This window comes from Adiantum capillus-veneris, chromosome 16 (genome assembly GCF_014529385.1).
Source record: "Adiantum capillus-veneris isolate H3 chromosome 16, ASM1452938v2, whole genome shotgun sequence".
In the NCBI taxonomy this organism is placed as follows: domain Eukaryota; kingdom Viridiplantae; phylum Streptophyta; class Polypodiopsida; order Polypodiales; family Pteridaceae; genus Adiantum; species Adiantum capillus-veneris.
In genome coordinates this window covers 117,054,255-117,198,433 of record NC_140946.1, presented here as the reverse complement: position 1 = coordinate 117,198,433, position 144,179 = coordinate 117,054,255, and the positions used below count along the sequence as shown (strand labels likewise).

At 43.7% G+C, this 144,179-nt stretch overlaps 1 protein-coding gene and 1 pseudogene across 2 annotated transcripts; both read left to right on the top strand.

The window, feature by feature from the left end:
* Positions 1 to 43,079: 43,079 nt before the first annotated feature.
* On the top strand, positions 43,080 to 136,466 carry LOC147439717 (Nucleic acid-binding, OB-fold-like protein). The gene is made up of 15 exons (XM_086485519.1): positions 43,080 to 43,460; positions 128,497 to 130,057; positions 130,140 to 130,383; positions 131,321 to 131,381; positions 131,459 to 131,557; positions 131,631 to 131,729; positions 131,823 to 132,089; positions 132,173 to 132,286; positions 132,383 to 132,454; positions 132,741 to 132,827; positions 132,989 to 133,060; positions 133,146 to 133,235; positions 134,577 to 134,693; positions 134,907 to 134,975; positions 135,589 to 136,466. The coding sequence occupies exons 1-15, from the start codon at positions 43,095 to 43,097 to the stop codon at positions 135,661 to 135,663; spliced, it is 3,393 nt and encodes a 1,130-aa protein (XP_086341645.1). The 5' UTR covers positions 43,080 to 43,094; the 3' UTR covers positions 135,664 to 136,466.
* LOC147439718 (uncharacterized) lies at positions 52,020 to 54,970 on the top strand (annotated as a pseudogene). Its single transcript, XR_015184491.1, has 4 exons — positions 52,020 to 53,511; positions 53,601 to 53,945; positions 54,071 to 54,232; positions 54,321 to 54,970. The product of XR_015184491.1 is annotated as an uncharacterized LOC147439718 (transcript).
* Positions 136,467 to 144,179: the final 7,713 nt, after the last annotated feature.

The window sequence follows — 144,179 nt, the reverse complement described above, 5'->3', positions numbered from 1 at the left end:
GAAGTTGTAGCTAATGAGCTGAATTTTCTGCCCATATTTTTACTTTTTTATTTGGAGCCACGGTTGCGGAGATATGATCAAAATACTTGACCCTAGTTTTCCCACGTCATGTAGAGACAGCTCATTTCAAGCTTTTCCAGTTTCTGTTCACATTGGCTCTTCTCTTCTCGTGTAAACCCTTGGGGGTTCCCTTCACCTATAAGGGACCTCTTCTCCCTTGAAAAGTACTCAAGCATTCAAGCCATTTATGAGAGGAATTCATGAGGGAGTGAGTAGTAATGCCAAATTATACTTAGCCATTAACATAAGCCTAAGCCTACACTTTCTCCTATAGGAAGACTAACCATTCTTGCATGCAATCTTTGGAAGATCAACTCTAATCAAATAAGGTCTTGGACTTGGCGTATCAATCAAAGTTGAATTCCCCCTCTTCTTCTCTCTCCATCAATAATGGTGCCGAAGGATTTGTGAAGTAAGATGTGTTCTACATTGATGTTTTCTTGATTTCTTGTTGTTTTCTTTTTAATCTCTAATCCAACATATATATATATCTAATCTCATCTCCTTAACCAAACCTATCTCTCTCATTCTTAGTAATTCATCCTCTCTACAAATTCTAGGTTCTCCTTGCTACAGGTACATCTCTCCTCGCAATATCCTTATTGGCTACGGGCAAGAATAGGGCTTGGGAGGGAAACTTCTCATCTCTTCACTTCTCTTATATCTACATTTCTCACATACTATCCTAGATGAATAACCCACATGATGATAATTTCTATCACTTTCACTCTGTAGGATCTATTAGAATTAACGTATGGATTAGCCGTAAAATACACTTTCAACAACGTATAGTGTTTCTCTTTGGCCCAGAAAGGCTCAATGAAATACTTCTATCACCGGATCCCATCATACTACCTCTTATAGACTATAACTTTTGTTTTGATGTAATCGTGATTATCTTGCTATGAACCAAGAGGATTTGTATACACAATTAATCCCCATCACTAGACAAAACATATATATTATGGTAAGCACAAAACTACGATTCCAAAGAACAATTCGTAGCCTATTTGGTAGGAAAATATTGAACGCCATTAACTCATCTATTAACCCTTTCATATTACCCATGATACAATATGACCATAGCCTTGATGTTTTCATCTTTGTGTTGTTTTGATATTCTCTTTTATATTATTTTTTGTGTGTGAGTGCAAGAGAGAAAGAGTGGGGCTTCTTTGATTGCACTTCCTTTAAAACCGTAGTCTTCATGGAATCTATGGTTTAACTCCTTCATATAGTTTTCTAGAGTTCTCTCACAAACTCTCACAGCTAAAAGCCCGGTGCTTTCCTGGCAAGACCGCAAATTTCTCGACATATTTTTGGTGAACCCGACGCGAATCTGCCAGGGTGAGAGTTTTTGGGTAACCATGGGTGATGTTGAGCAACAGGGTATGCATTTTGACCCAGCAACAATGCAAATGTTTCAAGCATTTGTAATGTTCATGCAACAACAACATGCCACTGAAAGAAGGGAGATTTCAGCAACTAAGGCCATACAAGCGGTCGTCAACAGAATGGATCAGTTCAATGGCAAAGATGTAACCAAGTACTTACACGAGTATGTGAAGGAGATGGAGCTACATCGTGTGTCAAAAGGTGAGATGATTCAAAGCTTTGAGGTAGTTGTTGCTCCAGACATTAGAGAACATGTTAGGGGAATTAAAGATGGGCATGGGAGAAATTGGGAAGAACTCAAAGTAGCTTTAAAGGAGGCAAATTTCATGGAGGACTCTGAGAGAGTGACCAAAAGGACATTCTTAGAATGGGTAGTCAATCCAAAGCAAGGACTATCAATAACAGAGCTACTTAGGGAATTTGAGCGGCGTTATGCACAACTCACAAGGATAGAAAGGGCCACACTAGATGCAGAGAAGACAGATCTTTTCTTACAAGCTGCAGGTAAAGAGTTTCAAAAAAAATTTGAGCTTCTTCTTGAAGATAAATATTTTGAGCAAGGACTAAAGACCGACTGGAATGTAGTTGAAGGTGTTGTCTCATTGCTTGCCAAATGACAAAGAAGAAGAGACAAGATGGTAGTAAACACTACAAGTCCTTCAACCTCAAATTCTGACAAAATGGTAAAGCCTACTTTTATAGCTCCTAAGTTTGATGAGTCTATGCTAGATGAGCTGGTGAAGGGAATGCGTGACTTGAAGGTGAAGCTTGAAAATCTTGAAGAAAAAGGCCAACCATCAGGGCCACTTCCTAGGCAAAGACAACAGCCCAAAGAAGGGTTTGTTAATAGATGTATTTGGTGTGATAGTACAGACCATGTAAGAAGGGATTGTGATGATTTTAGTGATGCTTTGTCAAAAGATGGTGACTTAAGAGAGACAGATCTACCCTTGAGAACTAACTTTGGGAAGGGGGGAATGCAAACCTTAGTTGAAGATATGGCAACTAACCATGCCACCTCTTCAGTTGAGGCAGCTACTTATGGAGTAAAAATTGAGCATCTTAGTGATGAAGCGGTGAGTGACCATCATGGTCAAATTTGGCCAAATGTCATGCAATTAGCTAAAAAGAGAAAGCTTACAAAAGAGATTCTACATGAAGCAGGTGATTGCATACGTCTAGAAACAGGATGGAATGATCCAGTGGACTCATTGTCAGTGCATGCCTACATTACAAAATGCCAACAAAATGAGGCTATTGTAGAAGATAAGCGTAGACGTGAGAATGCTGATGAAGGACCATCAAAAAGAGCTTCTAGAAGTGGGGGAAGAAGCGACTCAGTGCCTTCTCAAACACCCTCGACACAAGGAGCATCTCCACCTGAAGTACTCATGGAGGATTCTACAACAGGAAAGAAGAAAGAGCCAACAAAAGGTAAGACAAAAGGCCCAACTTATAAACTACAATCTGATACTGAGGTTGCTACAGATTTAAAGAAAGTCTTGGAGGAAAGGATTTTGAATAGCAAGATTGAGTTCACTCTGGGAGAAGTCCTTGGCATTGCAAAGCGTGAATTCCATGAGGAGATCATTGACATAATCAAGAGGAAGAGGCAAACTCTTGCTGAAGTTTCTCATCCACAGGTTGAAGGGGAAACCTTGAAGACACAAGGGATGCAGTTGCAAAATAAGGAGATGATGGAGCTGTGGTAGGATGCTACCAATCTAGTGGGAGAGTGAAGCAAGTGCATTTCTCAAATGATGATGAAGAAGTTGAAGCTATTCCTAGGAGTTACTATTCACGAAGTTATTGGGCAAGGGCTACTACAGAAACTTTGGTCAAGGTAGCCGATCTTGAAGAGCCATTTGTTGCCTTGATTGACCATGGTTCAGAAATAAACATAATGTCAAAGAGTCTCTACAACAATTGCAAATGGCCGATGGACACAGATCATGGATGGATGGTAAAAGTGGCAAACAATTCATCCGGTGAATTGTATGTAGCATGTCCAGGTGTGAAGGTGACAATAGGTGATGTAAAGATTGACCAAAATATCTTTGTACAGGATACATCTTCATATCTTCTCATCCTTGGACAGCCCTACATTGTGGGAGTTCGAATGGAAACAAAGGTAATGGATGATGGTTCAACATATGCTAGGATACGCAGCAAAGATGGTAAACGTGCTTCCAATTTCTGACAGTTTGTGTAAACCATGAAAGAAATCGTGACAACCTCAGAGATCATCCTCTACCAAAGGTGAGCAAAGAGTTTCATGACCATAGGGAAATGATGGGTTTGGGCCAAGTACCATTGTAAAGCGGGATTGCAGTGGTACAGAAAGAAAAAGGGTCTCGCCTAATCCAAAAATAGGTGAAGCTTTCTCAACGGGCTCTTTGGTAACAAGGAATGGATCAGTATGTTTTACAAAACTTGAAGATTTGAAGAAATGTGAGAGGCAATATGTACATAATGTACAAATAGGCATGAAAAAGAGTGGGTTGCTAGAGCCTACTGAAAATGTTTTGGGTTTGTGTGAACAAGTTTCTTTTGTAGATACTATGGGTGAGCTTGATGCTCTAATGGGGTCTAGTTTGCATCTTGAAAATAGTGTTGTGGAAGTATGCTCTATGGAAATGTACCAAGTCATAGAAGCCTTCAAAGAAGATCAAAAACTTGGCCCAGAAGTCCATGTCGAAACTAAATACAAGAGTGTAGCAAAGAAGGTGAAACCAGTAGCTTCACCCTTACCACCCAACAATAGGGAAAAGATTGAGCAAGCTTCTTTGCAACCAAGTTTAAGGAATCCTAAAAAGATCGGGCATACCTTCACAAAAGGAGTCTTTTCAAGAGTTGCAAATTGGCTGCGAGGAGTTCCTAACACAGGAGGAGACAAAGTGCTTCAAAGAAATGCTTTCAAAGCATGGTAAGGCTTTTTCATTTGAGCCACATGAGATAGGATGTGTTGATCCTTCTATTATATCTCCTATGGTAATTTTCACAATACCCCGTGTGCCTTGGAATCTGCGGCCTATTCCGGTTCCAAAGGCTCATTTGCCAAAGTTAGTAGAGCTACTGAATGAGAAAATTAAAATGTGAATCTTGTAGCCTTCTTGTGCTACATACTCAAACAGGTGGTTCACAGTTCCAAAGAAGAATGGTTCTCTACGCTTCATCCAAGATATGCAGCCAGTGAACAAGATGACAATTAGAAATGTAGGTACATGTCCAATTGTGGATGATTTTGCAGAGGCGTTTGCAGGGAGGGCAATCTACTCAATGGGGGACCTCTACTCAGGGTATGATCAATTTCAGCTTGCAATCGAAAGCAAAGACTTGACAACCATGAGGACACCTTTGGATTTGGTAAGGATGTGTACCTTGCCACACGAAGCAACCAACTCGGTTGCACATATGATGAATGGGATAAATAAGGTCTTACGTGACTTTATTCCTCAAATCACAATGCCTTTCATTGATGATTTGCCTATCAAAGGATGTGAAGAAAGTGAAAAAGATGAAGCTTTGGATCTCAAGGGATGTCGCAGGTTTGTGGTAAATCACATAAATGATTGTGATAAAATTTTGTCTAGGTTGGAAGAAGTGAATCTTACATTGTCAGGGAAAATTTCTATGTTTGGTGTCAATGAAGTGCTCATTGTGGGGCACATGTGCGGGCCATATGGTAGGAAACCTTGTCCAGCAAAGGTAGATGCCTTCCAAAGAATCAAAGAAACATGCACTAGCATCACTGAGGTTAGATGGTTTCTAGGAGCATGTGTCTTCTATGTTATTTGAATTCCACATTATGCACATGTAGCTGATCCTCTTTATCAGTTGCTTAGAAAGAATCAAAAGTTTAAATGGACAGAAGCACATGTAAAATCCATGAAAAAGCTAAAGGAGTTGCTCCAGTCAGCACCAACTTTGAGAAAGGTAGACTATGAGTGTCAAAGGCCAATAATTGTGATAGTAGACTCCAGTCCTACAAGGATTGGATGGGCAATAGGGCAAGATGAGAAAGAAGGACACAGGTATGTGGTAAGATTTGGAGCAAAGGTACTAAGTGCTGGCCAAAGAAACTATCCACAAATAAAGAGAGAGCTATGGGGTATGGTTACAGCCTTAAAAAGTGGGAAAGAGTACCTAATTGGTGCATGTGTGGTTGTAAAAACAGAATGTCTACCACTTCTTGGGATGATTACAAGCTGCACAACGCCAGACATTGCTATGTTGCGGTGGATTGCCTACATTAAGTCCTTAAATCCCGAGTTTAAGCACATTGCAGGTAAAGACAATACAGTGGCAGATATGCTATCAAGGGCAAGGTATGAAGATGAGTCACAAATGATTGACGAGGGAGATGATGTAGGCACAATGTTCTATTCTATCTCTCATGTCAAAGATAACAATGTCTGCATGACTAATCTACTTGAATCATTCTTGAAAGAGCTTTATGAAGGTGATTGGCTTCTTCTTGGAAGCTATTTGAGTACTCTAGCAAAACAGGATGATTGGTCTGAACAAGAATTCAGGAGGATACGCAGGAAAGCATATGGGTACTTTTTGAGGAATGGTTACTTGTGGAAGCATCCTAAACAAAAGGGTGCTACACCACAATGGATTATATGTAAAAAAGAGACTCAAGTAAAGCTCATGCAAGAGTTTCATGAGAGTCTATGGGCTGGACACAGGGGTGTGTGGGCAACCTTCTCCAAGTTGAAAGAAAAATACTGGTGGAAGGGTATGTATAAAGATGTATCTCAATTTTTAGAGTCATGTGTAACTTGTCAAATGTATTCAAATGTCCGACATCGTGATGGATTGCACCCTACATATCCACTAGCCATGCACTATAAATGGGTTGTGGATCTAGTCACAATGCCTTTAGGACTCTAGTAGATGAGGTACTTGGTTTTTGCACGAGAGGACATAACTAATCAGGTTGAAGGAAGAGCATTAAGAGCTAAAACCACGGAAGCTTTGTGCAAATTCCTTCTTGATGAGGTGATTTGCCGTTATGGTTGTGTGGGAAAGATCACTGCAGATAGAGGTGAACTGGATGCCGAAGAAGCAAGGGAGTTCTTTTCTAGATTAGGAATCAAGCTTTCTCTTACTACAACTTACAACCCTGAAGGCAATGGAAAGAGTGAAAGAGGGCATCCTCCTATCATCAAAGCTTTGGCCAAGGCTTGCGAAGGAAGAGTTGGTGAATGGCCAAAACTGTTACCATATGCTTTATGGGCTGATCGTACAACACATAGCTCAGTAACTGGCTACATGCCTGTGGAGCTAATGTATGGTCAAAAGCCAGTGATGCCGATTGAAGATACAATTCCCACATGGAATGTACTACCTTGGCAAGAGGTGCTTAGCAGGGAAGATCTCCTTGCATTGCGCATAAGGCAACTAGAGAGAAGACCTGGAGACTTTGAGGCTGCAAAAGAACGACTCAAAAATGCAAGGTTGAAAAACAAGGACTGCTTTGATAAGCGACATCAGCTTAGAAGCAAAGCAATTAACAAAGGTGACTGGGTTTTAGTGTGTGATAATAGCCTTGATAACCAGCACACAGTCATCCGTAAGTTCTCAAAAAGATGGTTTGGACTGTATGTTGTAAAACATGTGCATGAAAATGCTACTTACAGCTTGTCTGAACTAGATGGTACAGAATTAAAGATTCCCATTGCAGAAAAAAGGATCAAAATGTTTATGAGAAGATGAGACAATGATCCAGAAGATGTTGATGAGGAGAAAGACCAAAACATAGCTGAAGATCAAAGTGAAGATGAAGCTTTGGAATCATCCAGTGAAGAAGAAAGCAAGGAAGATGTACAAGAGGGCTAATCTTACAAAGAGACAATGTGGCACATACCGGAGGATGTGCAGGTTTAGAGGGGGTGTATGTCGTGGTGTGACATGTACATAGGGGGAACACATGCTACAAGAGTTATCTTGTAACTTTTTAGATACATAATTATATTTCCTATAAATGTACATATGCATATTTAACTATAATAATATGATTTCTATTTCATCCTATTATTTATCTCAAGGGTAATCTATTCTTACTTTAGCATCAGAAAATATTATGGGAAAAGCGTCAATAGCTCCGCCTCTTCAACTTGGGGCCAAAAAGCATTGATTCTTTATTTCTACTATCTCATTATCATCTCACACCCTAGCTAGATCCTATATCTAGGGTAAACTCCAATATATATATATATATATATATATTCTATGTATTTTTCATATTTTTCTTATATTTCTTTTTAAATAGCTACTAGGAGGGAATCAAATCCTAGTGGGACACTAGGTGGCATGATTTCAAAGATACACTTGTTTTAATGCATTATTGCAAGCATAATTGCAAAACTTTGTCAAGGAGAAATGTCATGCTTTCATATGGCGTGAGGTGTCCTTTGGAATCAAATGAAAGTCTAAGCTAAGGGAACCACAGGAAGACTTTTGCTGCCAGAAATGGACCCTATTTTGATGATTTTTTTACACAAGGTTCCAATCCGAATTGAAAAAAGATTATAAAATGAAAGTCGTAGCTAATGAGCTGAATTTTTTTCCCATATTTTACTTTTTTATTTGGAGCCACGGTTGAGGAGATGTGATCAAAATACTGGACCCCAGTCTGCCCACATCATGCAAGGACAGCTCATTTCAAGATTTTCCAGTTTCTGTTCACATTGGCTCTTCTCTTCTCGTGTAAACCCTTGGGGGTTCCCTTCACCTATAAGGGGCCTCTTCTCCCTTGAAAAGTATTCAATCATTCAAGCCATTTATGAGAGGAATTCATGAGGGAGTGAGTAGTAATGCCAAATTGTACTTAGCCATTAGCATAAGCCTAAGCCTACACTTTCTCCTATAAGAAGACTAGCCATTCTTGCATGCAATCTTTGGAAGATCAACTCTAATCAAATAAGGTCTTGGACTTGGCGTATCAATCAAAGTTGAATTCTCCCCTCTTCTTCTCTCTCCATCAATAATGGTGCCGAAGGATTTGTCAAGTAAGATGTGTTCTACATTGATGTTTTCTTGATTTCTTGTTGTTTTCTTTTTCATCTCTAATCCAACATATATATATATATATATATATCTAATCTCACATAAAAATGAAGGGACTAAATCGAGTTGCAACATGCCTTGCATCATGATAAGAAAACTCCAAACTAGAGGGCTAATCTTTCCAATTCGATTGCTTCTCGCTAGTGTGTGCTCTTAGCATATCCTCTAGCATTAGATTAATACTTGCAAGTTGCTTATTTGTCCTTGGATGATTGGCAATATCGATATTGAGTTGTTTCTCCCTAATCGTTTCAGATAGTCCTTTAGAAATGGTTAGTACACATGGGTCACAATTACTTCCAACATTGTTAAGTAATTTATATAATTGATACACATTATGAACAACCAACTTGGTTAACTCTAGAGATTGAATAGTGAACTAAATATAATTTAGAAATTTTATTAAAATATCTATAAGCACCCATACCGAGCCATCATCTTGAATGGTGTTTTGTAGACCCACAATAAATCTCATAGAGATACTACACATGTGGTGAAAAATGCTTCATAATATATCAATTTCATGAATTTGCATGCCGCTCCAAATTTGCCTTTGCTAAACACTAGGGCCCATAACACCTAGTGTGTATGCATTTAACAAAAACTCATCTGAACCTGCTTCTTCATGACTATAGTTGCCAATGCTTAAGGCGGATGTTATGCTCAAAACACACATGAAAGAGGAGGAAATAAAATGTGTAAATAGCTCTACAAAAAGAAACTAAATGCATCCCACTTCAATCACTTGAAAGCCTTGCTAACACATTTGATCCATAAAAAAATTGAAATTGAATCACATCTAGGTACAAACAATGAAACAACTTCATTAATAGATCATTGCTTGTAACCTTTACTTGATATCCAAAAAATTTTGGCCATTGAAATTGTTCCTGAACTACGTGCTCACAATGGTCTAATAAACAAATTTGACTAGCACACATAGGGACTCTGTTACAACACATAGTTGAAGAAACATTCACCTGTGTCAGTTCCAGAGACTCATATTCTCCACGTGGAATATGTCTCATCTAATGATATCAAGAAATTTATCCATCAAGTACAAGATGTACTTGCATGTGGTGATAATTGAAAACACTCAGCAATATGAGTGAGAGGGACACTTGCGAACCTTGCTCCACACTGGCTAAATGGGACTCCTGAGTTCCTAGACCATGTTGCACACCTTGTGACTAACAACATGCACCCAACAAAACCCTACCATGTAGGCCTATAAATGTTTCAATAGGGAGTGAAGCCTTGATTGTATCATAATAAGTAGTTGAGAGAGAAAGTTTTAGGTTGCAAAAATTGTACCTGGTGTACTACTTTCCCAAAATTCTTTGCTCCTACATGACTTTGTCATGTGTTTAAGGAGCAAAGTGGATGAAAGTATTTCATCATATGCATTCAGCTTAAAACTCTATCAAAGCATATTCAAAAAATGAGTTCAAACCAAATCATATGCTTACCATGAGGTGGAAAATATCTCATACCTACCCGGAGGTCAAGTGCAATTTTCAAACTTAAAAGGTATGTTACCAAAATTTTACCCTCAAAAGGCCTAGTATTCCTTTGACGTTAAACACTAAATTAGAGATTAGTGTAAATAAACCAATATTCAATTGATGACCTTGGGTGTTGCCTTGGAAATCCAAAACCCTCGATTAGATTTTGCAAATCCAAACCCCTTGGTTAGATTCAGCAAAGAAACTGCTTAAACTATCAGTTAACTATGACCAACATAGTCTATTGTGTCACCAATAATGATTGTAAGCAACTTGGTAAGGTGAACTTATCTATTACCCCTTGGAAATTTGATAACTTCTTTCCTTGAAAGTGCTACTGTGAAGAGGCCAATCACTGACCCCCAACACTTATGGAGTGTTTTTTCATTAGTTGGATCATACCCTTGAAAATATTGCCCCTAGTCACAATCAATGCTATAAACTAAGCAATACATCCTCTCGAGCTAGAATCTTATTCACAGCTAAGTAGCAGATCCTCTTTATTTGGAATCTTATTCACAAGTGGATCTGGAAACAATCACATCTCTCCTAGAAGAGAAAGATTCTCAACAAGGTAGTCATACTAGATTTTCTTTGGTTTCAAAACAAGAGATGCCTTGAGGCTCTCAGTGCATGTGGAATCCATTGTGACCATTAGACAAATATGGATGTCCTTGACAGAGAAACTTATGCTATAGCAAAAGCATAAACAGTGATTGAGTGGAATTAATTCAACCTTATTTGCACGGTATGCATACACATCAGAAAAACAAAGTGATAAGCCCTTGGCTACAATGACTGCCTCAATAGTTTGAGCCCCATAAGTGCCTTGCACAATCTTTAATCGCATGAATACATCACACTTTGACGTTGCTCAACATAAAATGTGAGCTTATAATTTCACATTGCCAATGCCCCAAACGTGTTTGCCATTGCCCTAGATCCTAAGTCAATGAACAGTACTCTGGCATGGGGCAGAATCCCTTGTTCTCATGATGACCTTTTCTTCAAAGCACTTTGCTTTGCAAATTGCAATGCAAAAGATCTTTTACAAAGTAAAGATTAAAGCATAGAAAACAAGAATAGCTTGAAATTTTTTGACCTTGTCGCCCCTATGTGGCCAATTGTCTTGAAATTCAAAAGTAACGGCTCGCTTGAGAGTGACTTTCAGTCCGATGTTGTTGTTCTTGCTTGAATCTAGCTTGAATTTGGCTCATAGACATGTATTTTGATATACTTAGCTCACTTGAGAGTGACTTTTAGTTCGATGTTGTTGTTCTTTCTTGAATCTAGCTTGAATCTGGCTCATAGACATGTATTTTGATATACTTAGAGTTGTCATATATACCATGTATCCCCTTGGCTTGGTTCATACTTAAATATGCCTAAACCTGAAGCCATGCTTCACATAAGGATATTGAAAGAATAAAAGATGATGGAGCCTTTATGCCTCATAGTCAATGGGTGCTCCTTAGATTTCCCAATGCAAAAATGAGATAGCTCAAGAAATTTGGTTATCAACTTCATGTGACTGCAAAATTTTTCTTGTTTGAAGCAAGTTTTTCTTTCCAAGTTGGCTTTGTAGAAAATTTTGCAAGATTGAAATTTTTACCATATACATGTGGTAATGATATTGTGAACACACTTAGGACCGCCGGGACATTTTTTCCCTCGTGCATTGTGTATAGACCCACCACTCTGGGGCTAACTTATCTTCCCACTGCACACTAATACTACTCTCTATTGTGTGCCTTGAGCTTCCTTCATCTTCTCCAAGCTGTGTGTGTTTTCATGCAACCCTATTTCCACCAACAATTGGTATCAGAGCAGGTTGCATCCTACCGAGCTTAGTCACCAGCATTGCCAGCACACGCATGCTCACTTTCTTAGATTTCTGTGAGATTTGGTGAGTGTCAATAGGGTCAACATACACGTCGACATACAAAATTGCACAGGAGCATCCCCATGTACCTAGGAAAAACTTCCACTAGTTGGAATTGCAAAATGCTTCCCAACATGGATCATGATCCATGTACCTTTTTGCTAAAATCAGGGCAAGAGTGTTGCACTAGCTGGGGGATGAAAAATTATGACTAACCATGCAGAAATAGTCACAAAAAGGGCTTTTAAAATCATCAAATCCTCATGGTTTGTTACCTTTAGCCTGCAAATTGTCTTTTGGCAGTAATCAAAGGAAAAATGGTCTGTTTCCAGCAAAAAATTAAGGGAGCAGGGTTAGGATTTCAAGCACCTCAAAGTTGGGCATGGTTCCCACCTAATGATCCTAGGCCTAAGGACTTTTAGCAGTAACCTTTGGAAGTCTTAATGAAGCTAGACCTCGGTCTGTTCAGATTTTTCATTTGGGATCATTTTGGCCTCCGTTTCCACTTTTTTCCTTTTGTGCAGAATTGTTATCAATGCCGTTATTTGCATAACATGTCCCTTATAGTCTTCTTTGGGTTGTGCTATATAGTACACATTAGTACCACTTCATTTCTCCTCTTTTTCAAAAAATTTCACATCAGGTGTAGGCATTCGCCATGGTTGACAACAACACAGATGTATTGTATGCTACTGAGGATAAATTGGATGGGGACAATTACCCAATGCGGGCTTACATGATGCAACTCCTTGTGTCAAAGAGGTTTGGAATATTGTGCAGAGCATTGATGTATGTCCTGGTTCTGAGGATGTAGGCGATGTTGAGGATGTTGAAGGTTTTGGTGGCAAGGTTGCTGCTACCAAAGCTGTGTTGCCTACAATTGAGCAAGCTTGTAAAAGATGCATAGGCTCATGCATTGATTGTGTTGTCTCTGAAGAACACTATTACTCCTCATATTTGTTCATAAAAATATACAAAACAGGCTTGGGATATTCTGGTTGGTCTTTATGCAAGTCACAATGAGGCAAAAATTGCATTATTGTGTAAAGAGCTGGAGTCGAAGATTATGCATGAGGAAGATGAAATGGAAACTTTCCTTGATGGTATTAAGGATATTAATGGCAACTTATCTTTGTGGATGAAGTCATTTCTAATAGTTCCCTTGTGCAGACTGTTCTTGATGCTTTTCCAGATTCTTACCAGACTTTTGCTAGTACTTGGAGACATATGACCCAAGGAAATCCTGAAGTTGTCAAGTTTGATGCATTATGCACATTTTTGTTGCAAGGGTCACTTTCCAAAAAAAAAAAAAAGGCTAAACACTGTACAGTTGAACAAGCCTTTACTGATGCTCAAAGAAAAAGTAGTAACAACAATGTAACCACTTCTCATGGTTCTTCTGCGAGTGTAAATTGCCTGTTGCGAATGCTTTTTCTGGTAGCACTTTGTCTAGTAATTCTAGTGAAAAAGGCAAAAAGAAGACGGGTTGCCATTATTGTAAATCTAATCATTTGATCAAGCAGTGTTCGAAATTGAAGGCAAAAGATGCTAGGAAGAAAGAGGTTGGTTCCACTACAAATGCAGTTATTGTAGAGTCTTTTGTGAAAGGAACATGTGATGCTGATGTAGATACAGAGTGGGCATTTAGTACAAAATGATTTATGATCCTTATGTCCATGATACATGTTTGCCAATTGCTATAGATGCTCATGTGTGGTACTTTGACATTGGTGCTACAAAGCACATTACCTCTCATCATGACTTGTTTACCTTTCTTGAGGATGTCCCTCACAGGAATACAATCACTTGTGCTAACAATGCCTCTTATCCCATCAAGGAGTTGAAAGATTACACTACTGCAAATGGCAATTCTTTCACTCTCCTTGATGCATTGTATGTACCTGGGATAAAAAAGGACCTTCTATCTGCATTTGCAATTGCTAGATGTGGTCTTGTTGTGAAATTTGTGGATGATAGATGTATAGTTCATGATCTCAGTTTTGGAGATGAAATTTTTGAATCTGGCATTTTATGCCTGGGCTGTATAAGCTCACTTTGTATGACAAGTGTGGGAAGAATTTTGCAAATGAAGTTGTGGATTCTAAGGTTGTTTCAGATGAAAACTTTGGCATGCATGTTTTAGGCATCTGAATTCAGTCCTTGTTGTCATGTACTAGAGACAGTAATGTAAGCTCACGTGACATTTATGACACTTTTTGCCTCTTTTCAGTGATGGAAATTTGAATGTAAATTTGAATCAGGCGAATGTATAGTCTATGTGGGTTTCTAAAAATGTTATAGATCAGCTTATTACTGACGCATATGTACATGGTGTACTTGATGTGGAAAGGGCTGAGAATGAAGAGAGAATGAATAGGCTAGAGGTATGCCAAAATGGTTGGTGCATAGTTCGTGTCACAGTAATTTGGATGCACCTTTGTCTAGTCGTACTTGTTTAGGTTCTCGCCATGCATCTTATGCATCAGATTGTTATGCTTGGGCTGTTTCTAGTTTATGTGATGATGAGGAACCTCTAACTTCTGATGAAGCACATAATTCAAAAAATTGGATAGGTGCCATGCAATCAAAATATGATGCACTTATAGAAAATGACACGTGGACTTTATGTGACTTGCCTCTTGGAAAAAGGCCAGAATGGGTTTACAATTGAAACGTAAGTTGGATGGTTAGATTGATTGCTATAAGGCTCAACTTGTTGCAAAAGGCTATACACAACAAAAGGGCATGAATTATGAAGAGAATTTTGCTCCCACTTGTCATATGACTCGTGTGCATTTTCTATGTGCATTGGCAGCTCATTTTAGTTGTAATGTACATGAATGAAATATTGTTACTGCTTTCTTGAATGGTGACATATTTCAGGAACTTTATGTGTGGGACGGGTTTCTAACATGACTCCTATCTTGTAGACACAGCGAGAACCACAAACATAATTGTCAATCCATGGGACGAAGCTGAATCGACTAGTGCATAGAGGCTACAAGAGGTTGTCAATCTCTTGGAAAACAATAGACAACTCACATCTAACTCAAGCTACACTCAAGTGACTGAAGTCACCAAAATCCAATCGCTCATCGGCAAACAAAACACATCCATTACAGCATCAAATGACATCCAAACGTAATGAAACTTCCAGGACATGTTTATAAAACTTAAGCACACATGCTTGTGGTCTCAATTCTTACTTTAGGTCAAGTGAAAAAATCATAGTTATTAACAGCAATGAGTTTTTGACCTAGTCATTTTCGACTTAGAATGCATCTAAATGCTTAGCAATGATGCCCCAATACCCCATCTATACTTATTTTATGATTTTATAGTTTAAAATTCCTACTTATGATGAAATTAGGCCGCGGGTCGGTGACGCCAAAGGCTACGGATTACCATGAAATGCTTACGTCAATGCGTAGAGCTCTTACCTGCGATTGAAACGTAACATACGGCACTTTAATGTGACAACCAGGGAGGGAGTAGGAAGCGTGAGATGGGGAGAAGTGAGCGCCATTAGCTCACGCTGTGTTTTATTATCCAAAAACTTGCAAAATACTTACAAAAATTGTCTTTTATACCTTAGCCAAGGTTTCTTTGGTCAAAACTAATAATCTGGGAGCTCTAACTAAAGATAGGTTAATACAATCTGGAAGCTTATAGCTCCGGCTCATCAATTACATTGTTTATCTGGAAAGTAGGAGTTACAACATTCCCAATTTATGAAAATAATAAGTGTTTGTATAATAAAAGCTTCGAAAAATCTTATCCAAGTTAGCTGCTAACATTTCCCCCCTCCTCGACTGTGTCATCCCTTGACACAGCTTCATGGAATGAAGTAGTCTTTGGGTTGACAACTGATGAGGCGGTCTTTAAGCGCATGTAGGGCTTCTTCATATTTGATTCGTCTTTCTTTGTCAGGGACTTGCAAAAACTGCATGGTGACTTTGTTTTTAAGTTCAATGGCTGAATAGCCAACAAACCTTGATGTGAGGTTGTTGATCACTGGCCCAAATATTTTCATCCGACATGTGAAGAATCCTGTATAGAATGCCTCTTCAAATGCCAACATATTCCTTGATGGCAAAAACATACATCTGGCATAGAAGCCATAGAAGACTTCTTCTGAAGGTTGTCCACTCAAATCGTAGCATAGACCTTTGTTGCCTTCTAGAAAAGTCATCCATGGTGCACCGGCTTGTTCAGCTCATGAAATGTTTGAATGCATGTTAAGAAGCATTCTGTAGACTTTACAAAGCATTGCACATGAGAGGTCAGGGAGGCTCTTGAAGAAGTTTATGGCGCCCATTAGGGTTTTCTCCATGTATTCTTCCGTTGCTAGTCCCTACTCTGGAGCTAGAAGTCTTGGGTAATTCAGCCATGTTGGCCCCCTCTTCTTCAATGCATTGTGTGCCTGCCATGTCCTTGCCCTTGGTACATGACACAATGTAGGGTCCTTCTGTATGGCTGCAGGTGCTCTTGTGAACAAAATTAGGTATCTAGAGTTCTTGTTCAACCAGTTCTTTCTCCATTTGGGGTGGATATCATATGAGCCTTCTACCTGCATATCCTTGTAAAGTCTTTCCTTAACTTGCAATAGCTCCACCTTTATCAATGGGTAGGGCAGTGATTGTTGATGCCATTGAGCATTGATTTGGTTGGGAGTGAACTGAGTTACATTTACTGAGTGGAGAACTCAACTCCCAATCCATTCCTGCTTTTCATTCAGCATCTGCTTCTTGGACAATCTGCTCTTTCAGTGCATCTTCTTCAGCTTTAAAAAGCTAGACCATTGGCATTTTCTTGACTTTAGTGATTGGTACTTGAAACTCTGATTCTCCTGCTAGCCCTTCGACAACTGTGTTTCCATATCATTAAAAGAGACTAATCGTATGTCTATGGTTGGTTGTGCAGAGGTTCTTGCCTCCTCCTGAGTTTCTGTATGTCCCTCTCTTAGCAGCTGATTGGCTCTCTTCAATTCTTCTATTTCCTTGAGCAATTGCTCTTCTCTTTGTACCCGCATCAATGCAAGGTCTCGTCTTTGTGTTTGTTCCAACTTCAGCTCAAGTTGGTCTTTGTTCCTCTTTTCTAAAGTCTTATAGACTTCATCTGTTCCCTTGATTGAGGCTACAACGGGGTTTTCTCTTTTTTGTCTTAAAAAAGCCTCTTGATCATTGATTCGTTGCTTGAAGTACTGCAAGGAGACATTAGCTACATCTAGCTGCACTTGGATCTTTTGTACTGACAGAGTAGTGGTTAAAAGTTCATTGGTTACTTCATTAGTTGTTGATCTTTGCTTTTGCATGCATCAGATAACTTTGTCAAGAGCTCTCCCAGCTCCTCCATTTCTTTCTGTTGTTTCTCCCTGGAAATTTGGCGTTATTCTGCTTCATTTTTTACCTCTTTAAACTGCGTTTGAAGATCTTCAATGATGTTTAGTCTGTCATCTAGCTCTCCTTGTAGAGCATCAATGACTTGTTCTAGCTCTTTAGCCTTGGCACTACGGCTAAGTGTTGCGGTTCTCATCTTGTCTGTCATCAGCTTCATCTGCTTTGCATACTCATTTACCTGTATGATGACTTCATAATTGGTTTCCCAGTCTTCAGGTTCTACTTGGGGTTGTTTAGAAGTTTATGCCGTTTTGGTTTGTGGCTCTTTTGTTGGTGCAGCGGGTTCTGCTTGTGTCCATAGAGGTGATTCTACTACTTCTTCTTGAGGCTTTGTGGATGCCATACCTGTTTCTGCTTGAGCTGTTGTAGAGGAAGGTCCTGCTTTAGCTGTTTCGGCTTCCTTGAGTTGTTCGAAACTAGCTTCTTTCTGTTGCTCAAGTTCTTTTTCATTTGCTGTGTCACCTTCATTAGATTTATTTGTTGGTGAAAACCTTGGACTCGGCATGGGTTGATCTTCTTGTTTAGTAGTTGGTGAAGAGGGTCTTGGAGACATCTCTCCTTGATCAGGATGTGACTTGCTTTGTTGTGTAGCTTTTGCTTGTCTTTGCTGCTCAACCGCTTCTTCCATTGCTTTTCTTTGAGCTTCTAGAGCTTCTTTAATCTTTAAAGCTTCAGCTTTCGCATACATCCGCTCGAGTAAATCTTTGGGATCCTCTGGAACCTTCTTTGGAGGGTTCTTGGTTCTTGGTCCCTTTATCTCCCTTGGACTCCATTTTTCGGGGTCTTCACTTGCAGCTTGGTGCCTCCTTTCGTATGTTTGCTTCTCTTTTTCAAATCTAGCCCTTTTCTGTTGTGGCTCCTCTTGGTGAGCTGCCACTACTTCCTTTTTCATTGCTTCCTTCCTTGCCCTGGTTTCTTCGTTGTCAGAGCTTTCACTACTGTGGGCTTCATGGGAACTTTCTGCAGATTCCTCATCTGATTTATATACTCTTTTTGTTGATCTAGTGGTCCGTGGAGAAGGTTGAGCTTAAATGATCCATGTGTTTTGATCTGGGGCTGGCGGCAAGTTGTCGGTCATTCCAATAGCATGATATGCTATTCTTGTTAGCACTTTTGGAGCACCCGGATATGTGATATTCCCTCTTTCTTTGTGCCCTTCAGTGTTGTAAGCACGTATTGCGCATGATCTATTTCTTGCCTGGTTGTCGACTTCAATACTTGAGTGAAAGTAGTCGCAAGTGCATGGTTTGTAGTTGTGTACCATGGCGGTCTCTTTGAGAGGAAGTGGAAATGTTGATGGTAGAGGTGAGCTGGATCCTCCACTTGCCTTTGGATGAGATCAAAAAATGTGACAACAGCAATATCCTTGGTAAAAGTACCTGCTGTCTTTCTATCCCTGGCCTGCATTGTCATTCCTTCTGTTGGAAGCTTCAGTGCCTCGGCCACTACATCTTTAGTGATCACCACTTCAACCTTTTGCCTTTGTTGAGCCGTGATTTGGGCCGATCCATCTTCTTTGATCGTGGCTAGCAATTCATATGCTTTCTGGAAATCCACTCCACATGGTTCCTAGTCGTAGAAATCTCGGAGCCCTAGCCTTTTGTTGGCTTCTTTGGTATCTGGCTTTGCAACTACGTCATACACCTTCTTAGGTAGCATTTGAAATTCTACCTGGTGTCCTTCTTCACTCTTGAATCTACCAGTGAATACCGTTGTGTTGTTTTCTTAGAGCTACTCTTTAGACAAGTAGGTTTCCTTTTCCGTCTTCACTGAACTTGGGTCTAACTGGTACTGTAGCAAATCTTGCAACTTAATACCTTTCTGGGACATCCCTTTCTTTGCCTTCTCAGCCGCTTGCATTTCTCATGTAAGGTGAATACAGTGTCAAAGTTAGAAATTCTGCAAATGCCGCTCTAAAATGCCATGAGACTGAATGGTTGGCAAATGATGTCTATTTTGCTTCAAATCAATTTTGGAGCATGCATAGATGCATAAAACATGTAGAGATCAAAATCATGATGTCCATGCAAAATTTGCAACAAAAGTAAATAATCACGATTATTTACAGTTGGGGAGTTTTTCCAACTTTTTGCATTTTTGACATCAGAGGCTTGAAACATACGGCATTTAGGTACTCTGAGTGAAGTGTGGGCTCATTTGAGTGCATTGGGTGGAAATGGTACCATATTTAGTCTTTTAGACTCTGAAACAGTAGATATAAAGAGATTTTGAGTTCCAAACTTGATTAGTGGGCTTGGGACATCATGTTGTTTGGTCCCATAAGGTCAAGGTTGCAAATTGCATCCATTTTGGTAAAAATGTAAATAATCGTGATAATTAACTTTTTCATCAATTTGTACATTTTTTGTTGCAACTTGGTTCTAGGCATGATGTAGAGTCTTTGTGTGAGATATGGGGTAATTTGGATCAAAAAATGTGACAGTTAACTGAAAAATTGGATTGAAAAGACTTTGGTGCTTTTTTTTTTTGAAAAGTTCAGAGTTTTTCTTGATCATTTTTGCTCATACTTGACATGTGGCAGGTAATAGATGTGTACAAGTGATAGGTGAAGTAAAGAGATCCATTTCAAGCCAAACAAGCACAAAAATAAATAATCATGATTATTTACAACAGTCACGTTTTATGCAAGAATTGACAATTTGATGACCTAAACATCTTTAATACATCTAAAACAAGTCCTAAAATGAATTTGGTAAAGTTCGGCCGTGTTGGCATCACTTTGTGCTCTTGTCATCTCTAAAATCACCAATTTTTGTGACTACTTGGCATGTAGAGTTGGTTAGTCACTTTTGAAGCTAAGGACTTGTCAGCTACATAGTCCTGATGCTAATCATCCAATTTTGGCCCATTCGGAGTCAATTTGACTTCATATGTCAAATTTGACACTTTGTAGCCTTCGAACTGTTTTCTGCTATTTGAGAGCTTGCCTTGATTACCATGAAACCATTTAGGTACATTGTGTATAAACCTGGGCTATAAGGTGCCCGTGGAGTTAGAATCCAATTCCGGCATATGGCAAAAACCTATATTATTTACTTGGGACCCCCTCGACCCCTGCCAAATGGTCATCTAGTGATATGGAAGTGTCCTAATATATAGGGGCATCCTGCAGTTCAAGTCTCCTCCAATCCGGTTGAGCTGACATGCCGCTATGGTCAATTTTGTGTCGTAGGACTTCGTGCACAGCTGGGTTTCTAGGATTTTTTTTGAGCCTAGACTTGCAATCTGACCATATAGAAATGTTCATTGATAAGTTTAGAACTTACCCCTCATGTCTCATGTGAGATGGCGTTGTAAAAAGACAACTGTAGACTCCAAAAATCGTGCGCGAAGAAGGTAGAAAGCTCTCTCCTCCAAGAGTGACTAGTGGAAATTTTGGGCTACCTTGGATATCTATAGTCTGACTTCCCAAACTATTTTTCTCCAGATTCCCTTGTTAGTCCTACTAGGCCGTGAAATCTATGTTAGACTCAAAAATTTCTTCAATCGGATTCTGTTAGCTCATTCTGCAAGAATTTACGAAAGTAGGCCTCGGCTGCCTAATTTAGGCTTCCCGCTTCCATCTATCGATTCGATTGAAATTTTTTGTGCCTATCTGCCTTGTCCTTCTGATCATCAGCGTATCTTCAGTTTCTCTGGCTGAGCTCCTTTGCTATTTATTATTAATTTTTGACATGTTTATTGAAAAAATCAAAGAAAATAATAAAAGGCACTAAAAAAGCAAAGTGAAAAATCAACAATTAAGAAAATCCATTAAGAAACATTGCTTTATTGTTTTTTGGTGGATTTCTCCAATTTTAAGTTCAATATCAAGAAAAATGATAAAAATAAGAAAAAAAGGCTATTTTTTGGTATATTTTATGATAGTGTATACACTATTTACACTCATCGAGGAGATGTTATCAGTTAAATTCCCCTGTTGATGATTTTTTAAGGGCGTTATTAGGTAATTTTGCAAAAAATTACACGTTAACATCCCCCCTTAAGTACTTAGTTCCCTTCCACCCCTCTTAGATGGCATACTCCGGGACGAGTGTGTGCATGGGTTGAACAATCGTGTCTATGCGTAGCCTTGGTTGGCTCTACCACGTTTCAAAGATCAATGCAAACCATTATACTGTGCAAGAGTTGGGTCTTGAGTAATTAACTCAAGGGTTTTTGTGGTCGAGGTTTCCTGTTGTTGCTGTTTCCCAAAGAGAAAATCTTGTAGCTTGTGTGATCTTTTCTTTATTGTACCGTCAGGATGCTTTGGCACGTTAATTTCCTGAGTTGTTGGTATCAATGATGACGGTTGTTGAGACTTAACTTGCCACTGGTATCTTGGTTTTTCAATGATGAATTGTTGTGGTTGAGTGTTTTGAGACTTAACTCTCCACTACTTCATTGGTTTTACAGATTGCAGAGAAGATAAGTGCTCCTTTTTCCTCCAAATCCATCTTGTGTTAGGTTCCCTACTCGAAGATGCTCTTCTTTTTGTCTTTAACTTTGGAACCTTCTTTGGTACAGTAGATGATGTCTTGGGCACCCTAATTTGAGATGGCTTGTCCTTGAGTTGTGCTTTTGGTATTCAAATTTGACTGATTCCTTTCATGCTACTTGTAGCATTTTCTTGTCTAGAGTATGAAGAAGACTGATTGCTTCATGGTTTTTGCTGGTAACCACTTTTCCATTCCTCTTTGCTTGGTGCAATTGGAACGATGAGTTGTTCTCCTTTAGGTGATAGATTGAGTTGATTGGTATCCAAATCTGGTATTGCCTTGTACGTCCGCATCCATGAGATTCCAAGAATCATTGTTTCATTCATGTGTGCATTTGGTAAGCATACAAATTGATGAGGGCATGAACATCCATGTACTATCACATTCAAGTTGACTACTCCCAATGCCAGCGTTGGGTTCTTGTTGCATCCTTTGATCGCTGATATTCCCGATGTCAAAGACTGATTCGTTGCTTTCTTGTACGTGGAATAACTAACTATATTTACTCGAGCTCATGTATCAACCCATGCATTTGTGCTATGATTGTTCAGTTGTACTTTGATGTGAAGGTCCATTCCATCTAACCATTCATCGTCTATTGACACTACATCCTTCTGTAATTTCCATAGCCGTTCATCTAGTTCCAAAGTGTTGATGGGAATAGGTATTTGTTGATTTTTGAGAAAAGATTTCCTTTTGAGTATTGAAAGCCGAGCTTCCTCTTGGGCTTCATTAATGACTTTCTGTCGTTTCATCTTTCTCTGCTTTGCTGCATGCATCTTCTCTAGCCATTCATTGGTTAGTGAAAAATTGTACTTCTTTAAACGGCATCCACTAATCCAACTAGCCATTGCTTCACCATCTAGAGTGGACAACTTAATTGCTCCACTTGGGGATACATCTTCAATGATAAATGGTGCATTTCCCTTTTTATTAAACTTGGAAATGTGTTGCTTAAGGGAGTAGACTAAAACTAACTCCCGTTTTTTGAAAATTTTTGTGACTAGATGGGAATCAAAAAACTACTTTTGTTTCCACTTTTGTGCATAGATGTGAGCTATAGCTATTAGCCTTTGATCATCAAGCTTTTCTAAATCTTTGAGCCTCTCTGACAATTTGTGTCCATTCCACTCAAGATCCTTAGCCACCCTTAGTGTCGACAATAGAAATTCTATCGGCAATATGGCATCAAGACCATAAAAAGGGTTAAAGGGTGTAGCATTTAAAGCGGTCTTGAATGCAACTCTATAAGCCCATAGAGTGACATGGAGATTATTTTCCAATGAGTCCGTCCTGAACTAACCACTTTAGTCAATACCGAGCTAAGATTTTTATTCGTATGCTCAACTTGTCCATTTTCTTGTGGGTGATAGGGAGCCAACTTGTTATGGATAACCATAAATTCATTCAGCAGATACTCAATTACCTCATTGAGGAAATGAGTTCCCCTATCACTGACAATTTCTATTGGCAGTCCATATCTTTTGAATATATTCTCATACAAGAATGTTGTTGTAGTTCTGACATCATTCTTTTGGGTTGCCTTGGCCTCTCACCACTTGGTCAAAGAGTCCATAGTTACAATGATATTTTGAGCTTGAGTTCTATAAGCAGGTGGTTGTATTGGCCCGACAAAATCTATGCCCCACTTTGCAAAATATCTAGCCCCCATCATCGGTCTTAAAGGCATGCTATCTACAAGGATTGGCATTTTTTCTCGTTGACATGCATCACACCTTTGAACATATTCTTTGGCATCTACAAAAAGTGTTGGCCACCATATGCCTGCCATTAAGATTGCTCTAGCAGTGGTTTCACTAGAAAAGTGACCTCCAGCTAATCTAGCATGTGCTTCTTCTATAATAAAAATATATTCGTCTTCATTTGCACAAAGACGCAAACGTTGATCCTTTCCTCTTTGATACAATTGGTTTCCAATAAGAGCATAGTCTCTTGCTTCAATTTCAGCTGCTTTTTGGGGTGGTTTACTAATATCCTTAGGGAATGTTCGGCTTGATAAGTAAGTAGCTAGATAGTTATTCCACTTAGGAACGAGTGATATTTGGAACAATGTCACATGAGGTATGGGTGCTTGTTTCTGGCACTGAGGACATTTTTTAACAAATGAGTAAATATCACTCCTCATGGTTGGCCAAAATACTTCAAGTCTCAAGATCCACTGCATAGTTTGGTCTTCTGTAAAGTGAAGTCCTACTATGGTAATAAGTGCTAGACTTAGGTATTGGGTTTTCTCCTCAGGATTAATACACAAAGCAATATTCCATCTCGATTTCTTTTGTATAGCCTTCGAGGTAGTAATGATACATAGCTGATTGCTCAATTAATCTGGGTGTAATAGGAAGTGATATTTGCGAATCCACTTGACTATGGTCACATCAATGAAACCATATTTTCCAAACATCGGGGTATCATTTCCATGGAGAATAGATATGCATCTGGTAGATCATCGTCTACCCCTTTCGGTGGCTCTCTTGAAATAATCCTTGACAAGTGATCTGCTCTTTGGTGAGTGGTGCCCTTTTTTACAACCACAGTGAAATCAAATTCCAAAAGAATGATGAACCATCTCACTATTCTTCTTGTGTTGCATGGCTTGTTGACCAAGTACAATAAGGCTTGGTGGTCCACAAAGAACACAAACTTGTTAGCGAAATAGGTAATGTCTATACTTTTTTATGGTATAGATCATTCCTAATCCTTCCCTTTCGGTGGTTGTATAGTTTTTCTTTGCCATATTCAATGTGTCTGCTAGCATAAGAAATAGGAAAATCAAATTTTCTGTCTTCTGGTTGAGCTAGTATGCACCCAATGGCAAAATTGGGAGCATCAACATGTATGAAGAATATCTTATTCCAATATGATGCTTTCAATATTGGGGCTGAGGTGAGGGCTTGCTTAAGCTTCATGAAGGATTCTTCACACTTATCAATCCACTCAAAGAGTGTAATCACGCTGTGCATGGGTTTTGTAATTATAGCGTACATGTAAATGAATCGTCTGTAATATCCACAATGTCCCATGAAAGCTTGAACCCCTTTTGACTGTTGTTGGTCTAGGCAATTCAGTAACAACATGATTTTATCCATATCAGTAAGCTATGCCATTTTTAGACACTATATGGCCAATAATGTTTCCTTATCTACCCATAAATGTGCACTTTTCAAGATTTAAGAAAATCCTATAAAGTCTATATTTTTCGGATACCTTTTTGAGGTGTTCAAAATGATCAGCCCGGATTGACAAATGTACACATAGATCATCCATATATACTTTCAAGAAATTCCAAAGATATTTTTTAAAATCATGGCTCATCAATCTTTGAAAGGTGACAGGAGCATTAGTTAACCCAAATGGCATCACCCAATAGGCAAAAATATACCATTCAGTTGCAAAGGTAGTCTTATGTTGATCTTTCGGATCAACCAAAAGTTGATTGTACCCTGAAAAGCCATCTAAAAAGCTGTAAGCTTCTTGACCTGCAACTTTTTCTAAAACATGCTCGATGATTGGAAGAGGAAAGTTGTTTCTAATGGTAGCTGCATTCAGTTTCTTGAGATTGACACACACTCTTAATTTTCCAATTTTCTTGGGTACTACCACAATTGGAGACACCCAATCTGTGTGTTCAATTTCATAAATGACTTTGGATTCCTTGAGCTTTTCTATCTCTTCTTTGATCTTTCTGGCAAATATTTCATTATAAGTATATGGCCTTTGTCTACTTGGTTTCGCATCATCTCTCATAGGTATGGTATGTTGACAGATTTCTGGATCAACACCCTTGATATCCTTATAAGACCAAGCAAAGATCTCCTGGTATTCTTTCAATAAGCTTACAAAATCTCTTCTTCTTCTTCAGTGAGGTCGTTTGCAATGTAGTCATGTCTAGGCTCTTCTCCTTGTTCGGCCAAATCTATACTTTTTGCATTTTCTGGGCCTTCGAAGGACTCACCCCATTTTCTTAGTTCCCTGACAGGTTGTTCAACTATAATCTTTTGTTCTTGGAGAGTATATTTCTTGTAATGGGATAGAACACTCATTATATCTTTACCCTCTTCCTCAGTTGTTTCCATTTCAGTGATACACATCTCCTTTATAGTTTTTTTCAACTCTTGATATGTCTTTTTTCGTTCAACTCGTGTCATGGTTGAATCCTTGTCCTAGTATTTAGGTTTTGCTTGAGTTTCCTTTCTTTTTTTTCTCAATGTTTTTTATATTTCTTGCTTTTCGTCTGAAGGATATCTACTCGTGATTTTGTCTTTGACACAATCATGTGCATCTATCTGTATCAGAAATTGTGTTCTACTAGAGACTGATGGCATGGGTTTAAATTTCAAGTCTCTTTTTCTTCTATGCCATTTCTGTCTTCTCAGTTTTTGGTTTGGAAAGTCAAAAAACTTTTTCTCCCCTCCTTTCATGAGTAGTTTAGCTCCCATATATTCTTTTTTCGACCTCGAATCATCAGAGGTAGCTGAATGTTCTTCTAGCTCATCTGTTGCATCATAGTAGAGGTCTGAAAAGACTTGTTGAGCTTTCATTAAGTCCTTGGGTTCTTGAATTTTCTCTTCAATGTAAAGGGTTGAAATCATTTGTATGGGAATTATGTCATAGCCGTCCTCATTGCAAAATTGAGTAGGCATAGACGTATTCACACGTACATCCATTGTTGCCAAAATTTGAGTCCAATCAAATGGCTCAAACAAATGCTCCAGAAAAGGTTCAGATATATAGGCTTCATCTATGCAATCCCTTTCTAAGATACATTCTTCTCGTTTTAAGCTCCCGTTTCTGAGGCTCCACACATCCAAATAGGTGTGTCTTTGTTGAAAAAAGATGGAAGCTTCGTTTCAACCAATGAGACTGAGTCAAATTCTAGAATTGGCATTTTCTTGACATCTCTATAAGTTTGATCTTTTAGATTAACCCTTATTATTGATCCCACTTGCTTAAAGTATAAGTAATTGTTTCCTCAATCCTGAATGAGTTGTACTTGTCGCATGAAAGGCCTCGGGGATTCACTCTATATACAAAATGGACGCCACCTGCAAGCAAACAACTTTGATAAAACCCATATACACGACTCATGTAGGGAATATGACCCCCTTTCTACGCTTATATGACAATCAATGAAGAAATCTATCATACCCATATTTTACATATAAAATTTAGGTCTCACATGATCTAACTGAGTGAAATTAGTTAAAGAGTGTGTGACATAGTGACTGGCACCATACTAAGGAACCACTTCTGTTGATAACTAGATGTACCCTCAATGTAACTTAGTTTGACTTTCAAAATATGTGCCCGATCAGCCTGCACTCTGGTGGCTACTTATCCAATTTTGACCCATCCAAATCACCTGCATTCATCACTGGGTAATTCAAGTTAGGTCTCCCTGGCTCCCCACGGGGCCAAGGACAATTATACATCCCATGTCCAGACGCACCGCAATTCCAACATTGCAAGACTCTCCTAGGTCGTGAATCTCACTCTTCAGACTTCTTTGCTTGTCCCTTTGGACCTACAGCTTGTGCAAGGTGAATTGACAAGCTGCTTAAAGATTCATTTAACTTCTCAATCACTTCCGCCGTTACCTCAGGAAGCTCCCTAGATGTTGATGCTTGTGACTTACCTTTGGGTCTAAGACCTTCTATTGGAACCTCCCCCCTTCAGCACTTGAGTTTCCTATATTTCTTAGCAGCCCTAGTTTCAGCTGCATCAAAGGTAGCAGGTGCACCTGCCTCAACTTTTATCTTAAGGTCAGGAAAGAGTCCGGCTATGAACCTCTCCTTCTTTAGGAACTCTGCACCATCACCAGGGTTAGCAACATTTCTCACCCATACAGCCCAAAGACGTAGAAAATCTTGCTTGTACAAGTATTAGTCATCTAAGACTTTTTGTTTGTGAGAAACAATGTCTTGCCCCATAGCTTTTGAGTGTTTCTCGGATCAAAGAAGTATCTCTTGAAATGATTGACAACTTCCGTGTAATTCCCTTTAACGTCCTCGGGCAAAGAGTCAAACCAAGTGCTAGCATCTTTCCTAAGGACCACCTCAAACATCTCTACACGTTCTTGATCAATTACTATCCTCTTGATACGACAAGACATCTTGAAGTTTGCTAAAAATAATTCTACATCCTCTCCAAGCTCTCCAAAGAAAAGAGGATATCCAGACATTTGGCGTTGGCTCTCCATTGAATTGATTTCAAAGTGACGCGTTTTTGTTTCTTCTTTCTTTAAAAGATTTACACAATAATATTTTCTAAATTGCAATCTATTCTACAACAAAATAAAAATATTCACATCAAATCACCTATGATAATCAATAAGAGGTGTTACCCATACTGTGTGATCTATTTGCCCCATTGGTGTTGGCCCAAGCTCAGTTGTACCTAAAATCAGAAATTCTCTTGTTTTGAGTTGAGTTTTTTTTGGGTGTGTGTGTGTGTGTCTCTCTCTCTGTGTGGAGTGGGTAAATGGGTAGTCTCTCTCCTCTCACTCTATCAGTGTGTTCCCTGTCTCGGCCAGGTGGTTTGTATAAGCCGAGTGGTGACCCATAGTGTGTGTGTGTATATCATCCCAAGAGTGTGTGTCGGGTGCGTACAGAGGCGTTCTGTGTGTTTCCATCCCGCCCACATTCTTTTGGCGCCCCCACGAAGGATCTTCTTCGAGTACCTTCTGCTTCGAGCTTCAAACTTCAAGATTCGGGATTACAGGTTACAGGTCACAGGGATAGGTACAGGTACAGGTGATTCACACAGGTACAGGTAGCTGAAGTACAATGATATATTAGCAGTGGTGTCACTTGCAGTTGTTGTGGGTATGCATCACTTGGCGCATGTTTGAGTGCATTGTCTACTAGTATTGTACGTTACTTGTGGATACTGCCATTGTACGCCTTTGTGGAGCCATACTTGGTTTTATTTGGCAGTCCCAGCCATTTCTAAGACTTGGTCTGGAAGATAGTCATTTCTGAGACTTGACTATACGAGATTTGCATAAGCCTTCGTGTGAGGGTTGATAGTGTGAGGTTTTATTGAGCTGGGGGATTCTCAAATGTGGAGATCCTTTCGGTGATACAGGTAGCTGGAGCACCCTTTTCGTGACCTCGCCATAGGCTATGTACTAGTGATTCCTACTTGATGCTCGGGTCCTATTGTTGGCAGTTTATGCATACATATACAATCTATATTTTGGGTTCTTACTGCTCTACTTCTGGGGAAACTTTGTCAAAATTTTTCCAAGTTATGATTGCTGGTTTTTTGGTCTTTTGAGCCATTATGCTGTTATGCTGCTAAAATTTTGGCAAAATCAGAGGATAAAACAGGTGTGCTTTCTTGGGATCTGCATGGTTGACTTTAATGGATGATCAAAATGGCCCTCAATTCACTCCTTTTCATTTAACTCAGAGAATCCAGATAAATATTCATGTGTCGAGGAAGATTTTTTTCCAGCAACGCATAGTCTTTATGTTGGGCCAAGAAGATTACGAGAGATCCTGGAATGTCCTTTGCCTGTTGTAATTTCGATGTGATTAACTATGAAAACTCATTTGATGTGCATGTGTTTGTCCTTATCTAAAGTTGAGCTCCATTGAAGTTTCTGGAAATTTAGTCAGTCAAAAGTTTTGGGTTCTTGCACGTGTGTTCAAAGGGGTTCTCAAGCATCGTAACTTGGGTAGCCATGGCTTTCTCTTATCCGGAGTTTCATGGAAGAAGTGATGAAGATGTGGAAGACTTTGGAAAAGATGGAGGTTGCCTGCATTAGCAACCAGATTCATGACCCGGCGCAGATGTTACGTCTTCTCCAAATTTGTTTGAAGAGTGATGCACGAGTTTGGTCCAAAGCATTTGAAGAGGAGTTGCGTGGGGCTGATCCACCCGTAAGGTTGAGTTGGGACAATCTAAGACATGGATTGGAAGTGGAGTTTGTGAAGATAGAAGATCCTGACAAAGTGTGGCAAGAAGTACAGGCTTTAGTGCAGAAGGAAGGTGAGTCAGTCGATGCGTACATACGTAAGTTTTCATTGGCATGGGAGCGGATGTGCAAGGCCTTAGCACCACAAGTACCCCCGCCCGACATGATGAAGAAAGACAGGTTCTTGGCTGGTCTTTTGGGAGAATATACGTTGGAGAGTGGAGATAAAGAAGCCTAGGACATATGAAGATGCACTAGAGGTAGCAAGGAACAAAGAGTGGAAGCTGAGGAAAATGAGCCAGTTAGGGGTAGAGTCTTTGCCCATGAGGTCTGAATTTCAGCCTATGGATTCTTCACAAGGTCACATGCCAGGGTTTCATCATGAACCAATGGTTTCTGTTACTCCTCAGGTTATGCCAGCGGTGGTCACTACAACAGTGCAAGATGATGGGTTAAGGCAAGACATGAGGCAAGTGGTAGATCTAATGAAGAATCTCAGCCTAAACATGCTAGGGCAAGTGGGAAATAATCGAGGTCGAGGGAGGTTTGCAAATCAACCAGGAGGTGAAGAAAGACCTAGGAATGGTGTTGGACAAAGCAATGGTAGGTTCTGGAGGCAGACGCCCACATGTGGAGAGTTGGGACACGTCAGCCCACAATGTGATAAGCCACCAAGGATGGGGGAAGACATGTATCCATTGCCAAGACAGGTGCTAAATAGGTCAAATGATTATGGCATCGAAATTAAGGGAGATGAAGGAACCAGTGGATTAACCCAGGAGGAAAAGGGAAAGACAAAAGTGATCAGTGTAGTCACCTTGGAGAAGGCATCAAAGCTAGAGGATACATTAGTGATGCCTATTGGGAAAAGGACCACAGAGGAAAAGGAAGGAAGAAGTGCCCCAGGTCCTAGTAAGAAGAAGGGAAAGAGCCATGAAGGCGAGGATGTCAAGGCCAAGAGGAAAAGGAGGGCTCGTCGCAAGTTTCATGTTTCAGATTTTCCACTAGGGGATGGGCAATTAAGCTATGACTTGAAGGAGGATTTGACGAGCAGGAAAGCCGATGTTACTTTTGGGCAGCTTATAGAGATGGTGCCTAAGCTAAAGCGACAGTGGAAGAGGATGGTTAACCCAATGGAGAAAGAGCCAGAGAGAGGTTCAGTGAAGGTGTTGGCGATGGATGAGCTACCAGACATTTGCCCAATAGTAGATGTGTGGCACAAAAGAAAAAATCTAGGACAAGGTTATGTTGATGGCGGAGCCCAAATATGTGTCATAACACACTCATGCATTGAGAAGATGGGTCTTACAGTGACTGGGGTGTCAGGCTTCCGGATGAGATTGGCAAACCATCAAAAAGTAAAATGTTTGGGTGTTGTAAAGAGCTTAGAAGTGGAGGCATATGATGCAAAGGTGGTGGTTGATTTTCATGTGATGCCAGCGGGGTTGGGAGCATATCCTATTATACTGGGCAGACCATGGTTACGTGCAGTGGGAGCTATTCAAGATTGGCGACGTGGTACAATTAGCCTCTATGGAAAGACAGGTGCCAAGAAGCTATACAATATGGATACAAGGAAACTGTTGGAGGAGTTTTATGAAGATGAGGATGAGTCTAGTGATGAAGACTATTCCCAAGTGACTGATGAGGACAGTGATAGTACTAGCAGCAGTGATGAGGATGCTGATGTTGCATTTCTTTTGATGGACAAAGAAATCCACGAGTCTGGTTTAGCTGCATTTGCGAATGAGGTTGAAGATGAAAGTGAAGGGCCTTATGAAGTGATTGAAGGGCTGATGCAGACCAAGGTTGAATCGTCAAAGAAGCAGGAATTGATGGCACAAATGATTAGTGGAGACCTCTCAACTATGGAGAAGGAGATATATTTGCACATGCTGGCTAGTTTTCTAGATTTGTTCATTACTTCATATGAAGAGATCAGAGGGTTCAAGGGAGAAGAGATGCATATAGAGCTGAAAGAGGGTGCTAAGCCTGTGCGACAACGGCTAAGAAGGATGGGTCAAGAGCAAATGGAATCCTTGAGGGAAGAGGTGGACAAGTTATTGAAGGCAGGGCTCATAGTCCCAGTGGAAACCACAGAATGGGTAAGTCCAGTAGTAGTCAATCCAAAGAAGGATGGAAAGTGGAGGATTTGTGTAGATTTTAAACCCTTAAACGTAGCCACTAAGAAGAACCCATATCCTCTTCCATTCATCAATCAGATCTTGGATTCAGTGGCAGGTTATGAGAGGTACAGTGTGTGTGATGGTTTTTCAGGTTATTTTCAATTGAAGATTGCTCTTAAAGACCGCACAAAGACAACTTTTATTACGCCATGGGGTTGTTATTGCTACACGGTATTGCCATTTGGGTTGACAAATGGACCTTCCTTCTATCAAGAGAGAGCAAATTGGGTATTGGAACCATTCATTGGTAGTTGTGTTAAAGCTTTTATGGATGACTTCTGTGTCTACAGCAGTAGGGCTGAACATCATGAGAAGCTGCAGATGGTATTGGCTCGATATGATGAATGTGGAGGACAACTAAATCCAAAGAAATGTCATCTAGCACAACCAAGGGTGAAGTTATTGGGCCACATGGTGTCAGAAAATGGCATTGAGGCTGATCGAGACAAGGTTAAGTCTATTATTCTTCTTCCATCACCTACGAGTACAAAGCAATTGGAAACCACACAAAGTGAAGTATATGGCACGGTTTATTCCATTGTCTTCACAACTCCTTTATCCATTACAACAAGTGGCAAAGCATGATCCATTGCAATGGGATGACAAATGTGAAGAAGTGTTACAAGAGGTGTTAGGGGGGTTGTCAGCCATGCAGGCTCCTGATTGGGAGAAAGTGTTTTATGTAAATCCATCACTAGGGGATGATGCCATTGAAGCCATGCTATTGCAAAAAGGGAAGGGCAACCATTATATGCGGCCAGTGTATTGTGCAAGTCGAGTGAAGTTGGTAGCAGAGAGAAAGTTCTCGGAAGTAGAGCTAGTGATGGCTAGTGTAATATTTGCTTGTCGACGATTTCGTCATTACTTGCTACCACGACCTTTTGTTTTCTTGATGAGTTATGCCTTTTTGCCATAGTTAATTAATGGCACTAACATGTCAAATGTGGTGAAGAAATGGGTAATTGAGCTACAAGAGTTTGAGTTCTCTTTTCTAGTGGAAGACAGTACAAGGGCTACCCTAGCCGATTTGTTGACTTACAAGGAGAATCCCCTTCTTTTTAAGGAAGAGGTGGTGAGGAAGGTAGTCGAAGAAGTACCACAGATCAACAATGCTCATGTTTTGTTCTTTGATGGCTCATACAGAAAGAGCCATGATGCGGCTTCAGGGGGTATAGCACTCTATGATCCAGAGGGGAAGCTAGTATGCAAGAGAGGGTTCAAATTGGATGCGCATAGTAACAATGAGGCTGAATATGCTACATTGGAAGCTGGATTACATATTTGTTTGAAGCATGGGGTTAGAAGGTTGAGCATAAAAGGTGATGCTTTGTTAGTTGTGAAGCAAGTGCTGGGTGTGTGGAAGAGCAAGAAAACCTCATTGAAGGAAATGTGTTTCAGAATTAAAGGCCTGTTAAAAAAGTTTGAAGCATGGAGCATTAGACACATTGAACGTTCTCTAAATGGAGAGGCACATGAAGCAGCTCAAAGCATGATTGGGGAGCTATTTGTGTTGAGGATCAATGTACCTCTTTATCATGGCCGGGAAAGTTTGGCTCAAGAAGAAGAGTTTTTGCTAACAGGAATCATTCCGAAGGACATTCAGAAGTCTAAGAAGTATGGTTTTGTGCGTAGAGCATACAGGTACAAATTGATTGGTGATGTCTTATACATGAAAGGGGCTGATCTCGTGTTGAGACATGTACCTTGGCGGGAGGAGCTTTATAGAGTGTTGGAAGAGAATCATGAAGGTGCATGTGGCAGACATTTTGCTCTAAAGATTACCTTGCATAAGATCTTGCAAGAGGGGTATGTATGGCCTAGTTTGCACAAGGATGTTCACCATTGGTGTAGGTCTTGCAATAGGTGTCAAGCATTTGGGAAGAGAGTGTTGCAACCAGAGTTATGAAAAACCATTATGGCGTTTGATGTGTTTGAAAAGTGGGAAATTGATGCAATCGGCCGGTTAACTATCACAAGCAGGGGAAAAAGATATATTTTGACTGCAGTAGACTATCTCTCTAGATGGGCAGAGGCTATAGCAGTAAAATATATCACTGCAAAGGATGTGGCAAAATTTGTGTATGATGAAATATGTTGCAAGTTTGGGGTGCCACTAGAGCTACTTTCAGATAAGGGGCCAATATTTAGAGCTAAACTACTAGACTTCTTATGCGCAAAGATGAAGATTAGGCACCAGCATACCACTCCTTATTATCTGCAGTGTAATGTCTTAAATGAAAGATTCAATGGTGAGTTGGTGCAAATTCTTTCGAAAGTGACAGAGCACCAAGGAAAGAATTGGGATTTGGAATTTCCTAGTGCATTATGGGCTTACCGTACTTCGGTGAAGACATGAACAGGGTTTACTCCATTTCATTTGGTGTATGGAAAGGAAGCACTATTGCCTGTGGAAGTAGAGTTGGTTGCAGTAAAGATGTTAGAAAAGTTGCTTGGGCTGCCTAGTGATGCATTCAAAGAGAGGCTCTTACAGTTACAAGAAGTTCAGTTGGATAGGATGAGTGCATTGGAACATTATGGGCAGATGCAAGATAGGGCTTTGGAAAAGATAAATGAAAAGGTCAAAAGTAAGGGTATCAAGAAGCATGACTTAGTTTTGCGCTACAACAATAAGCTCCACAACACCTTCCAAAAGAAGTTTCAGATTAAGTGGGAAGGCCCTTTTAAGGTGGTGGAGTGTTTTCCAAATGGTACATATCAGCTGGCTGACCTGGATGGAATCCTACATAAGTCAAGGGTAAATGGATTGCGTCTGAAAATGTATCATGCAAGGTTAATGATGGTGGAGCAAGATGAGATGTCTGTGGAGCAAGTAATGTGTGTGAGGGATGAGGAGACCTGTGACGCGGCGAGTCTCATATCTCTTTTTGCTGCTGCTGATAATGAATGATCTAGCAGGCTAGGGGATGGGCAAATTATGTCAAGAGTTTTTTGGAGCAAGGGATTGCGCATATGTACATACACATGCATGGTGCATCAAATAAAGGATTGCCCATTTTTCAGAGCCAAGTGGTTACGTGGGGCCCACATGTGTACAAGTAGGACAACATGTACGTAGTGCATCGATTTTCACTATTACCAGTACCAGTATGTTTTTTCTATAATAATGAGGAGTTGGTAGGGCGTAAAACTTCTCGAGGAAGCTATCCACGGATCAACGACATGAGGTAAGCAGGTGCGTTAGATGGCATCTAGTGGCGTCAGGAGGTCGAATGGGGTCAATACTTGCACGTGGATAAGTACGGACACAACGTGGGTGTTTTCTTGTGATAATTATGCAGAAAGTTCATCATGAGGACCGTCTTTTGGGGCCACTTCATGTGGTGGAGAGATGCATTATTGAAAAAAGTTGAGTGCCAGGTTTGCGGAGTGATACAAAAAGGTGACAACTATGCACTGCGAGGTCAGTTTTTGGCATGTTCGGGTCCGTTTGAGGTAAACTAAAAGGCCAAGGGTGCCCAAGTAATAAAGCTAAGTGTGGGAACTGAAAAAATAGAGAGAAGACCAGAAAAAACGTGGAGAGAAGAGGAGGAACAGCCGCAACTGTGTTTTTGGGGTTTTTGGAGCCTGTTTTGGCCGTAAATTGCTCATCCGAGGTCGGATTTGAGCACTTTGACATTGTAGACTGGGGTTTTGGGCCGTTCCGGACGCGATGGCGCTGTCCATTTTTTCAAATTCCTCACTATTTTTCTACTATTTTGGTTGTGTAAGTTTCTCCTATGAGCGAAGCTTCTGCTCTAGTTTGTGATTGTATCTGGCTTATTTTACCCATACTGTGTGAGCTATTTGCCCCATTGGTGTTGGTTCAAGCTCAGTTGTATCTAAAAATCAGAAATTCTCCTCTTTTGAGCTGAGTTTTTTTTGGGTGTGTGTGTGTGTCTCTCTCTCTGTGTGGAGTGGGTAAATGGGTAGTCTCTCTCCTCTCACTCCATCAATGTGTTCCCTGTCTCGGCCAGGTGGTTTGTATAAGCCGAGTGGTGTCCCATAGTGTGTGTGTGTGTATATCATCCCAAGAGTGTGTGTCGGGTCCGTATAGAGGCGTTCTGTGTGTTTCCATCCCGCCCACAACGTCCTCGGCCATCTCTTCAGGTAATCTTGCATAGAATTGTTGCTTTTGCTCAGCAAAGTCTATCTTTTAAAAGACAGTAGCTTTGAGATGTAAATCCCAAGATTTGTCCACATATTTGTGGATAGACTCATGGGTGAAAAGCTTCAAACTCCGCCATTTGGTAAGCACTTTGTCCTTTGCATCGCTTGCAAGGAATTGCTTCATGATGGAAACTCGTAGAGTTTTCCATGTCTTTGGGGCTTCGCCGTTGCCACGAAGGCTAACCCACCATTAACGAGCAGATTTTTGGAAGTGCATAGCTACATGGTGTAGCTTGGAGGACTCCGTGAAGCCCTCTTCTCCAAAGGCCGCATCTTATTGTTGGATGAAAGCCTATACTTTGTGTCGGTAGCACCAAAGGTGCCATCATAGGTGAGAAAATAGATACTCTTTCCTCCCTCTTTGAACTTCTTGAGCTTTTGGGACGTTTTCCATGCAGGGTAAGATTTGCAATGTCCTCCCCTCTTGTATTCTCTACGAAAATAGGTATTGCTTTCGTCGGAAGAGGAGGAAGGTGAAGAAGAGGGTAACCTCTTTCTTACACTTTTCTTCCTTTGTTTCCTCTCTTCCCTTTCAGAGTGATGAGGAGAAGGACTATGGGTTGACCGTTTTCTCTTGGGAGGAGTTGGCGAGTGTCTAGACCCCCATCTTCGTGGAGCCACATCTTCAAAAGGAGCTTAGGGGTTCGCTTCTTTCTTGTTCTTTGTATTCCTCCTTTCTTATGGGAGAGATCTTCTTTTGGGGGTCTCATCAAGAGGCCTCCTAAGCTCTCTCTATCTCCTCTCAGAGAGGAAGGGAAATCCCATAAGCACAAAGTTGTTGAGTAACTTCGGCTTGCAAAGCAGGGTTGCCCATAGATTGCTACAACCTAGTAACAAGGTAATTAACAAATATGGGGGCATCATCATTAGCACCTTCATGTGCAAAATCAAAGTTATCAATGTTCATTTAATCTCTTGGTTATTGTCATCCATGCTAATTATACTTATGTATAGAATTACCATTAGGAAAGAAATGGACTCATTTTCGGGCCTTTTAGCTCTAGTGAGAGAATGCTCCTTAGCCAACAGGAAGAAGGCTAACGTTACGTTGAAAAGCCTTTTGTCTCATTTTTGAAAATATCTATGAAAAACATTTTGGTGAAATTATCATTGTCATGAGAAAAGTAAGGCGCTTGATAGTGACATCTTGCACAAGCGCCGAGCGCCTTTTTAAAACCAGTTGTTGCTATCTCGCACACGCATCAATCACCTTCTTATGAGGTACTCGCAATTCAAATTCGAACGGGTTGTACTTGATAGCAATTGATAGGTACTATTTACGACTGTGAAGGGGTCAAAACCAAGCAAACAAAGGCCCATGAGGGGTCTTGGGGGCCTCTATTCGCTTGGTTCTGACCTCTAGCCTTAAAACGGTTGTATTTTGAGCTAGAGACGTCGGATTTTAGTGTTTTAAAGTGCTATCCTAAGGTTTTTGGACGTTCCAAATGCGTCTATGGTATTCTTTTTGTATTTTGAAAACATCTCTTATGTGTTTTCTCTCATCACACATCACATCACTCATTAAGATTCATGGACATGAATTTTGATGCACACTTATGTTGGGCTCTCGAAAAGCATTTTGTACAAGCATGCATTTAAGTGATCGAGCAAAATTTTACGTATGTACTAAGAGAATTAGAATTCCAAAAAACTACTTTTGTATTTTTCAGGATTATCTCTCTCTGTGGTGAGTTGGCGTTTCTTACAGGGCCCAAACTTGAGTCCATCTTTCTCCTAATGTTTGTGCTTTGGTACCCTCAAAAATCTTAGTCGCTACTCTTCTTTACCTTTGAAAATAAGCTCTCAAGGAGCCACACCCGTGGTTTAGACATTGTTGATTGCAAAGACTAGTAGAGAGGGTTAACATTGCTCGGTTGATTATGGTTCCTGTTGAGCTTGCTTGTAGCTCAATAATGGTTAAGCCAAAGGCAAGCCCCGAGAGGCTCCTTTAATAAGACAATAGTTCCCAACAGTGTACCTTGAACTACGTCCTTCTCAACCAAGATAATAGATCCCTGTCCCACTATCCCTATTGAAATAAACATGCCCAACCTTTCATGGACAACTTAAGGACCTCTCTTCTTAAGCAAGAAAAGAGAAACCAATAGCTCTAATACCAATGTAATGGAAATGGCTTGTGAACTCTGAGAAGAGCGGAATTGAGAGAATTAGAGTGAGCATACTTTGAGAACATAGAGGGTGAACTTAATTAGCAGTAGCAACATAGCCATAGTACTTAATCAACTTGGCATGAACAATACTTTTGCAAGAGAGAGAATTAAGAGAACTTGACAACATTTGAGGACCGGATTTATGTGGAGCCGGCGGTCCCCCCTCCAATAGGCTTTTGTATTATAGATTCTCCCATCAAGAGAGACTTGGTACAATACAATCTTTGTGTTCCTTGTGACCTAGACGATGCAATGAAGATGGAAAGCTTCATGCATCACGAGCATAACATAGACTTTGTAAAAAGCATTAACCATCCCCAGCTTCAGTCCCAAGGCCTCAAACACCTTTAAAGGTGGAGAGAGCTAGTGGGGAATGAGGATAGGGAAGAAGAAGAAGAAACATTTATAGGAGAAAGAAATAGTTCCTCACTTATCATCACTCTTCTTGCTTAGCATACATAATAGCATAGTAATGAAGATAGAGAAGATGGTAAGCTTAAGCATTGGAGCATGGCTCTTGGTTGGATTTGCATTCCATAGCCAAGAGCGTTGGTGTAGGCTCTCAACTTCTCTACAAGCTTGGAGAGGGAGATGGAGCTCTTGCCTTTTGCACCTCACACAATGAGTGTGTGTGTGTGTGGGGGGGGGAGGGGGGGGGGAGAGTATACCCCCCAAGATAGCCCCCTCCTTGCTTTGGTTGACCCCCTCTTCTAGCACTAGCTTGCATTTGATTGGACCTCCTCAAGCTGGCCAATCACATGCTTAGTGCATATCAAGCAACAAGGGTAGCCTTGGGACAAGTTTCCCCCTTTCCCCTTTGAGAGAGAGGAATTAATAAATGCATAAACAATTAATTAAATTAACTAAATTATCATTGGACCCGTTGGGAGGTCAACCAATAGGCTTTAGGCACCCTATGAGGGCAACATGAAGAGGAGCTTGACAAGTGTCCTATTTGCTTTCTTTGTACCAAGCTTGCCTTGTGTGAGGGTGTATGTGTTCTCTCTCTGGCTCCTTCAATGAGGGCTCACCCCCTCTTGAGTAATGATCATGTTGAATTTGTGGAACACCTCAAGCCCCTCAAGCACCTTAGTCATGGAGCACCTTAGTACCTTAGTCAATAAGCACCTGAAGCCTGGGTCGGGTTTCCACCTCAAGAACATCTCTAGCTTGCCTAAGGTCAAAGGACTTTTAACACTATCCATTGGAGGTCTTGAATGAAGCTAACCCTAAGGTCTTTAAGCTCCATTAGCTAGCCTTGCTCTTTCACATATCATCTCTCATTTGGACCCCTTTAACCTTGGCCCCGTGTTGAGATAGATCCATAAGCACATGTCTATATTCTAGCCCTGTTCCTGTCTATTCTCCCACACTAAATGATCAGTTTAATATGAGAAAATAATTTGGGTTGGTTAGATATTAGACTTATGACAATTCCTTTGCTAAAGGTAATTGGGTTGCTGTTGTAACCTTTGAAAAAACTTTTGCATACACTCTGGTTTTTTTGTATGCTTCCAACTCAACATGAGAAAGAGCTGCTATATGGGAGGAGTGGGCCAGTTTGCCTAGTCCATGTAGCTGTGCATGGGATTATAATATGGTAGAATCAATACAAGATAGGTGGAATCAACTTGGACAAGCTTTATGTGGAAGAGAAAAGGTTTAGTGGGAAAGTGTAGTCTCTAAGCTACATTTGGTGGATATCTCAAAGGAGACTAGAATGACCTTGTCCGACAAGAAAAATGGTTCCTGTTTCAGGGTAGCTAGGTTGGACAGAATCTACATGAGCAATGTCCTGCTTAATAACTATTGGTAGGTAAGTTGCACTAAGGAAAACTTCATTATGATGTCTAATCATGCTCATGATATATTTGATCTCCAAAAGGATATATGTAGCTATAAAGCATGATGGCCTCACTTAGATCAAACCCTTCTGTCCATAGCAATTGTCAGAGAGAAAATTAAGGGAATTTTCCTTCTCATGTAATACCTTTGCATTTAAATCCTGGGATCATGCTATCGAGAAAACTCAAAAGCTTTTAACTAAGTACAAAGCTAGGGCTAGAGAAATTAGGAGTAGCAGAAGAATGATGATAAGGAACCAACTTTATAAATTAGAAAATGGCCAAATCCATGGGAGTCCTAGTCCCCAATTGGTTGAGCTGAAAGCCAATCTTAGAGATGAAGATCTCTTATCTGCTAAGCCCTCAATCTGCTAGACCTGATAAACACATGTTCACTATCCTAAAAAAGAAAAAGGCCAAGGATTTTATTCCCTTCTTGAAAAATAAAGAAGGACACACTGTATGCTCTCATGAGCAGAACTTGAGGGTTGTTGAATCCTTCTTCTCTTCCCCTCCCTGAAGAGGGGCTATCCATATCACTGCTAGAGCTACTATTTCTAGGGTAAGAAAGAAAATAATACATGTGCAAGTAGCTCATTGTATGGATCATCCCTGTATAGAGGGGGAGATAAAGGATGCTATTTATTCTCTAAAAAATGGGAAATCACCTGGTATTGATGGTCTTCCAAATGAGTTTTTTAAACTTTATAAATATTTTCTTGTCCCTCATCCCTTGTCCATATGGAATGAGGCCAATAGAGTAGGAGCTCTGTCCACCTCTATGAATACTGGAGTGATTAGTCTCAAACATAAAAGGGGCACTAAGGAGGACCTAGAGAATTGGAGGCCCATCTCCTGTCTGACTTCTGTCTACAAATTTTTCTCCTTATCTCTAGCTAGAAGATTGATTCCTCTCATGCATTAGATAATTTTACCAGAGAATAAAGGATTCATAAAGGGAAGATTTATTTTGGATGCCATAATCACTTTGTGGGAAGCTATATACTTTATTCAAGATAGTGAGCAGAACTTCATCTTCTTTAAAATTGACTTTGATAAGGCATATGACAAGATGGAGGATTTTATTTTCCAATCACTACATGATGAAAGGGATTAAAATTCCAGGAGCTACTAAAGATTTAGTGCTTCAACAATTTGCTAATGATACTAATTTCGTGATGTCCAATGATAGAGAGACAATAGAATGCTTCTGGAAATGTTTGGACCTTCTGTATGGCCAGTGGCTTTGTCATTAATCACAATAAGGACTCCAAGGAGCATATCCCTCAAGTCATTATTGAAGTTGGATGCAATGAAATTAGAGATGGACAGTTATTCAAACTCTTGGGAATCCCAATGGGATTCAGGATTACTTATGCTTAGACATGGGAGTGGGTTATTGATAAATTCAGACACAAAACCAGTAAATGGCAGTTCCATCAGTCTTTTGTCACATTGAGGGCTTTTATTATCAATCATTATTTGCTTCCCTCCTTAATCTTTTTCTTGTCTTGTTGGTGCCTAGCCAAATATCAGTTGAACCAGGTCTTTACACTAGCAAGATCTTTTCTATGGGGAGGGGATATGGATCATCCAAAGGTTTCTAAAGTACCTTGGGGTATATGTTGTCTTCCCAAAGAGAAAGGACGCCTTGGCATTCTCAATCTCTCCCATATTTCAATTAGAATGGCAGCTAAATGGATATGTAGAGCCTCAGAAGACTATTGGGCTCTGCTTCTCAAAAGGGATGCGAATAAATTTAAGCTACAAAAATACAAAGCATGGACTAATCTCCAACTCATAGATGTTCTACTTGCTCCTGAAGTGTACATTCCTTATGGTTACTGGTCTGCAGAATGTGGAATGCCTGGAACTCTATTGAATCCAACTAAAACCTATTAAAGACTTTTTATCTAACCATTTATTATTTCTACTAGATTCCTTTTGGTTTAAATCTTTTATAGGTAAGGCCAGAGTAGTTGGAGTCAGTAGGAAGACTCACAAATGCTACAAGGCTGGAATCAGACAGTGGAAGGATGTGGTGGAGAATGGTTGCTTAAATCTTCTGAATCTCTCCAAAGGGATTTCTCAATTTCAGCTGCATATGCCACTTGGTGTCTCCAAAGAGCGAAGCAATGCATGGTAAAATTAAGGATACCAGCCAAAGCAGTGCATTCTACTAGCAAGATCTCATTCATAGCTTCTCATATTTTCAAACAGTCCAATTTCAAAGGGATGGTGGAGAATTCCCTTAAACAAAAACTCAACAAAATCTGGGAGGTGGAATGGAGCAGTAAACAATGGACTTATAGGTTCAAATGCCTATGGGCTTACCCAACTGCTAATAACCAAAGCACCCTAATGTGGCTCACGACATTTGTGCTGCTGAAAGAGCTCTTAGAGCTGGTCTGGGTAATGGAATGTGCAACATATGCAATTTGGCCTTTGAAAATTGTGCTCATATCTGGTTCAACTGCCAGAAGAACATGAAATAATCTAGCTTATACACAATGTTCTCTCACAAATAAGCCTAAAGCCTTTGGATTGCAAGGGAATGGATATCCCCCTATGGAATGCTTGGAGATGCCATATCATGTGGTTCACATGGTTGAAAAGAAACGTTCAACATCCTTCTTCCTCTCCATTGTCCCTACTTAAAAAGAGATCTCCTACACTCACCTAGCCAACTGTGTAGCCAAGCAAAGGATGCCCCTTATTAAAAAGAAACTATCTCTTCCTTACAGAGATGCTTCAGATGGCAACAATGGAGCAAAGTAATGCCACAATTTTTCCATCTTTCTAGATTCAAGATGAAAGAGGCTCTGTCTCTGTAACATTTCATGTATTGGGGCTTACCCACCCCCTTCCTGAGGGTACATTGTATCTTTTTTCATCCTTCTTTTAATCAATTTCTACTCTTCTCCAAAAAATAAAAGGTAGTATGGAGTAATAATAACGGTAGGAATCAGGATGGATCAGCCTCGAGTAATAATAACGTTCATTGTTACAACTTACAACCACACGAGCTCACTACTCAGGTTTGAGCCGAGCCAAGCTGCCAGCAACGGCGGCATGCAAGAGGCAAGCATGTCGCTGCAGTCGATAGCTGTGCTTCTCCCTTATAAAGAGACTCCCGTCACAAATTCTCAATTGCCAAGGTTCAACAAACTCTCGAAATCGGTTGGGTCTAGGTGGACTCGGCGGAGACTGCTCGTGACTAATGGCGCCTCTCAGGGACGAGAGCCCAGCAAAGAACTTAGATTGGATCAACAGGACCTGATGGCAATCGAATTTGGCCGTCTTCTTGGAGAGTCGAAGGAGAAAACCATCTCCAAGGTACATCCGTTACCCAATAGGATGCGTGATTGTGAAAATGTGTGTGTATTGAGTAATCGCCCACATGGGTACATCCAGCAAATGGATATTGTCGGACATTTCTGCACAACAACTTCTGATCGTTGTATCCAATCCCAGGCAGAGTTTGCATGGCAGTGTCATAAGGTCTAACAAAACATCCTCCATTTGTTGTAGTCAATCTGAGGCAGACTGCTTGAATGGAATTATCATAGGTCCACTGTCTTTTAGCAAGTTTGAAGAGTGGGAATTATCCTAGACTCCTCAGGATATATGATTGGGGATTGACTGAGAGGCAGTGTTGGATCTTGGAAAGAGCATCCCCCTTGCCAGCGATTGGAAACTGATGTAAGTCACATTGGACCCATCTAAACAGACAAAAGGGCATAATTAACCTCATGTGGATAGTGGCAAAGTGGCTTGAAAAAGTGGATTGGGAGATTAAAGATGAAATGATGGCCAAACATCAATAATCCCCATACTCTTATATGAGTATGGGGAGATCAATGAAATGATGGCATACATCAATGATCCCCATACTCTTATATGAGTATGGGAGATGAACTACTTTGCCTTGATTGCTTCACTATGTATATGGTAAGAAGTAAAAAAAAGAGTGGTGTGGATTTTACCGCATGTCATAGCTTGTGATGATGGCCCCATAGCATCTCTCCTTGAAGCTTTCGCCAAAAACTCTATGACCTCGCATGGAATCTTTGATGGGGTCATCGAATGCTTTTGTCAAGTCCTTCACGCGAAACTGTCGAAGCTTGAGGTTGGAGGGTTTATGGGCATGTAGAGCCTTGGGGGAGAGCACGTGGACAGAGGAGCGGATTTGGGAGAGGCTTCTCGAGGCAGAGGCATCTTCGCCTTCAACACGAGAGTCGTGGCTATCACTAGAGGCAGAGGCGTTGCTCTATTCTTCATTGTGCTCCTCCGAGTTAAAGCTGGAATCTTTGATGAATCGAATGCTTTTGTCAAGTCCTTTGTGAGCGATTCCTCCTCCTCTTCTTCTTTGTCTAAGTCCATCATTGTTTGTCAGCGTTTGCCTTGGTCCAATTTGGGTAGGTCGTACTGAATTTAGCTCCAATTTTGCTTGCATTTATTCATTATTATTTTTTTCTCCATCTTCCACGTGGAAAATTGTGCTGGAGGGAATAGCAATTCTTGATGGACGATCGTGCTAATTCTTTTGCTGTGACTGTGTCTTGCCAAGAAATGAACATGCAAAATTTATTGACATGACCTACAATGATGAAACATTGTGTATTCCTAGAATGCAAAGTTTCTATCTTTTCTAAGGTGATCTTCATGCTTTTGTGCTCATCCGTGAGTGAATCATATGTATCGTGCAATATGGCTTTATTACGAGAAGGTAACACACAAAGACGGTGGCGAAAATACAAGAAACGATACGAATGAGAGACTTGAAAAATGCATACTGACTTGTCACGTGACATATCCAACCCTATGTATCTGTGGACAAGCTACAACATAATAGGGTTCCGTCAGTCCAATCAGTCTAGATTAGAAGTGATCTGGCACTTTTGTGAGTCTATTCGTAGACCGTGCATGCCCAATCACTTAGTGTAGATGCATATCCTCTGGTTGCACACAGCATGATCATAAGCATTCCCATCAGAATACATTAGAATCAGTTAGGGGAATTTTCCAGTGCATTTAGCCTATTTTACCTATTTTTGACATTTTTCACTTATTACTTTAAGTGACTTTTGTTGAAAAGTATGTAGGGCAAATTGGGTAAGAAATATATAAGCAAACCAAGGTTAGCCCTAAACAAAAGATGAGCAAGGAGAACAGCAGGCCATTGGCGACAGGTTCCCCCCTCTCTCAGCAAGACTCTCCAAGATTCCTTGGCGTTTTCCATCACCCATTTGCCTTGGCGTTTTTCCTCCCTCAGCCCTAGCCTTTTGCATCATCGCCAACAGCCCCCTTGCCTTGGCGTTTTTCAGCATACACAAGACAACATTCCCCCTTTGCACCTAGCGTTTTCACCATCCCCTGCACGTTTTTCAGCCTTGAACCGCAGCAGATAAACCTGCGTTTTCAGCATTGCACCGCAGCAGGACAGCAGCGTTTTCAGCCCTAAAACACAGCAGTACCTCAGCATCTTCATCAGGCCAATTCAGCGTTTTTCAGCAGTACAAAAACAGCCCCGAAAATCAGCACTTCAATCGCCGCAGATTTCAGCATTGAGCGTTTTTGGACAGTAGTCAGAACCATTCAGTTTTCAGTCCTATTGTCAGCCTCGCCATCCCGGTTGTCATCATCGACATAGTCTAGATCTGCATCAGTTTCATGCATCATCATTGTACCCGTTTGTGCAATCAATCGTAGACCACTCTCGCCAACGAGAGTGGGGCCTTCGGAGGAGGGTTTTACAACGTCTCTGGTGTCGTATCTCTCTTCTCTCTATCTCTCAGTCTCATACACTTGCATGCACAGTATCCACTCACTTTGTTTGTGATCATGGCACTCTCCATTAAGAACGGAAGGCTCTCCCTTCCATAAGAACTAAAAGGAACCTTGAGCAAAATATGGAACATTCATTTTGAGAAAGAACAACATTCATTCCGCTGCACCTTACATTGGTATCAGAGCTTTGGCAGTGTTCTGTATCACTCAAGGAAAGAACCACAAGAATCACAAGAATTTTTTTGCTTGTTGGGTCGCACGAACCCAAGTTCACTTGTGCGTGTCGATTTCTCATCGTGTTTTTGAAGAGTGACAGGAATCCCAGGAAAGAAGGGCTTGTCCAGCCTCCCCTTGTCTCTTTTCACTCATTGAGAGCGGACCGTGCACTTAGCGGCCGGCCAATCGACGTGAGGTGAGAAAAAGCAACCTTGGTGTGAGCGCAAGGCCACCAAGGGGTGCGCCCTTGGAAAGGAGTAGAACTCGGGTGAAGAGAAGATCCTTCTCAAACACGGTTTGCAAGCGAAAGAAAACCTCAAGAACCTCAAGCACCCAAGAACCCAAGACCCTCAAGAACCCAAGTCCCTCGTGGACTTAAGAACCAAAGATCATAGTGCATGGTCGTCACTCGAAGCGGAATGGATACTTCACATACAGGGGATGAGCATGAGAGAGGCGACGAAGAATTTTCCTCACCAAGAGATTTTTCCGACCCTCCCCCTTCGCCATCTACGCCACAAAGTGTACCAAACCCTATGGAGGCAATGGTCAAGCAGATGATGGACATGATGACCAAACAAGAAGAGACTCGCATGAACATGATGGCCCAACAACAAGAAGCCAATCGCGAAGCAACTCGCCTTGCGCTGGTACAACAAGAAGCGGATCGAATTGCGTTGGCACAACAAGAAGCAAATTGCATTGCTTTAGAACGCGAGCGCGATGAAGAAAAAGAAAGAAAAGCACAAAGAAAGGAGGAACAGGAAGCTCAAAGTGCGGCCCTGGAGGCAGAGCGTGCAACTCAAAGAGTGGCCTTGGAGGCCGAGCATGAAGCTCAAAGAGTGGCCTTGGAGGTCGAGCGTGAGGCTCAAAACTACGCACTCAAGAATTGGTTCGACAAGTACTTGCCTCGAAGTCTGAACCAGCCAAGGATCGTGGGAGTTCCTCAAGTGGCGCAAGCCACGATACGGATTCCAACAACCCAGTCACAGAGAAGTTGACTTTGAGTAAGTATGATGGTAAGAATGATGCTACGGTTATTCATTCTTGGTTGCATCAATTTAATGCTTATTTTGCGACAACTAAGAAGACAGGGAATAGTAACGTATTGACGACAGCTATGTACCTTGCCGGTGATGCCATCAATTGGTACCACGCATGGCAAGAGGCACAGCTAGCCGCCCACCTAGAGGAAGCCGACGAACTCACGCCCCTATCCTTCAGTTGGGTTGATTTTCAAAACAAGCTCAAGGCGCGGTTTATGCCACCTCAGTACCTCGCACGATTGAAGGACGATTGGCGTGCTCTCAAGCAAAATGGTATGCCGGTTATGTCTTTCTCTAATCGGTTTTGCAGCTCGGCACTCAATTACGCAAATTGGATTCGGAGCGCAAGGAGGCATTTCTTTACGGATTGGACGAGTATATCAAGTATGATGTCGAGAACAAGGCGGTAGCGATTGCTCTCGCACATGAGATGAAGCACAACAAGGGAAAGCTTAAGTAACACAAGACTTCTCAAGGAACCCCGTAGAATTCTCAGAATACGTAGAATGGTAAGAACGGTAAGAATGGTAATTCTTCTAGCCCTTCTTCCTGTAATTCCTCGGAAAAGAACTCTAACAATGAATCTAAGGGTAAAGCTAAAGCACTTGCAAAACCTAAGGTAACCCCATATGAAAAAGCTGCACAAGGCATTGTAGGAGGATACATCACGGCTGAAGAACAAGTGATTTATGCTAAAGAAGGTAGATGTTTTCAATGTCACTTCAAGGGTCACATTAAGAAGGCTTGTCTTAAGATAGCCCCACATAAAGAACAAAAGGCACCCACAGCAACCACAAGCACTCACACACCACCCTGAATCTTCTTATGCCTCTGACACACACATTGATGAGTCTCTCATGAAGTGTTATGGTCATGTAAAGGGTCAGCGTTTTATCATATTGTTTGATCTAGGCAGTATGCATGATGTGATTAGTCCCTCTCTTGTTGAGAGAGCCCGCCTAGAGGTTAGTCAGAAATCTCCTCTCGAGGTTTCTGGCTTCGCTCCTGGTATGGACTCTCTCATCACGAAGGAGTGCCTTGATGTGATGTTTACCGTTCAACAAGCTTCTTTCAGTAGGAAATTTCTTGTGTCTCCTCTCTCAGGATGTGATATGATTTTGGGCATAAGATGGTTTCGTGAACTCAACCCTCTCATTGATTGGGAGGCTAACATTCTCACTTTACATGCCAAAACTGATTCCCCCCTCATCATTCGTGCTGAGGAGGGCTTGCATTCTTTGCCTCTCATCTCTCATGTGTAGGTAAAGCGTGAATTACGACGAGGAGCACAAGCGGCATTCATCTATGTTGCTCCAATTTCCCAGAGCATTCAGGCTCCAGGTAAGTATTCAGAGTTGTTTACGAAGTTTAAACATATTTTTTTGCAGGATGATCTTCCATCTCGTCTCCCACCCGAACGGCCGGAGGACCATCGCATCGAGCTTATGGAAAGGGCACAGCCTGTCAATAAGGCTCCCTATCGATTGAACAAGACACATGAGGAAGAGTTAGAGCGACAACTCACGGAGTTGGTGGCTAGAGGATTTATACGTCCTAGTGTAAGTCCTTTTGTTGCCCCTATTTTGTTTGTTCGCAAGAAGGATGGTTCGTCTCGTTTGTGTGTCGATTACAGGGCATTAAACAAGATGACCGTCAAGAACAAGTTTCCGATGCCTCGCATTGAGTATATCCTGGATAGGCTTAATGGGGCAAAGGTTTTTAGCAACGCCGATCTCAAAAGTGGATACGATTAGGTACGGGTATTCAAAGGCGACATTTTCAGAACTGTTTTTGCACCGATCGAGCGCAATGGGAGTATATTGTTATGCCTTTTGGATTGACAGGTGCCGTGGGTACATTCAATTGTCTCATTGTAGGTCGTTTCGGCGATATGGTCGGTGTATGTGTGTTCGTCTTTTTAGGTGATATTCTCATTTTTTCTGCATCGTGGGAACAACATGAAAAAGATGTCGAAAGGGTACTGTAACTAAGTCAGACTTTGTAAATAATTAATTTATTTACGAGAAAAGAATTATCTAATTAGTTGTGTGCACATCAGAATAGATTTAGAAGTTCTGGGGCCTCAGGTGCGCCCAAGTTTGGGCCAGTGCACCTCAGGGAGACCCTAGCAGAAAAATACCCTGAAGCCTTAGCGATTGGGAAATCGGGTCTTCAATGAAGGGGTAGATAGTAGCCTCAGATTTCAAGCTCAGAAAATTATGCGCGCTAGTGCAAGCACAGGAATGAGATGGGGTCCATAGAATAATAACCCTAGGGCCTGATTATTTTACGGCCTTAGGATAAGTTAGTTAAAGTATTCTTAAATGATTTGCGCTGGACGAAATGGCCGGACAAGTGCGAACAGGTAATGCTAGAGCAGTGTTGGTACGACATTGCGCTGGGGAGCAGCTAACAATTTAATTGGTTGCATCTATGTGTGCAGTTGTGCACTTAATTGCACATTTCATTAACTAGCATACGATTTTTAAAGTCAAAAGTAGAACGGTTTTTAAATTTTAAAGTAAGTGTGCCACTTGGCACACTTTCCCATGCAATCTCTCTCTCTCTCTCTCTCTCTCTCTCTTCATGCTAGTGCCCCCTCTTCTGGGAGGCTATAAGAGAGCAGCTTCTCCCCCTCTTGCCAGGTTGGCAGTGCACTACCCCCCCTAAGTTGAACGTACTCTACGCAATGAAGCTCTCCATTGAAGCTTGAGAGCAGCACCTTGTGGTGTATGTGGAGCCTCTGTGCACCCATCACCTAGAACAAGGCCTCTCGTGGTCATAGGCAGCTGTGGGAGAAGTTTCATCGCGTAAAGTAGTAGAAAACTCTTTTTTCTCTCTCTACTAGGTGCTGCAAATTCTCTGTTTTCAGCCGCTAATCACCTGTATTAGGGTGAATTTCAGCAAAGCTTTAGTAGGAAACTATTCCTCTCTACCTACTATACACACACACAAAGTTTAGAGCGTTTCCATCACGAAAAGGACCTCTGTTTCGGCATTGGAACGCTCTCAGGTAACAATTTCTGGTTATGTGCAGAAAATTACAGCAAGCGTGTGTGCGTGTGTTTTGCATGTTTCCTTCGTGGGTTGACTGCAGGAATGATTATGTCCGAAGAGACATAGTTAGCGGAAGATAGACTCTCGTTTTTGAGAGCTTCTGATGAGTTTTGTGAAAGATAGACTCTCATCTACGAGAGCTTCCCAAAATCTCACAAAAGAGGAAAGATCCTCTTAGTAGTCAGGAGAGCAGTTCTTATACTCTCTCAGTCAGAAGAAGAAGAAGGACAAGAAAGAATAGAGGACGGGCTTTCGCCCCGTTCTTATGCTTAGTAATAAAGATATTCTCTTTATGGGGGGGGACCAGCCGATCTTCTGGTCCCCAATGATGTGTCAAGCTTTCTCTCTTTCTCTCCAAAGTCTGTTGAGTATATAAATTGCATGTAACAGTCAGTTTTCGCTTCCGTGTTTTTGTGACAGTGGTATCAGAGCAAGGTCATCTCTCTCTTCCTTAAGGGATTGACGACTCTTGGCAGACTGCAGAAATGGGAGGACGTGAGATAGAGTTCTCTCTCCTTCACATCAGGTGGAAGAGTTGCAAAAAGCTCTCTCCCATCCAGAAGTCCAAAAGATTCTCCATACTCTTGAGAAAGGGAAGGAGAAAATGCCGATGGGGTCGGGAGAAATCCCGCAGAACCCAAAGGCGCCAGAACCAAGGAAAGATCCTTTGATTGGAACCTCCCGCATGCACGAGAGGCACAGGAAACCTCCAGAACGTCATGTGCGGTTTAACCCAAAGGTTCAAGAGCAGGATCCCCTTGATTCCCCTTAGTTCTCTTTCATGAAGGATCTGGATGACATTGTTGCTCCAGAAGACATGTTTCTTGACGATCCGTCGTAGCAAGAAGTGCATTCAAGGGAAAAGATTCCTGTCCATAAGGAGTCTAAGCATAGAAAGAAGGAGCACCATAAGAGGAAGCACCACAGGCAGAAAACATTCAAGTCGGGAGACAAAGATGTGAAATTCGACACCTACAATGGACGGCGTGATAATGACAGCTTTGGCTTTCATCCGCCAATTCGAAGTTGCATTTGCTGAAGGGAATTTTAAAGAAAGATCCAAGCTTCGCCATGTTAGTATGTACCTGAAAGGCACCGCCAGCAGTTGGTGGTTAACCCTTATCCTGGAAGATCGTAAACCCCAAGATTGGAGTGCTTTCAAGAAGGAGTTCTACGCACAGTTCCTTCCTCCAGACTATGAGGAAGAGGTAAAGAAAGAATGGGATCAACTTTCACAGTCGGAGAACGAAACTGTTCCACGCTGTGGATAGGTTTTGGGACGTTCTCTTGAGAGTCACTCCATTCAAGAAGATTGACGATTCGGAGAAGATGCGCAAGTTTGAAGCAGGTTTGCATGAAGCCTTGCAAAAGGCTATGAAGCTTTACCCTCGAGGTAACTTGCAGATACCAGGGTAGAATCCGTACGTACGTACGGTACCATTCCGTACGGTACAACTGTACGGTACGGTACAGTACGTATGGTACGGTACGGATTTTTTTTTTTTTGGGCGTTTTCTGCTCGGACGAATTCCGCTAGGGGGCGCTTTTAGATGGGCTTATTAGTGTGAAGGGGGGAAAGCCTTAGGCTTTTTTAATCGACCACTGTAGCAAAAGAGTCTCCGTTTTGTTATAGAGAAGTCTGCAGAGCAGTGCACAGAGTCTTGCAGAGCCGAGCTACGCACGTGAAAAGGTATTGCTTCTGCCACCATGCACTCCGTACTCTTCTCGCACTTCGTACTCCTTATGTGTGTGCACTCTTTTGCATTTGCAATGTGCAGGAGTCATTATGCCGCGTAAAACCAACCCCAACTGGTCGCTCCACACCAATGTTTTGAGCATCATCACGACCACTTCTCAGCAAGGTTCCGGCACACGCTTATGGCAATGCAAGTATTGTGGGGACCAGTACACCAGCACTATTACGCGAGTCAAAAAGCACTTGACGGGCATCGGGTGCACTGATCAGATTGGTGCATGTGAGAAAATACCACCACCTTTGAGGGAGCAGCTTATTCAAGAGTATTTTCGTGTTGGTGCTCCTGGTTTGAGAGGTGCTCCCAGCACACAGGATGCTTTACATGATGCTTTTGTTGAAGAGTTGGAGTCTTTAGGTGCGGAGACAGAGGTTGGAGGAGGTTCGGCCTCCATGCAACCCCCTACTTCCAGGAAGAGAGCACGTGTTGGTGGTGAAGGTGAGGATTCCTTGCCACGTGAAAAAGGTACATCTGAAACACCAATGCAGACGACTTTGCCTAGTCGCATCTCTCCTCAGGCTTGGGTGAAAGAGCGTCAGAGGGTGGCAGAGATGGAGATATGTCGCACTCTTATTAAGTGCAACATATCTTTCAATGTTTTGCGCACAGATCAATGGAAAAGAATGGTAAAAGCCATTGCACAGGTGGGGCCTACTGAGACATGGACAGGTCTTGATTACACAAAGATGTGCACCACTATGTTAGATGAACAGAAGGCCTTAATTGACAAGGCATTATGCCTGTGAAAGCTGGATGGAAGGAGTTTGGATGCACCATTATCTCAGATGGTTGGGCAGACATACGCAGACGACACATAATCAATATCCTTGTGTCTTCTGCTTTGGGCACCTATTTCTTGCGTGCTGTGGATGTAGGAAAAGCAGGAGAAAAGATCACGGCTGAGTTTATTTTTGGTCACATCAAAACAGCCATAGAGGAGGTTGGCAAGGAGAATGTTGTGCAGGTGGTGACAGATAATGCAGCTAATTGCAAGGCAATGGGATTTATGGTGGAGCAACAGTTTCCTGGCATAGTGTGGACTCCATGTGCTGCACATTGTTTGGATTTGCTCATGGAGGATATTGGCAAACTTTCATGGGTGCAGCCCATAGTTGCAGATGTAGTCAAGGTCACCACATTCTTTCGCAAGAAACATCAGGCTCTTGCTATCTTCCGCAGCCATAGCACTTTGGATATGGTTCGACCTTCAAAAACCAGGTTTGCCTACATTTACTTGGTTTTATAGAGGCTCTACAAACTTAGAGATCCACTACTACAGACAGTGGTGGATCCAAAATGGCGAGGCATGTCAAGATCACAGGATGAATCTACAAAATACTTGCAGAGACGGATCCTTGATGAGAGCTTTTGGCAGGAAGTGCACGCTCTTTCAGTGGCACTCAAGCCAGTCTACGTCCTCCTTCGATTGACGGATATGGAGGGATTGACCTTGGGACTAGTCTATCATCTGTTTATGCAGATGAAAGACCACGTTTCCAAATGCGATCTGTTGAGTATTGATCGGTAAGGGTTCCTCATGTTCTAATGGTTGTCTGTTTTAATCATCAAGTCTAAGTTATAACTTGTATTGACAAGTTGTTTTGATATTTCAGCCGATCAGATTTATTGGGATGTGTTGAGAGCGGCTGGACTTTCATGAGCCGTCCCATACATGCGATGGCTGCTATGCTTCATCCTCTCTACAGGTCGCCAGAGCTATGGAGTGATACCTTGCTCAACACAAAACAATCAGAGTATGTTGGGCTCATGTTTTCAGAGGATGATCAGCTTGGGATAGACAAGGAATTCACCAACTACATGAATGGCATTGCGCTTCTTTCACGAGAGCAGTTTCTTTGAGGAAGGAAGCCACAAAGTATCCTTTGACGTGGTGGCACTCGTATGGGAGAGTTGGTCTTCCCAACCTCTCACGCATTGCTCTTCGTATCCTTTCTCAGGTTAGGAAACTGCCATCCATGATTACATTGTATATATCATTTTAAACTTTTAACTTCAACTTTATATTACTTGACACTTGTCACTCTCTTGCTGATGATTGCGCTCTTGCTTGAGCACTGAGCAGGATTGCTCGGTTGGAGCATGTGAGCGCAATTGGAGTGCTTACTCTCTTATACACACGAAGATTCGAAATCGCCTTAGCACTTCTCAGTTGGAGAAGTTGGTGTATTGCAGAGCCAACATGAGGCTCGTGCGGAGTTACCATTCTTTGGGGCAACCCAAACAGGTAATTATCTTGATGTTGGCCATTGTAAACTCAACCTGCAAGCATATGCCATAAATAGTCAATTTAACTTTATTTTACTCTTCAACAGGTTGATGCGACAGAGCTGAAAATGGTAGATGATCCTAGACCAGAGGAGGTGGACCGACAGATTAGAGACGAGCAGGAGCAGATTCTCAGAGAGCTGCATAGAGAGCTCGAGAGCGTGGATCGTCGTGTGACTAGATCACGTGCACGAGCTCTTAGCCTTCCTCTACGCACGGTGGGAGGAGATCCAGACACTGTGAGACGAGAGAGTATTCGTAGGGGGAAGCTTCCTATTCGCTCCATTCGCAGGCGAGCGAATGAAGCTGTCCGGCTCATCCATGCAGAGATTGCTGATATGCCTGAGGAGGCTTGTGGTGTAGAGGTGCTTGTACCAGAGTTGACATATGCTGAGCCTGGCCCTGAGTTTGATGAGGAGGGCAATGTCCTTGATGATGGGGGCTTGCTCTCTACCGACGATTCATCTTCCGCATGTGACACAGACTTTTGAGGCCGCACGTCTTAGTGCACACTGGTGACTGCATGCTTTGGAGGATAGGCTGCAGCAATAGACTTTTATTGTTATTATGGCATTGTAGTATTTCACAGTACTTTGTTTTGGATCTTGATTCAGTTTGTATGGTATATGCCGACTTCTGGCGGATGTCATGGACATGATGTTTGTAGTTGTTATTTGGTTTTATGATTTATGGTCATTGGTTTTCTCATTGAGTATTGAGTCTTGAGTCATTAAGTTCTATGATCAATATGTTCATTTTAAGCATTGCATTGTTAATGAGTCTGAATTTTGAAAGGTTTGTGAACTTAAATTTAGTGTAATTGTCTTTTTTTACAAATGGTATATACCTATCACGTACCTAAAGGTTGGTTCAGTATGGAAGTACGTTCCTTACGTACCTAAACCGTACCGTACACTACGTACCTTTCCACCTTGGCAGATACTTATGGAATCAGCCCGCATAGCTGATGGAATACATGACAAGGGTACTCCCATGAAGATGGAGCAAAGCACTTACCATGCCAAGCAGAAGGCTCTCCATGAGCAGCCTACCTCTACTTCTTCTTCTCAAAAGAAGAAAAGAACCGCCTCCGAAGCAGAAGCAAAGCCAAATCAGCCCAAGAAAGGGAGATATCTCTCTCCTGCTGAGTTGCGAACTTACATTAGTGAAGGAAGATGCTTCAAGTGTGGACAAGTTGGTCATATGAAGGGTGACTGTCCTACCAAACCTCCACAACCACCCTCTTCCAATGCAGTCCCAGATGTACCGGGAAATACAACCAAGGATGGAAAAGAAAGAGCTCTTCTTAAAGCATGGGGTAGCATCAACAACCAACGGGCTCTCATTTTGTTTGACCCTGGCAGTACAGACAACTTCATCTCTACCAAGTTAGCTGATGACCTGAACTTGCAGCCCAATCGTTTTGGAGTTTCTATTCAAGCACAATCTGCTTTCAAAGGGCAGAACTCAAACTCTACTCCAATCATAGGGAAGTTGAATCTAAAGGTCGACGACTACAAGGATCAAGAGTCTTTCTTACTAGCTTCACTTGAAGGATGCGATGTTATCTTGGGAATGCCTTGGCACTACAAGATGCATCCCATTCCTGACTATGTTCAGAAAACCTTATCCTTTGCTCATAAAGGAAAGGAGTATCTTGTACTTGTAGATGCAGGTGATTGGCGTATCCCTATCGCCAATCACATTGCCATCAAGAAAGAAATGAAAAAGTGTGTTTCAGCGTACTTGATTTTTGCAAGAGAGAGATGTGTCTGTTTCACAACTTTCTTCCTCTTTAGAGCAAAAAAGACTTAAGTTATTAGAAAGTTATAAAGATTGTTTTGCAGATGAACTTCCAAATGAACTCCCACCTCCTCGACCTGAGGATCATACAATTGATTTGATCCCAGGAAGTTCTCCTCGAAATCAGCCCCCTTATCGAGTTAGTCTAATGCAGCAAGAGGAAATTCTTAGGTTAATGAACTTTTGGAGAAGGGCTTAATAAGGCCTAGTACTTCTCCATATTGTTCACCTGTCTTGCTAGTACAGAAAAAGGATGGCACATTCCGCATGTGCATAGACTATAGATCTCTAAACAAGATCACAATCAAGAATCGATTTCCAATCCCTCGGATTGACGACATTCTTGACAAGTTACAAGGAGCAAGTGTCTTTAGTCGTATAGACTTGAAGAGCGGTTATCATCAAATCCGCATAGCTCCTCAGGATGTGCATAAGACTTCATTTAGAACAACCTTCGGGTTGTATGAATTTCTAGTGATGCCTTTTGGACTCACTAATGCACCAGCTACATTCAACAGAATGATGGATAGAATCTTTCACTCATATAGAAGCTTCACAGGCGTTTTCTTTGATGACGTCTTAATCTTCTCAGAGACGGAAGACGAACACTATAAGCATCTCGCCTTAGTGTTTGAAGAATTACGCAAACACAAATTATATGTGAATGCTAAGAAGAGTGAGTTCTTTCTAAAAGAAATCCACTATTTGGGGCATATAGTATCTCACAATCAAGTGAGAATGGACCCTAATAAGATTCAAGCAGTTGTAGAATGGCCTACGCCAACTACAGTACATGATGTACGAAGTTTCCTTGGCCTCTGTTCTTATTATCGGCGTTTCATTCGAGCTTTTGCCGCGATAGCAGGTCCCCTCCATGACCTGACAAAGAAGCGGATTCCATTCCCTTGGGGGCTTGGACAAAAACAAGCTTTCGAAAAGCTTAAGTATCTACTCAGTCACGGACCTATTCTCACCGTCCCTGATCTTCGCAAACCTTTCGAGGTATACTGTGATGCATCTGGAGATTGTGTAGGAGCAGTTTTGACCCAAGAGGGTCACGTGATAGCCTATGAAAGTCGGCGCCTTAAAGATGCAGAGTTGCATGTCTCCATATACGAGAAAGAGCTAATGACAGTAATTCATGCTCTTTCCATTTGGAAACACTAGCTATTAGGAGATGATTTTATTATCAAGACAGATCATCAAAGTCTTCGCTACTTTCTCACACAAAGAAAGTTATCAGAAAAGCAGATGAGATGGGCCAACTTTCTTTGAATGTTCCATTTTCAGATTTTACACACTTCTGGAACAAAGAATGCAGTTGCAGATGCTCTCTCCAGGCGTCCAAAGATCAATGCACTAACAACAATTTATCATGAGGAACTAGAATCTCTCAACGAGATGTATCCTCAAGATCTAGACTTCGCCACAATTTGGGCAGATCTTCAAGGTGACCCGGTCACTCAAGGCCACCTTATTCTATTAGGGATAATACACTCTATCGTCAACAAGCAATATGCATAGCTCAGCCCTTACGACAGAAGGTGATGGATGAAGCACATAATTCTCCTTATGCCGGGCATCGGGGTATTGCTTCCACCACTAGTGCCCTCGAAAGGTATTTCTTTTGGCCAACACTCCGTGCGGACATTGGCAAACATGTACGTGAGTGTTTAGTCTGCCAAAAAGTAAAATATGACAGACATAAAGTTTATGGCAAGCTTCAGCCGCTCCGTGTGCCTAACACGCCATGGGAAAGTATTGCCATGGATTTTATTACGGATCTTCCTAGGTCCAAGAATGGAAATGATGTAATCTGGACTATAGTAGACAGATTCAGTAAGCAAGCACATTTTCTTCCAGTAAAGAAGACGATCAAAGCTGATCACATGGCTAGAATATTTCTAGCTCAGATTTTTAAACACCATGGATTGCCAAAGACGATTGTCAGCGATAGAGATCTCCGCATGACTAGTCTATTTTGACAGGCATTGTTTGAAAACTTGGGAACTAAGCTTGATTTTTCATCAGCTTATCATCCTCAAACCGATGGTCAAAGCGAAATCGCTAATGCCACTATTTTAGATCTCCTCAAGTGCTATGTTTCGGAATGCCAATCCGAATGGGAACAATACTTACCAATAGTTGAGTTTGCGTATAATAATACCATATATTCCTCAACTGGTAAAGCTCCCTTCGAAATTATTTATGGGAAGCCACTCTTACTTCCTATTATGGTTACCAAAGAAACTATCTTCGCGGCAGATGAATTTGTGCGCAATATTTATATTGCCCATCAACAAGTAAAGCAAGCGATTCTTCGTACTCTAGAAGAGAAAAGCAGACAAGCACAGAAGGAATCTCAATCTTGAAAAAGGACAATATGTCCTGCTTCGTTTTGAGAAAGCTAGATTGAAAAAGCAGGTCGGCAAAGGAAAAGTTGTCAAACTTTCCCATAGATTTTACGGCCCTTTCAAAATTACAGATAAAGTCAATGACGTGACTTTCAGATTGGATTTGCCTTCTGATTGGCGCATCCATAATGCTTTTCATGTCAGTCTCCTCCGACCGTATGTTGGACCTGCTCCAGTGGCGTCAGTACAAGAAGATCCTCCAGAAGTCGAAGAGACTGAGGAACTCCTTCAACCTGAACAGATAATACACCACTCGGAGCGACAACTCAAGTCGGGGAGCCTACATCGAAAGTATTTAGTCAAGTTCAAGAATTACACTCCTTTAGATGCAAAGTGGATCACTGAGTCCGATCTTAAGGACTACCCAGACATCTTGCACAATTATGTTGACGCTCTACAATTGAGGTCAACTGTTTAGAACCAAGAGGGATGTAACTAAGTCAGACTTTGTAAATAATTAATTTATTTACGAGAAAAGAATTATCTAATTAGTTGTGTGCACATCAGAATAGATTTAGAAGTTTTGGGGCCTCAGGTGCGCCCAAGTTTGGGCCAGTGCACCTCAGGGAGACCCTAGCAGAAAAATTACCCTGAAGCCCTAGCTATTGGGAAATCGGGTCTTCAATGAAGGGGTAGATAGTAGCCTCAGATTTCAGGCTCAGAAAATTACGCACGCTAGTGCAAGCACATGAATCAGATTGGGTCCATAGAATAATAACCCTAAGGCCTGATTATTTTACGGCCTTAGGATAAGTTAGTTAAAGTATTCTTAAATGATTTGTGTCACAAAGTGATGACGTGGCGGACAAAGAAACCCTAAAATTCCTGCAAACCCTAATTTTTGCCAAAAACCCTAATTTTCGAAAATCGTGGAGGTTGATTTTTTTTTTTTTTGTTGTAATGATGAGCGACGCGAATCTTGCTTTTTCTCCACGCCATGAGGAAGAGAGAGAACTTGCTTTTTTTTATAAAAAAGACTCTAAGAGAGAGAGAGAGAGAACTGATGCTTTTTATTTTAAAAGCTTTTGGGACTCTGCTTTTGGGCATCCCTTGTAACCTTTAAATTAGTGGTGAGGGCCTCACTTCTCAGAGCATCTGGACGCAAAGTCTGAGAGTGAAACCCTAACCGCTCTTGTACTTTGATGATTGATTAATACAAAAAGAAATACCGAAAGGGGCGCCAGTCTTTGGGGCCAATATCTCTAGGCACGGAACTCCGCCGGGCCAGTGCAAATCTATTGTGATCTGTGAATTGTTTTGAAGTGGTTATTTGGTGCTGTCGCGGTTGATTCTTGACTTGGAGTGTCCAAGTGTGTTACAGTGGTATCAGAGCATGGCCGATTTCTCTTCTACGGGAAATCCGATCCCCGATTTTTTTTTTCCGCGGCACCTATGGCTTCACGCAAGGATCAGTCGACTCCCTCTGCATCTGGAGATGCGGGCTGGGATCACAACGAAGATTCTGGCAGAGAGTATGGCCTGCCTCGGCCTACTCAGGCGGAGCAAAGAGAGATGATGCGTCGTTAATTGATCGGCGATGCAACGAAGATGATGCTCAATTTTGCCAAGGACCCGAAGATGGAAAAATATGTGAGCCAGACCTCTTTGGAAGAGGTACAGATGGAGTGGCAAAGAACCACAACATCACTCCCGAAACCCGCTCTCAAGAAACCTTCTGCCTCGAAGAAATATACAGAGAAGGAACTGGAGAACGTGGTTGATGCACGGATTGCTCAGCTTTTCGACGTGCAAAAGAAAGACAAAAAGCACGGCAAAAAAAGCAGAAGAAAGGCACCGACTTCCCGGGATATTTGGGTCGACGGTCGACATTCGACAAGGCAAAGAAACTGAAGAAGCGCGTCAAGTTTGAAGGCCTACCCAGTTCTTCTTCTTCTTCTTCTGACAGTTCTTCTAGCTCTTCAGACTCGAGCGAAGAAGACAGGAAAAGCAAAAAGCGAAGCAAGAAACATCGCTTCGGAAAGGGCAAGAAAAAGGCAAGGAAATCTAAGTCTCGCCCAATGAGTGACACTTCTACAGAGGACTCGTCTACGGACAGTTCAGACTCTGACAACGGAAAATTTTATGCGAACAAGAAGAATTTTTACAAAGCCAACCAGTATGACTTTCTCGAAGATGAAAGCAAGAAAGTCCGAGAGTTTAAGGAAGGTGGCCACTCGATCAAGTTTGATACTTTTCAGGATACTTAGATGCTTCGAAGGCTGTCTTTTATACAGCAGTTTGACATCGCTTTCGCGGGAGGACGCTATTCAGAGCACTCCAAGATTCGGAGAGCTGCCTCTTACTTTAAGGGGAATGCTCGTACTTGGTGGTCCACGCTTTTATTAAGCAAGACTGTGCCAGTTACATGGCTGAAATTCAAGAGGCTTTTTATTTCTTCTTGGTTGACTCAAGAGTTTGAGCGAGATATACGAGCTGCTTGGAACCATCTCCGGATGACCAAGAAAGACACAATCAATGCTTATTGTGAAAGATTCTGGAGCTCTTTTCTACCCGCCTCTTCATTCAGATCTTGTTCAGAGAACAGATTGAACGGTTTACCTTGGGTCTACCTACAGAGATCCGAGATCACTGCTTGGAATAGAAGTCAGCTTCTATTTAGGAGTTGATGAGTCATGCGAAGCGGGGCTTTGCCATTCACTCTGGTAGTTTGACCTACCCCACAGATAAGGCCATGACACAACGAGCCGAACAGACTTCTGGGAATGAAAGTAGAAAGAAAAAGAGCAACCCAGAGAAAAAAAGATGCACGACCCAAGCTTACTCCTGAGGAGAGAGCTCGCTTCATCAGAGAGGGGAAGTGCTTTGGATGCGGGGAACATGGACATATCTCCGCGAAGTGCCCTAAAAAGGCACAGAAAGAACAGAATGATAAAGATGACCACAGGTCTGAGAGTTCGAGAGCAGCTGAGGAATGTGGCAGAAAAGGCAGATAGAAAAGCAGAACTGGTACCACGTGGCGTGGGACCTGCACCGAATCTAATGAATGAAAGTACAAACTTTGCCGCTTTTGGGGCAAAGTGAAGGATCAGGAAGCTCTTTTGAAGGAGCCAAGGCCAACTTCTTTTCACTTGGAATTGGCGGCTCGATTTGGAATTACGCCCGACAGACTGACGCCACAAGCGGAGGTAGTTCGACTGGCACCCGGATGGGATGTTGCCATTACACCGAGCATTGGCAAACTTTGTTTGCAATGACAGGGGTGTTCAGGGCACGCGAGTGACGTTCTACTCAAGATCCCTTGGTACCACAAGAACTACGCCGTGGTTGACTACCGGGCCAAGAAAGCGACTTTGATAAATGAAGGGCTTAGAGATTGTACTTGATGAACTTCAGTTTCTTACTCATTCTTTTGGGAGAGAATTGAACGCTGGATAAAGGTTGAATATGTTTTGACCTGATCAAAAGAACGCCAAGATTTTTCTCCACACTCATGCCGATTGCTTTTCAGAGGGCCTGAAGATCAAACCATTGATTTGATACCTGGAAGCACGCCACTGAATCGGCCACCTTACCTTGTGAGCCGAGTACAGAATGAAAAGATTATGAACCCAGTGAAAGACCTCTTGGAAAAGGGTCTTGTCCAGCCTAGTACTTCACCGTATTGCTCTCCAGTGTTGTTGGTTTTGAAGAAAGACGGATCTTGGAGAATGTGCATCGATTATAGCACTCTCAACAAAATCACCATCAAGAACAGATTTCCGATTCCTAGGATTGATGATATACTCGACAGGTTACAGGGATCCTCGTGCTTTAGCAGGATTGACTTGAAGAGTGGATATCATGAGATCATGATAGCGCCAAGAGATGTCTACAAGACTGCTTTTCGGACGACTTTTGGGTTATTTGAGTTTTTGGTGATGTCTTTTGGCTTAACCAATGCTCCTGCGACATTTAACTGGATGATGGACAGGATTTTTCGAGAGTACAGGCTATTTGTTGGCACTTTCTTTGACGACATCATTGTTTTCTCCAAGAATGAGGCAGAACACAGAGATCATCTGCTTCAGGTCTTTCAGGCATTACGAGATCACAAGTTAGTGATTAATGCAAAGAGAAGTGAATTTTTCCTACCAGAGATACACTTTTTGGGACACATTGTGTCAGCAGCAGGAGTGCAAATGGATCCGGCCAAGATAGAGACTATCCGTGATTGGCCCGAATTGAAGAATGTCCATGAAGTTAGAAGCTTCTTGGGACTGTGTTCGTACTACAGGCGGTTCATACGAAAGTTTGCAGAGGTTGCTTCCCCTTTGCATACCTTGACACAGAAAGGAGTACCTTTTTCATGGGGACCCCCAGAGGTGACTGCCTTTCAGACGTTGAAAGAGAAATTGACTACGGGACCTATTTTGACTTTGCCGGACTTGCAGAAGTCATTTGAAGTATATTGTGATGCTTGTGGTCGTAGTCTGGGTACGGTCTTGATGCAAGAAGGCCATGTCATAGCTTACGAGAGCCGTTTGCTCTCTAGGCCGGAGATGACATCACAGATTTATGAGAAAGAGCTTTTGGCGGTTATCCATGCTCTTACTCAGTGGCGGCATTACCTACTCGGAGTGGATTTTACTGTCTTTACAGACCATCAGAGTTTGCGCTCTTTCTTGTCACAGAAGCAGCTTTCGGAAAAGCAAATGCGGTGGGCGAACATCTTGTCACAGTTCCACTTCCAAATTGTCCATGTGTAGGGACAGAAGAATGTGGTGGCAGATGCTTTGTCTCAAAAACCATTGGTTCTGGCTATTTCCACGATACATCATAGGAGCTTCGAGGATATGGTCGATCGGTATGCCACAGATACAGATTTTGCAGATATTTGTTCACACGGATACGGGATGGGGAGATAGTAGCTGGATACTCCCTTCGGGAAGGCTACTTGATGAAAAAGACTATGTTGTGCGTTACACAGCCGTTGAGGGAAAAGGTTAGGACTGAATGCCACTATCCACCTTTTACGGGTCACAACGGCATTGCTACCACCATGAAGGGGGTAGAGAGATACTTCTTTGGGCCGAGACTCAAAAAGGATGTGGAAGAGTTTGTGCGCAGTTGCTTGGTATGCAAGAAGGTCAAGTTTGACAGGCATAAGGCACATGGATTGTTACAGCCTTTACCCATACCCACCCACCCCTGGGAAAGTATTGCAACGGATTTCATTTTTGATCTCCCAAGAACACAGAATGGTCACGATGATTTTCCGATTACATGGCACGTCTGAGACGATTGTCTCGGACAGAGACCCCAGATTTATGAGTTTGTTTTGGAAGGCAATTTGGGAGAACATTGGCACGCAATTGCAGTTCTCTTCATCGTTCCACTTGCAGACTGACGGGCAATTTGAGATTGCCAATTCAATGATTTTAGATTTATTGAAGTCTTGTATCTCGGATCAGAAGACTCAATGGGAAAAGAACTTACCTTTGGTGGAATTTGCCTACAATAACATGATACACTCTTCGACGGGGAAGACGCCATGTGAGATTGTTGAAAGTGCTGCGAAGGTTCCATCCTTCCTGAGCATGAAGATTAGATATTTGAAGCGGATGAATATTCGCGAGATTTGGATACGGCTTTTGCCAAGGTTCGCGAGACTTGAAAGAAGTCTCAAGAACGACAGAAAAAGGCAGCGGATCGCCATCGTCGCGACTGGAAACTGAAGGAGGATGATTGGGTGCTCTTACTTTTGAGAAGGCACGCCTAAGAAAGAAAAAGGGAAAGGAGAGGCTTTTTCCAAAGCTTAGTATGCGATACTACGGACCTTTCCAGATTACTGACAAGATAAATGATGTCTCCTTCCGATTGGAACTGCCAGATACTTGGAGGATTCACAATGCATTGCATGTGAGTCTCTTGAACCCTGTTAAGGGTGATGTGCCTGATGATGGGGAGCCTGATGAGCAACCCGAAGTGGAAGAAAACGATGAGATCCTTGTTCCTGAACAGATTTTGGCACATAACGATACGAAGAAAGGTAAAGTCCGAAGGCGGTTCTTGGTTTAGTTCAAGAACTTTTCTGCATTTGATGCGAAGTGGATGGAGGAGGAGAACCTAGCAGATACTCCTCGGATTGTGAAACTTTACCTCGATGTTTTGGTTTAGCATAGTCTACTCCAAACGGAACCCAGAAACTCAACTTGGCCGAAGATCTTGTGCAGTGGGATGCACAAGAGGGGAGTTACTCCACTCCTTTGTCAACAGATGCCTCGATTTTGATACTAAAGTCACTGAGGTCTCTTTGAGCTTCAGGGATACTGAGAGCTGACAGTATTCTGCTGGATGACTTTATGAAATGGAATTCCTGATTATGATACTGATTTGTTCTTGACTTCTTGTGAGTGCAGGAACTGATAGCCGAAATGACTGCAACATTTTGGTCTGATTGATCTCGAATAGACATGGTTGCAATAGGGGTTAGTCAATCGGATATCGATGAGGTCCCGATTGGACCTAGATGTGATTGCTAGCTACATTGCCGATAAATCATGGTCTAAGATCCGAATGAATGTTGAATGTCATGTGATGGCCTGTGATGTCGTGTGATGTGACTGTCGATTTTGTACATGTGCTAGATGTGTGTTCCTAGTACGCAGGTACTAACAGTCAGTGTTTGCTAAGACGGTTTATGGCTTTTGTCGGTTTTGCAGGCGTAATTGCGGTCGATTACAATGCTTTCAAGAGGGGGGTATGTCACAAAGTGATGACGTGGCGGACAGCAGAAACCCTAATTTCTGCCAGAAACCCTAAAATTCCTTCAAACCCTAATTTTTGCCAAAAACCCTAATTTTCGGAAATCGCAGAGGTTGATTTTTTTTGGAATGATGTGCGACGCGAATCTTGCTTTTTCTCCACGCCATGAGAAAGAGAGAGAACTTGCTTTTTTTTATAAAAAAAGACTCTCTAAGAGAGAGAGAGAGAGAACTGATGCTTTTTATTTTAAAAGCTTTTGGGGCTCTGCTTTTGGGCATCCCTTGTAACCTTTAAATTAGTGGTGAGGGCTCACTTCTCAGAGCATCTGGATGCAGAGTCTGAGAGTGAAACCCTAACCGCTCTCTTGTACTTTGATGATTGATTAATACAAAAAGAAATACCGAAAGGGGCGCCAGTCTTTGGGGCCAATATCTCTAGACACGGAACTCCGCTGGGCCAATGCAAATCTATTGTGATCTGTGAATTGTTTTGAAGTGGTTATTTGGTGTTGTCGCGGGTGATTCTTGACTTGGAGTGTCCAAGTCTGTTACAATTTGCGCTGGACCAAATGGCCGGACAATTGCGAACAGGTAATGCCAGAGCAGTGTCGGTACGGCATTGCGCTGGGGAGCAGCTAACAATTTAATTGGTTGCATCTATGTGTGCAGTTGTGCACTTAATTGCACATTTCATTAACTAGCATAGGATTTTTAAAGTCAAAAGTTGAATGGTTTTTAAATTTTAAAGTAAGTGTGCCACTTGGCACACTTTCCCATGCAATCTCTCTCTCTCTCTCTCACTCCCTCTCTTCATGCTAGCGCCCCTCTTCTGGGAGGCTATAAGAGAGCAGCCTCTCCCCCTTTTGCCAGGTTGGCAGTGCACTACCCCCCCCTAAGTTGAACGTCCTCTATGCAGTGAAGCTCTCCATTGAAGCTTGAGAGCAGCACCTTGTGGTGTATGTGGAGCCTCTGTGCACCCATCACCTAGAACAAGGCCTCTCATGGTCATAGGCAGCTGTGGGAGAAGTTTCATCGCGTAAAGTAGTAGAAAACTCTTTTTTCTCTCTCTACTAGGTGCTGCAAATTCTCTGTTTTCAGCCCCTAATCACCTGTATTAGGGTGAATTTCAGCAAAGCTTTAGTAGGAAACTATTCCTCTTTACCTACTATACATACACACAAAGTTTGGAGCGTTTCCGGCGAAAAGGACCTCCGTTTCGGCATTGGAACGCTCTCAAGTAACAATTTCTGGTTATGTGCAGAAAATTACAGCAAGCGTGTGTGCGTGTGTTTTGCATGTTTCCTTGGTGGGTTGATTGTAGGAATGATTATGTCCGAAGAGACATAGTTAGCGGAAGATAGACTCGTTTTTGAGAGCTTCCGATGAGTTTTGTGGAAGATAGACTCTCATCTACGAGAGCTTCCCAAAATCTCACAGAAGAGGAAAGATCCTCTTAGTAGTCAGGAGAGCAGTTCTTATACTCTCTCAGTCAGAAGAAGAAGAAGGACAAGAAAGAATAGAGGATGGGCTTTCGCCCCGTTCCTGTGCTTGTAAAGAATTCTCCCTTAGTAATAAAGATATTCTCTTTATGGGGGGGGGACCAGCCCATCTTCTGGTCCCCAATGATGTGTCAAGTTTTCTCGCTTTCTCTGCAAAGTCTCTTGAGTATATAAATTGCATTTGACAGTCAGTTTTCGCTTCTGTGTTTTTGTGAGAGGTACTAACTCGTTTGGATGAGTGTCAGTTGTACATTGCAGCTAAGAGGTCTGAATGTTTTCTTACGGAAGTCACTTATCTGGGTTATATCATTTCTGCAGAAGGCGTCAAGCCAGATCTTGTGAAGGTGGAACAGGTTCGTAATTGGGATTTGCCCAAAACTGCATATGATGTGCGTTCTTTTCTTGGTTTATGTCAAGCATATAGTTCGCACATAGAGAATTTTGCACGCATTGCTGCACCTATGACTGATGTTTTGAAAGGGGTAAAGACTCGCCGTCACCGCGTAGACTTGCTCGAGGCAGCCATTGAGACTTTCGCAGCTCTCAAGGTTGCGGTGACAGAAGCACCGTGTCTTATCCTTGCCTCTTGGGATGATCCCTTTGAGGTATGGACGGATGCGAGCAATGTCGCCATAGGCGTTGTGCTTCAGCAGCATGGTCGTCCTGTCGCTTTCCTTAGCCGGAAGCTCAATAGTGCGGAAAAGAATTATTCAGTTTATGATAAAGAACTTTTGTCTGTCATTCACTCTCTTAAGCATTGGAAGCATTTTCTTTATGGTAGAGAGTTTACAGTGCGCACAGATCATCAAGCCCTCAAGTGGCTCCAGTCTATGCCTAGTGCACATTGGAGTGATCGCCAAGCACGGTGGTCACAATTTTTTGAGCAATTTGGAGGTTTGATTGAGTATGTGCCTAGAAAACTAACCCTGTTGTAGGTGCAGCGGAATGAATGTTGTATTTGCTCAAGATTAGTGATCTTTATTGCTCAAGGTTCCTTTTAGCTCTTAGGGAAAGAGAGAGCTTTCCGTCTTGTAGAGTGTTGTGGTCACGAACAAAGTGGGTGGATATTGTGCGTGCAAGTGAATGAGACTGAGAGAAGGAGAGAGAAGAGATACGACACCGAGAGGTTGTAAAACCCTCCTCCGAAGGCCCCACTCTCGTCGGCGAGAGTGGTCTACTTGATTGCACAAATGCGTACAATGCAGATGCAATGGACAGATGCAAGTTGGACTATGCCGATGATGATGACGGTGATGACGACGACGACTTGATGGCTGAAATCTGGGATCTTTTATCTGTTGATTTTCATGGTCTTCTTGGTGGCTGAAAATGACTGTTTTGGCTGCGTTTTGATGGCTGAAAATGGGGGAGCATCTGCAACCTTCTTGGGCTGATCTGCTACTGTGTCGTAGGGCTAGAAATGCTGTGGATCTGATGCGATAAGGGCTGAAAGCTAAAAACGCTGGTTGGATCTAGTCCTTGCAAAAACGCTGGCCCGCTGGGAATAAAAACGCTAATGGCTGATGTCAAAAACGTTGATCTGCTGAGGTATGAACACGCTGGAAATGCTGATGTGCATAGCGCTAGGGAATGCTGAAAACGCTAAGGCCTGAAGGTGGTTGGTCGTGGGAAAAAACGCCAAGGATGGCTTTGGATGGCGATGGGGGGTCATGAGGGGGGTACTGCTGAGAAGTTGCCTGTTGAGCGGGAAGCTCCTGCTGCCTCTTCTGCCAGAAAGTGTGAACTTGGGTTTGCTTATATATTAACTTAGCAAAATTGCTTATATATTAACTTAGCAAAATTGCCCTACCTACTTTTGTAGAAAAGTCACTTAAAAATAATAAGTGAAAATCCCAATAAATAGGAAAATAGGCTAAATGCACTGGAAAATTCCCCTAATTGATGCTAATGGATTCTGATGGGAATTCCGATGATCATGCTGTGTGCAACCAGAGGATATGCATCTATGCTAAGTGACTGGGCATGCACGGTCTACGAATAGACTCACAAAAGTGCCAGATCACTGCTAATCTAAACTGACTGAACTGACTGAACCCTGCTGTGGTGTAGCTTGTCCACGGACACTTAGGGTTGGGATGTGTCACGTGACATCGGCTTTCACCCGAAATTCTTTACTTTAGACACACACAGAGCACTTTGCAAAGGGAACCTGCGACAGGAATTAACACTTAAGCGCACACATGGCTCGGAAGCTAGAATGCCCCAAGCAGACGCTGACAACCTGTAGGTCCCAAAAATTAGCGTCCCTTTTGGTATTTCTTTATACTTTGCGAGGGTAAATTTACAAAGTAGAGTTCTGGGAATCCTTTGTCTATATCCAACTAGATACCACTTGACTTGGCCAAATTTCGGCAGCATAACAGCCCCAAAACTTGCGCGAAACCAATTCCCCTGTCGGAACTCGCTTCCACTAGCATAAACCCTTTGATTCCTGCCCAAAAACAGTAAATTCAGCACGCTGTATTTACTGGTTTTTGCCTTGTTTTCAGCCCCAAACAGTCCCCTAATTGTCCTCTGCCAGTGGGGCACTATTCCCAATGGTTCTGGCGTCCGTATGGCTGAAAAACAGTCAATTTACAGCGCATACACAGCGCTGAAAACGCAACTGTACGGTGAGGTTATGACCCTCACCAGTGCCTGCTTTGGAGTAGTAGTTAGCTACCCCTGTTCCTGCTCAAGGAGGCCCTTACCTCAGCAAAAAAGCATGAAACCACATAGTTGTACATCAGTCAAATGAAGAGTCCTCTTGTGGGGCATCACATAACTGCACGTAGGGGAGAGAGAGTAGTGTGTAGTGTGCAGGGCATCACTCCTAGCACCACACTGTACATGAGAGGGAAACAAAGCACTCCATAGCTCTTAACCTGTGAGATAGGTTCTCAATGAAGCATCCCCCCAGCATAAATCGAGCGCCCCCTCTTCTGCGCTTGACCTGTAATGCATCTGTGAACAAATAGATGCAAAAGGGGAAGATTTCCATGGTTGCCAAAATCTGCGTATCGCTGAAAACGCAGCGAACCATCCCTGTAAACACGCATCTAATGCTTTTCAATGCTGATAATGAGCTCCTTGGTCCAAGGTAAAGTCATGGGAAGCTCAAAAATGGAGAGAAATGGCTGAAAATCACAGTTAACAACCTCCAAAAGTGCTCGAAAAAGTCAGTTGCGAGTTCTGTTGTCCCAAACTTGGTAAATTGACCAAAAAGTGCCACTTGGCACTCATACATGTAATTTCCCCGCATTGGGCTTCCTGCTTAAAAATCTCTCAACTGGTGCATCAGTTGACTTTGCAGCAGAGTAATAAAATGTTCCCCTGGTCATACCAAAGGTAATGACACGAACTTATTTCACGACCCAAAATAGCAGTTTCCTAATTTTTAGGAGATGCTCCCGTTGGGCTCCCGCTGGTCATCTGACCATCTATCCTCATTGGGACCGCATCCAAAAGTGCAATGTGGCCCAACTGTCGGACACTTTCTGTTGGTGATCCCACCTTGACTTTATGCCTTTATTGAGTTCACTTCCTAGTATCCACCAACTTGTTAAGTGTGACGGGGGGAACCTACATGAACTTGAACTGAGCCTAGACATCCTTTTACTTTACGAGTTCCAGTGCCGACCAACTTTCGGTCTGCGGGTGAAACTACCATTCACATTGGCCATACAATGTGCGACCATTTGCAACTTCCAAAAGAGGGTCTCAAAAATTAATCAAAAATCATTGGAAAGGAACCAACAACAAGGTTAGCAGTTGCCACGTCCTCGTGACATACCCCCTCTTGAAATCGCAAACGTCCTCGATTGCATACCATAAATACATGCCATAGATGATCTTGTGTGGTAAGCACCCTTTTACCATCGCATGTATCCGCAAGAAAGACTGTCAAAACATATGTACAAATGACTTTATGAGACCTTTATACTTTTGTCAAATTGTACATTGTTGTTGCACTGAATCAATGAGTACATTTGATGTGCTAGCTCTATCATTACCCCTCCTTTGCAGACATTGTGTTGGGGCATACGTAGGCTGTAACCCAAAGGCCTCAAGGTAAAGCTGCAATACATTTGGTGACTCTGACAGTTTATGCTCTTCCATCCACTTTGCATCCATAGGTGGATAGTTCTTGAACTTCACCACATAGCATCTTGCAACCTGTCCCTTAACTTTTTACCTGTGCAAGAGGCTCTTGCCTCTGCAAACGAGCATAATTCCACAACACTGACATACCACCCACGACCAAGCAAGCTCAAATTTCAAGATGATTTACCAATGCGTCGTAGAATCCAAGCAATCACCTCAGAGAATCTGCAAGCAGCGTGCCACCTGGCAGACCCACATCACTCCCGCAGGAGATCTAGTGGCCAATCTACCACCGTGAGACCTCTCCCTATCTCATCTTGGTTCATACTTGCAAACCCTAAAAACGCAGCAGAAAATCAGCCCTAATTTGACCACTTTTTGGCAGGGCGTACATGCGGAATTTCTTGTCTGTCCTGTGAAGAGGAACCCTCTTCCATAATGCCCTTCCCTTTGTCGGCCATAGTATAATCCCGTGTTCCTGTACTCTGTGTCTTTACCCAAAACAACCGAGGCTCACTTCTTGAGGAAAAAGTGACTGATATCCCGGCAATGGAACCTTGAACTAGCCCGTGGGGCGATAGGCTTTGGCTTTGGCGTTCGCCCGAAATTCTTTAGTTTAGACACACACAGAGCACTTTGCAAAGGGAACCTGCGAGACGGGAATTAACACTTAAGCGCACACACGGCTCGGAAGCTAGAATGCCCCGAGCAGACGCCGACAACCTGTAGGCCCCAAAATTGGCGCCCCTTTCGGTATTTCTTTATACTTTGCGAGGGTAAATTTACAAAGTAGAGTCCTGACAATCCTTTGTCTATATCCAACTAGATACCACTTGATTTGGCCAAATTTCGGCAGCATAACAGCCCCAAAACTTGCGCGAAACCAATTCCTCTGTTGGAACTCACTTCCACTGGCATAAACCCTCTGATTCCTACCAAAAAACAGTAAATTCAGCACGCTGTATTTACTGGTTTTTGCCATGTTTTCAGCCCCAAACAGTCCCCTAATTGTCCTCTGCCAGTGGGACACTATTCCCAATGGTTTTGGCGTCCGTATGGCTGAAAAACAGTCAATTTACAGCGCATACACAGCGCTGAAAACGCACCTGTACGGTGAGGTTATGACCCTCACCAGTGCCTGCTTTGGAGTAGTAGTTAGCTACCCCTGATCCTGCTGAAGGAGGCTCTTACCTCAGCACAAAAGCATGAAACCACACAGTTGTACATCAGTCAAATGAAGAGCCCTCTTGTGGGGCATCACATAATTGCACGTAGGGGAGAGTGAGCAGTGTGTAGTGTGCAAGGCATCATTCCTAGCACCACACTATAGATGAGAGGACACTATACATGAGAGGGAAAGAAAGCACTCCATAGCTCTTAACCTGTGAGACAGGTTCTCAATGAAGCATCCCCCCAGCATAGATCGAGCGCTCCCTCTTCTGTGCTTGACCTATAATGCATTTGTGAACAAATAGATGCAAAAGGGGAAGATTTCCATGGCTGCCAAAACCTGCGTATCGCTGAAAACGCAGCAAAACAGCCCTGTAAACACGCAGTTGATGCCTTCCAATGTTGAAAATGAGCTCCTTGGTCCAAGGTAAAGTCATGGGAAGCTAAAAAATGGAGAGAAATGGCTGAAAATCGCAGTTAACAACCTCCAAAACTGCTCCAAAAAGTCAGCTACGAGTTCTATTGTCCCAAACTTGGTAAATTGATCAAAAAGTGCCACTTGGCACTCGTACATGCAATTTCCCCGCATTGGGCTTTCTGCTTAAAAATCTCTCAACTGGTGCATCAATTGACTTTGCAGCAGAGTAATCAATTGTTCCCCTGGTCATACCAAAGGTAATGACGCGAACACATTTCACGGCCCAAAATAGCAGTTCCCTAATTTTTAGGAGATGCTTCTGTTGGGCTCCCATTGGTCATCTGACCATCTATCCTCATTGGGACCACATCCAAAAGTGCAATGTGGCCCAACTGTCGGATACTTTCTGTTGGTGATCCCACCTTGACTTTATGCCTTTATTGAGTTCACTTCCTAGTATCCTATCCACCAACTTGTTAAGTGCGACGAGGGGGACCTACATGATCTTGAACTGAGTCTAGACATCCTTTTACTTTACGAGTTCCAGTGCCGACCAACTTTCGGTCTGCGGGTGAAACTACCATTCACATTGGCCATACAATGTGCGACCATTTGCAACTTCCAAAAGAGGGTCTCAAAAATTAATCAAAAATCATTGGAAAGAAACCAACAACAGGTTAGCAGTTGCTACGTCCTCGTGACACAGTATGCGGATTCCGAATTTTGTAAGCATTGGTTGCAGCCTCTTGCTTCCCAAGGGCCAAGCAACTATCTCATTTGTGATGGATTATTGTTTTTCGTCAATGTTTATGTGTGTTGCTCTCTCTCAGGCCAACCATATTGCATGATGCACATGATTCTCTCACGGGTGGGCACAGGGGAATGAACACCACTCTGGAAAAAATTGAAAGATTCTTTTGTTGGGCCTAAAATGCAAAAAGATGTGTTTCGTTATGTCACACAGTGCACTATATGTCAAAAAGTAAAAGCTCCTCGGGCCGAAAATGCGAAAAGATGTGTTTCGTTATGTCACACAGTGCATTATATGTCAAAAAGTAAAAGCTCCTCGGGGTAAGCAACAAGGCCTCTTGCTTCCGCTGCCTATTCTCGATGGACCTTTTCAGCAATCGCGAAGCGACTCGCCTTGCGCTGGCACAACAAGAAGCGAATCGAATTGCGTTGGCACAACAAGAAGCAAATCGCATTGCTTTAGAATGCGAGCGCGATGAATGAAAAGAAAGAAAAGCACAAAGAAACGAGGAACGGGAAGCTCAAAGCGCGGCCTTGGAGGTAGAGCGTGCAGCTCAAAGAGTGGCCTTGGAGGCCGAGCGTGAAGCTCAAAGAGTGGCCTTGGAGGTCGAGCGTGAGGCTCAAAGAGAACTACGCACTCAAGAATTGGTTCGACAAGTACTTGCCTCGAAGTCTGAACCAGCCAAGAATTGTGGGAGTTCCTCAAGTGGCGCAAGCCACGATACGGATTCCAACAACCCAATCACAGAGAAGTTGACTTTTAGTAAGTATGATGGTAAGATGGATGCTACGGTTATTCATTCTTGGTTGCATCAATTTAATGCTTATTTTGCGACAACTAAGAAGACATGGAATAGCAAGGTATTGACAGCAAGCTATGTACCTTGCCGGTGATGCCATCAATTGGTACCACGCATGGCAAGAGGCACAGCTAGCCGCGCACCTAGAGGAAGACGACGAACTCACGCCTCTATCCTTCAGTTGGACTGATTTCCAAAACAAGCTCAAGGCGCGGTTTATGCCACCTCAGTATCTCGCACGATTGGCGCGCTCTCAAGCAAAATGGTATGCCGGTTATGTCTTTCTCTAATCGGGTTTTGTAGCTCGGCACTCAATTACGCAAATTGGATTCGGAGCGCAAGGAGGCATTTCTTTACGGATTGGACGAGTATATAAAGTATGATGTCGAGAACAAGGTGGTAGCGATGGCTCTCGCACATGAGATGAAGCACAACAAGGGAAAGCCTAAGGAAAACAAGACTTTGCAAGGAACCCCGCAGAATTCTCAGAACACGCAGAATGGTAAGATCAGTAAGAATGGTAATTCTTCTAGCCCTACTTCCTCTAATTCCTCGGAAAAGAACTCTAACAATGAATCTGAGGGTAAAGCTAAAGCACCTGCAAAACCTAAGCTAATCCCATATGAAAAAGTTGCACAAGGCATTGTAGGAGGATACATCACAGGCTAAAGAACAAGTGATTTATGCTAAAGAAGGTAGATGTTTTCAATGTCACGTCAAGGGTCACATTAAGAAGGCTTGTCCTAAGATAGCCCCACTTAAAGAACAAAAGGCACCCACAACAACCACAAGCACTCTCACATACCACCCTGAATCTTCTCATGCCTCTGACACACACATTGATGAGTCTCTCATGAAGTGTTATGGTCATGTAAAGGGTCAGCGTTTTATCATATTGTTTGATCCAGGCAGTATGCATGATGTGATTAGTCCCTCTCTTGTTGAGAGAGCCCGCCTAGAGGTTAGTCAGAAATCTTCTCTCAAGGTTTCTGGCTTCGCTCCTGGTATAGACTCTCTCATCACGAGGAGTGCTTTGATGTGATGTTTACCGTTCAACAATCTTCTTTCAGTAGGAAATTTCTCGTATCTCCTCTCTCAGGATGTGATATGATTTTGGGTATAAGATGGTTTCGTGAACTCAACCCTCTCATTGATTGGGAGGCTAACACTCTCACTTTACATGCCAAAACTGATTCCCCCCTCATCATTCGTGCTGAGGAGGGCTTGCATTCTTTGCCTCTCATCTTTCATGTGCAGGTAAAGCGTGAATTACAACGAGTAGCACAAGCGGCATTCATCTATGCTGCTCCAGTTTCCCAGAGCATTTAGGCTCGAGCTAAGTATTCAGAGTTGTTTACGAAGTTTAAACATATTTTTTTGTAGGATGATCTTCCATCTCGTCTCCCACCCGAACGGCCGGAGGACCATCGCATCGAGCTTATGGAAAGGGCACAGCCTGTCAATAAGGCTCCCTATCGATTGAACAAGACACATGAGGAAGAGTTAGAGCGACAACTCACGGAGTTGGTGGCTAGAGGATTCATACGCCCTCCTATTTTGTTTGTTCGCAAGAAGGATGGCTCGTCTCGTTTGTGTGTTGATTACAGGGCATTAAACAAGATGACCGTCAAGAACCAGTTTCCGATACCTCGCATTGAGTATATCCTGGATAGGCTCAATGGGGCAAAGGTTTTTAGCAACGTCGATCTCAAAAGTGGATACCATCAGGTACGGGTATTCAACGGCGACATTTTCAAGACCACTTTTCGCATTGAGCGAAGGCAATGGGAGTATATTGTTATGCCTTTTGGATTGACAGGTGCTGTGGGTACATTCAATCGTCTTATGGTAGGTCGTTTCGGCGATATGGTCGGTGTATGTGTGATCATCCTTTTAGATGATATTCTCATTTTTTCTGCATCGTGGGAACAGCATGAAAAAGATGTCGAAAGGTACTAACTCGTTTGGATGAGTGTTAGTTGTATATTGCAGCTAAGAGGTCTGAATGTTTTCTTACGGAAGTCACTTATCTGGGTTATATCATTTCTGCAGAAGGTGTCAAGCTAGATCCTGCGAAGGTGGAACATGTTCGTAATTGGGATTTGCCCAAAACTGCATATGATGTGCGTTCTTTTCTTGGTTTATGTCAAGCATATAGTTCACACATAGAGAATTTTGCACGCATTGCTGCACCTATGACTGATGTTTTGAAAGGGGTAAAGACTCGCCGTCAGCGCGTAGACTTGCTCGAGGCAGCCATCGAGGCTTTCGCAGCTCTCAAGATTGTGGTGACAGAAGCACCATGTCTTGGACGATCCCTTTGAGGTATAGACGGATGCAAGCAATGTCGCCATAGGCGTTGTGCTTCAGCAGCATGGTCACCCTGTCGCTTTCCTTAGCCGGAAGCTCAATAGTGCGGAAAAGAATTATTCAGTTTATGATAAAGAACTTTTGTCCGTCATTCACTCTCTTAAGCATTGGAAGCATTTTCTTTATGGTAGAGAGTTTACATTGTGCACAGATCATCAAGCCCTCAAGTGGCTCCAGTCTATGCCTAGTACACATTGGAGTGATCGCCAAGCATGGTGGTCACAATTTTTTGAGCAATTTGGAGGTTTTTTTTTTTCCGAGAAAAAGATCCTTCTATTAGTTAATGAAAACTGCCCATAGGGCTACATCCACCTCTGCAAGAGAGGGCTACAACAAGCATGATGGGGAGACTCTCCCAATGAAAAAACAGCATATATACAATGACGCTAAATCAAGAGATGGGAGGAGGGAAGAGCCACACGGGTGGATAGTAGTGCCATCTGAGCACCCCCTGGACTATGGTGAAGAAAGGCCCAGGGCGCCAGAGTCGAAGGAAAGCCTCGCGGCGCTCCCGCATGCGGTCGGAGCTACCTTGTAGTCCCTCAAGCTGTCCTCTGAGAGTATGGATCAGCTCTAGCCAAAAGTCACGAATAGTCTCTGCTGGTGGCACAGGGCGAGCCTCAAAGATGCGGAAACAGCGGGCCCGCCAGATGAACCAAAGTGTCAGGCCACTGATGAGCTCCCAACCTCCTCTCTCTCACTGCACCACTCCTGTGGAGTAAGCTCTGTAGCAGGCAGGAGTGTAGGTCGCCCCCCCTGCATCACTATCATCGTGCTGGTGGAAGATAGCTCAAACTGAAGTGCCGGGCCCGTGAGTGTGGTCTAGGCCGCTGCCCCCCAAGTGTACTGTCGAGCCGTGGAGAGAGCAAGCATCAGCCGAAGAACTCGTAGCCACACCTGCTGGGCCGAGGGACAGTCCCAACGACAATGACGTTGACTCTCCACCAACTGGTCACAGGCTGCACATGCGGTCGAGAGACCACAATGCACAAGCCAACTCCCTACTGCTGTGGCTCTGTGTGCAACCAGCCACTGAAACAAAGTGACGTGCCTTGGCTGTCTGGAGTCCCACAGCCTCTGCCAAAGGGTTGCCAAGAACTCGACTATGAGGCCCTCCTCCTGCCAATGACGTGCTGCAGCGGGGCGGGCCTCTCTCTGTGCTGCAAGTATATGACGTCCAAGCTGAACAGTGTACTGAAAGAAGGGGACTCCTGGGCGGTCTGCAGAAGAGAAGGGGTCCCTCCATAGCCACTCACCAGGATCCCACTGTACTCGTGTCAGTGGACAACACTCCCAAGCCCATAGCCTCCAGTGTCCAGTCTCAAGAGCTGTTGGGTCAGGGTCTATGACGCAAGTCCTCCCACAGATGCCCACAACTCGGATCCTCTGGAAACAACACTCTGCTACCTGCGGGGCCTCTACTGCAACTCGCTGTAATCGTCCCCCACCCTGAAGCTCGAAGAACAGGGCTGGGACAGTCTCTGAGCAGGCCCTGACTGAAATGAGAACCTCCAGTCGTGTGAAGGCTCCCATCCACCGGGGTGCTACTGGCTCGAGAGGCGTGAGCCACTCAGCTGGAACTGACTCTGAGATGTCCTGACACATGCTCTGCACCCCTCTCATGCCCTGTAGCTGGAAACCCTGCACCTCCTCTGACAAACCTGTGAACTCTAGCCAGTCACCTAGAGAGCGCGCTGGACCTGCTGCCATGGGACCCCAAGAAACATGAGGCCGACTCCCAACCAAGTGGCCTCTCTGAGTGCTAACCATGGGGTTCCAGACGAGGGGCTGCCGTAGGCGCTCCTCCGTGCACGTCGGCTGTCTTTGCTCTAGGCCACGCCGTAAGAGCTCCCAAGATCGAAGCAAACTCACAACGAAGCGGTCCTCCAGTCTCCTGCTCAAACCAACTCGGCGCAACTCTGTAAAGATCCATTTGGTCGAAGGTTGCCAAGGGCCTCCTGACTGAGGCACCCTGGCACGAAGCCTCTGCAGCAAGAACTCCTTCCAGGGCTCCTCGCCTGGAAGAAGTCCTCTGACGACGAACTTCCCAAGAAGGGCTCTGCTCTGCTGTGCTGGATCAATGATCCCAAGCCCTCCCTGAGAACAAGGAAGTGTGATGACCGACCAAGCCACCTTGGCTCGGGCAATCTGAGTGTCACGACCTGACCAAAGGAAGTTCCTGGTCAGCCTCTCTACCTGGCTGATACAAGAACTCGAGAAGATCCAGCAAGAAGTGATGTACCACATAGTCGCCAACAACACGTGGTTGGCAACTACTACTCTACCAGCCAGCGAAAGTCATGCTAAGCTCCAATGTAACAGCTTTCTCCTGATGGACAGGAGAAGAGGAGCAATCTGCTGCTCGGGGGACGAGTCCAAACCAACTTGACAACCCAAGTACCGAACTGCAGTCCCTGGGGGAATCCACCTGAAACCCTCTTCTGGCATCCAGTCTGGCACAGGAGCACTGCCAACCGAGAAAGACACTGTCTTTCTCCAGTTGATCAGTACGCCCCATGCACAACAGAAGGTCTCCAAAGCCTGCTCACATCTGTGTAGATTGGCCTCCTGGCCCTCTAAGTACAAGGCTGAGTCGTCGGCAAACTCAGCGTCCAGAAGCTCATCTCCCCGAATAGGGAGTGCTAAGCCCCTCAGACCAACCTGCTGTGACACCAAAAATCTGCTCATCGCCTCCGCATAGAACAGAAAGAGAAAGGGGGCAAGAGGACAACCCTATCTGACCGATCGTGTGAGCATGAAGCGCTCACCTCTACCTCCTGCCAAAAGCACCTGATTGTGAGCCTGTCTGTACAAAGCTAACACCCCTATGATCCAAGCATCTGAGAAGCCCATCCTGCGTAGAGTGCCCTCTAGAAAGTCCCAGTGAACTCTGTCATATGCCTTCTCAAAATCGAGAAGAAGAATCACAAGGTCCTCCCCACGGAGCCGTGCCAGGGCAGAAGCCTCCCAGAAAGTGAAGATGTTGTCAAGGATACTGCGTTCCTTGACAAAACCTGTCTGAGTCCCATGTATAAGGCTCTCCAAAAGTCGCTGAATCCTCAAACTTAGAGCCTTGGCAAGAATTTTGTAGGCCGAGTTGAGGATGGTGATGGGGCGTCACTGTCGAATCTCATCCAAGGAGCCACCCTCCTTTGGAATGAGGTAAATCAGGCCCTCGCTCATGCTATCCGGCATCACTCCTGTGTGCAGAATGTACTGAAAGGCACTACAAAGATCTGGGCCAAGCAGGTCCCAGTACTCTAAGAAGAAGCTGGGAGTCAGCCCATCCTCACCTGGACAGCCACCACGAGGGAGGGCCCTAAGAGCCGTATGCAGCTCCTCAAGCTGAAGAGGCATCTCTAGCCTCTGGCGCATCTCCTCAGGCACAAGACAAGGAATCTGTGCCCAAACCTGTTCCTTATATGCATCCTGCCGCTCTGACTGGGGCTTAGCCGCCGACAGTAACTCAAGGTAAAAGTCAGTAGCAATTGCACGCATATCCTTGGGCTCACAAACAACTGACCCATCGGTTCTCCTCAACTGATTGACCTTGGCATGCGAGTGCCAAGGTCCCACTGTCTCAAAAAAAGCACCTGTCACTCTGTCACCCACTTGAGTCCACTGAGATGCCTGTTGGTGAAAGGCAAACTCATGACGCCTCTCCTCTGTGCAAGCAAGCTCCTGTCGAGCCTGCTGTAACTGCTCCTCGAACCATGGACTGTCTGGATGCTGCTCCTGTATCCTATGTAGTGAAGCAATGCCTCGTCTGAGACGCTACTCCTCTCTTGCTGTAGCCCGTCGAGCCAGAGACTCCTGGAGAAAAAAGTGGCTAAGCTGAGCTAGGCCTATGGCCACTATGTTTGCAGGAAGAGCCTGGCTGTCCATGCCCTCTGTCCAGAGAGCCTCTACCCTCTCTCTGAGTGTTGAGTCCAACAAGACCCGCTCTAGGATGCGAAGCATCGTGCTCCCACTCCTCTGCGTGTCTGCCACTGTGAGGAACACTGGTGCATGGTCCGAGAAGGATGTCCCTGCCAGGATGCCCACTGATCCCCCCAAGTCACTGAAGTGGTCACTAGTGTAGAAGCGATCTATCCGCGATAGATTCACTCCTCCCACTCTGCGGTCCGATCTAGAGAAGGCAAGACTCGCTGGAGGCCTCACAAAGCCAGAGTGCTGCCATGTATCCGAGACCCTCAAAGTCATACACAACCTCTCCCAAGGTGCTAACTCGACTCCATGCACAGTAGCATGGCTGCCTCCAATCCTATCAGAAGGGTCCTCCAACATGTTGAAGTTCCCTCCTACACACCAGTGGTCAGCCTGTGGCAAAGACTCAACAATCTGTGACCAAAACTCTGCACGAGCACTCGTCACATTGGGTGCATAGATGTTCAGGAAGCCCACAAGGCCACCCTGAACCTGCATAGTAATCCACTGAGCCCTGCCTGGCACAATAATCCCTCTGCCCACAATGGCCTGCTGCAATGAGTCTGCAATAGTCATACATACCCCACCCTGGATGCCTCCAGGTCCAAAAGCAACTGACCAAAAGGTATCATATCGTCCATGCAAAATCTGACCACATCGCCGAATGCGGCTCTCAGACAGATGGTGCTCCTGAAGCATAAGGAGATCAATCTCTTCTCCCACAAGGCAACGCTGAAGCTCCTGACGCAATCGGCCCTGCTGTCGTTGAAACTGGGGCCCACCTAGTCCCTGCACGTTCCACGAGACGATCCTCATGGGGAGCGAGAGAGAACAGATGCTGCCGCAGCAGCAAGACGGGCTATCTTCGAGGCTGGCTTGGATGGGGAGTAATCCGCATCCGAGCGTCCTCTAGATAGGCGAGACTGCAGTGAGTGCCTAGCCCAAGCCCAAGCCCAAGCAGAGCGAGCAGTGCGTAAAGCAACCTCCTCTGTCCAGGAGTCCTCATGAATGTATACATAGCAAGGCAAACACTGCGTATCAGCAAAAAAGTACACCACAATGTGCCTACATCCTGCTGAGTCAAGGGGTGTCACCGCAAACTTGGCCAGTGGCCACAAAGTCTGCAGCAAATCTGTAACTCCAAGTTCTCCCATGTGGTGAGAGAACTCGAGAACCTGTGTATGCAACCATCCCACCATTGAGTCGAGGGACCACTCTGTCTCGGCCCTACCATAGAGGGGGAAGGAGAAACCAACTGCTGAGTCCAAGGCCTCTGTCCCCCTGGCGGCGAGGAACAAAGCATGGACCCTGAAGCAGGCTGCCTCGTGGTCTGCTGCGGAATCGCCAAGAAAGCGAGAACCCGTAGTCGAAGAAATCCCAGCGGCGTCGGAGGTCAATGCTCGTCAGACCACGAGGGATAGCTGCAAGGGAAGATGTCTGAATCTGCAGAGGGGGCCGCAAGAAGGGCTGACCCTCTCTCGCTAGGCGACTCGTGGCAAAGGCACTGCCAAGAGATCTCCTAGCCGCCGGCGAGGGACCAGTCTCCTGAGTCGACTGTGGAACTGGAGCAGGAGGGGGGGGGGGGGGGGGGGGCGACAGAGGTAGAGGGGCGAGGTGGGGAGTGGACGGGAGCAGAGGGCAGGGGGGAAGATGAGGAGGAGGAGGGGAACTCTGAAGGGGGGGCGGCTAGCGAGGGTGAAGCGGAGGTGGAGGCTGGCGTAGGGGGCTCCTCCTGCTCAAGAGGACCAAAGTGGTTCCCCGTGGGAACCCACTGCTGCTGAGTAGGCACCTAAGGGCCACTCTTGAGTGCCAGGCTATTGCTGGGGCCCCTGGCGTCGACGGCCACGGGCCTGCTGCCACCCCTCCTCCGCTGGAGCCCCAGGCTCGGAATGTGGCTCTGAATCTGTGCGCTGTGCCGTTGGTTGTGGCTACGGCGCAGCCTTGGCAGGCTGGGGCTGAGGCTGAGGTTGAGGTGCAGGTTGTGGCCTCCTCCGTGGACAGGCCTTCTCTAGGTGGCCCATCTGTCTGCAAATGAAGCACTGGTTCGGGAGGCCCGAGTACTCCACACTCTGTCTAAACCAACCCCCACTCACCCGAGGCAGAAGGATGACCTTCGAGAGCGTGTGGGTATCTCTGACCAAAACTCGAACTGAGGGGATGCCAGCTGCCTTGGCAGCTACTGATTCTACCGTACGAGGTGTCTCTAGGACAGTCCCGATGGCGGAGCCAATCCTGGAAAGAAGTGGTAGGTACTCCCTCCGTAAACCCGGAAAGCAGACTGAGATGGGGATGTCTGCCTCCTCTACTAGCACATCCGAAGTCGGGTCAAAACCTTGTCGCCACTGTCGAAAGTGGGCGCGTGATGCTCGGATGGCCAGTGGACTCATAGCAATGACCTTGGAAGCCATCTCGGAGGTCTCGAACTCGATCTGGTAGTACCTCCGTCCGAGAATCTGGACATCCAAGATCTTGCCCACCTCTGCGAGAAGACGGGCCTGGAGAAGGTCTCGCAACTCTCCTCTGCTAGGACGGGTGCCGAGAATTTTGCAGATGACCGAAGTCGCCTGCAAACGCTCTACCTCAGCGGCTAGGCTCACTTGCTCTGTCGGCGATAGAGCAAGTCGAATGGTGGGCTCAGCGGGGTCGGGCGAGGGGGCTTCTGGCGAGTCCCTCTGTGGTGAAGCTAGAGCCTCCATCTGTGTCTACTGCTGTGTCGTAAGAAGAGGTCGACGGGCGGACACTGCAATAAAGCGCAGGAGACACTGCCCCCAAAACGAAGCAATGCTGAGGAGGCCGAACTGCAGCAGATGACGAGGAGAAACCGAGGTGGGGGGGGGTGGTGTAGGGGACAGCTAGCGGCAGCAGGAGGAGGGGGTGACGGAGGGGGGGTGGCGGAAGGCAGGCAGCGGGCAGAGGGCAAGCAGTGGGCGGCTGCAGGCAGGCAGGGGGCGGCGCAGGATGACAGGCAGCGGGGCAATGGGGGAGGGGGGAGAGGCAGCGGGCTGAGGAGAGGGGGGGTGAAGCTAGGCGTGCACAGGTGGGTAGCAATAGCGAGCTCGCTCGCATCCCCGAAGCAAAAAAGCCAAAAATAATCTTTAATGATATTCAGCAATTTGGAGGTTTGATTGAGTATGTGCCTGGAAAAGCTAACCCTGTTGCAGATGTGTTGAGTTGCAAAGCACAGATTTTGGCTCTTGAGTCAAGATCCACATTTTTTATTGAGGGTGAGTCTTTTGACAGCATGAAGAATCAGTATGCGGATTCAAGTTTGGTAAGCATTGGTTGTAGGCTCTTGCTTCCCAAGGGCCAAGCAACTATCTAATTCGTGATGGATTGTTGTTTTTTCGTCAACGTTTATGTGTGTTGCCCTCTCTCAGGCCAACCATATTGCATGATGCACATGATTCTCTTACGGGTGGGCACAGGGGAATTAACACGACTTTGGAAAAAATTGAATGATTCTTTTATTGGCCTAAAATGCGAAAAGATGTGTTTCGTTATGTCACACAGTGCACTATATGTCAAAAAGTAAAAGCTCCTCGGGGTAAGCAGCAAGGCCTCTTGCTTCCGCTGCCTATTCCCGATGGACCTTTTCAGGATATTTCCATGGATTTTGTGACTAACCTACCAGCAAGTTTGCATTCTAGGAACACTTAATGTTTGACAATTGTTGATCGTTTCAGCAAGTTTTGCACGTTGATTCCTTGTAAAGCCACAGTGACTGTACAAGATGTAGCACGGTTGTTCATTAAGCATTGGTACCCCCTCTGTGGTTTGCCAAAATCAATTGTTTCAGATAGGCATGTTAAGTTCACGTCCAATTCTTGGCGCGCACTCCTTGAAAATTTTGGCACTAAGTTGAATTTTTCATTTGCTTTTCATCCACAATCAGATGGTCGAACAGAAATTTACAATCAATTGGCTTTTGATGTTTTAAAGTCGTATGTGCATGATCAGCAGTCTCAGTGGGAGCTCTATCTCCCATTGATTCAGGCTATTTTGAATGACTTTTTTTCTTCTGCTATTGGTCGAACTCCGTATGAGCAGCTTTTGGCCGTCCGTTCTAGTCACTTTTGACTCGCTCGGTCAGTCAAATGCCTAATGCCAATGCTGAAAGTCAGTCATTGGATGAGATTTCTGAGGTGTGAAGCTTCGGCTAAGCAAGGCTCAGGAATCTTATTCACGGCAGGCTAATAAGCATTGTCAGGATGTTTCGATCAAGGAAGGAGATTGGGTGTATTGAAGAATCATGAAGCAACATCTTAAGCAAGTTGGAAAGAAGTGTCCAAAGTTGTCTTTTCTTATGTATGGTCCATTTCCAGTCATTAAAAAAATAAATGAGGTTTCAATGAAATTGCAGTTGCCTAACTCATGGTCAATGCATAACGTTTTCCATGTTTCTTGGTTGAAAGTGTTTCACGGAACACCTCCAAAGGACATTTCGGAAGAAGAAGAACCGGAGATCATCGATGAAGCTGAAGTCATGGAGCCGGAGCAAGTGTTGTTGCATCGGTTTCGACATGGTTCGAAGAAGCAAGTGAGAATACTTTTTGAAGTTCAAGGATCGAGGAACCCACGAAGTGGTGTGGGTAGACAAAGAGTTTTACAAGGATTATCCAGAGTCGTTGGCAGACTACAAGGAAGCCATGCAGCTCGGTACCAGTATCTCACTTTAAAAAGGAGGGGATGTCACGTGACACATCCAACCCTATGTGTCCGTGGACAAGCTACAGCATAACAGGGTTCCGTAAGTCCAGTCAGTCTAGATTAGAAGTGATCTGGCACTTTTGTGAGTCTATTCGTAGACCGTGCATGCTCAGTCACTTAGTGTAGATGCATATCCTCTGGTTACACACAGCATGATCATAAGCATTCCCATCAGAATCCATTAGAATCAGTTAGGGGAATTTTCCAGTGTATTCAGCCTATTTTACCTATTTTTGACATTTTTCACTTATTAATTGAAGCGACTTTTGTTGGAAAGTAGGTAGGGCAAATTGGGTAAGAAAATATATAAGCAAACCAAGGTTAGCCCTAAACAGCAGATGAGCAAGGAGAACAGCAGGCCATTGGCGACAGGTTCCCCCCTCTCTCAGCAAGACTCTCTAAGATTCCTTGGCGTTTTCCATCACCCATTTGCCTTGGCGTTTTTCCTCCCTCAGCCCTAGCCTTTTGCATCATCACCAACAGCTCCCTTGCCTTGGCGTTTTTCAACATACACAGGACAGAATTCCTGTTATGTCCCGCTCACAGGAGAGGGGATCTAGCCCAGATGCCGTCGGGATGGGCGTCTAGTGTCCGGGCGGACGTAGTGTGAACCCGGCCAGTGTGGCCGGCCATTATTATAAAAGGGAGGCCGAGGCCTCATTTACAGTTATCGACCCCACTGGCAGAGTACCAGTGGTTAGCCCGCGAGGCTAGGAGTGCGCAAGGTCACCTCAAGGAGGTGAGGCCAGGTGGTATGGGACGCTCGGTCTTACAGGTGCATGCCTACGTCCTCGGACGCTGGCCCCAACACGGGGGAGCTGCCGGATGGTGGCTATGGTTTGGTTGTTCGTCCGACGCACATCTGTAGGTGGTCTATGTGGCCGGGAGATCTTATCTCCTCGTACGTTTTATGGTATCAGAGCCGGCTTGGCTGCACGAAGGACCGTGTGCACACCTACGGGTTGGTTCGAGTCGGATAATCACTGTTTTTATGTAATTTTTGATCAATTAACTATTTAATTGATTATTTTCTTCTCATAAGCTCGTGTGCAGGTGAAATTTAAGGATTGCTGACTTTTTTATATAAAATTCAGCAGTCTGACATGCGGAAGTGCTGAAAATCGCTGAATGTTTATTGCTATGATTGATTTTGTGGTGAAAATCAGGGTCTCATTTATATATTTACTGATTTTCTGAATTCAGTGCTCTGTTAACGCTTTTATTGGTTTTTTTTTAGAGCCAGACTTTTCACAGAAAGAGAAAGCGTTACTCTCTTTCAACTTAGAGAGAGAGAGAGAGAGAGAGAGAGAGAGAGAGAGAGAGAGAGAGAGAGAGAGAGAGAGAAATACCTCTCTCTGTATGCATGCCTTGGCATCAAGTTACGATGGAATTCTGCAGGGAACTTGGGCTCCAGGCTGGCGCTGCTGAGCGTGAGGGGCACGCGCATGCACGCTGAGTGCACAGACCCTTTTTTTCCCCACGCGTCCAATTCCTGGAAATTCCAGCGCTGGCAGCATTCGTCGATTTTTTTTCCTTTACGCTGGCCTTGAGTTGGATTTCAGCGCCATATGTTTAATAACCTGGCCTTTTTTTTAAAAGGGGTGCCCAAGGCACTTTGGGGTTTTTTTAAAAAAAGTATGAAACCTGCAATTTATTAAAAGCCCACTTATACAAACCTGCAGAGCTTACAGAAACCCCAAATTTGCTTCTTCTGCTTCTCTCAAAAGCCTACTCTCTCTCACCTGCTCGAGCTCCCACGCTTCCACCATCACCTGCTCGCGTTCCGACGCGTAGAGCTCTTCAAACTTCGACTTTTTGCGATCGAAAAGTGCAGAAAAGGCTCGGTTTTGCGTGAAAATCCCAGTTTTTCATGCTCTTCACCATGGATTCCTCCAGCTCAGATGTGCAGCGTGACGACGCGCCATGTAACATCCAAATCCCATTCACGCATGCTCTCTGCACATGGATTACCACTACTTTCCAGAGCTTCGACCAGCGTGTTACTGCACTGGAAAACGCGAACGTTCATACGAACATTCGCCTTGCCTCTCTCGAAGGGGTCGCGCAGGGGCTCAATTTCCGCCTCTCTACTCTCGAAAATATGGCTCAGTCGACGACTGCGCGTATTTCCGAGGGCGAAACCCATCTCCAGCATTTGCGGACGCAGATTGCTGCTTTTGGGCGTTCGCAGGGTGGTCCGACTGCCACAATTCCGTATAAAATTACAAATTTCTCAGGTGAAGAGAAGGAGTGTACGGAATTGGCTGTAAATAACTGGCTGCACCAGTGGACCACATACTTTGATCTCCATGGGGAGCATGATGAACGGAGGATTCAGACAATTCCTCTCTATCTGCGCAGCAAGGCGCTTACCTGGTGGCGTGATATGACAGAGAAGCCTACGACGTGGGCTGACTTTTGCGTGAAATTCAAGAAGGATTTTGCCAAAATGGACCCTTTGAAAGCTTACGCCAAACTGCAGAGTCTTTCGATGAAAACTCTGTCTTTTGATAAATATACGACAGCTTTCAAAGAGGCGCTCACCTTCTGCAAGGTGGATTCCACGCACGTCGTGCACATGTACTTACTGGGGTTACATGAAGATTACCGCTGGGCCTTAATCAAGGACAAAGCACCGACTGATGTCGAGGATGCAGTGGCAAAGGCCAGGACGTTCCATTTGATAAATGGAGCGAATTATGAGAAGAAAAGAACTGCAGACCATCAATCCGGTGAGGGTGCTTCGAGAAAGCGACCCCGATTCCAGCATAAGTCCAAATCACCGCCGAGATCTTCTCAGGAGAAGAAGAAAGCCATGAATGCTTCAGTTGCTGATGCAGTAAAGAAGGGGGCTTGCTTCGGACGTGGCCAGACAGGTCACCAAATCAAGGATTGCCCTAAGAAGAAGAAGACGCAGAAACTGCAAGGCCGTCCTTCGGTTCAAATTCACGAGATCTCAGGTAACTTTAATGTTGTTCAAGTTGAAATCCATCATTTAGCGCATAGTTCATGCACAAATTGTACTTTTAGCACCAAAGTGTTTGGAAAGCACGATCTTCTCCGTTTCCTCGAGAAGATCAATGGTCATGACGTGATCGTACTCCTTGATAATGGAAGCTCACACAATTTTGTGGATGCAAAATTGGTGCAGAAACTGAACCTGCGGACGCAGGGCAGTGACCATGAGTATCGCGTGAAGATGGCTCGTGGCGTGGATACAGATGTATGGAATCGGATGGTTCTAGACTTGTCGCTCGAGCTGGCTGATTACAAAGAGAACCTGGACTTCCACATCATGCGCTTGGACAGAGCAGATGTTATTTTAGGAATTCCATGGTTTTATGATAAACAGGACTCATTGTATATAGACTATGTACATCACTCTCTTGTTTTTGTTAAGCAGAACATGCCTCATGTATCTGTGTCACTTTGTAATCAGAAGTCTGTAAATAATGGTTTTGCAATACGAGTTGTTACTTCTTTGGAAATCTATAAAGAAATAAAGTCCTCTGATGTTGACTTTTATCAATGCGTACCATCTGCTTGGTTTGATTCATTAGTGCTTTGTACTTCTGTCACTGAATTTCGTAAAAATGTTTCATGTTCTTCTATTGAACTTGGGGATTCCGACGAATCCAACCTTATTCGAGAAATCATGACTGAGTTCAAGGATGTTTTTCCTGATGATCTACCCCTGGCTTGCCGCCTTCGAGAGGAGTAGATCATGGCATTGAGTTGGTGGCTGGTAGTCAGCCCTTCTCAAAGCTACCCTATCGGTTTAGTAAAACCGAGGAGGACGAGATTCAGCGACAGCTGAAGGATTATCTCGACAGGGGTTTTGTTCGGCTTAGCAAATCCCCGTGGGGAGCGCCAGTGCTACTTTCTCGAAAGAAGGATAACACTATGCACTTCTGCGTGGATTACAAGGGGTTGAATAAGCTCACTGTCAAGAACAAGTATCCGCTCCCGCGCATGGACGATCTGATAGATCGGCTCCATGGAGCGTTGTATTTTACAAAGATAGACCTGCGATCAGGCTATCATCAAATACGGATCAAACTGGAAGATATTCCTAAGACAGGCTTCCATACGCGTTATGGTCACTACGAATTTTTGGTCTTGCCTTTTGGTTTGACCAATGCTCCGGCTACGTTTCAGCAGATGATGAATGATTTGCTGAGACCATTTTTAGGCAACTTCGTTGCTGTATTTCTCGATGATATCTTGATCTACAGCCGAAGTTTGTCTGAGCACCTAGTGCATATACGTACTGTTCTCGAAGTACTGAGAACTGAGAAGCTTTACGCTAAGGCTTCGAAGTGTGAATTCTTTAAGAAGGAGCTTCTGTACTTGGGTCACATCATTACTCGCGATGGAATTCGCGTCGACCCTGAAAAGTTGGATAAAGTGTGAAATTGGCCCATTCTGAAGAATGTGCGCCAAGTAAAGTCCTTTTTAGGCTTTACTAGATTCTTTCGCAAGTTTATCAAGGATTACTCTAAAGTTGCTGCTCCGCTTACGCAACTTTTAAAAGGAGGGGTGAAAGGGCCGAAGGCTTCAGGTCCTCATCGTAAAGGTAATCCCCCTGTTGTCTGGAATGAGCGTCTCGACGAGAGCTTTCGGACACTAAAGCACTTGGTGACTACTGCGCCAATATTGCACATTGTGGATCCTAGCAAACTGTTTGTGGTTGAAACGGATGCTAGTGATTATGCTATTGGTGCGGCGTTATATCAGGATGGACGTCGTGTAGCGTTTGAAAGTAAGAAACTTTATGACGCTGAGATGCGTTATCCAACGTATGAGAAGGAGCTTTACGCTGTAGTTCACGCCCTGAGGAAATGGCGACACTACTTGTATGGCTCTACGTTTGTTGCATGGACAGATCATCATTCCTTGCGCTATATCTGTGATCAGGGTGATCTTAGAGGCTAGAAGGCTAGATGGGTTGAGCTTATGCAAGAGTTTTGACTTTGAGATCCGTTATAGAAAAGGATCCAGCAATCGAGTTGCCGATGCGCTCAGCAGGATTCCTGAGGTCAATGCCTTGTCTATGGCTGAAATCTCGACAGATGTCTCTCTCTCTCTCCGAGGCCTATGTCGTTCCGATGGCTATTTTGGCAAGATATGGAACGAGGTCGAAGCGGGGCATGACTCGCATACAGGCTTGGGTGGTCCGGAGACCCAAGTGAGTCGTGCTGGAGAGACGAGACAGCGACAATATTCCATTAGAGGTGGACTATTGTTTAGAAATGGTAAAGTCTACGTGCCGGAAATCGATGAGATTCGCCAAAGGATTTTGTGCGAATGCCACGATGTTCCTAGCGCTGGGCACCCAGGCATCCAGAGAACTTTGGCTTTGGTCAAGCGATATTTCTATTGGCCAAGGATGCGTTCTTACATAGAGAGCTATGTGAAGAGATGCGCTCAGTGTCAGGTCAATAAGGCAGAGCGCCTTAGGAAAGCTGGCCTGTTACATCCATTGGAAATCCCAGATGCCAAGTGGCAGAGTATTTCCATGGACTTTATGGTTGGTTTGCCAAATACTAGTCGAGGCAATGACGCTATTTGGGCTGTGGTCGATAGACTCACAAAAATGGCGAAGTTTATACCAACGAAGTCGACAATAAAGAGCCATGAGTTGGCGGTTTTATTTGTCGATCAGCTTTATAAGCTGTATGGTCTCCCAAAAGATATCGTCAGTGATCGAGATACTAAGTTCACTGGCCGATTTTGGCGAGATGTTTTTGCTCACCTTCAGACGAAGTTGAGTATGTCGTCTTCTGACCATCCTGAGTCCGACGGACAAACTGAGAGGATGAATCAGACGTTAGAGGACATGTTGAGAGCTTATGTCTCTCATAGGCAATCTGACTGGGAGAGGTATCTTCCACAGTTAGAGTTTGCCTATAATAGTAGCAAGCATTCTGCTATTGGATTTAGCCCGTTCATGCTGATGTATGGATTTGAGCCTAAATCCCCGATTGCTGGTGTCTTAGAGAAAGTCAAGGACCGCCAAGCTCGTGATTTCCTGTATGACATGCAGGAAATGCTCAAATTGGCAAAGGATAGCATAAGAACGGCTCGTGATCGAGTCACTACTTACGCTAATCAAAAGAGATCTCTAAGGACTCTAGATGTGGGACAATGGGTTTATCTGAAGATACCCAAGGATTCCAAGACTATGCGAACAGGAAAGCATTATAAGCTTTCAGCTAGATATTGTGGTCCGTTCCAGATCACAAAGAGAATTGGCCAAGTTGCACATAAACTGGCTCTTCCTTCGGATGTTACTGTACATCCAGTGTTTCATGTCAGCCGCCTTAAAGTGAAATTGGGCGAAGCTGATGTTGTCGTGCCTATCGAGGAAAATGTGTGGCAAGATATGCAAGCTGAGTATATTCCTCGAGAAGCAGAAGCAGTTTTGGATCATCGTACCCGTCATTCGCGCCAAAAGGCTTATGACGAGTACTTAATTAAATGGAAGGGTCAATCTGAACGGTTTGCTACTTGGGAACCTGTTCGAGCTTTGAAGGCTCAGTATCCCCACTTCATTGATGAGGACATCAATGGTTCTTAAGGGGGGAAGTATGTTATGTCCCGCTCACAGGAGAGGGGATCTAGCCCAGATGCCGTTGGGATGGGCGTCTAGTGACCGGGTGGACGTAGTGTGAACCCGGCTAGTGTGGCCGGCCATTATTATAAAAGGGAGGCCGAGGCCTCATTTACAGTTATCGACCCCACTGGCAGAGTACCAGTGGTTAGCCCGCGAGGCTAGGAGTGCGCAAGGTCACCTCGAGGAGGTGAGGCCAGGTGGTATGGGACGCTCGGTCTTACAAGTGCACGCCTACGTCCTCGGACGCTTCCCCAGCACGGGGGAGCTGCCGGATGGTGGCTATGGTCGGGTGGTTCGTCCGACGCACATCTGTAGGCGGTCTGTATGGCCGGGAGATCTTATCTCCTCGTACGTTTCAATTCCCCATTTGCACCTAGCGTTTTCACCATCACCTGCAGGGCTGTTTTCCTCAGCATTTTTCAGCCTTGAACCGCAGCAGATAAACCTGCGTTTTCAGCATTGCACCGCAGCAGGACAGCAGCATTTTCAGCCCTAAAACACAGCAGTACCTCAGCGTCTTCATCAGGCCAATTCAGCGTTTTTCAGCAGTACAAAAACAGCCCCGAAAATCAGCACTTCAATTGCGGCAGATTTCAGCATTGAGCGTTTTGGACAGCAGTCAGAACCATTGAGTTTTCAGCCCTATTGTCGGCCTCGCTATCCCGGTTGTCATCATCGACATAGTCTAGATCTGCATCAGTTTCATGCATCATCATTGTACCCGTTTATGCAATCAATCGTAGACCACTCTCACCAACGAGAGTGGGGCCTTCGGAGGAGGGTTTTACAACGTCTCTGGTGTCGTATCTCTCTTCTCTCTATCTCTCAGTCTCATACACTTGCATGCACAATATCCACTCACTTTGTTCGTGATCATAGCACTCTCCATTAAGAACGGAAGGCTCTCCCTTCCATAAGAACTAAAAGGAACCTTGAGCAAAATATGGAACATTCATCTTGAGAAAGAACATCATTCATTCCGTTGCACCTTACATGTCTTTTCATGCGAACAAAAGATACTTCCTGAATGGGTACTGCGGACCTCGACTCGAGAGCCAAGCTACAATTTTGTTAGCTTTACTAAGAACATAATCAATCAAACCATCGAATTGCTCACAAGACTGGAACCATCTAGCTTGACTGTCGCTCCAAAATACACTAGGCATGGTGGGTTGGAGCCAATTGAGGGCTTGATGACCAATACTGACACTGAAATCTCTACCGTACACAAAATGCTTCTCATGCTTTAGAGAACGAATGAGCGAGAGAGGCCGCTTATCATGCAATGATTGATTCTTTTTTGAATTGCGGGACTCTGTACTGAGAGGTACTCTTGGATTGCCTGTTTTATTCCCTTTCAAAACATGAGAGTGAGAGATTAATGACAAAGACGGAATACTCTGCTCGCAGCGAATAACCACGGGAGAGACACCTTGAATAGAGAGAGTGAGAGAGTTTTCTTTTCAATTAACTTGTGGATCAAACTCACGAAACCACTTCATGCCAAATATCACATCACAACCAGACAAAGGGAAAAGGACAAATTTAAGAGAAAAAAATACGTTTTGAACTTAGGTTGTTACTTTAGGACATTCATGCATAAGTGAGGAGTGCATGCCAGGAGCAAATCTTGAGACTTGAATGGGATTCATTGGATTAGCTTCTAAATGTGGGCTTTTCACAAGAGAATCACTTATCACATTATGTATACTGCCAGGATCAAACAAGATCACAATGCGCTGACCATTCCCATGACCATAATACGTGATGAGAGACTCATCTAGATGATCATTAGAAACTTGGGGCATATTAGTTTGTTCGTTTATGACACTTACTAAAGATGTGGGTTCTTTGGGTGCTTTCTTAGGACAATCTCTTTTTATGTGACCTTTAGTGTGACATTGAAGACATCTTCCTTCTTTTCAATACTTGGTTCGTTGTGCAAGACTTAACCAACCTCCTACTATTCCTTGAGCAGATTTTTCATCAGGTGTCAACTTAGGGGATTCCTGAGTTTTAGCCTTTCCTTTATTATCACTATCAAGATGAAGAGTTCTGTGCTTTAGATGTAGAGGAAAATTGAGAAGACAAAGAATTACTGTTGTTCTTACCATTCTGTTGGTTCTGAGGGGTACTTGTTCTCCTTCGGCTTACCTTTGTTGTGCTTCATTTCTTGTGCGAGAGCGATACTGACGGCGTCATTGTAGTCCTTTGGATCGAAGACTTGCACATCGTATCTGATATACTCGTCCAAACCAAAGAGGAAAGCCTATTTGCGATCCTCATCCGACTTACGCTATTTTGCTTGAGGCTTCACCATTCCTCTTGCAACCGATCAAGGTATTGTGGTGGCATAAGCGAGCCTTGAGCTTGTCTTGGAAGTCGGACCAACTATAAGACGGTAGTGCGCTATCTGTGGCATGCTCAAGATGCTCAGCCAGCTGTGTCTCTTGCCAGGATTGATACCAATTAATGGCATCCCCCGACAAATACATGGCAACAGTCAAAAGTTTACCATTACTGTCTTCTTGTTAGTAGCAAAATAAGGGTTAAATTGATGCAACCAAGAATAAATTACAGAAGCATTCATCTTACCATTGTACTTATTGAAAGTCAACTTCTCAGTGACTGGGTGGTGGAGTTGTCATCTCTACGTGTGCTACATGATGACTCGCCGGCCTCCTTGAGTGGGTCGTTCTTCGAGGATAGTACTTGCAGGACCAAGTCTTTCATGCGTTGGTCTTGCAGCACCTCACACTCTAGCTCCATAGCTGCTTTCTTTTCTTTAGCCGCTATGCGTTGAGATTCGTGTGCGTGCTCACGCTCTAGCTCCATGGCTATCTGTAACAAGCTTGGACGCCCCAAGTCAAGATTCTACCGCGACACAACAGAGATTCACTTCAAAACAACTCACAAAGATGACACGGCCCGACGTAGTTCCGTGCCCAGAGGTATTGGCCCCAAAGACTGGCGCCCTTTCGGTATTTCTTTTTATATTGATCTGTGTTCAAAGTACAAGAGAGTAGGCAGGTGCTCGCCCTCGGACTCTGCGTCCAGATGCTTTGAGTAATGAGGCCTCGTCCACTTATAGGTACAAGGGATGCCCAAAAGCAGAGCCCCAAAAATCTTTAAACTCAAAAATCTTTTATGCCCAAAAGAAAAATCTTCCATCCAAAAGCTGCTAAAACTGCTACCGTAATTTCCGAAAATCCGTACGGATTGCCACGACAACAAATTAGCGCAAAAAGCGGGTCCGTAAACTGCTGTCCGTACAGCCTACCATGTGAGCCTGTTGGCGCAATATCCGAGGGATAGCCACGTTAGCTGTTTATGACTGTGTCCGGGGCTCGGCCACGTCACCAGTTTGTGACATACCCCCCTCTTGAAAGAATTATAATCGCCCTCGATTATGCCTGCAAAACAAACAAAGGCCATAAACTGTCTTAGTAGACACTGACTGTTGGTACCGATGCACTAGAGACAACACATCTAGCACTTGTACAAATCGACAGTCACATCACTGGACATCACTTGACATTACATTCAAATCACATGACAAATCACATTCAAATTCATTCCAAATCTTAACTAATCCTTATTGCAATCATGTCTATAGAGATTTATGAGACCGAAACGCCACAGTCATTTCGTCTTTCAGTTCCTGCACTTAAACAAGTCAAGTACAAATCAATCAGTATCATTTTCAGGAATTCTAGTTCATAAAGTCATACAGCAGAATATTATCAGCCCGGCTATAACAGACTTGGACACTCCAAGTCAAGAATCAACCGCGACAGCACCAAATAACCACTTCAAAACAATTCACAGATCACAATAGATTTGCACTGGCCCGGCGGAGTTCCGTGCCTAGAGATATTGGCCCCAAAGACTGGCGCCCCTTTCGGTATTTCTTTTTGTATTAATCAATCATCAAAGTACAAGAGAGCGGTTAGGGTTTCACTCTCAGACTCTGCGTCCAGATGCTCTAAGAAGTGAGGCCCTCACCACTAATTTAAAGGTTACAAGGGATGCCCAAAAGCAGAGCCCCAAAAGCTTTTAAAATCAAAAGCATCGGTTCTCTCTCTCTCTTAGAGAGTCTTTTCTCTTTTTTTTATAAAAAAAAAGCAAAAGCAAAATTCGCGTCGCTCATGTTTTTCCAAAATAATTTTTATTATTTATTATTATTTTTTTAATAATCCGCCTCCGCGATTTTTGGAATTTAGGGTTTCTGGCAAAAATTAGGGTTTGCAAGAATTTTAGGGTTTCTGGCAGAAATTAGGGTTTCTGCTGTCCGCCACGTCATCACTTTGTGACATACCCCCCTCTTGAAAGCATTGTAAGCAACCGCGATTACGCCTGCAAAACCGACAAAAGCCATAAACCGTCTTAGCAGACACTGACTGTTAGTACCTACGTACTAGGAACACACATCTAGCACATGTACAAAATCGACAGTCACATCACACGACATCACAGGACATCACCAGACATCTCAGGACATCACATGACATTCAACATTCATTCGGATCTTAGACCATGATTTATCGGCAATGTAGCTAGCAATCACATCTAGGTCCAATCGGGACCTCATCGATGTCCGATTGACTAACCCCTATTGCAACCATGTCTATTCGAGATCAATCAAACCAAAATGCTGCAGTCATTTCGGCTATCAGTTCCTGCACTCACAAGAAGTCAAGAACAAATCAGTATCATAATCAGGAATTCCATTTCATAAAGGCATCCAGCAGAATACTGTCAGCTCTCAGTATCCCTGAAGCTCAAAGAGACATCAGTGACTTTAGTATCAAAATCGAGGCATCTGTTGACAAGGGAGCGGAGTGACTCCCCTCTTGTGCATCCCACTGCACCAGATCTCCGGCCAAGCTGAATTCTGGGTTCCGTTTGGAGTAGACTATGCTAAACCAAAACATCGAGGTAAAGTTTCACAATCCGAGGAGTATCTGCTAGGTCCTCCTCCTCCATCCACTTCGCATCAAATGCAGGAAAGTTCTTGAACTTAACCAAGAACCGCCTTCGGACTTTACCTTTCTTCGTATCATTATGTGCCAAAATCTGTTCAGGAACAAGGATCTCCTCGTTTTCTTCCACTTCGGGTTGCTCATCAGGCTCCCCATCATCAGGCACATCACCCTTAACAGGGTTCAAGAGACTCACATGCAATGCATTATGAATCCTCCAAGTATCTGGCAGTTCCAATCGGAAGGAGACATCATTTATCTTGTCAGTAATCTGGAAAGGTCCGTAGTATCACATACTAAGCTTTGGAAAAAGCCTCTCCTTTCCCTTTTTCTTTCTTAGGCGTGCCTTCTCAAAAGTAAGAGCACCCAATCATCCTCCTTCAGTTTCCAGTCGCGACGATGGCGATCCGCTGCCTTTTTCTGTCGTTCTTGAGACTTCTTTCAAGTCTCGCGAACCTTGGCAAAAGCCGTATCCAAATCTCGCGAATATTCATCCGCTTCAAATTTCTAATCTTTCGTGCTCAGGAAGGATGGAACCTTCGCAGCTGTTTCAACAATCTCACATGGCGTCTTCCCCGTCGAAGAGTGTATCGTGTTATTGTAGGCAAATTCCACCAAAGGTAAGTTCTTTTCCCATTGAGTCTTCTGATCTGAGATACAAGACTTCAATAAATCTAAAATCACTGAATTGGCAATCTCAAATTGCCCGTCAGTCTGCAAGTGGAACGATGACGAGAACTGCAACTGCGTGCCAATGTTCTCCCAAATTGCTTTCCAAAACAAACTCATAAATCTGGGGTCTCTGTCGGAGACAATCGTCTCAGGCGTGCCATGTAATCAGAAAATCATCATGATCATTCTGTATTCTCGGGAGATGAAAAAAAATGAAATCCATTTCAATATTTTCCTAGGGGCGGGTGGGTATGGGTAAAGGCTGTAACAATCCCTGTGCCTTATGCCTGTCAAACTTGACCTTCTGGCATACCAAGCAACTGCGCACAAACTCTTCCACATCCTTCTTCAGTCTCCGCCAAAAGAAATCTCTCTCTACCCCTTTCATGGTGGTAGCAATGCCGCGGTGACCCGTAAAAGGTGGACAGTGGCAATCAGTCATAACCTTTTCCCTCAACGGCTGTGTAACGCACAACATAGTCTTTTTCATCAAGTAGCCTTCCCGAAGGGAGTATCCAGCTACTGTCTCCCCATCCTGTATCCGTGTGAAAATATCTGCAAAATCTGTATCTGTCGCACACTGATCGACCATATCCTCGAAGCTCCTATGATGTATCGCGGAAATAGCCAGAACCAACGGTTTCCGAGACAAAGCATCTGCCACCACATTCTTCTGACCCTGCACATGGACAATCTGGAAGTGGAACTGTGACAAGATGTTCACCCACCGCATCTGCTTTTCCGAAAGCTGCTTCTGTGACAAGTAGCGCAAACTCTGATGGTTTGTAAAGACAGTAAAATTCGCTCCGAGTAGGTAATGCTGCCACTGAGTAAGAGCGTGGATAACCGCCAAAAGCTCTTTCCCATAGATCTGTGCTGTCATCTCCGGCCTAGAGAACAAACGGCTCTCGTAAGCTATGACATGGCCTTCTTGCATCAAGACCGTACCCAGACTACGACCACAAGCATCACAATATACTTCAAATGACTTCTGCAAGTCCGGCAAAGTCAAAATAGGTCCCGTAGTCAATTTCTCTTTCAACGTCTGAAAGGCAGTCACCTCTGGGGGTCCCCACGAAAAAGGTACTCCTTTCTGTGTCAAGGTATGCAAAGGGGAAGCAACCTCTGCAAACTTTCGTATGAACCGCCTGTAGTACGAACACAGTCCCAAGAAGCTTCTAACTTCATGGACATTCCTCAAGTCGGGCCAATCACGGATAGTCTCTATCTTGGCCGGATCCATTTGCACTCCTGCTGCTGACACAATGTGTCCCAAAAAGTGTATCTCTAGTAGGAAAAATTCCCTTTTCTTTGCATTAATCACTAACGTATGATCTCGTAATGCCTGAAAGACTTGAAGCAGATGATCTCTGTGTTCTGCCTCATTCTTGGAGAAAACAATGATGTCGTCAAAGAAAGTGCCAACAAATAGCCTGTACTCTCGAAAAATCCTATTCATCATCCGGTTAAATGTCGCAGGAGCTTTAGTTAAAAGGCATCACCAAAACCTCAAATAACCCAAAAGTCGTCCGAAAAACTGTCTTGTAGACATCTCCTGGCGCTATCCTGATCTCATGATATCCACTCTTCAAGTCAATCCTGCTAAAGCACGAGGATCCCTGCAACCTGTCAAGTATATCATCGATCCTAGGAATCGGAAATCTGTTCTTGATGGTGATTTCGTTGAGAGTGCTATAATCGATGCACATTCTCCAAGATCCGTCTTTCTTCAAAACCAACAACACTGGAGAGCAATACGGTGAAGTACTAGGCTGGACAAGACCCTTTTCCAAGAGGTCTTTCACTGAGTTCATAATCTTTTCATTCTGTACTCGGCTCACACGATAAGGTGGCCGATTCGGTGGCGTGCTTCAAGATATCAGATCAATGGTATGATCTTCAGGCCCTCTCAAAAGCAATCGGCATGAGCGTGGAGAAAAAAAATCTTGGCGTTCTTTTCTTCAGGTCAAAACATATTCAACCTTTATCCATCGTTCAGTTCTCCCAAAAGAATGAGTAAGAAAACTGAAGTTCATCACGTACAATCTCTAAGCCCTTCATTTATCAAAGTCGCTTTCTCGGCCCGGTAGTCAACCACGGCGTAGTTCTTGTGGTACCAAGGGATCCCGAGTAGAACGTCACTCACGTGCCCTGAACACCCCTGTCATTGCAAACGAAGTTTGCCAATGCTCGGTGTAATGGCAACATCCCATCCGGGTGCCAGTCGAACTACCTCCGCTTGTGGCGTCAGTCTGTCGGGCGTAGTTCCAAATCGAGCCGCCAATTCCAAGTGAAAAGAAGTTGGCCTTGGCTCCTTCAAAAGAGCTTCCTGATCCTTCGCTTTGCCCCGAAAGCGGCAAAGTTTGTACTTTCGTTCATTAGATTCGGTGCAGGTCCCACGCCATGTGGTACCAGTTCTGCTTTTCTATCTGCCTTTTCTGCCACATTCCTCAGCTGCTCTCGAACTCTCAGACCTGTCGTCGTTTTTATCATGCTGTTCCTTCTGTGCCGTATCAGGGCACTTCGCGGAAATATGTCCATGTTCCCCGCATCCAAAGCACTTCCCCTCTCTGATGAAGCGAGCTCTCTCCTCAGGAGTAAGCTTGGGTCGTGCATCCTTTTTTTTTTCTCTGGGTTGCTCTTTTTCATTCTACTTTCATTCCCAGAAGTCTGTTCGGCTCGTTGTGTCATGGCCTCATCTGTGGGGTAGGTCAGACTGCCAGAGTGAATGGCAAAGCCCCGCTTCGCATGACTCATCAACTCCTGAATAGAAGCTGACTTCTATTCCAAGCAGTGATCTCGAATCTCTGTAGGTAGACCCAAGGTAAACCGCTCAATCTGTTCTCTGAACGAGATCTTCTTGAATGAAGAGGCGGGTAGAAAAGAGCTCCAGAATCTTTCACAATAAGAATTCACTGTATAGCTCTTGGTCATCCGGAGATGGTTCCAAGCAGCTCGTATATCTCGCTCAAACTCTTGAGTCAACCAAGAAGAAATAAAAAGCCTCTTGAATTTCAGCCATGTAACTGGCACAGTCTTGCTTAATAAAAGCGTGGACCACCAAGTACGAGCATTCCCCTTAAAGTAAGAGGCAGCTCTCCGAATCTTTTAGTGCTCTGAATAGCGTCCTCCCGCGAAAACGATGTCAAACTTCTGTATAAAAGACAGCCTTCGAAGCATCTGAGTATCCTGAAAAGTATCAAACTTGATCGAGTGGCCACCTTCCTTAAACTCTCGGACTTTATTGCTTTTATCTTCGAGAAAGTCATACTGGTTGGCTTTGTAAAAAATTCTTCTTGTTCGCATAAAACTTTCTGTCATCGGAATCTGAGCTGTCTGTAGACGAGTCCTCAGTAGAACTGTCAGTCTCTGGGCGAGATGTAGCCTTCTTTGCCTTTTTCTTGCCCTTTCCGAAGCTTTGTGTCTTGCTTCGCTTTTTGCTTTTCCTGTCTTCTTCGCTTTAATCCGAGGAGCTAGAAGAACTGTCAGAAGAAGAAGAAGAAGAACTGGGTACTCCTTCAAATCGAACACGCTTCTTCCGTTTCTTTGCCTTGTCAAATGTCAACCGACGACCCAAATATCCCTGGAAGTCAGTGCCTTTCTTCTGCTTTTTGCCGTGCTTTTTGTCTTTCTTTTGCACGTCAAAAAGTTGAGCAATCCGTGCATCAACCACGTTCTCCAATTCTTGCTCCGTATATTTTCTTGGAGGCAGAAGGTTTCTTGAGAGCGGATTTCGGGAGTGGTGTTGTGGTTCTCTGCCACTCCATCTGTACCTCTTCCAAAGAGGTCTGGTTCATATATTTTGCCGTCGTTGGATCCTTGGCAAAATTGAGCATCATCTTTGTTGCATCGCCAATCAATTGACGACGCTCCATCTCTGTTTGCTCCGCTTGAGTAGGCCGAGGCGGACCATACTCTCTGTCTGAATCTTCGTTGTGATCCCAGCCCGCATCTCCAGATGCAGAGGGAGTCGACTGATCATTGCCTGAAGCCATAGGTGTCGCGGAAAAAAAATTCGAGGATCGGATTTCCCGTAGAAGAGAAATCGATCGTGCTCTGATACCACTGTAAAAGACTTGGACACTCCAAGTCAAGAATCAACCGCGAAAGCACCAAATAACCACTTCAAAACAATTCACAGATCACAATAGATTTGCACTGGCCCGGCGGAGTTCCGTGCCTAGAGATATTGGCCCCAAAGACTGGCGCCCCTTTCGGTATTTCTTTTTGTATTAATCAATCATCAAAGTACAAGAGAGCGGTTAGGGTTTCACTCTCAGACTCTGCGTCCAGATGCTCTGAGAAGTGAGGCCCTCACCACTAATTTAAAGGTTACAAGGGATGCCCAAAAGCAGAGCCCCAAAAGCTTTTAAAATCAAAAGCATCAGTTCTCTCTCTCTCTTAGAGAGTCTTTTCTCTTTTTTTTATAAAAAAAAAGCAAAAGCAAAATTCGCGTCGCTCATGTTTTTCCAAAATAATTTATATTATTTATTATTATTTTTTTTAATAATCCGCCTCTGCGATTTCCGGAATTTAGGGTTTCTGGCAAAAATTAGGGTTTGCAGGAATTTTAGGGTTTCTGGCAGAAATTAGGGTTTTTGCTGTCCGCCACGTCATCACTTTGTGACACCGGCAGTATCCCTGAAACCCAAAGGGACATCAGTGACTATATCAAAATTGGGGTAATCCGTTGACAAAGGAGTGGAGTGACTCCCCTCTTGTGCAAGTCCGCTGCACTAGATTCATCCATGTTGAAATCGGGGTTCTATCAGAGTAGACTCTGCTAAACCAAATGCTTCAAGGTAAAGTTCCAGAATCTGAGGAGTATCTACTAGGTCCTCCTCCTCCATCCACTTCGCATCCTATGCAGGATAGTTCTTGAATTTAACCAAGAACCGCCTAATCACTTTACCTTTAATCTTCCTATCTTTATGTGCCAATATCTGTTATGGAACGAGTATCTCCTCGCTTTCCTCCACTTCGGGTTGCTCATCTGGTCCCCATCATCGGGCACATCGCCTTTAAAAGGCTTCAATAGACTCACATGTAAAATCTTCCAATTATCGGGCAGCTTTCATTTAAGGGAGACATCATTTATCTTTTCTTTTATCTGGAAAGGGCCATAATACCTCATGCCAAGCTTTGGAAAAAGCCGCTCCTTTCCTTGTCGTTTTCTTAGGCGTGCCTTCTCAAAACATAAGAGCACCCAATCGTCGTCCTCTAATTTCAAATCGCGACAATGTCGATCTGCTGCCTTCTTATGTCTTTCTTGAGATTTCTCTAAAGCCTTCCGAACCTTGGCAAAAGCAGTGTCCAAGTCCCTCGTATACTGGTCGGCTTCAAAAATCTTATCCTGGGTCTAGGAAATGTTCTGATCTACTAGTTGATTCCCTTTTTCCTTTCTTTCCTAGTGTCCCCGGACCTGCGGGTAGTGTCTTTCGCTTCCCTGTCCATTAGCACGTCAGAGTCGATCATCAAAACCCTAAGACACACTGTCTCTGATTCCTCTTTCTCTGGAATCCTTTGATGAGCTTGCATCTGGTTTCCTTAGTTTGTCGGAACCCTTTGATTCGCCAGAATCCTGTGATGAGCTATCATCTTGTTTCCTTGATTCATTCTCTTCACTGGAAGACTCTTGCCTTTTTGAGACTATCCTGCCCGTTGCATAAGTCAATGAGTCGGCATGCATTCCAAATCGTTGCTTAGACATGTCCCATGGGGTCCGACTTCTGGTTTACAGCATAGTCTTGAATCTCTTTAGCAAATCAGAGCAAAACCGCTTAATCTGGTCTTTCAAAAGAATCTTCTACAAGTATTCCAAAATCTCTGGCAGTAGTCATCCAATGTATCTTTCTCAGTCATTTTTAAGTGATGCCAAGGCATGATGACATCTCTTGCATATTCATCGTTCTTTTCAAGTAAGATGTTGCCTTTCGCTCCCTGGAATGTTCTGAGAGCCACGCTTCAGAGAAGTCGATGTCAAACGGTTGTTCAACTCAAGGGCTTGATGGGTGTCCTGGCCTGACTCCCTTCCTTGAACTCCTTGGTTTTCTTGTTGATCTGGCCATTGTCAAAAGAGGACGACCTCTCCTCCTTTAAACGGCTAGATGGCCTTCCATGCCTTCTAGACTTTGTTTCAAAAATCTTCTTCTTGTCTTAGGTGCTTAGAAATCTAAGAAGCTTCTTAGCACCCTCAAACACTTCAAATGGCGTCTTTCCCGTGTGTCGTTGTAGCCAAACTCCACCAAGGGAAAATACTTTTCCCATTTAGTCTTCTGATCCAAACAAGAAGACTTCAACAAATTCAAAACCATTGAATTGGCTATTTCCAAAATGCCCATCTGTCTGCGGGTGGAACGAAGACGAGAACTACAACCACGTGCTGTCCAAAACAACTAGTAGATCGGGGACCTTTGTCCGAAACAATGGACTCAGACATGCCATATATTCGAACAATTTTGCCAAAGGATCGGGCTTAACAGTCTTCTTTACTGCAGAGCATTGAGCCTGCTTACTGAATCTGTGGATGACCATCCAAAGGCCATCATGCCCACTCTGTGTCTTCGGGAGATCAAAGATGAAATCCATTGCAATACTTTCCCAGGGGCGGGTGGGAATGGGTAAAAGCTGTAACAATCCCTGTGCTTTATGCCTGTCAAACTTGACCTTTTGGCATACCATGCGTACAAAGTCGTCCACATCCTTGTTGAGTCTCGGCCAAAATAAGTAACGCTCCACACCTTTCAAGGTGGTGTCAGTGCCGCGGTGACCCGTAAGAGGTGGACAGTGGCATTCAGTTAGAACCTTTTCCCTCAACGGCTGTGTAACGCACAACATTGTTTTCTTCATCAAGTAGCCATTGCGTATGGAATATCCTGCTACTACGTCCCCTTTCTGTATTCGAGTGAATACATATGAAAAATCTGGATCTATGGCGTATTGATCAACCATGTCCTCGAAGCTTCTATGATGAATCGCGAAAATAGCCAAGACTAGCAGCTTTCGAGACAAAGCATTGGCCACCAAGTTTTTCTGTCCCCGAAGATGGACAATCTGGAAGTGAAACTGTGACAAGAAGTTAGCCCACCGCATCTGCTTTTCCGAAAGCTGCTTCGAGGACGAGAAGTAGCGTAAACTTTGATGATCAATGAAGACAGTAAAATCGGCTCCGAGTAGGTAATGTCGTCAGTGAGTAAGAGCATGGATAACCGCCAAAAGCTCTTTCTCATAAATCTGTGCTGTCAATTCCGGCCTTGAAACCAATCGGCTCTCATGGCCTTCCTGCATTAAGACCGCACCCAGACTATGACCACAAGCATCACAATACACTTCAAATGACTTTTGCAAATCCGGCAAAGTCAATACATGTCTTGTAGTCAATTTCTCTTTCAATGTCTAAAAGGCAGTCACCTGTGTGGGTCCCTATGAGAAAGGGACTCCTTTTTATGTCAGAATGTGCAAAGGGGGAAGCGACCTTTGCAAACTTTCGAATGAACCACCGGTAGTAAGAACACAAGCCCAAGAAGCTTCTAACTTCATGAACATTCTTCAAGTCAAGCCAATCGCGGACAGTGTCATTTTTGGCCAGATCTATCTGTATTTTTTTTGTTGAGATGATGTGTCCCAAGAAATGTATCTCAGGCAAGAAAAACTCGCTCTTTTTCCATGTATAAGCAATTTATTCTTCCTCAGTGTCTGGAAAACCCACAAATGATTGGTATTCTCTGAAAATCCAAAAAGTCGTCCTGAAAGCTGTCTTGTAGACGTCTCCAGGAGCAATACAGATCTGATGATAATCACTTCTTCTTATCAATTCGGCAAGTAGAATTCTGAAGTCTGTCGAGTATATCATCGATCCTCGTAATGTGGAAATCTGTTCTGGCTCATTGTTTCTTTATCTTGGCCTCGGCTAACGCGTGGGATGAGTCTTGTAATTTCATATGGAGCCACCATGTGCCTCTTATGCCACTTTTGAATCTCCATTGTTGTGGGTGAAACTCTCGGCCGTCGGCCGTTTCACACTGGCCATACAATGTCTGACCATTTGTGACTTCAAAAGAGGGTCCCAAAAATTAAATAAAAATCAAGGGAAAGAAACCAGCAACTAAGGTTAGTGGTTGCCACAGCCTCGTGACATACCCCCCTCTTGAAATCACAAACGTCCTCGATTGCATGCCAGATATACATGCCATAGATGATTTAGTGTGGTTAGGCACCCTTTTGTCATCACATGTATCCGCAGGAAGCGTCATGGAACATAGATACAAATGACTTAATGAGACCTTCATACTTTTGTCATTCTCATCTATCATAGAAGTGAGCATTGTACCTTTAACACTTGTAAGTGATGTACACTTCTAGTGCACTAAATCCGTATGTACATTTGATGTGCTAGCTCCATCCCTACTCCTCTTTTGAACACGTTGAGTTGGGGTATATGTAGGTTGTAACGGAAAGGCCTCAAGGTAAAGTTGCAATACATTCGGTGACTCTAGCAACTCTCTCTTCCATCCACTTTGCATCCATAGGTGGATAGTTCTTGAACTTCACCAAATACCGTCGTTCAACTTTTCCCTTTCATTTTCTTTCTTTTGCCCTGTCCTGCAAGAGACTCGGTTGAGTCATTAGCCTTCTCTGTCTTTCATGACTCCTGGGAAGCTTTAGGAGTCGCTTTTTCAAAGGACCTCTTTGTTGAATTTTTCTTTGACTGGCTCCCTTTCACGTTGCCTTGAAACCCACTGACCTCTCCCTTCAACAAAGCATGGCCAGTGTTGGCAACTTCCATAAGCTGAGTAAGGGTAGCCACTCTGTTCTAGTTTCTAAGTCCTTTAGGTAGTTCACAACAATACTTCTCAATCCGCTCTTTCAATGGCTCAGACCAATAGGAGTTTACTGAGAGCAACGCTTTACAGAACCTTCGATTGTACTCCTCTAGGCTCTTGCAAGTAGCCGCAGTGAGTTGGTGCAAATCCGTCATGACATCGGCTTCAAATTCATTTGACAACCATGCAGATGCAAACATTTGCTTAAAGTATAACCATGTGGCGGGTGTCTGTCCTTGCATCAGTAGTATCGTCCACCATGTACGGCGTACACGCATTACCTTTCAAGAAAGTGGCAGCTTTCTTACTTTTGGAGGCTTTTGTAAAATTCCCCGCTGCATAAGCACTATCAAACTGCTAGAGGAAAGTAAGAGCCTTCGTCTTATCCTCAAATCCACTGAAAGTATCAAACTTCAGAGCTATACCACCTTCTTTGTATGGTTTTGGGTTTTCCAGTGCTCCCAAATTATCATCGGAAAGTGTTTGCAACATGGGCACTGTAATAGGGATCATCGGCGCCCCTTGGCCATTACATTCTGAGTCACTAGTGCCATATGTGCTTGTTGGTCGGGAAAACCAGCCATGCCAAAATTGCTGTGTGGCACCCCAAACTGGCTCTGATTGCACTGAAACCCTTGTTGCATGCCAATATTACCATACATGGGGTTTGGCATCATGCCTTGCATACCCCCAAAGATTGTTCCTAATATATATTGCCGGTTTCCAGGCGCATAACCAGCCATGCTTTGAAACGCATATCCACCCCTGAAATACCCAGGATGTAGCGTGGGTGGTGAAAGAACCTGTTGCATAGCCTAGAAACTAGTTCCCTGTCCATTAAATGCAACATTTGGACTCTGAAAGGTGGCTGGATGAATTGGTAAAGCATGTGGAATAGGCATCCTAACCACATGTTCGTGGACAGAAGGAATTTTTCTTGGAGCCCCAACTGACTCCGCAACATGTGATTGCTCCTTGCCCTGCTGAGACGCATAAGGGACTTGGGGTTGAGCCTCAATAGGCTCTCCTGCATGAGAAAGTTGCCTTGACTGTTGCGACACTGGTGGCACTTGCAGAAATTCCATAAGCCTAGGATTGTGCACCAACTGAGAAGACACATTGACAACAACAACCAACTGTGTCTTGAAAGCATCCTCGTCTAGTTGCCAAGTCATAAACCCTTGACCTTGTGGGGGGCATTCACGTCAACAAAAGATAAAGACAGGGGTGTCCGCGAACTTTTGCCGCGCTCGAACATTGGAGGAGGAACAACATGTCTGTCCTGTGAAGAGAAACCCTCTTCCCTGGTGTCATTCGTTTTGTCAAACATAGTGTAATTCCAAGTTCTTGTGCTTGTGTCTTCGCCGAAAACCAACCAAGGCTCACTTCTTAAGGAAAAAGTGATTCTGTCCCGGCGAGACGGAACCATGAAACTGGCCCGTAGGTCGGTAGATTTTAGCTTTCACCGGATTCTTTACTTGATCTTTACGACACAGGAAACTTCAAGAAAAAACCTGTGATGGAAAATTACACTTCAAACACAACACGGCTTGGGAGCTAGAGTGCCTCCAAGCAGACAACGACACCCTGTAGGCCCCAAAGACTGGTGCCCCTCTCGGTATTTCTCTATTCTTATTGCAATAGACGATCCGAACACTTTCACCTAACTCTCACCAAGCTGTCCAAACTTGTCCATGGCTGTAATTGCAGGTTTTTGACCCAATTTTGCCAGCATAACGGCGCAAAAACCCGTGTAGGTAAAAAGTACATGTCAAGGTTTCACTTTCCCTTGCAATTTGGAAGCTTTCTAGTGAGCCGCTGGTCAATTTCAGCATGCTGTAATTCCTTGTTTTGTCACTGTCAAGTGCCCAAAGCCCTATTTAAGCACCCCGAGGCTCCCCTGGTGATGTCCTGCAGTTTAGGTGCGAAACCCTAAACCTGTAGAAAAACACAGCAGCTTGTAATTTTTTGTTTTGGATCGTTTTGGGCGGAGTGAACACGTCTACGCGTTAGAAAGGGGGAAAGGAAACACACCCGGAACACAACAAAATTGCCTCTCTATAGCCCAGGATATACACAACACCCCAATCCACTAGTTTCACCTTCAAATATAACAGAATTTCTAAGCAAACCACCGTTTGCATACAACACAACGCACACACTCGATACTACACCACAAACAAGCCCAATCACTCTGCATTGTTCAACTCACTGACTTCCACACACACAACACCTCTCTATCCCCCTTTGCACAACTCGACCTCGGGGGGACACACCTGCCAACTCACGCACACAAGCAGAGAAGAGAAGGGGGAAGGGGGAATCGACACAAAAAAATACGGCAATGATGGCTTCACTTCACAAAACAACCATTTACAACATTGTGCTCCAAGTCGGTACTCACCTCGGCGAGCTCAAACACAAAAGCGACTGAAACCGGCCTGTACTTTCAAAAACGGCGGTAGACCTTAGACTTAAACTTTATTTGCTTTCACCCATTTAATTTGTCGCCCACTTTACCTGTACTTTCAAAACACAACAAAAGGTGAAACGGATACAAGCTGCTAGATTGTACCTGTATGAGAAGACCGACACCAGATTGGCCCCTAAATTAGGCGCCCCTTTCGGTATTTCTTTATTCTTTAACAGAGGGAATAAAAGTTGTGGTTCCCTACAAGCTGCCCCGCACAATCTTGGCTGAATTTCAACTGTTCTGGCCTGATTTCGACAGCATAACTGTACTAGGACCCTTCACAGTCAGTATTCCCACGCATTGGATGACTTTCCCGACGCATACGGACACTTTGCAAAACCTGGCGAGAATCTGCAGCACGCTGAATTCTCTGTTTTCTGCCCCGAAAATGCGCCAGATCACCTGTACAGCGGTCCCCTCGCGTCCCCGAACCTCCTGGGTGTATTAGGGTCCGTTTAGGGCCAAAACCCTAAACCTGCAAAAATACACAGCAGGCTGTAATTCACTGTTTCAGGCTCCGTTTTGCGTGCCGGTCGCATCCGTGGCAAGGCCTCGAGCTCCCGCAGCTGTAGGGCTACTTGCCCTTTGAATCAGACGAGATTTCGCACATGAAACCTCTCCGAATCACCTGTTCCTGCGGGGGATTAGCCGCTAGCTAATCCAGTACCTGTGCAAAAGGCTCTTGCCTCGGCAATCGCGCATGAACCCACACAACTGTACATTGGTCAATTGAAAAGCCCACTAGAGGGGCATAACATACTGCCATAGGGGGGAGAGAGGGCAGTGCGTAGCGTGCAGGGCATCACTCCTGGCACCACACTGTACATAAGAGGGAAAGGAAGCACTCCATAGCTCTTAACCTGTGACAAAAACTGAAAATGAGCCCTCCTTCCTCTAAAATCAGCGCCACTTCTTCATGCTGGAGGAAAGTGCACAGAAATGTGCCACTTGGCACATTTACAAGCTATTTCCCGTTTCAAGGTTGCCGCCTAAAAATCTCCCTACCGGTTGCCCAGTTGACTTCACTACTGAGTAATAAAATGTTCCCCTTGTCATTCCAGAGGTAATGACGCGAACACATTTTCATGTCCCAAAATAGCAGTTCCCTAAATTTTAGGAGATGCTGCCATTTTGTATCTTTCTAGGTCATCTGACCCTCTTTGTACACTACAGCCACACCAAGAACTGAAATGTAGCCTCTGTAGCAAAGTATTCCACTTTGGCTAGTCAATGACCCCACTTTGGCTAACCATAGTCCTTGTCCAACCTTAGTGCTCTCTTGCCCTCAGGCCTGGTGTCACCAGCGTGTGACTACTATCTATCCTTTTTGTTGATTTCTTTCTTATTATCTATTTACTTTCACTTTTTGGAAACACCCCTCGGGAAATCTAACTGCCCTGCATTGCATAGCTAGTGTGGAACTGTCCAGAGGGAGTCCAGGCTTGAGGGCAAGAGAGCACTAAGGTTGGACAAGGACTATGGTTAGCCAAGTGGGGTCATTGACTAGCCAAAGTGGAATCCAGCGCTACAGAGGCTACATTTCAGTTCTGGATGTGGCCGCAGTGTACAAAGAGGGTCGGATGACCTAGAAAGATACAATGGCAGCATCTCCTAAAATTTAGGGAACTGCTATTTTGGGACCTGAAAATGTGTTGGCGTCATTACCTCCGGAATGACAAAGGGAACATTTTCTTACTCTGCCGTGAAGTCAACTGGGCAACCGGTTGGGATATTTTTAGGCGGCAACCCCGAAACGGGAAAATGCTTGTAAATGTGCCAAGTGGCACATTCTGGTGCACTTGCCTCATGCAACAAGAAGTGTCGCTGAATTTAGGAGGGGGAGAGCCTCATTTTCAGATTTGTCACATGTTAAGAGCTATGGAGTGCTTGCTTTCCCTCCTATGTACAGTGCGGTGCCAGGAGTGATGCCCTGCACGCTACGCATTGCCCTCTCTCTCCCCTTTGGCAGTATGTTATGCCCCTCTAGTGGGCTCTTCATTTGACCAATGTATAGTTGTGTGGGTTCATGCGCGATTGCCGAGGCAAGAGCCTCTTGCACAGGTACTGGATTAGCTAGCGGCTAATCCCCCCGCAGGTACAGGTGAATTCGGAGAGGTTTCACGCAAGAAATCTCGTCCGATTCAAAGGACAAGTAGCCCTACAGGTGCGGGAGCTCGAGGACTTGCTAGGGATGCGACCGGCACGCGAAACGGAGCCCGAAACAGTGAATTACAGCCTGCTGTGTATTTTTGCATGTTTAGGGTTTTGGCCCTAAACGGACCCTAATACCCCCAGGAGGTTCGGGGACGCAAGGGGACCGCTGTACAGGTGATCTGGCGCATTTTCAGGGCTGAAAACAGAGAATTCAGCGTGCTGCAGATTCTCGCCAGGTTTTGCAAAGCGCTCGTATGCGTCGGGAAAGTCAACCAATGCGTGGGAATACTGACTGTGAAGGGTTCTAGTACAGTTATGCTGCCGAAATCAGGCTGGAACAGTGGAAATTCAGCCGAGTTTGTGCGGGGCAGCTTGTAGGGAGCCACAACGTTTATTCCCTCTTTTGAACAATAAAGAAATACCGAAAGGGGCGCCTAAGTTAGGGGCCAATCTGGTGTCGGTCTTCTCATACAGGTGCATTCTAGCATCTATATCCCATTCCCCTCTCTTGTGTCACTATAGCGTAGGTATAATAGACGACTAATAATTGGTGAAAGCTAAATCAAGGTTTAAAGTAAAGTCTACCGCCCTTTTTGGATTGAACAGGCCGGTTTCATGGTTCCATCGACGGGACTAAATCACTTTTTCCCATAGAAGTGAGCCTTGGTCAGTTTTGGGCTTGAAGACACAGGGGATCATAGACCAGACATAGGGAATGGCAATAATGGCTGACAGACCAGATGATGTGACTGAAGAGGTTTCCTCTTCACAGGGTCAACAGACACATGAAGTGGGTGAGTCCTCAAGACGACCACAGACAGATGACGATATATTCAGGACCCAGTTGGCTACTGCTGTGGCTATGTTCACACAAGTAATGCAGAAACCGAGGTTTTTAGCCTTTCTGCAACCTCCTGTTCCGTCTCAGCAAGTTGGGTCACTGGATCATATTGAAAAGCCTGTTAAGGCTCGAGCACAGGTGATTCATACCGCACAGTCAATGGAAACACCTGTACACTTGACGGAGAACATGCAGTCTCCACAACCTATGCCTAAGGTGCAAGAACAGGTGGCTGAGATGCCAGTCTTTCAAGCTGTACCAGTTCAGCCCGCCACCTTTCAACAGCCTATAGCTGGTTCTAATGGGCAGGGAAGTAACCTACAGGCTATGCAAACAGGTCTTCCCACCACCTTCAGTACACCCTGGCTATTTTGGAGGTGGATCCGTATTCCAGAGCATGGCTGGTCATGCACCTGGAAATCAGTTTTATACGCCAGGAATAGTGTTCGGGGGTGCTCAAACGATGATGCCTAACCCCATGTATGGTGTCACAGGCATGCTACCAGGGTTTCAGAGCACTCAGGGCCAATTTGGGATGCCACAAGCAAATTTTGGTATGGCTGGAATTACAAATCAGCAGCCAAATATGGCATTTCCAGGTCAAGTTAATAGCGGCCAAGGAACACAGATGAACCCTAATAGTGTTCCCATGTTTCAGTCACTTCATATGACAATTTAACGCCGCTGGAGAGGCCAACTCCGTACAAAGAAGGTGGCAAAGGTGTGACTTTCACGACCTTTACAGGGTTTGATGACAGGAAGAAGGCTCTCTCATTCCTCCAGCAGTTTGACAAGGCCTATGCAGGGGGAAACTTTACAAAGGCTTCAAAGGTCCGCAAGGCAGCCACTTTCTTGACAGGGAATGCGGGACAATGGTGGACAACTTTATTGCTTCAAGGGCAAGCTCCGTCCACATGGATTTACTTTAAGCAGATTTTTGCAGCAGCATGGTTATCTGATGATTTCGAAGCAGATGTCATGATAGAATGGCACCAGCTAAATGCTGCCACTTGCAGAAATTTGGATGATTACAATCGGAAGTTTTGGAAAGCTCTACTTCCAGTAACTTCCTATAGGTTTGTGCCATTGACAGAACAGATTGAAAAATACTGTTGTGGCTTGCCTAAAGGATTGAGAAAGTACTGTACGAAGACAAAAGTCACTACTTTGACGCAGCTCATCGAGGTAGCAAACACTGGCAATGGTTTGCTCAAGGGAGAAGATTGTGAATTTAACACTGGCGTCAAGGCAGGGTCAGGCAAGAAAAATTCAGCCAAGAAGCACGTTCCCAATGAGGCTCCTAAAGGGACTCAGGAGTCAGCCAACGCGGGGAAAGACAAAGCTACGGCTGAATCAAAAAAAGGACCAGCAAAGAAATGGAAAAGACGTTTTCCTCGCAAGTCAGAAGAGCAAAAGAAGGTCCTAAGGACAGAGAACAAATGCTTTATATGTGAGCAGCCTGGCCACATTGCTTACAACTGTCCTACAAAGAAAAGGCCAGCTGATTCTGATGACAAGGAAGACAAGAAAGGAAAGAAGCCCATGGCTGGTCTAGTGTCAGATATGGTGGGCGACAAGCCAAATTCAGATGCAAGTGAGCTTTGCAGAGCATGGGGAAAGGTCAGGGATCAAACAGTGCTTATCTTCTTTGATCCAGGTGCCAAAGCCAACTTCATTTCCCCAGAATTGGCTTCAAAGTTGGGAATCAGGCCTGAAGAGATGGGGTATACAGCAAAGGCAGGTTTGGCATGTCCTGGCCATACAGAGGCTGTGACACCCATCATTGGAAAGTTGCGTCTACATATCCAGTCCTATGTAGATGCTGAAGAATTTTACATCATGCCACTGGACGGATGTGATGTGTTGTTAGGTATTCCTTGGTTGTTTCGTGTACAGGGAATCATGGATGCCTACAACAAAAAGATCACTGTACAGAGCAGGGGAAAGACTCACATTCTGGATGTAAAGCTTAAAGGGGAGTCTATTCCTACTGTATCAGCTTTTGCTATTACTTCTGTAATGAAAAAGCATCTTTTTGCGTACTTGGTTTTTACACGTGAAGTGTCAGATTGTGATGAATCAAATTTATCTGTGCTAGATAAAGCAAGGTCAATGTTTTTACAACAGTACAGTGACTGTTTTTCTGATTCATTATGGTCTCAATTACCGCCAGAGAGACCCGAGGACCATGCGATAGATTTGGTGCCAGGCAGTAGCCCACCAAATAAGCCTCCGTACAGGGTTAGTGCGGCTCAGCAGAAAGAGATAATGGGCCAAGTACAGGAGTTGTTAGAAAAGGGGCTGATTCAGCCGAGTTCATCTCCATTCTGTTCTCCAGTGTTGTTGGTGCAGAAAAAGGATGGCTCATGGCGTATGTGCATCGACTACCGTGCACTGAACAAGAATACCATCAAGAATAGGTTCCCTATACCGAGAATTGATGATATTATGGACAAATTAGAAGGAGCAGCTATGTTTAGCAGGATAGATCTAAAGAGTGGGTACCATCAGATCCGCATTAGATCAGAGGATGTACACAAGACTGCTTTTAGAACGACGTTTGGCCTTTACGAATTTTTAGTGATGCCCTTTGGTCTCACAAATGCTCCTGCTACGTTCAATAGGATGATGGACAGAATTTTCCGTCCACACCAGCAGTTTGTTGGTACATTCTTTGATGACATGATAGTCTACTCAAAGAATGAAGAGGAGCATAGGCATCACTTGGCCATTGTGTTCAAAGAGCTACGCAGTCATAGGTTGCTCATCAATGCAAAGAAAAGTGAGTTTTTTCTGGAAGAGATTCACTTTCTGGGACACATTGTCTCAAAGGATGGTGTCAGAATGGATCCTGCAAAAGTTGAAGCGATCAAGTCATGGCCAAATTTGAAGACGGTGCATGATGTCCGAAGCTTTTTGGGACTATGCTCCTATTACAGAAGGTTTATCCGAAATTTCGCTGAGATTGCTTCACCTTTACATGCTCTTCAAAAGAAGGCAGTCACCTTTAGATGGACATAAAAAGAGATTTCAGCTTTTAATCTCTTAAAGGAAAAGATGACTTCAGATCCAGTCATTGTGTTGCCAGATCTTAGGAAGTCATTTGTGGTCCAGTGTGATGCCTGCGGTAGTAGCATTGGTGCAGTGCTAATGCAAGATGGCAGGGTAGTAGCCTATGAGAGCAGAATTTTGCAAGGGCCAGAGATGACCATGCAGGTCTATGAGAAAGAGTTACTGGCTGTGATTCATGCGCTCTTAAGTTGGAAACACTACCTGCTAGGTGCAGATTTCGTTGTCCAAACGGATCATCAGACCTTGCGATACTTCTTGACACAAACAAAGTTATTTGAGAAGCATATGCGATGGGCAAATATCTTGTCCATGTTCCATTTTCAGATTGTGCATGTGGAAGGCAAGAAGAACGTTGTGGCTGATGCCTTGTCAAGGAAGCCACAAATTTCAGCTGTGTCGATTCCTTATCATCATGAACTTGATGATATGAGAGAACAGTATGCAAATGATGAAGATTTTGCAAGGGTCTTCGAGCAACTAATGGATGGACAACGTCATGAACACTATCTTCTCAGAGATGAGTTCATAATGATGCATGGCAGATTGTGTGTCACAAAGCCATTGCGACGCAAAGTTATGGAAGAGAGTCATGTCCCACCGTATGCAGGGCATCGTGGTATCGATGCTACAGTTAAAGCGGTTGAGACATTCTTCTATTGGCGTACATTGAGAAGGGATGTGGATGCCTTTGTGCGAGAATGCCTAATATGCCAAAAGGTCAAGTTTGACAGGCAAAATGCACCAGGGTTATTGCAACCACTACCTATTCCAGATAAACCATGGGAAAGTATTGCTATGGATTTTATCTTTGATCTTCCGAGAACGCAGACAAGAAATGATGGTATTTGGACCATTATTTGCAGATTCAGCAAACAGGCTCATTTTATTCCTGTCAGGAAGAAGATAAAGCCAGATCAGATGGCACGCTTGTTTATGAGCAATATTTTCAAGTATCATGGCATGCCACAGTCGATTGTTAACGATCGTGATCCACGCATGACAAGTTTGTTCTGGAGAGGCTTGTTTGAGAATATGGGCACCACGCTCAAATTCTCTTCGTCATTTCATCCTCAAACAGATGGGCAGTCAGAAGAGGCCAATTCTACTGTCCTAGATCTGCTGAAGTGTTATGTGTCAGAGCATAAAGGAAAGTGGGAGCAGTATTTGCCATTGGTGGAGTATGCATACAATAATACAGTGCATTCATCAACTGGCAAGGCACCTTTTGAGATAGTTGAAGGTGGCAAGAAAGTTCCTCCCATACTGCATACAAAGGACAAGATATTTGAAGCAGATAAGTATGTTCAGGACATGGATGAAATGTACAAGAAGGTCAAAGTGGCCTTAGAAAGGACTCAGGCAAAGCAAAAGAAAGCAGTTGATCGTCACCGTCGTGAAGTGGTATATTCACTTGGTGATTGGGTGCTTTTACGCTTTGAAAAGGCAAGGTTAAAGAAGATGAAGGGCAAGGAAAGATTGTTTCCAAAGCTCAGCATGCGTTACTATGGGCCTTTTCAAGTATGCGACATAATCAGTGATGTTGCATATAGGCTGAAATTGCCTGACAGTTGGAAGATTCACAATGCGTTTCATGTGAGTCTTCTCAGACCCTATGTGGGTGATGTGCCAGAAGATATGCCAGCTGAAGATCAGCCGGAAGTCGAGGAACTTGACGAGATCTTGGTCCCTGAACAGATTTTGGCACACAATGAAAGGAAAGTGAAAGGCAAGGTTGCTAGGCGTTACTTGGTAAAGTTCAGAAACTATCCACCAATGGATGCTAAGTGGATGGAAGAAGGTGAACTTGCAGAGTCACCAACTGTGTTATCACTTTACCTGGAAGCCTTCGATTTGCAACCTACCTTGACCCCTTGAGTTTCAAAGCTATGGATTGTCAGTGTGACAATGGCTTCTGAAACAAATGATGTACATGGTATTTAAAGTGAGCTCAAATAAAATACATGTTACATGAATGTTAGAGCTGTACAGATTGTCAGTTTGGCAATTGCTCTTATGGAATGTCCAAAAGTGTGCTTAGTGCTATAGAAGTGAGTATTTCTTGTCACTTTGTCAAGGATACAGTGATTGCTTCTATTGAAGAGTACATGTGTAACTGCATTCTTAAACTGTCGGTTTGGGTATGCTCGAAAGTGTTATGGGATCCAACGTGTACTATAAGACAGTGGCAAAATGTGAAGCTACGATTTTGTCATTGGAAAGTTAGTGACTCAAAGCAATGGCAGAGTGCGAAGCTACCACTATGTCATTGGGACAGGGTTCACACGCAGGCAATACATGAGTCGACGAGGTGTTGAATACACCAGGGTTGACAATGAGCATGTATGTGTCGTATATGTGTCAACAGGTGTTGAATACATCAGTGTTGACAGTGAGCATGTACGACATAGATGCAAACGAGGACGTTTAAGATTTCAAGAGGGGGGTATGTCACCAGCGTGTGACTACTATCTATCCTTTTTGTTGATTTCTTCCTTATTATCTATTTACTTTCACTTTTTGGAAACACCCCTCGGGAAATCTAACTGCCCTGCATTGCATAGCTAGTGTGGAACTGTCCAGAGGGAGTCCAGGCCTGAGGGCAAGAGAGCACTAAGGTTGGACAAGGACTATGGTTAGCCAAGTGGGGTCATTGACTAGCCAAAGTGGAATCCAGCGCTACAGAGGCTACATTTCAGTTCTGGATGTGGCCGCAGTGTACAAAGAGGGTCGGATGACCTAGAAAGATACAATGGCAGCATCTCCTAAAATTTAGGGAACTGCTATTTTGGGACCTGAAAATGTGTTGGCGTCATTACCTCCGGAATGACAAAGGGAACATTTTCTTACTCTGCCGTGAAGTCAACTGGGCAACCGGTTGGGATATTTTTAGGCGGCAACCCCGAAACGGGAAAATGCTTGTAAATGTGCCAAGTGGCACATTCTGGTGCACTTGCCTCATGCAACAAGAAGTGGTGCTGAATTTAGGAGGGGGAGAGCCTCATTTTCAGATTTGTCACAGGTTAAGAGCTATGGAGTGCTTGCTTTCCCTCCTATGTACAGTGCGGTGCCAGGAGTGATGCCCTGCACGCTACGCACTGCCATCTCTCTCCCCTTTGGCAGTATGTTATGCCCCTCTAGTGGGCTCTTCATTTGACCAATGTACAGTTGTGTGGGTTCATGCGCGATTGCCGAGGCAAGAGCCTCTTGCACAGGTATTGGATTAGCTAGCGGCTAATCCCCCCGCAGGTACAGGTGAATTCGGAGAGGTTTCAGGCCAGAAATCTCGTCCGATTCAAAGGGCAAGTAGCCCTACAGGTGCGGGAGCTCGAGGACTTGCTAGGGATGCGACCGGCACGCGAAACGGAGCCCGAAACAGTGAATTACAGCCTGCTGTGTATTTTTGCAGGTTTAGGGTTTTGGCCCTAAACGGATCCTAATACCCCCAGGAGGTTCGGGGACGCAAGGGGACCGCTGTACAGGTGATCTGACGCATTTTCAGGGCTGAAAACAGAGAATTCAGCGTGCTGCAGATTCTCGCCAGGTTTTGCAAAGCGCCCGTATGCGTCGGGAAAGTCAACCAATGCGTGGGAATACTGACTGTGAAGGGTTCCAGTACAGTTATGTTGCCGAAATCGGGCTAGAACAGTGGAAATTCAGCCGAGTTTGTGCGGGGCAGCTTGTAGGGAGCCACAGCGTTTATTCCCTCTTTTGAACAATAAAGAAATACCGAAATGGGCGCCTAAGTTAGGGGCCAATCTGGTGTCGGTCTTCTCATACAGGTGCATTCTAGCATCTGTATCCCATTCCCCTCTCTTGTGTCACTATAGCGTAGGTATAATAGACGACTAATAATTGGTGAAAGCTAAATCAAGGTTTAAAGTAAAGTCTACCGCCCTTTTTGGATTGAACAGGCCGGTTTCACCTGGGCTCCCTCTTAACAGTTCCACACTAGCTATGCAATGCAGGGCAGTTAGATTTCCCGAGGGGTGTTTCCAAAAAGTGAAAGTAAATAAATAATAAGAAAGAAATCAACAAAAAGGATAGATAGTAGTCACACGCTGGTGACAGCGACAGCCCTCCTGGCTCTGCACAGACATCGCCTAGCTCCATAGCCTCTAGTCACCATAGCCCTCCGGCAAAACACAATGGCAAAAGCCAAAAACTGGGAAAGCCAAACGGCAAAAGCCTTTTTAAATTCAAAAGAACCTCTTATAGAAGATGCTAAACCAAGAAAAGAAAAAAAAATGTTTCATCTAGCTCGTGCAGCTTCACTAGAGCTCATTTTAGTATTTTCATACACTTCAGACACTTGGCATACTCGCTTTTTGGTATTACATTGCATGTGTGGACAGTTCGGCAAACTTTCCCTTTCTATCGCTCTCAGCATGTGCAACACCTTTTGGACTTATCTCAGACACCCCGTCTCCTTGAGACCTATGAGATGCCTCTCTTAGAAGAGGGGGGGATGTCACGGCAGCATGACAATGCCATGGGACCCAGCTTCTCAAGCTCAAGCTTTTACCTTCCTCGTTAGAGACCAACGTCTCGGCGCCAACATAGGTTCCGCGGTTCAACAACACAGCATATCCTAGTGAATTTTATGGTCCCACCGGCCTCCCCTCATATAAAAACATTGGGCCCTTTGTGAACGCGAGAATGAGCCCCCACAGCAGGCCACGTCATCATTGTAACAACCCGACGCGGGCGCTGTCGACGGCAAGCCTCACAACAACTGCGGCACCGTGCACCATCACCTTCGTCTAAACTTGCTCCACCGCCGCCCGCGGCAACGCCCGATGGGGGTTGCCATAGCCAAGGAGCAAGGAGTTCCTCTCTCCCCAACTCGGTGTGAATGAGGAGTCCACGCCTCAAAGATGTATAGTGCAAACTTTTGGGGCCGGATATTGCATATGGGGCCATTCATGGGCCACGTGGCGCTCGCTGGGCTACCCTGCCTTCCAAGGCTTCAAAAACTTCAAAAAAAACTCGGAAGATTCTTTTTTTTCCCCAACTTTGACCTTCTGCCATAGGGTGCCCAAAGCTCCAAACATCGAGCCGTCAAATCCTCCTCAAAGCCTGTATACCGGACTTTAACTCAACCTGTGTGCTTCTTATTTTTATTGTCTTATGACCTCGAACAACGCACACCAAACCGATGCAAAATCATGAGATCCTCCTCGGTTAGGGCCAACTGCCAACTTCAACCTGCTCTAACTTGGCACCTGTAGCTTAGCTTGACGTGCCGTCTCATCTTGTCAACTCCATACACCGTCCTCTAGCTCTGCAAACGCCTGATGGCACATTTCCCAACGATCAAATTGGCTCAGAACCAGCTCTGTTGAAACTTTAAAGCCATGTAACTTGGCAACTAGGAGTCCGATTGCCAATCCTTAAAGAACTACACGCTCCACTCTTCAAGCACTTCAGCCATACACTTCAAATTCCCCCTTGCCAATCTCACACATCATACCTACTTTACTGTCCATCCCTGCACCTGCTAGCCTATCCATACCTGTATGTGTTGTCTTCTATGGTCAACACACCTTGGTTGCACCATCTTTGCCCACCCCTTATTTGAAGATTTATATTCAACCACAAAACTGCTTTATTCTTGTGCAAACTGCAAAACCTGGCAAGCACTATCAGCAAAGCAAAAACCAAATGTTCATAGTATTATTCTTGCCTCCTACTGCCAAACCTCAAGTGGGTTGGCTCACCCCCTATATCATAGCATGTCCTCCGCTTGGATCAAACACCTGACACTGATTCCGTCCATCCATTAGCAACACCTTCATGTAATGCTGCACCAATGCACATAACCATCCATGCATATAAATTGCCCCTTGCAATCCTTTATCACTTCAAGCATTCCTTGGCATACTGTCCACATCAAACCAAGCATCATCAAGCATATTATCAATTTCACGGCACAGACACATACTTGACACGCCACAGCACATACCTGATCCTCCCTCCCAACCATATAAAGTGGAGGCCTCCTCCAAGGACCCCTGCAAACTGCTTGATCCATAGTAACAGCGAATGGTCCTTTTTAGGTTGCCGTTCCCCGTTCCCAATCTAGCTTCCCGTTTGGAAACCCCGTTCCGTGTTTCAGACGTGAGTGTCCGAAACAGGGAATGGCATTTTATACCAGTCACCGTTCCCCGTTCCAATTTGCTGTTCCTGGTAACTATGGCTTGATCACCCACTGCACAGCTGTATCTACCATCACACCTATCAACCAACTCTTATATACCTTCAAGGGAAGCAAAGACACCGTTTGGGGTTCTTCTTCATCTACCCTAGGACATATCTGTTGCACTGGAATCTCCACCATCTTTGACTCCACGCCCTCCTCTTCACCAGCAACGCACTCGATCCGAGCATCATCAAGCCCTTCTTCTTTTTTCATTGGTCCTTCAAGGTCGAACAACTCCACTTTCTAGTCAGCTTCAACTGGTTGTTCTTCAACCACCTCTTCTACCGCTGCATTATGCTCGGCCAAAGAAAAGAGTAACTCTCCCCACACCGCATCATCTTGATCCTCATCTGTAGGCAAGGCTACTCGTCCTTTTTGGCAAATTTGTGCACCTGTTGCACCATCATAGCACCTTCCACCGTAATCTTCACAAACACTGCCATTAGCATAGCCCCACATATCATTTTTACTTGCATACCCTCATTGGTAGGCATGGACTCCTCCACTTGGTCTCCAGACTCACTCTAGCATACGGGCTTGCACTGCTCCCTATTTTTCACACATATCTACATCTCCATGCACATGCAACGGATCAAACTCTTCATACCTTGATTGGGACGACTCTGTTTCCCAACTCGTATCTGCATCCGTAGAGCTGCCATCACTCGGTTCAACCTCATACTCTGTCTCAAGATCTGGAATCTTCTCCAGCTTTATCGCTTCTACTTCATCTGCAAACCGTACCCTTCGATCTTTAGCACTCTTCAAAGGAGTGTAACAACCATACCTTGATTTGGCAGCACATCTCTTGCCCGATCTGGAATTGTCTTCACTTCTTCCACAATTAGAGCCGCTCTAACTGGCATCCTCGGCATAGAAACAACTCTATCCCTTTGTAACCACAAGACCCTTGGTTCTTCTTGCACAGGCACATCCCTTGCACCGTCCTCATCTTTACTTCCATCGCATCACACCGCTTTGGCACCACAGCACTTGGCAAACCCTGCCTCGCATGTCGCTTCAAAATTTTCTTGGTCCGCCCTTTCGCTAGAGCCACCGCTTCTTCATATGACACCGGGCCATCGATCTCCATCTTATCTCGCACTTCTTCATGCAAGCAGTCCAAAAACTTGCTCAACTTAAGAAAACCAACATTTGCAGCAACAGTTACCTTGACGAGCTTTCCCAAAGGGCTTCGAATTCCCATGTGAGCGCGTGAAAATCCCCTTTCAAACTTTGCTTCAACCTCGTACAGCAGTTGCGCATTCGCTATGAATTTGATTCGAAAAGCTGCTTCCAAGGCTTCACAATTGGTCTTTTCTTCATCCGGTAGACCACCGAACCATCACTTCGCTTTTTCACAAACTAGGAGTGGGAACACTCGCACCGTGCCCCCTTCCCTCGACAAATTTCTCTCTAGTAGAAACAGCTAACTTCCTATGGAGGCTTTCGACAAGATGATGATGGACAGGAAGTTAGAACGCGAAAAAAGAACAGCAGAAAGAAAGGCAGCAATTGATCGTAAGTACCAAGAAAGAATGACAGCCATAGATCATGAATACGAAGAAAGATTGGCATCCAGAGAGTGTGAGCATGAGCATGTTAGGTGCACCGGAATGATTGTTTGCGCTTTGCTCAAGATGAATGCTCCGAACTGTGCTCAAGGTTCCTTTTGTTCTTATGGAAGGTAGAGCCTTCCGTTCTTAGTGAGAGAATGCTATGGACACAAACAAGTGAATGGACACTGTGCGTGAAAGTGTATGAGACTGAGAGATAGAGAGACAAGAGAGATACGACCCCAACCCTCCTCCGAAGGCCCCACTCTCGTCGGCGAGAGTGGTCTACTTATGATTGCACAATATGGTACAATGGTGATGCATGAGACTAATGCAAGTCTAGGCTATGTTGACGATGACGACGGTGATGACGAAGTCGACACTAGGGCTGAAATCTGCAATCTTTCTATTGCTGTCCAAAAACGCTATGGGCTGAAATCTGCAAATCTTCTACGTGCTGAATTCTGACTCTATGATATGACTATGTCGATGACGACGTGCGACGACGACGCTCTGAAAACGCAGATGCTGAAATCTGCGTTTTCCGGGCTGAAACTGTAAACCTTGCGGAAACTGACCGTGCGGCAAGGAACTGCTGCAGGAAGGTGAGATCTGCGAGGTTCGGGATTTGATCTGCGGGTACTAACTGCTGAAAACTGAAAACGCTGGTCCTAGGGCTGATTCTGTCGCGATAGATCTACAAAACGCTGAGGCTGCTGGCAGATGCAAAAATGCTAGGGCTGAAAATGGTGTTTCTGTCGCCGAGGTTCTGCAAACGTAAAAACACTAGGCTGATTTGTTGTGGTCTTGTCGCCAGGGCTTGGGATCTTGCTTGGAGGGAATCCACCAAGGTTCTGCTGAGAAGTTGCCTGTTGAGCAAGGTGCTCGTGCTGCCTCTTCTGCCATTTAGTGCTAACTTGGGTTTGCTTATATATTAACTTAGCAAAATTGCCCTACCTACTTTTGTTGGGAAGTCACTTAAATTAATAAGTAAAAAATATCAAAAATAGGGAAAATAGGCTAAATGCACTGGAAAAATCCCCTAATTGATTCTAATAGATTCTGATGGGAATACTAATGATCTTGCTGTGTGCAACCAGAGGATATGTATCTACACTAAGTGACTAGGCATGCACGGTCTACGAATAGACTCACAAAAGTGCCAAATCACTTCTCATCTAGACTGATTGGACTGACTGAACCCTGAACATGTTGTAGCTTGTCCACGGACACATAGGGTTGGATGTGTCACGTGACAGAGCAAGTGCGCTTGGCAGCCGAACAGAGAAACCGACACATACAAGAGTTGTTGCGACTCTTTTCTAATGTGCAGGCACAGATTGCAAAGACTCACGAGAAGGAGACTCTCTTAGTCTCGTCTTCTCCAAAGCACGACACACATGAATTGCATGATAATGATAACATGATCAAGATGTGATTATTCACGAGCATGATGATTCGCATGATCAAGATCTGATTTCTCAAAAGCATGATGATTTGCAGGAAGATGATGTGATTGTTCACATGGATGATGGTTTAGTGGATACTTTGTCTAATGAAGCTACCCTCATTGCAGATTCGATCAGTCACAAAGAAATGATCTTGGCTCTCGAGTCGAGGTCCAAAGAACCCCCACAGGAAGATTCGATCAATCACGAAGAACCGATCTTGGCTCTTGAGTCGAGGTCCAAAGAACCCCCACAGGAAGTATTATGTGTTTGAATGATTAGTCAGCACGCATTGTTCGAGTGTTTCATTCGTGATGCTTTCCTGTATTTTAGTCACCGTCCTTATGTGATCCCTTTTCACAGGCATGCCATATTGTACGATGAGCACGATTCACTCATGAATGAGCACGGAGTATGCGAATTCTTCATGAAAAGTTGAAATGTTTGCACCCAAGGAATTCACATTACATGTCTCTTCCTTGGCATGACACAATATCCGAAAGAGCACAAGAAAGATTGAGCATCAAGCATCGGCATTTCCATTGTGATTTGCCACAGTTGATGGATTTAGATCAGAAAGACAAGTTTCAACCCCATTGTTTGCGTGTGTTTGATGAACGGTTTGGCACTCCGTCTATATGTTCATCTACATTGCATGCACAGTCTTTAAAGAAGACTAGTCTTTTTCCACTCACTTTACATGGAATGGGTATGTTCATGTTTTTGTGTTAAAAGTGGTTTCAGGAATTTTTATCCTCTTAGATTCTTGAAGAAGCTAGACGCGTGACTATCGACGAAGTTGAAGCATCAAAGGAGCCACAGAAGACTTTGTGTCGCTTTCGGCGCGGCCCAAAGAAACAAGCGTTGCAGACCTTTATGAAGTTCAAGTATCGCATGACCCACGCATCAGAGTGGGCCGACGAACAGTCCTTTCCAGGATTCCAGACGCTATTGGCGATCTCCCTCGACGCCATACAGTTCGGTACCAGTATCTCACTTTGAAAAGGAGGGGATGTCACGTGACACATCTAACCCTATGTATACGTGGACAAGCTACTTCATGACATGGGTTCAGTTCAGTTAGATTAGAAAGTGATCTGGCACTTTTGTGAGTCTGTTCGCAAACCGTGCATGTCCAGACACTTAGTGTAGATGCTTATCCTCTGGTTGCACACAACATGATCATCAGATTTCCATCAAAACCCATCAGGAGCATTTTTACAGTACATAGACCTATTTTTTCTATTTTTGACATTTTTCACTTATTATTTTTAAGTGACTTTTGTTGGGAACTAGGTAGGGCAATTTTGACAAGCAACTATATAAGAAACCTAGCGCTAGCACTTTCTGGTAGAAGAGGCAGCAGGAACTTCGTGTTCAACAGGCTCCTTCTCAGCAAGACCACCTTCCCGCAACAACAGACCTAGCGTTTTCAGCCCTTCTGAAAGCCTACGTTTTTGCATGATAGATCAGCCCCGGCAATAGGAAGATAGCAGATCAGCCCTAGCGTTAGCAGATTCCACAACAACACAACAGATCAGCCCTAGCGTTAGCAGATTTCTCGTGCAGGACAGAACCAGCCCTAGCGTTATTGGTTTGCAGATCAGCCTCGGCGTTTTGCAAATTCATCGCGACGGAACCTCAGTAAGCACCAGCGTTTTCAGTTTTCAGCAGTCAGACACCGCAGTAGAAGTCCCAAACATCGTAGATCTCACCTTCCCGCAGCAGATTCTCGCCGCACGGTCAGATCCACTGAAGTTTGCAGTTTTAGCTCGGAAAACTCAGATTTCAGCATCTGCGTTTTCAGCTCGTCGTCGTCGCATCGTCGCCATCGACATAGAGTCAGAATTCAGCAGATAAAGATTTGCAGATTTCAGCCCGTCTCGTCGTCGACATTGTCGGCAAGTCCAAAGTACTGTAGAGATTTGTGCAATCAATAGTAGACCGCTCTCGCCATAGAGAGTGGGGTCTTCGGAGGAGGGTTTAACAACATTCTGGTGTCGTATTCTTCTCTCTCTATCTCTCAGTCTCAGCACCTTCATTCACAGTGTTCTCCACTTTGTTTGTGTCCATTGCACTCTCTCACTAAAGGAACGGAAGGCTCTCCCTTCCATAAGTAAAAGGAACCCTTGAGCACAATTCGGAGCACTCATCTTGAACAAAGTTCAACATTCACTTCCGCTGCACTTAACAAGGGAGAAGGCAAGCTTTCCAATCAAGATGTAATCACCTGCACCCACTACTCACACACACTGTGGAGCACAATAAACAAAAATCAGCCTCCACTCAATTTGGGCACCCCCTCTTGGGATGAGGTTGGCAATTTCATCTGGAGCCGCCATGTGTTCCTTATGCCACTTTTGTGTTAATTTCCTAGTACCCACCAACTTATAAGTGTCGCGAGGGGCCTAAACGACTTTAAATTGAGCCTAGACATACTTTTAATGCTCGGATTTCAGTGCCGACTTGCCCGACCATCTTGTGGCGACCTGCCCTCCATTGTTGCGGGTGAAACTCCCGGCCGTCGACCGTTTCACACTGGCCATACAATGTCCGACCATTTGTGACTTCAAAAAAGGGTCCCAAAAATTAAATAAAAATCAAGGGGAAGAAACGAGCAACTAAGGTTAGTGGTTGCCACAACCTCGTGACATCAAGCCTCATTTCCAGCATTTTCAGCCTTGGAGAGCTAAGTATTGTCATCATCGTGGTCATTGGACGTCCCCGTAAAATCTGGTACAAGTCCTGCTTTCTCTATCCTTATTAGAAACTCGCTGCCGTGCCGCTTTTGATGTTTCTGGTTGGTCTTCTGGGATTTTCCTCCTCCTTAAGACACTTTGCCAAAATGTGCTCTTCTTCACCCCCACCCATAACACTTTCCTTGCTTATCACTCAGCAGACATTTGAAGGATTGTGAACTTCTTGTTTTGAACCAGCTTCTTACCCTTCTTCTTTTCCTTGGAAGTCTCTTTATCTGAAGATTTGGATACAATTGCATTGGTCACAAATGCCAAAGGAGCGTGTCAGTGGAATAGGAAATTGGAATGAGGAACGGGGAATGGCAACGGGCATGAAATGCCATTCCTTGCTACAAGGTAGGATCCGTATGTACATCCGTACGTACGTGCGGATCCGTACGGTACCGTACGTCCGTACAGTACGGTACGGTACCGTACGGATCCGTACTGTACCCCAAAAAAAAAAAAAACGGATTTCTCCTTCGCGTTTTCGGATTTAATTTCGCCTCTGTTTTGGGGGTTTGGCCGCCTGGTTATTGAGACAGAGTGAGTTTGGGCGCCTGTTTATTGCAAACTATTGACTCCAGAGTACTACAGAGAGAGTTTGGGCGCCTGTTTATTGCAGACTCCTCATCTTCAGAGTCTGATGTGGATTTTTGATTCTCATTCAGTTAGTAGTATGTACTTTGCAGCAGTGCAACTGCTAGCATGCTTCGTAGTTTTGTTGAGTCAGGACTTGTGGCTTTCTTTGTGAATTATGGTTTATTAGATGTCATTTTTTTTGTATGGATTCTATCATGATTCATCTTGGTATTTTGATGAGATTACGGTCTACCATCTATGATTCTGTGTCATTTCAGTACTTTATGAATTGTATTGCCTCTCAAGTTTCAAGTCTCGTTTGTCGAATACTATACAGTGTGCAAATCATGATGAATATGAAGTTCTCTGTAGTTTGAAGTTTGAAGTTTGTTGAAGTATATTTGAGAGAGAACTGAAGCTTTGAATTGTATTTGTTTGTGAATATTGAATGTCGAGAAAGTGGTCATGACTCGCCTTGGATTGTCTATTTATGACAGCCTTGGATAGTAGAACAGTGAGCTAATATCCTAGAAGTGATACTTATGAATTTATTATCAAGTACGGACCGTATTGTAGGTTTTTGACGTTTTCGAAAAAAACCTTACGAATTTTACGTACCTTACCACTCAATCCATTCGGTACTACGTACAGTACGTACCGAACACGTACCGTACCTTACGTACCTTTCTACCTTGCCCTGCTATGAACACTCACGTCTGAACACAGAATGGGGATTCAGAGCAGGAAGTTGGAATGGGAACGGGGAACGGAGACTTGAAAAGCATGGTCTTTGTGTCTTTGTATCTTTGAAGCTCTTTGGGTAGACTGCAACAATATCAGTCCATTGCTAAAAGCAGCTACGTTAGGCTGCCACATCATTACTGTGTCCATACTTTATATCATATAATCGCTATATCCATACAGCCAACAACATCAGCAGCAATCATGCATACAATCCAGTCCGTTTGTACAGGTAAGCCACATCAGTAGTCGAGTCATTCGTACGGGTCAGCCACATCAGCACTTTTTAACAGAGAGACTTTGTAGGGCCAAGCTACTCAACCAAGTTTGTCTTGTTGGAACTTGGAATGGCACATAACTTTAGCAAGATGCTACAAGTAAATGTTCATGTGCAAGCTCCAAACAGTGAAAGTAGTAATATAATTTTTCACGGCTATATTTCGAAAGCTATTAGATATCTTCTGACTAATTTTGAATGTGCTCGTCAAGCTTGATCCACTGTTCTAAGGGGGTGAGGAACAAGAAACATGGAAGCAATCTTGAAGCCAAGAATAAGTTGCCATATATTCCCATGATTGTGTATTAAGTCTTGTATGCTCATTCTATTATTTTGTAAATGCCCGAGTTCACGTACTAAATTTATACTTATGTGGTCTGGCAGGTTCTCAGAAGAAAGATAGATCCAAACTCTACTTACATTGACCTAGAAAAAGAGGCAAAGGCTGGTAAAGAACTTGTCGAGAAGGCTGACTTTGCAGTGAAAGTGGAACGCCCAAAAGGGCCTTCTAGAAATGGTTCTATGCTCGGTCCAGATGTGCCTCGTCTTGCATCACCTCCTTTGAGACGAAGTGGTGTGCTGGTCAACTTGCCAAAGAATGGGGCAAGTGCTGATGTGCAGGAAAGTTTTGATGACTGTTTGCTTCACAAGCCTCTCTCTAGTCAAAGTTCAGAAGCCCTATCATCAATCAGGCCTTCTTCGCTACTTGCAGCCAACAATGTGAACGGGCCTGACTCTCAAAGTATGAAAGCCATGGAACAGACGAGTGTAGATGCGAATATGTTGCACAGGCCATCTGTAGATAAGGGAAGCACCGTAGTCCTTTCTCCAAGATCAGTTACTATGTCCCCATCTCAAAGTTTGCAACCAGAAATTTCAGAAATGCCAGAGTATAGTGATTCAAGGAAGGCATCCAAGCTTGAGTTTCAACGGTTGCTAGATAAGGCCTTTAATACATCAAATGCTGACCCTCCTGTGGAGCAAAGCAATCTATCTACCGAACCCACAGCTGAAGGCGCCTCTAGACTAATGGATGCAGCTGCTGCTCTTCCTAACCTTGCTTCCCCTCCTTCAAGGCATAGAGGCTCACCAGGCACGTTTATCCAGCCAGCACAAAAAACTACGGCAACATCATCATCGACAAAGAACCCCCCTGACGGCCCCGTGGATGAATCTCTGCTTCGAAAGCCTGGGATTCAAGCAAGCAGTGGTGTCGCACTGTCATCAGCACAGTCTAGTGAAGAAATTTATATTTCTCAAGATTATCAGTCACACATGCCTCCAGATGTAAAGGATCACACAGGTTTAGATGAGGCTGCTGCTATCCCACAGCTTGCTGCTCCTCCATCTAGACATCGAGGTTCATTTGGTAAATTTATTCAGCCGAGGAGGGCCAAAACTAAAGATCTTGTAGATAACTCTTTAGACGAGTCTTTACTTAGAAAACCCAGCTTTCTTGAGAAAGCAGTCTCCATAGTAAGCACACCTCCAACAGAAGATAGCAGCACACCACTTTTAACTGGTAAGCAAAGGCAAACATCTACCACACAGATTGATAATAAGAATGGCCATAAAAATAATGGTTTGAAAGGAGGTGCAATCGAAACGACCCTTCAAATGAGTGCAATTTTGGATGATGCACAAGGTATTGATTTGGAAAATCCTTTGCAAGTTGGCAGTGGTTCTGACGATGGGAATGAAGTTTTAAAGCCGGTCTTAAAGATCAAGAGTTTAGCTCAATCTCCTGAGGACCTTGCTGAACTAGGGACCTCCGATGCATTCAAGGATGCAAGGGAGGCGAGTAACAGGCTTTCGTATGTGCCCAAGTCAGGTAGGTTGGAAGGCACCAGTAATGGTTCCACAGTAAAGCATGTGAAAGTCGGGGCATTAAAAAAGCCTGCCAGAGTTACATTCACAAATTCAGCAAAAGGGCTCACATCCGAAGGTAAGAAAGAGTCTTTCAAAACCAATGCAAGATTTAATTCATAATCCTGAGATTTCTTGACAAGCATCTAATATTTGCGCAGAAAGAGAAGATATAAAACCTAACAATCCAATCAATGATGATTCTAAAGCATTCTGTGAAGTAGAGCAGAGTATGGATTCTTCCTCAAGACCCAGCAGTGTTTGTGCAGAAAGGGATGATTCTAAGACAGTCGGTCAAGTAGAGGAAAGTGTGGAAACTTTGCTGAGATCCAACAATCTGATTGTTGACCCAAGACATGTGTCAAGTCTTGCAGTAGACCAAGCATCTTTCAGAGATCAACAGAGGTCGACTGTCTTTAACATTACATCACATGCATGTTTGCCCCTTTTGCTCTCACACGCACATGTGGGTGCGTGTGGCGTTCTTTGCTTGTGTATGTGCAGGTGAGCAAATAGCAAGGTCTGTGAGTTCATTGTGTAAGCATAAAGTTTGTCCACCTATACTAAACAGAGCCCCATTTCCTTAGAAGATTTCTGCCAATTAATGTGCAATGTAACAGGAAGCAGTTAATTTCTCCTAGTCTTACAAGATGGTCATCGATATTGACAGATGTTGCAGACACTGACCTAGAATTTTAGAATATTATCCACCCTTTAGGAAGGTCTTCTTTTGTTAAATTCATGGGCTTTTGTTTTTGTGGCTGGCTGGACTATTATATGCTGGAGAGAAGGTATCATTCATTGTGAATTGTCAGAACAGCCATGAATATTTGATGTTTTATTGAATTGCTCAGTAAGCTGTTAGTTCTCCTTTTAGGTTACGAGCATAATTTGGGGGTCCCATTACTTTTATCGCTAATTTTTAGCAATATACTTGCAACAGTTTTCTTTGTAGATATGAAGAGCCATGTTGTGTGAACTTTATCTTGTTGATCTGTGATAAATGTAGTTGCTCTTGGATTCAGATCTTATATACAACTTTGGCATTTGATTGCCAACATTTAGACTGTTGTATCGAAGGGGTAAGGGCTGAAAATATGGGAGAAAATCACCGGATTGCTGAAAAATTTGTGTAGGCAGAAATAGTCCTTCCAGCATTTCGTATTCCATCACTGCTACAGTCAACTCCTCTGTCATTGAGGCTTGCATGAGGTTGACTTGTTTTACCATGTTCAGCCTTATCACCTAATTTGGAAGAAACTCAAGTATTCAATAATGTTTGTAGAATTTGCTTTTGTCTGAGGCTGATCAAGGAATTGAACTGAGAGGGTGATGATGACAGGGAGCAAGAGGAACAACTCACTGCGGAAAGTGTGGCATTAGGAACTGACCAACAAGCCAAGGTTCGAGATGATTAAACATGTTTCTCATGAGTGTTTATTGCTAATAAGAAGTCAGCTATGATTATCTCTTGCTGCAGTCTATCAACATGCTGCGGAGGCCATCACAGCATACCGATTCACATCACTCTGAGCTTGCAAATTTGGAGGCCTCCAACCCAAAGCTTCACCAAGCTAAGGTCATACCAATGTGACTGTGGCCCTTTTTATCTCTGATATAGTAGAATGAATTATTCTGCTTTGGAATTCCAGGAAGAGGAAGAGAAAGAGTGGGCTCGAGCAGAGGCTTTGTTGAAAGCAAAAGAGCAGGTTGAAGTGAAGATGATTGGAAGTAACTCAGCTGGTTTATTTGTAAGAACTTGATTAACCATTTTGTTTGGTACAAACAATGGCATCACCTTTCCATAATTAGTTGAAAGGCCTGTTTTTTTTTTCTTTTTCTAGGTTTCGCTTGGTTGCTTAGTAGGGTTTCTCCCGTCATTTGAATTGAGCCCCAAAAGAGGGCTCGTTGATTTTAGTTCCTGGGCACAACAGAAAGGTTATGGCTTGAGTCAAATCAGAGCAGTGAAGGGTGGTAACAATGTGTTCGGCATGGTCACTCAAAATGTAGAAGAGAGTGAGCTCAGCACAGCAACAGAAGGAGATCTCAATGATTTAAGAATTAAGTACCGAGAAGAGGTCTCAAAGCTTATTTCAAGTTTTGTCGGTGAGGTACAAAATGGTGTATTGATTGTTTTTCAAAGACATGTTCCTTGGGTTTGTTTTACCAACCAATTTATGGCTACAATATGCAGAGGACCAAAGTGATCGTCAAACTTCTTGATAAGGGTAGAAGGAAGCTTAGAGTTTCTGAGAAGGAAGCAGACCTTGGTGGCCACGAACTTCTGCAGAAGAAAGCTGACCTGATGGTTTGTTATGTTGCATGTGGTTGCAATAAATTGAGAAGAGATTAAGGATTTCTTTCTCTTTGTTGGAAGCAAAAAGAAGGATAATGTTCTTTGCAGGCACAGCTCAAGATGGGAGAGGTCGTGTCCTGTCAAGTGAAGAGTATCACCCCAATTGGTGTATTTGTGGAGGTCAGTCTACCACATTTGAAGAAAAAAACAGTCTTTAGCTGCGTTGGCCCCCACACTTTGCCACTGACATTCATACACACTGACTATCTAGCCTACTCCTAGTCTGCCCTTTGTGCTACTTTTAACTTATGTAAATATCATGACTGTGTCGTTGCCAAGCCTACAAAATTAGAGTCTCTACATTTATGTCTTTGCTGTGCTTTACCAATGGAAGTAATTTTACACATTCATTTCACCTGCAGGTCGTCAAAGATTGATTTGAACTCATGTTTGAGTGCCTTTTCAGGTTGATGGTGTGCCTGCACTCATTCATCATTCTGAAGTTTCATGGAACACAAGGCTGGATCCAGCATCTTTGTTGAGTATCGGAGAGGTTGGACATTCCATCTATCCTTAATTATGTTGACATTATGTACCTTTCAATTGAATGTTTGGTGCTCCCCCAGTTCATATGTCCTGTGGCCAGATATTAAGACTCTTTTAGATTTCACTTACATGTAAAAAGCCTCCTCCAGCTTGTGTTGACTGTTCTAGGTGATCAAGGCCAAGGTATGCAGGCTGGATCGAACCCTACAGCGGATCAACCTGTCTCTTAAGCAAATGCAGGTATTGATTGTTTTTTTGAATTAGGATATGACATTGCAAAAACAAAAGAATTACTTACCAAGTGATCTTTATACTTGATGAACAGCCTGATCCATTGAAGAGAACCTTGGAATCTGTAGTTGGAGATCTAGACACTAACAGCTCTTTGCATGAAGTTGAAGCTGATGCATCATTGGTATGTATTCATTGTATTCTTGGTTTTCTTTGACTGTTTCTTTTGTGGGCATCATTTGCAGTAGTGTATTACCGTAGTGTTTCACACAAATAGTGCCAGCATATTGTGATTGGGGTCTCTAGTATGCTTGGGGCTTGTAGATGCCGCCTTGGGTGATTAGGGTTGGTCTCAGGGCATCTGTTATTAATTGATATTCCATTGTTTCAGGTACCTTAGAACTCATGAAAATGATTAAATTGAAGGAAAAGGCAGTCTGATAGAATTGGACAATTCCTTAAACAAGATGAGACAAGACTATCTTTGGCCGAGAAGTTTGCACATTGGAGTCTCTTTCTGTGTAATAAATCCAATCGCTGATTTAGGATTGATGGCAGTCACCTGCAAATTTTTTGTCTGTGCTGTTAAATGATTTTGGGTTGTAATTAGGCGTCTCTCAAACTCCATTGTTCTTCAAATGTTTCTCCTTCATTCACTTATTACTTGCACTTACCTCCGGGAATATGAGAGCGGCAGGCCTTCCAGGTAGGCCAAACGATTTTCATTATGAGCTATGGACGATGTTTTTCTTTGCTGTTGGGAAGGGCAAGGTGACCGGGTTTTTTTAATTACAAAACCTATTGTGAAAGTGGGATACTCGTCCTCCTCAAATCCAATGCAATTGGTTTGCAAATGGGCGGCTGTGGCAAACTGATCCAAAGCGCCAGCACTTAGGTTGGGCTGCTCTCCTCGCCATCCAGGGCTCCTCCAAATCAATTGTTCCTTTTGGCAGCTGGATACAATTTGTACGTGTTCTTGGGAGATTCGATAAACTTCTTCGGGCACTAACTGCACCTCTGTCCAAACCCATTATAGCCAATCATCTCTCGCTTTCTATCTACAGAAAACCGAATGCAATAACATTTTGCACCATGATTGGGCTCTAGCCGGGAACTTCCACTGTCTTTTCTTATCTAACCATAGATGCTCCCCACTAAATAGGCATGAAAATTGGCTGTATTGAATGGGAACAACTAAGCAACACATATCAGCATGGTATGGGATCCTCACTTTAAGGAATGAGGGTTTCTAGTGCTCTTGTGACTATATTGATACATAGAATGTCAGGCTTTTGTGTTTGGTGGGTGATTGTGCACTCCACATGTAAACTGAGGTCATGTAAAGAGGCACAAAAGCCTTTCCCCCCCCCCTTTTTTGGCAGAGGCCAGAAAGTAATTATGTTTTCTATATAATTCGTGCTTCAATGTATCTTGATACGGGTGGGCTAGCCCCAGGCATTGTACGATTTGCAATAGTTGCGTATGATCATCTTCATGGTTATGGTAGTTGTCACTCTGTATGTAGGACGTGAATTGGCCTGAACTGGGAGATCTCATAAGCAAATTAGAGAAAATGGATCACATTTCAAGTGTATCAAAAGGACGGTGCCTGTATAGCTCTGCTTTCGCACCTACTTTCCAGGTATGGAGCTTCGTTTTGTTTGTAAGTAAACAAATATAAGTGTTGACTGTTCTGTAGTTATATCTGTTGACATGTTTACACAACACGTCCTATGTCGACTGCTCTTTTCAAGATTAAAGTTTTGTTTCTATCTTTTAGAGGCTGGTTCTTCTTTTTTGGTGTCTTCAGAAGTATTAGGTTTGCATCAACTAGTCAACTGATGTTGTCTGCCAGGTGTTAATCTCTACCCCTCAGAGCAATGGTTATAAGCTTCTTGCACGATTTGAAAACAAAATACAAGAGGTATGCTATGCTCTTTGATACTCGATCAAATTTGGTGTGAGAGCTAATTTATCAATCACTTACCATTCTGTCTGGTACACTGTACAAGCTCAAATAGATGAGAGTTCTACATGGTAAGGGTGTTTTCTTGTGCGTCTAACGGTGTTCAATGAGTTAAGAGTTACTGTTTGACATGTCTTGCATTGTTTCTGAGCTCTGCATAGCATTCCTAAATTTATCAATCGCATGTTATTGTGTCTGGCACATTGTGCAACTACTGGCGTTTTTCTCCAACTTGGATATGAAGGCTACCCCTGCCTGCTTGTCCTAATGTGAAAAATTTTAGCCATCAAATCAAATTCTAGTACTCACTCCACAGCAACGGCCTACCAATTTGCTTTTAGTGCTACAACCATGAAAATAATGCTTGAGTTCTCTAATGCATTATGTAGCATAAGCTTCTTAACGAAACTTTTGCCTTAAGATTGATAAAGATATCCTATTCAGGCTCCTAGGTAACTAGTTTAAGCTGCTTTCTCCACACTAGTTTAGCCTAAGTTGTCCGTTTGTGATTTTGGATGAAGTAATTGTAGATGAAATTAAGATTTTAGACTCTAATAAAATGGTACTGCAGATTCTTGTGGATACGACGCTCAATCGTGAGAAAATGAAGGAGTGCATTCGACTCTGCACGTTCTCCACTGTGTGAATGATCACTTTTTCTGGACAAGATTTACACCTTATTTTCTGTCAAGCCAGAACATCATGATGTCGAGGGAAAATGTTGAGGGGAATCCACAAGGGAGTTCATGATGCAGTTACCATATTTGGCACTTCTGATTATTAGATTGAACTCTGAAGGCACTCAGTTTGACCGTTGCAAAGAAATTTTCTGGCAGCAAGCTAGGTTGGCCTTCAGTGGATGTAAGCAGTGGAGATTGCTATGATGATCCCTTTTACCCTTGTTTTGGTACGGTTGAGCTTGTTCTAAATATACAGAGATTCAAATATAGGACAATGAGGAGGTGTACCATCTATTCTTAAGGGCCGATATCTTTGGGCATTGCTCAGGCACCTTCGTCATATGGCCATGGCATCTTTTGGCATGCATACATTCACAAGACAGTGATAGGTCAACCATGGTTGAAGATGATTCCAACCTTGGGATCATATTTGTATGTAGCCTTCAATAAAGGCATGTATAAGTTGGCATAATTTTTCACTTTCTTTTTCGTTTTTGCTTGATGCCCAAGGGTGCCTTATTGACTAACTTCTGCATCTATTTTGATGCCTTGCCCAATTCCAGTAATCCATGTCTCAATGGAATAACCAAGGGATCCTCCTATGACGCTCATGCTTCTTCAACCATTTTGGGAAAATTTAGGCTGGGAAAGATCCTGATAAATTACTCTTCTTTGGGGAATATGCATCCATCCACTAGTTATTTAATTGACACATTTGAGACTTGGTGTTGTCAGATAATTAAATTGCTGGTTTTTTGCCTTGATAAAAGGTTGTTAACGTATGTAAACAAGGTATTGTGGCTTAATACAAGTTGAGATCACTCTTTCTCCACAATTAGTAGAATAGGTCTCAATTATTCTGTGTATTGTCAGCTTATGAACGATGGTCAGTCAGCACCCAATGCAAAAGATCCCTAAGTCATGTTTGCTCTTTCATGTTAATTGCTAATTGTTTGAAAAACAAAGAGAGTACTAGCTTGGCTTTAAAGAATAATTTGCAGGGCATTCTGCAGAAACAGAAAAGCAGGTTATGTACCCAATGTTCTATCAGATGATGAAGTGAGTTGTTATGTAGACAAGTGTTTTAAGTACATATATACCGGGTCTAGTGTGTATAGAATGGCACACTATATTTACAAAAGCCAAGAGCATGGTCAGACTTGGTTAGTGCTGTTCCCAATCTCTTGAGTGCAATTGAGTTTAGTCAAATTGCTTAGTCATGTGATAAGGTGGCTAGGGGTGAATTCCTGTAGTGATGGTTGAAATGTATGTATTCTTATTCTTTCAAGGACTGGTTGATTTCATGCTAAGGTAAGAATCCGTGGAGTTATGGTGGAAAGGGTTTTGTCATCCCTTCCCACCTCTTGCTTGAATTTGAGGCAATTTATGGGAGTACATGAATTCAACTTTTCAATGTACAAAACCAATATACACCCAGTAGATGAAAACCAATATATTGGCTAGAATTGGGGCTCTTTTTATATTAAATAATCCTCGGAGTACAACTGCTGAGTCGTCATTGTGTGGATATGCAGCCATGCACTGATCTGGCAAAAATGACCCCCAGTGCACTTACTTATAGGCACGTGTGCCCCAAAAGCAAATGTTACAATAGCTTTAACTGCTAGAAACATGGCAGTCAAAACTTCTCCGAAGTCAACGGCCAATGCAAAGATTTGACGCAGGAACTCAATGAGTTCTTGACATAGAAGCTCTACAGCAAAATGTGTGCCCCATACTTTGCCTTGTTGAGGGAGAAGCTCGTGTAAAGGACATGCGTCTGGACCATATTGTGACTGATGATCACCACTTTATTGGATAAGCTAGGGACAAGGGGGTGCTCAATTGCCATGGCAATATTCTGCATTGATGCTATGTACCTCGTTGATTCAATGGTATTGAGGGCATTGGCTTGCCATGCAAATGAACATTTGCACAATTTGACAAATGGAACCCGATGATTTATGCACTTTATCCAAGTTGCTCACAATGGGTACACTCTATCTTGCATCCAGCGAGTAGCACTCATGGGTTTCTTCATTGGTCCAATTTCAACCTATTGCATACTACCACTATGCCTTTGGGATACCACAGTGAGCCATTGATCCTTGTGAACTTTGGGTTTTAGGATGGCCCATGCACGCATGCAAATTGGCACACGTGCATACTCGCACTCACATGATTGCCATCATCATGCATCATGGAGACAATATAATTATGAGAAGTAGGTGAGAATTAGGGTTCTATGAGTTAAGGAAAGTAAGAGTGGTGAAGCATGCATTGCAATAAAATGAGATCCTCGTGTTCAAAAGATCTTGTAGCTTCAATGGCTTGGATTTTACCTGTGAGGAAAGAACCCTCTTGGTTTTTGCTTCTTGGATGCATTCCACTTGGGGAAAATATGTATGTATAAGAGGACGCTTTAAAGTGAGTATACTAGAAGAGAGTACCTTTGAAATTGGAGAGGTAACAAGTTACAATGTCTATATAAGAGGATGAGAAAGAAGTAGAAGAAGAAAGAGTGTGTATCACCACTTCTCAATATCACTCTTATTTTGAATAGGAAAACAAAAATCAGCTCTCTCATAATGGCACAAATAAAATGTTTCGGTACTCTCTTTCCCAACTGGCTAATTAAGCATTGATTTGAATGAGCTTCATTTGCACCAAAAGCATATTTTACTCAAATAGTTACTCTTCACTTTGTTAGAATCTCATTGTGTAGGTTGTGTGTATGAATAGTGCTTCTTAAGAGCTCTCTTGTAAGAAGAATTATTATTCATTTTGTAGAGGTTAACCTTGTCTATTTAAAGGCACAAATCTTGTGTTATAGTTTCTATGTAGCCTCTGTTGGTTCATTTGTAATCTCACTTTACTATTATTAGAAAGGTGAACCTTGAAGCTTTAAATAGCTAGGCACAAATGGATATTTAGAGGCTAGATAAGTTGGAATTTTTTACTAAAAGTCGTACTCAAATGGCACTTGTTCTTTGAAACCCTTGAATTCAAGGGGGATTGCCAAAATATCCCTTAATGAGAATGAGGCTATGGAAACTATAATATTACTTCTGACAGCCTCAATAAGGTTTAATAACAATGCTAATCACATAAAGAATCTAGACGAGTCGGTGAAAGTGGATATTCCCTAACACAAGGCCCACCTATGGCTAGGGGGGTTTAGCCTATGAATCTCTTGTAGCAGGCTATAGTGTCACTTTCACAGGACACAGCTAGTACAGTTGGTCTAGGCTGTTTCACACTGGACGGACCCTCTGGGCTGGGAGTGACATGTCGGTACCCTCTGGCAGGGTACCGACGGTGGTCTAGTGGACATCATGGCTGACATTTATGAGCCGTTGGTGGCCCTTTATGGTGGTCAATATGAGTAGTCATTTTGGGCCAGTTGCATTATCTTGTACGTAGTCGTCTAGAGTGAGTCTATGCACAGAGCACTTCTTCACCATCCCTGCACATCTGAGCCTCGACACCCCCATTGTACCTGTGAGTCTTGGGTTGGAGCTGAGTGTGCTGCCACGCCTGAGTCTGTATCAGTCTTGGAGATAGTCGAGTCATATGTTCCGGTTTGCTGTTGTGCCTTTGTGAGCTCTGTTGATGTCTATTGTTTCCTTTCTGTTCAGTTTGTTTGAGTGAGATTGTCACGCACATTGCATTGAGGACCACCCACTGTAGAGAGCACGACACATTATCCACGCTACATCTCTATAGACAAATAATGGAATCCATCTTTGCTTGCCCTTATCAAAACAACATGTTGAGGACAAATCAAAAGCTATGGGCATTAATAGGATTAATTGAAGCTTCAAAATGAAGCTATGGGCATTAATAGGATTAATTGAAGCTTCAAAATGAAGTTGTGGAGAAACTCTCGTGTTGTATACTTGAGGAGATAAGTCTTGTATAGCTTGTGGCAAATGTCGCAAGAAAGGGGTATCATTAGATCCTATTTTTTGAGGAAAAGCGAAAAATGTGGGTTGGGTTAACTCATTGATTTACTCTTAACCTTACTAAAAGTGGTTAGAAATAAGTGTGTGCAAGACTTAAGCGACCTAATGTGACATGGTTTAGATCTCCTACCATTCATTTGATATCAATTGTTGCAATTGGGGGGGCTTCTTAACCTAGCATTCATGGTTGAGAGATAAAATTAGAGAGGGAGAGTGCATAAGACTAGAACACTTTGCAATTTAGAACTTGAAATGGGAATACATGAATGCCTTTGATATAGAGGTTGAGTTAAATGATATCTTGGGATACATCATCGGTGGTTACGTCACTTAGGGCATCACTCGTCTAAGTGGGTTGTGCACATGAATTCACATAATGTTTGGTGAATTGAAATGATGATTAGAATGCATGTGACTAGAAGGGATTCACAACTAGTTGGATAAGACAAAGTTTACAATCCCTTTGGGAGGTGGAATTGGTCCATCTAGGAACTCCGTGATTTTCATAGTGAGACAACATGCATGCCTCAAGTCTCCACTTTCAATGTGGTGTGTATGATTTGGAGCTTGCTTTGTGTGCCTCTTCTTTCACTTCCTTGTAAACAATTTTATTAATGACCTCCATGTTAGAGTTGTCTTGTCGATGTGCTCGCAAATCTAAGGTAGATTTATCATTGTTGATATGTTCCCACCATTGTTTTTCCCACCATGTATTATTGGCAATGTCATATAGTTTGCCTCGTGGTGGTCCCAAGTCGAGCGTATTTTTCCCTCATACCTAGTACTCTTTTTTAGGTCTTTTCCCTATTTTTTACTATTTTAGAGTTATGGGTTATTATGCATTGTGATGAGGGTAGTAAAGAATATGGGAGTGTCTATACAGGGACCCACCCCCTTGTACGTCATCCACATTATATCAGTTCAGTGATCATCAAAGCTTGCCAGTGGCCAGCAGATTTGGGATCACTTGGAGTCTATCCATGAGCGTTTTGCCCCTACCAAACGTGCTGCTTTGCAAGTGTAGTTGATTAACATGGATGCAGTAAAATTTGCTTCCATGAGGTCTCAGATCAACAAGATGCAATCTTTTCTATAGGAGATTCTTCGAAGGGAGAAAAAGAACATATAATTGGAGGACATGAGCATTTATTTGATGTCTCAATTATTTCCGTACTCCTTGAGTTTCTATTTTTGTTTGATTATAAGTGGACGATTGAATACTATTATGTGGGAGGAGTTGGTATCAATGGTTAGGAGCAGGTCAAATACCAAGTTAGATCAATTTCTTCTTATTCAACCAAGGCTTTGGTAGCATACTACAAAGGAAAACAACCCCAAGTCAAGCATGTGCTTTGAGGATCGATGAAGAGTGGAAAGCCTAAAAAGCCCAAAGGCATTGTAACAGTTGTGGAGATGAGGGTCATTAATAGAGGAAACGTCCTTTGTGGAAAGTGGAGTCAGCTAGAGTGAGTCAAGCACCTACCTTTCTTACACAAATGGAGATCACAAAAGATTAGTTACCTTTGGAGCAGGAGGGAGATCTTACTTTTCTCGATTCTCAAGATTGGATCACTGATAATGTGCAGTTAGGCACATGACTCCTTCTCATGGTTTGACATATAATCTGAGGTAGTTGGAAACAGAGCAGTGGCTCTTGTACACAATGAAAGGACTACGGAGCTCTTTTAGACAACAAAGGGGAAATGTACATCTCTCATGTTCTGTATGTGCCTCATTTTGGTTACCACATTTTTTTGTGTTTAAGCTTTTCAGAATTGGCATGGTGGTTATATTTGATGAGCATAGGGTGTCAATTTGAGATAAATCTTCCAGCTTGGAAGTTGAGGGGTACAATATTATGTGGATTATACTGCCTTGATCCTCTTCCTTCACATTTGGACTCACACCCAACAGAGTTTACTCTCACGTGGGTTATTTTTGAAGGAGTACGAGCGGAAGTGCGACGCGAGAGAGAGTGCGAGAAGAAGAGCACGACGATATGGTGAACTCGCTCTACTGTAATGTGTAGAGCATAGTGAGTTCTTATTAGGTTTTTACAAAAGAATATGTGTACATACATGGCGGCTCGCCCACTTACCTGGGCGACCACATTGGGCTTTATACCCCAACAACCTCCCACTTAAAGTCCAATGTGGTACTTTAAGTGTGAGAGAAGCTACTATACAAGCTAATATACAAGAGATGTAGAGAAGTGATGTACTACCCTACACCTAACTGCTTGCGAAAATGCGCAAAGCTCTCTGAGGGAAGTCCTTTTGTAAGTAGATCAGCAGGATTTTCTGTGGTGTGAACTTTGGCAAGCTGAAGTTGCTTATCCTCGAGCATTTCCCTGATGAAATGATACTTCACATCCACATGCTTTGTCTGTAGAGCATAGTGAGTTCTTATTAGGTTTTTACAAAAGAATATGTGTACATACCTGGCGGTCCGCCCACTTACCTGGGCGACCACATTGGGCTTTATACCCCAACAACCTCCCACTTAAAGTCCAATGTGGTACTTTAAGTGTGAGAGAAGCTACTATACAAGAGATGTAGAGAAGTAATGTACTACCCTACACCTAACTGCTTGCGAAAATGCGCAAAGCTCTCTGAGGGAAGTCCTTTTGTAAGTAGATCAGCAGGATTTTCTGTGGTGTGAACTTTGACAAGCTGAAGTTGCTTATCCTCGAGCATTTCCCTGATGAAATGATACTTCACATCCACATGCTTTGTCTTTGAGTGATAAACTGGATTGCGAGCCAATTGTATAGCACTTTGACTATCACAATATAACACAGGCATCTCTTCTTTGATTCCCAAATCTGTTACTAGTCGATTAACACAAATTGATTCTTTGCATGCCTCTGATGCTGCAACATATTCAGCCTCTGTAGTAGACTGAGTAACACAATCTTGTAATCTAGAACGCCATGATACTGCTCCACCAGCCAATGTAAAGACATACCCTGACATAGACCTTCGGTTGTCTAAGTCACCTACATAATCTGAGTCTGTAAAACCCTTTACACTTAGCTCTTGACTCCCATAGCATATACGCATACTCTTTGTAGCTTTCAGGTATCTCAATATTCCTTTCACTGCCTCCCAATGTTTATTGCCTGTGTTTGACATGTATCGACTTACTACTCCCACTGCAAATGCAATTTCTGGGCGAGTAGCAATCATTGCATACATCAAACTACCCACTGCAGACGCATATGGAATCTTATCCATTTCAGCCTGTTCTTCCTCAGACACAGGACAATCTTGTTTGCTAAGTTTCACATATGGTGGCAATGGAACACTCAATGCCTTTCCCTTCTCCATATTGAAACATTGCGAAACCTTGTCAATATACTCTGTTTGAGATCACCAAATCAACTTCTTTAATATGTCTCTCTCAATGCGCATACCAAGTATATGACTTGCCTCACCCATGTCTTTCACGTCAAACGATTTTGCCATCTTTGACTTCAAAGCTGAAATTTCTTCCAAGTGCTTGCCAGCAATCAACATGTCATCCACATACAAAATAAGGATCAGCCAACTGCCATCCTTAGCCTGCTTTGTATATAGACAGTGATCAAACTCACTACGTTTGTAGCCTTGAGAAAGCATAAACTTGTGGAACTTATGGTACCATGCCCTCGGTGATTGTTTTAAGCCATAAAGACTCTTTAACAACTGGCATACCAAATCTTCCTTGCCTTTCTCAACAAACCCTTCTGGCTGCTGCATGTAAATTTCCACATCTAAATCACCATGCAAGAACGTTGTCTTGACATCCATTTGGTGCAACACCAAATCTAATATGGCAACCAATGCAAGAAAGCATCTCAATGTAGTCATCTTGACCACCAGAGAGAAAACTTCATCAAAGTCAATGCCTTGTTCTTGCTTAAAGCCCTTGGCAACAAGCCTTGCTTTGTACTTTGGCTGACTATCATGAGCGGTGATTTTATACTTGTAAACCCATTTACAAGGTAGAGCCTTTTTGCCCTGTGGTAATTTAACTAGCTTCCATGTCTGGTTTTTATGCAGAGCTGTCATCTCTGACTGCATGGCCAATTGCCAATTCCCGGAGTCCTTCATTTGCACTGCTTCCTTGTAACATGAAGGCTCATTGCAATCAGTCAACATGACATAGTTCATAGATGGAACAAACCGATCAGGAGGTCATGAGATCCGTCCCGATTTACGCAAAATAGGTGGATGAGGCTCAGCCACAACCTGTGGTTCCACTCTATCCTGTCCTTGCTCCTCTTGAGCCCTGACATTTTGTCTTGCACGTGCAGGTCCATCTTCTTGGAAGACAACTCTTCTAATCTCCTCAACCCTCTCTGGTTTAGAATGATATTTGGCTTCATTAAAGTGAACATCATTGCTGCGGATAACCTTTCTGGATTCGGGATCCCAAAGTCTGTACCCCATCTCACCAGAATTATTATAGCCTAGAAAGTTGCACTTTCTACTCTTTGGCTCAAGTTTGTTCCTAAATTCCTTTGGAACATGAGT

What these genes read in the sequence shown, in the direction of transcription:
- LOC147439717 (XM_086485519.1), top strand. Translation starts at nt 43,095, where the DNA reads ATGGATCAGCCTCGAGTAATAATAACGTTCATTGTTACAACTTACAAC. An exon ending in GAACTGACCAACAAGCCAAG is followed by an intron (nt 131,382 to 131,458) that starts GTTCGAGATGAT and finishes CTCTTGCTGCAG; the next exon opens with TCTATCAACATGCTGCGGAG. An exon ending in TTTCAAGTTTTGTCGGTGAG is followed by an intron (nt 132,090 to 132,172) that starts GTACAAAATGGT and finishes TACAATATGCAG; the next exon opens with AGGACCAAAGTGATCGTCAA.